Below are 128,541 nucleotides of genomic sequence, written 5' to 3' on the forward strand. Positions count from 1 at the left end.
AAAGATCCAAAAATGCTGTACGGACACAGTTAAATGATAGCATGAAAGTAGTGCGGTAGTAGAAATAAAACATGCTAAATTATGTAAATTATGTTATACATAATGATGAGAAAGAAAATTCACAGCAGGAAGGAATTACTCTAGGCCAAATCACTTTGTCTCAATCTGCAATGCTCTATGTTTCAAGATAAATCCCTCAAATTTAAACTTCTCATCCTTATTCTTAAATTCTGTGGTCTTGTAACTCCTTATCTCTGTAACCTCCTCTAGCCCCATTACCTCTCCCCCAAATTTTCTGTCCCTCTGACTCCAGACTCTTGTGCATCTCCCTCCCCTCCACCCCACAATTGGCAGATATGCTTTCAGCTGCCAAGTCGCACTCATTGGAATTTCCTCCCTAAACCTCTCCACCTCCCTTTCCTCCTTTAAGCCTCTCCTTAAAATCCACCTTTTTTAACCAAGTTTTTGGTCACCCCTCCTAATCTCTCCTATGAATCAGCATCCTCTTTTTTCCTTGCACCTCTGTGAAGCATCTTGAGATGTTTTTCATTGTTAAACATGATATATAAATGTAAGTTGCTGTTGTAAAACTTAGACATAATAGAAGAGTACAGCAAGGAGTATACCCTATGACACTATATGAGGAAGCAATAGTTGATTTATTCAGGAGGGAGAATCTGAAAAGAATTGGTACAGTGTAGTGTCCGTGTGTAGATAAAGACACTGAAGACAGGAGTTGGTTCATAGGTATTTACTAAGCAAGTCGTGGGGGTGGGGGTGGGGGTGGGGGGGGGGGTGGGGGTGGGGGTGGGGGGGGGGGGTGGGGGTGGGGGTGGGGGGGGGGGTGGGGGGTGGGGGGGTGGGGGGTGGGGGGGTGGGGGGTGGGGGGGGGGTGGGGGGGGGTGGGGGGGGGTTTCTAAAGGATATACACAATACACAGGCTTATATAGCCCAAGTGACAATTACCGGCATTATGCACACCTGGGGCTCTTAAAGGCACATACACCATAATTCCTCCCCTTCTAGCTAACTAGTACATCATATTTTAAGTAATTATTAATTACATGTTATATGCAAAATAATATACATTGCTGTATTAATTAATTATAAGTTAGTCTCTCAGGAGGCTTCCTGACTCGGTCCGGATAACGCCTCGGGGGTGTAGTAGTTTCTGGTGGTGTAGTAGGTTCTTCTGGCAAGGCTGATTCGGCTTGAAGGCCAGTGTCGGGTTCATCGGGCTCCAGTATCACCAGATCGGAGGTAGATATGGGTATCTCTACTTCATCGTTAGATGTATAGAGTGGTGGTGTAGGTTGTCCCTTTTCGGATGACTTGATGATTTGGTCAGCGTGGCGCCTTATTATGCTGTCTCCGATGTCCACGGTATACATCAGTGGTCCTAATCGTGTGCAGATAGTTCCAGGCTGCCATTTCTCGGTACGGTAGTCCCGGGCCAAAACCGGTTGGCCTATCTGGAAGGCCCTAGTTGGCCTTTCATTCATGCCCTGAAACTGCCGGTTCTCCACGTCCCTTCGGATGTTGGGCTTGACCAAATCCAGCCGGCATCTTAGGTTTCTATTATAGAACATCATGGCGGTAGTTTGGTTAGTAACCATATGCGTTGCATTCCTATATGCAAATAAGAAGTTATCCACCTTGTGCTGAAGTTTTATGTCTTCATTACCCATGGCCTTGATGGCCTTCTTGAAGGTCTGGACAAACCTTTCAGCCAATCCATTGGTGGCGGGATGGTATGGGGCGGACGTATAGTGCTTTACCCCATTGTTCTTTAAGAACTTTCTGAATTCTTCGGACACAAATTGCGGTCCATTATCAGAACATATCTGCTCCGGCAGCCCATTCCTGGCAAATATGGTCCTTAATACTGTGATGGTTTTTTCTGTGGTGGTGGAGGACATCTTTATTACCTCCGGCCACTTGGAGTGTGCATCAACTACGATTAAGAACATTGAGTCCATAAATGGACCAGCAAAGTCGATGTGCACCCTTTGCCAGGGAGATGAGGGCCACTCCCATGGATGTAGAGGGGCCTGTGGCGGAGCATTTTGGGCCTTCTGGCATCCTAGGCAGCTCTTGGTCATGTCTTCGATGTCTCCATCGATACCTGGCCACCATACAAACGCCCTAGCTAGGTTCTTCATTTTCACTCCACCCAGATGCCCCTCGTGAAGCTCCTTTAGTACTTTATCCTGGAGTTTGGGTGGAATCACCACTCTGGATCCACACATCAAGGTTCCTCGGCACACTGACAGCTGTTCTCTTCTTTGCGAGAATGCTGGCAACAGTGGTTCGCCATGTGCTGGCCATCCCTTCACTGTTAAATCGTAGACCCATGAGAGAGTAGGGTCATTTCTTGTCTCCCTTTCAATGGCAGAATTTGTCACCGGTAGACATTCCACTATGGTAGAGTGGAATATCTCTACTGGGTCTACTGTAGGTGCCTCTTCTATCGTTGGCAACGGTAGGCGTGATAAACCGTCAGCATTCCCATGCTGTTTTGACCCTTTGTATTCAATGTTGTATTGGTGTGCCCCTAGAAAAAGGGACCACCTCTGTAGTCTTTGTGCCGTCATAATGGGGACACCTTTTTTAGGGTTGAATATGGAGATGAGGGGTTGATGGTCAGTCAGCAAGGTAAATTTTTGTCCGTGTAGGTAATGGTTGAATTTCTTCACTCCCCATACCAGGCTGAGTGCTTCCCTGTCTATCTGGGCATAGTTACGTTCAGCTGAGTTCAATAAGCGTGACGCAAAAGCTATCGGCCGTTCCAAGCCATCAGGGAATCTATGGGACAATACCGCTCCTATGCCGTAAGGGGATGCATCGCACGCCAGTCTGATTGGTAGTGATGGGTTGTAATGAGCCAAAATTTTCTCGGATGTGATTAAGTCTTTACATTTATGGAAGGCACGTTTACAGTCTTCGTTCCATTTCCAAATCACTCCTGTCTGTAGAAGATCATTAAGAGGGTGTAGAATAGTTGATAAGTTCGGTAAAAATTTATGATAGTAATTTATTAATCCCAGGAATGACCTTAATTGTGAAACATTTTCAGGTGCTGGGGCTTTTATAACTGCTTCAATTTTTTCAGGTGACTTATGCAACCCTTCCTTATTAATTATGTGGCCACAATATGATATCTGATTTTGGAAAAATTTGCACTTGGGGCGATTTGCTCGTAGGCCCCGTTCTTTCAGCATAGTGAGCACCTGCTCCAAATTGGCAAGGTGCTCGTTGTTGTTTTCTCCTGTTATAAGGATGTCGTCTAGGTAGCATTGAGTCCCCGGAATCCCTTGCAGGACTTGCTCCATAGCTCTTTGCCAGATAGCTGGAGCTGATGCTATTCCAAAAACCAGTCGATTGTACTGGTACAGGCCTTTGTGTGTGTTTATTGTGAGATACCTTTTAGAGGTCTCCTCAACCTCCATCTGTAGATATGCTTGTGCCAAGTCAATTTTTGTGAAACGTTTCCCTCCGGATAGTGAGGCGAAAATATCTTCTATCCTCGGAAGAGGATACTGTACCGTGTGAAGGACTGGGTTTACAGTCACCTTAAAGTCCCCACAGATGCGAATTTTTTTCTGTTCCTCAGAGTTATTTTTCAATGTTTTTTTCATGACTGGAACGATGGGTGTTGCCCATTCGCTCCAATCTATTTTGGATAATACGCCTGCCTTTTCCAAATTCTTCAGCTCTGCCTCGACTGCCGGACGTATTGCGTATGGCACCGGTCTTGCCTTAAAAAATTTTGGAATTGCTGTATCTTCCACTTTTATTGAGGCAGTGATGCCTTTCAAGGTTCCTAGTTTCTCTTGAAACACTTCTTTGGCGTTGGCCAAGATGTCTTTTAATCGTTCAGGTATGATGTCATCATTGTTTTTTTCCTTACTGGTCACCGTCAGTGCCTGAATGGAGTGCCAGTCTAAATGTATCTTCCTTATCCATTCACGTCCCAACAACGGTGGACCACCATCTTGTAGAATGTATAAATACAACTTTTGTATTTCTTTGCCGTTGTATACCACAGGCACCCTTATTTTTCCTTTGGGGTAGACTTTCTGCCCCGTATATGTTTTTAAGATAATGGATGTGTCTTTTAGAGGTATATGCGAAAATAGCCTCTCGTAATCTCGTCGATTTATTACGGTTAGAGCTGATCCTGTATCTAGCTCCATTTTAACTGGGGACCCTGCTATTGTGAGGGTAACCCAAATGGTTTGGTAATCCTCTTTGGCAAGTACATTATGTAATTTGAGATAGCTTAGTCTCTTGTTTCCGGAGTCGCTATCGCTATTCTGGTCTTCGGAGCTATTGTCTGTCATCATTTGTACCTTCCTGTACTTTTCTTTATTGATTTTTTGTTTTCTGTCAGTGGATTTATTTTGTCCAGATTGGCATATCCGTGCAATGTGTCCAATCTTACCACATTGCCTGCATGTTTTGCCCTTGAACCAGCAGTCCCTCTGGTTATGGGTGGATCTGCCGCAGCGATAACATCTTCCGAACTCCTGTGTCATTTTATGGGTGCCGAAGTCCTGTGTCTCTTGTTGTATCTCTGCAGCTCCTTTTGCTGCTGCTTCGTATGATACAGCCATACTGAAAGCTTTGTCCAATGTTAAATCTTTTTCAGAAAGCAGTCTTTTTTGTGTTCCTTCACTTAAGAGACCGCAAACAAATTTGTCTCGAAGATAATCCGATAGTCCTGCTCCGAATTGGCAGTACTTTGATAGCTTTCTTAATTCGCTTAGGTAATCAGCGTTACTTTCATTCTTGTGTTGATTTCTCTTGAAGAACTTGAATCGTTCCGCTATCAGCAGCGGTGTTGGGTTTAAATGCTCCTGCAGGGTATCAACAATTTCTTTAAAAGTCTTGTCCTTTGGTTTGGCTGGAGTGATTAAATTTCGTAACAGCCCGTATGTCTTCGCGCCCATTAAGTTCAGAAGTACTGAAGCTTTTTTTTCATCTGTTATTCCATTTGCAGTGCAATAAACCTCTACTCTTTCCACGTATGTGGTCCAATCTTCTATTTCACCATCAAAAGCCTCAATATTACCAGATTTAGGCATTTCAGAAAAGATATGGCGCTTCCCGCGCTTTTTTTTTCTCTCTGTAGCAACGATATGGCGCTTCCCGCGCTTTCCCGCCGCTGCTACCGATAACAACGCTGTTTTACTGTGGTTTCCGTTTATTCACTGTTGGAGACTCGTTCCCGACGGAGGTCTAAATGCTGATCTGCTTGCCGCGCCGGCCGTCTCTCGAGTGCACCCTCCCAGTCCGTTATTGCTTGCCTACGATTTCGCTGCCTGTCTCAGCTGTAGAGCCCGCCGCTGGAGCTCCAGCCTGACGCTCAGGAAGGATTAGCGCAGTACCTGTCACCAGCTTGGCCAGCTGGTGAAACCACAGTTTCTCTTACTTCCTTGAGTCTTCTGGACGCTGGAGGAATCGATGTCCTTGAGGTGCTGCCGAATTGCAGGTAAGTCCGTTTCCACTTCGTCGCCACTGTAGTGTCCGTGTGTAGATAAAGACACTGAAGACAGGAGTTGGTTCATAGGTATTTACTAAGCAAGTCTGGGGGGGCGGGTTTCTAAAGGATATACACAATACACAGGCTTATATAGCCCAAGTGGCAATTACCGGCATTACGCACACCTGGGGCTCTTAAAGGCACATACACCATAATTGCTCTTAAAGGCACATACACCACATGCAGAACCACTGATATATGTTTCATATTAATAATGTATTTTATGATTTTCACAATGTTACATCAGTGCATGTTACACATTGTGCGCAACTGCCTAATAGTGCATGTAGTGGCGATGTAGTACTCAAATGGATAAATGAACATATGTACTCATAATGTCCCATCTGCTCTCCTCACTGAGGAAAGAAAACACAGTAGTTGACCAGGTGGACCTGAAGAACACTCACTACTCCCACTTGAAGCAGTGATCAGCACAGATTGACACACTACAGGAAAGGATATAGAGAAAGAAGAGTTTTAAGTGGTGGGTTGATGGAAAATGGTTGATAGAGGGTGGAGGTTCCGCATGCTAAGTGAGTGGGAATACAGATCTTAGTGTACCTGCCTTCCAACAGAGGTTGTTAGAGCAACAGCATCACACCTTAAAGTCAGTTGCTTCCATACTATTAAGACTTTGTGCCTAAATCTGACATCCAGATATTATTTCCATTTCCCACATAATGCCATGGTGTAATGGTTGTATGCACTGCAGTCTGCCATTGAGCACTTGGCAACAACAGTGGCATCTGAGTGTAAACTTTGGTTACACAATTCATAGGTACAGTGGGAGCATCTCTCATGAATAGTCCCACTGCTGATATTAAGACTTTGTGCCTAAACTCTATTATGTAATAATGGCCAGCTTCAGGTTGCTTGGTGAATAGTTGCAGGCAACACTGTTCTTTGCTCACACAGCTCAGTGGATATTGTGAGGCAATGCCCTCCACCAGTGGCACGCATGGAGTAGCATAGGACCGGTTTGATTGGTACTTGCATCAGTGACAATTCTGTATCCTCACAAAGCGTTGAACAAGTGACAGTAGACACTTCCTCTGAAAGCAGTGAGCTCATAGTGGCTCCAGCAAAGCAGACCCCTACAAGTGATGCAAGTGAAGAAGCCAAATGGTATGTTGGCCTTCGTAGCAAGAGGGTTCGAGTATGGGAACAAGGATGTCTTGCTGCAGTTGTACAGGGCCTTGGTGAGACTGCACCTTGAGTATTGTGTGCAGTTTTGGTCGCCTTATCTGAGGAAGGATGTTCTTGCCATGGAAGGAGTGCAGCGAAGATTCACCAGGCTGATACCTGGGATGGCAGGAATGACGTATGAGGAGAGATTGTGTCGATTGGGCTTATACTCACTGGAGTTTAGAAGATTGAAAGGGGATCTCATCGAAACCTATAAAATTCTGTCAGGTCTGGACAGACTAGATGCAGGAAGGATGTTTCTGATGGCCGGGGAGTCCAGAACCAGGGGTCATAGTCTAAGGATAAGGGGTAAGCCATTTAGGACTGAAATGAGGAGGAATTTCTTCACCCAGAGAGTGGTGAACCTGTGGAATTCTCTGCCACAGAGGGCGGTGGAGGCCAGTTCATTAAATATATTCAAGAAAGAGTTGGATATGTTTCTTGAGGCTGAAGGGATCAAGGGATATGGGGAAAAGGCGGGGACAGGGTACTGAGTTTGGATGATCAGCCATGATCACATTGAATGGCGGAGCAGGCTCGAAGGGCCTACTCCTGCTCCTATCTTCTATGTTTCTATGTTTCTAAGTCCATTGTGTTAATTGTATTTATATGCTGGGTATTAATTGGGGACTCTCTTGTGTTCATACATATGGGAGCAGGCTCAGGAAGGGAAGGAAGCTTATCTCGGGGGCGCATGGTATGTAATGTGTGTCTCTGTAAATAAAGGCTTGTAAGCGACTGAAGACTAGGCTCTAGTATCACCACCTGGCTATCTGACCTTTGACATGGTAGCAGAGAATGGTTGCCTAAAAGGTGGAGGTTGGAAACTGGTAAACTTTTTGGGACATAAAAATTGAAAGCCTAGTGGCCATTGTGGAAAATGGCAGAAAGCACATTTAAATTGTCACGGTGCGATTACCCTCCAATGTTCTTGGAGTTTGAACCATATTACCAGTGGAAGAATGAAGTTGATATATGGACACGGCATTGGCTTGGCGGCATCGCTTCCTGAACAAAGTGAAATCAGAAGTACGGTATTTTCTGAGATGGATGCAACTCAATTGGATAATGATGAGGGTTTTAACTCTCTAATAGAATTCCTGCATAAAATCTACAAGAAAGATGACCTGTTAAGTGCCTATGAGGCCTGGTCAGAATTTAATAGATTTCAGACAGTTATTTAATGGAAGAGTATATCATGGACTTTAACAAATTGTACAAAAGGTTGACAAAGTTCAATTTGGGAATCCCTGGATCAGTACTAGCATTTAAATTACTAAATTGTGCTAAGGTGTCTCATATGGACAGGCAACTCATCCTAACTGGCATCTGTTGTGTCGGTACCTTTTTTACCTAGACAGAATTAGAACTCAGAACTCAGAGATTCAAACATTAAGTGCTTTATTCGAAGGGAAAAGGGAAGTTCTGGAGAGTTCCGAACAAAGAGAGCTAAACTTAACCAAGAGAACACCCAACCATTTATCTGCTGTGACAGCGCCACCACAGGTGGGAGGAGAACATACAATACATAACATATTCCTCCCCTCTTAAGTGGAAGGTCCACATTATTCCTCAACAGGTAAGTTACTTTCAATACACTCAACTAACCTAGGGTAGACTGCCTCAACCCCTGACTTTACCCTGGGGTTTATTCTGCCCCAGTCTTGTGGGTAAGTCGCTAAGCCTACAGATCCAAGCGTCTTGGAGGCCGCCGCTCTCTGACAGGATACCGGCGGTCATCGCTGGCTTCCACAGCAGTAGGCATTGACACAGGCCTAGATGGAGAAGGTGCCTGTGTCAGTCGAAAGTCAGGAGTTTGCACAGGTGGAACAGTCTCTTTGACTTCCTGTGTTGGAGAAGAGCACTGTGGCAAAGGATGCTGGTTTGCGGTATCATCCGGAAACAGTTCAGGCCAACCAGCCGTTGGAGCCTCTGTGGCTGTCTCTGCTCCTAGCAACAGTTGATCTGCGGGTCTTCTCCAGACGATGTCCTCAGCAGTCTCAACCGTGTAAAACACAGGGCCCGTCTGCGCGATCACCGTAGCAGGAACCCATTTCGGTCCAGTGTTGTAGTTTCAAGCTAGGACGTGCTCTCCCGGATGAAACCGTCTCTCCTTGGCTCTTTTCTCTCTCTTTTCAACTTGAGCTTGTTGACGATGGACAACCTGCTCTGCCCTTGGAGGTTTGAGTAAGTCAAAACTTGTCCGCAACTGCCTCTTCATCATGAGCGAAACGGGGGAAGTTTTGGTTGTGGCATGCAGCTCGTTCCTGTAGGACAACAGGAAGCTGTTCAGACATTGGTGGATGGAGCCCTGACCTTGCGATGCCTTCAAGGCGTGCTTCAAAGTTTGCACGAACACTTCTGCCTGGCCGTTAGTAGAGGGATGATAGGGCGCAGACCTGATGTGTTGGACACCATTCACATGCAGGAAGGTTGCGAACTCCTGTGATACAAATTGTGGACTGTTGTCACTTACGAGTTGTTCCGGTGAGCCATAACAGCTGAACATCTCACCAAGTTTCTCAATTGTTTTCTCTGCCGTGGTAGACCTCATCACAGCGACCTCCGGCCACTTGCTATGAGCGTCCACAACCACCATAAACATCTTCTCTTCGAAAGGACCGGCGAAGTCCACATGTGCTCGCTGCCACACTTCTGCAGGCCAATCCCAGGGGTGTAGGGTTGCCAGCTGTGGAACATTCCGGACCCTTTGACATGGGGAACATGTTTTGGCTTTCTCCTCAATATTCCCATTGAGACCTGGCCACCAGAAGTAGCTTCTTGCCATTTCCCTCATCCGAACCATCCCACTGTGGCCTGTATGAAGTTGTTGCAGTATAGGTTCCCTCAGAGGTGGCGGAATGATGACACGGCGTCCCCAAAGAAGACAACCTGCCTGGACGGAGAGCTCATTTCTTTTTGAAACGTAAGGTTTCAAACTAGGAGAATCTCCTATAGCTCTCCCTCGAATGACATCGTCCATTACCTCAGACAGGACTGGATCGTTGCGGGTGTACCTTCGCACCTGAACTGCAGTGACAGGTGCTCCCTCCACTTGTCTAAAGTAGAAGATGTCTATCTGACGAGGCTCTGGGGAAGTAACAGGCAAGGGTAGTCTCGAGAGACCGTCTGCGTTGCCGTGCAAGTCTGATTTGCGATATTTGATGTCGTATGTGTGTCCTGACAACAGTAAAGCCCACCTTTGCATCCTGCTTGCAGCGAGACACGGAATTCCGGTGTGGGGCCCGAAGATTGAAGTCAATGGACGGTGGTCCGTCAGGAGTGTGAACCTTCTCCCAAACAGGTACTGATGAAATTTTCGAATTCCAAAAACGATTCCCAAGGCCTCACGCTCGATCTGCACATAGTTACTCTCGGCCTTGTTCAAGGTGCGTGATGCGAAGGCGATAGGTTTCTCTTCACCCGAAGGCATGATGTGGGATATGACTGCTCCCACACCATATGGTGATGCATCACATGCTAGCTGCACGGGTAGCTTTGGGTCGAAGTGTGACAGGACCTCCGATTTCAGCAATGCTTTCTTTGCTTGGGCGAAAGCTTCGTTGCACAGTTCAGTCCATTTCCATGTTTTGCCTTGACATAGCAACTGATGTAACGGCTTCAGCAATGTTGCTAAGTCTGGAATAAACTTCCCATAGTAGTTAAGTAGCCCCAGAAATGAACGTAACTGGCTCACATTCTGGGGTGCTGGGGCCTCCACGATCGCCTTGACCTTTGACGGCGCCTTATGCAGGCCAGTAGCATCAATCACATGCCCCAGGTACTCAACTGAAGACTGAAAGAATTCACATTTGTCTTTACGAACTCTGAGTCTGTACTCTTTCAGTCGTTGTAGTGTCGCATCCAAGTTCAGAAGATCCTCCTCATTTGTCCCAGTGACAAGGATGTCGTCCAGGTAGCACTGGACTCCTGGCAGTCCTCTCAAAAATCTGATCCATTGCCCTTTGGAATAGAGCAGGGGCCGACGTAATTCCAAACGGAAGGCGGCAGTACCTGTATAGCCCCTTGTGTGTCACAATTGTCAGCAGCTCCTTTGATTTGTCATCGACATGCATTTGTAGATAAGCCTGGCATAAGTCTATTTTGCTTAACTTTTGCCCTCCGGCCAGGCCCGTAAAAAGATCAATGAGGGGAAGAGGCTACTGTTCCGCAGACAGCACCGGGTTAATAGTCACTTTAAAATCCCCGCAGATTCGAACAGATCCATCCTTTTTCAGGACAGGAACAATGGGTGTGGCCCATTTGCTCACGCTCACAGGCTCCAGGACTCCATTCTCGACTAAGGCCTCCAAGTTAGCCTCAACGTTTGGCCTAATTGCATAGGGTACAGGTCGGGCTTTGTGAAACTTCGGCTTGCTGTCAGGTTTAATGTCCAGTCTCACGCTGATCTTTTTCATGCTCCCAAGTTCCCCATTGAAGAGTTTTGCATGTTTGTTTAACACTGCAGTCAAACCTGACTCCCCTTTTGACATCATGCGGACTGCAGGCCAGTCCAGCGTGATTTTCTCTAGCCACGCACGTCCCAGTAGCGATGGGTAATTTCCCTTTACCACATATAGTGGCAGTTTTGCAGTCTGTCCGTTCAATTTAACTGTCACCTCAATGGCGCCTCTCATGGCCACTGGTTCGCCGGTATACGTCTTTAGCACAATGTTTGTTGGCTGAAGGGTAAGATGCTTTAGCATTTTGTTGTAGACAGTGTCTGAAACAAGGGACACAGCCGTGCCTGTGTCCACCTCCATCCGCACTGATTGTCCCTCCACCAGTGGTGACACCCAGTAGCCATTTGAACCACCTGCAACCATCAGTATGTGCACCTCTTCCTCCTCAGAGGTGTCGCTCCCCACTGTTTTGCTTGTTCCATCATACTGCACTGAATGAACACTCTTTTTCCTCTCTTGTCCAAATACAGACATTTTGCTTCCATGCTTCCCAGCTCTGTCTGTTCTTTTTTTTACCTCTACAGGCGCGTTCAATGTGACCCTTTTTGCCACAATTTCGGCATTCCAGCTCCGTACACCAGCAGTGATTAGCGTGATGGCCCGTTTTCCCACAACAGTAACATGTGCTGTTCCGCGCACCTTTAGGCTCAGACGACACCTTGTGAACTCTCCCTGTTGAACTCAACTGGTAAGCCTCCTTTTCTGCCATCTCCATGGAGACACTAACTTCAATGGCCTTTTCAAGAGTAAGGTTGTCCTCAGTAAGAAGGCGCTTCTGTGTGGCTGCACTTTGCAGACCACACACAAGTCTGTCTCTAATGGTGTCATTCAGCACCTCCTTGAACTGGCAGTGTTCCGACAACCTTTTTAAAGCAGCAATAAACATCGTCACTGATTCCCCCTCCTCTTGATTCCGTTTGTGAAATCTAAATCTCTCAGTAATAACCAGAGGTTTTGGTGAAAAATGTGCTCCAAGAATTTCCACTAGTTGCTTATATGTTTTAGTTCCTGGCTTATCTGGCTACACAAGGCTGCGAAGTAAATTGAATGTCTTCAGCCCCATTACACTCAAAAAGGTAGGCACGACCTTTTCGTTTGCCACCGCATTCGCCAAGACAAAATACTCAAAACGTTCTGTATAAGCGCTCCATTGCTCCACATTTTCATCAAAATCACCGATGTTTCCTAACATAGTAGCCATCTCATGTTTCAAATTTAAATTTCTGTTTACTCACTGCACCCGCAACGTATGCAGATTCATCCGCTCCTCGTCACCACTTTGTTGTGTCGGTACCTTTTTTACCTAGACACAATTAGAACTCAGAACTCAGAGATTCAAACATGAAGTGCTTTATTCGAAGGGAAAAGGGAAGTTCTGGAGAGTTCCGAACAAAAAGAGCTAAACTTAACCAAGAGAACACCCAACCATTTATCTGCTGTGACAGCGCTACCACAGGTGGGAGGAGAACACACAATACATAACAGCATCCAGTTCTCGGAAAAGCAGACTCTGTTGGATCAGATGTCTGCTGCCTTAAAAAAAAAATCCTGGTTAAACAGTCATTCCCTTCAGCCTTCCTGGAACAAATGAGGCATTCCACGGTGACACAAAGAACAGAAGATTCAATGGTTATCAGGTTTCAAAATATTCCAGATACATGACGCAGCCATCAATGTAACGGAAGAATTAATGACAGACAGAAAGGTGAAGAAAGCACGTACAGAAAATTTGATTATATCAACAGAAGACAAAGGTGTGACAGTGATAATGGGCAAATGAATTCCAGGAATGCCCAAGTAAAATCAATAGATGCTTTAGATGTGCTTCAAAGTATCGTTATGCAGTGAATTCCCCAGAACAAAAATGCAGGGTTTTTGAAATGACACATGAAGAAAGTAGTTCTGAGGAAGAGGATGAAGATAATAATTAACATGAAGTTTTAATCCTGTGATGAATGTATTAGTCGTGGACTCCTTTAATTGTGCGGTATTAGATAGTGCATGTACTTCAACTGTATGTGGGGTAGATTGGTTAAAATGTTATCTTGATGCACTAAGTAATGATGATCAACACGAGGTTAAGGAATATAAAAGTACTACGTGCTTTAGGTTTGGAGATGACAAATACTTCAGGTCACTTGAGAGTGGCAAGTTAGCTGGAGTAAGCCATTTTATAAGTATGGATATAGTCTCTAGTGAGATACCTAAGCCTTTGAGTAAACCTTCCATGAAAAAGGCACAAATGAAACTTGACATGGAACACGATAAGGCAATTATTTTTCAGAAAACGGTTGATCTGCAGTTTACCCAGTCAGAACATTATTGTATCCCCTTAACAAAACCTGATGTTTCTCATCAGAGTGTTAGGCAAGTCTTAATGGCATCAGGTGATAAGGATGAGAGAGAAAAAAACAAATTGTCTTAAAGTTACATAGACAATTTGCCCACCCTATTTGTCAACGTTTAAAAATCCTGCTATAAGATGCAGGTGTAGTTGATGAGGATAATAGAAGAGATTAGTGAGAACTGTGAAATCTGTAGGAATTATAGAAGAATGCCCCCACGTACTATTGTAAGTCTTCCATTGGCACGTGACTTTAATAAGGTAGTTGCCATGGATCTGAAAGTATGGGCCAAAGACAGAAATGTTTTCATTTTACATTTTATTGACCTGGCTATGAGATTTAGTATTTCTACTCTAATATATAAGGAGAAGAAGGATATTATGGATAAAATTCTGGAAAAATGGATAGGGATTGGACTTGGCACACCAGCAAAGTTTTTGACCGATAATGGATTATCTTTTATTCTTTGTGATAATCCTCCTGCTGTAGAAGGTATTACAATTAGTGCCATTTTTTCCTGAGCATTTAAATGCCTTGCATGCAGGGAGACAGGCTTTTATCAAGGCTGAGGTATCAGAGAAAATTCGTAGAGCACAGAGGCATTGTATTCGACCATCTTGCCCTTGCCACAGTACCGAAACGGCTCTCATCAAAGTCACAAATTACATCCTTTGTGACTGTGACAAAGGTAAACTATCCCTCCTCGTTCTTCTTGACTTGTCTGCAGCCTTTGACACGGTTGACCACTCCATCCTTCTCCAACACCTCTCTGCCATCATCCAGCTGGTTGGGACTGCGCTCACCTGGTTCCATTCTTATCTATCTAATCGTAGCCAGAGAATCACCTGCAACGGCTTCTCTTCCCGCTCCCGCATCGTTGCCTCTGGTGTCCCCCAAAGATCTATCCTTGGCCCCCTCCTATTTCTCATCTACATGTTGCCCCTTGGCGACATCCTCCGAAAACACAGCGTCAGTTTCCACATGTACACTGACGACACCCAGCTCTACCTCACTACCTCTTCTCTCACCCCTCCACAGAGTCTAAATTGTCAGACTGCTTCTCCGACATACAGTTCTGGATGAGCAAAAATTTTCTCCAAATAAATACTGGGTGCTGTGCCTTCAATAACCACAAAACTAGAAGTTATAGACTTTAACAAGTTGGCTTTTAATCACTAAGATCAGAGCTAACATCTCAACACACTGACTGGCTCGCAGGAATGAGTCATACAGATCCTGGGATCTTTATGTAAGAGAAGTCAGGGGCGGAGCCAAGAGCCAAGACCTGGAACATTCCAGGTTAGTCAGGAAAGAGGAAGTGAAACTATACACCGTGTGGGGGAGGGTAATATACATGAGTGCAAAACGAATACAGGCAAGCCAAACACATTTCATTACACTGGGAAGACCGAAGCCATTGTTTTTGGTCCCCGTCACAAACTCCGTTCCCTAGCCACTGACTCCATCCTTCTCCCTAACATCTGTCTGAGGCTGAACCACACTGTTCGCAACCTTGTTGTCATATTTGACCCTGAACTGAGCTTCCGACCATATATCCGCAGCATAACAAAGACCGCCTACTTCCACCTCCGCAACATCGCCCGTCTCCACCCTTGCCTTAGCTCATCCGCTGCTGAAACCCTCATCCATGCTTTTGTTATCTCTAAACTTGACTATTCCAATGCACTCCTGGCTGGCCTCCCACATTCCATCCTACGTAAACTTGAGGTCATCAAAAACTCAGCTGCCCATGTCCTAAAGCGCACCAAGTCCTGTTCGCCCATCTCCCCTGTGCTCGCTGACCTACATTGGCTCCCGCGGGGTTAAACAATGCCTCGATTTCAAAATTCTCGTCCTTGTTTTCAAATCCCTCTATGGCCTCGCCCCTTCCTATCTCTGTAATCTCCTTCAGCCCCACCCCTCAAAGATATCTGCGCTCCTCTAATTCTGCCCTCTTGAGCATTCTTGATTATAATCGCTCAACCATAGGTGGCCGTGCCTTCTGTTGCCTAGGCCCTAAGCTCTGGAATTCCCTGCCTAAACCTCTCTGCCTCGCTACCTCTCTTTCCTCTTTTAAGATGCTCCTTAAAACCTACCTCTTTGACCAAGCTTTTGGTCACCTGCCCTAATTTATCCTTATGTGGCTTGGTGTCAAATTTTTTGTCTTAAAATACTGCTGTGCAGCACCTTGGGACGTTTTACTATGTTAAAGGTGCTATATAAATACAAGTTGTTGTATCTGAGACAGAGTTCAATTCAGGAGATTTGGTATACTATAAAATAGAAGGTCATAGGGAATGGAAAGGCCCTGGTGCAGGAATTAACGAATTCCTACGAATAACAGAGATCGACACAAGAGAACAATCAAACAGGTCTTTACTCAACGGAGATGCCACGAGAACTGACTGGGCAGTCCCGTGGTTTACGACGTGACGTCATCGCGTTTGCCCGCATTTTCCTGTGCTCTTAAAGGGGCCACGCCCCGTACATGCAAACTCTATATACAAAACACAGTAATGCCTAACACAATGGTACAGGTTTAGGCTGGTGTTAGAACATCGTTAAAGAGAATTATATACAGTTAGCCAGAGTCATTCAGTGGTTCTGCCACACTGGTAAGGTCGTGATGGTAAGACAGTACTTGTGAAATATGGCAATCAAACTGTTACAGTTCATTCCTCAATCTTGGACTCTGAGCAGTTGATAGAAGTTACCAAGGCACCTTGCACCTTAAATGTTCAATTTCTTTGATGAGAGTCCGGAGGAACAGAATCAAGGGCTTGACAGTGGTAATGTGAGTAATTATGACACACATGACAGAACTATCACATCCACAGAACAATTACCCAAAGTGGGTATATGGTTGACCTATGTTCCAGAAGGGACTAATGAATGGAGAGATGCGACAGTTTGGGACACGGTATGTTTAAATTTCAGTTGAATGTTCAGAATGATGGCCAAGAAGCGAGGTCCATGGACTGGCAGAATGGGATGAAAGAGTGGAAAGTAAGAAAGCGCAGTACAAGTAGTGATAGGGAGTCCGGAAGTGACTCTCACATCAGAAAATGATCACGGACTAGAGAAAGAGTCTCCAATAGTGCAAGAGAGAGATCTCACAGTAGTAGTTCCTACAGACATAGAAGTGGAAGTAGAAGCCATAGCTTGAATAGATCAGACAATGAAACAAAAACTACAGAACAGTCACGTAACAGAACTAGAAGTAGAAGTCCTCATGATTGTGAAGTTTTGGTGGCTGCCAATAAACTTGAGGATAAACAAGTAAGAGAGGCAAAACAAATGGAGTTAGATTGTTGGAAAGAATTTGGAGTATATTCTGAGGTACCAGATAAGGGTCAACCAGCTTTGTCGCATAGATGGGTTTGTACTGAAAAAGTCATTGCAGATGGGACTTAAGGCCAAAGTGAGCTTGGGAGCTAGGGTTTTGAAGAGAAACTGGGCGATACAGATGTTAGAGTGGACTGTCCCACTGCTGGAAAAGTAATCTTAAAAATCTTTTTGACTCTTTTATCCATATATTCATGGGAGTGTAGGTCAATTGACATAAAAGCCGCATTTCTGCAGAGCGATACTGTTTCTGAAATCGCCCAAAGAGGCAGCAGAAGCGGAAGGAAAACTATGGTAACTAAACAACTACCTCTATGACCTGAGTGATGCTTCTAGGGTATGGTATTTTTTGGTGAGATCTGTTTTGCTGAAAATAGGTTGTGTTCAACTAAAATCAGATCCCGCAACATTTTATTGGTACCATAAAGGAAAATTCAGGCATCTTCATGATGCATGTTGATGATTTCTTATGGGGTGGTACTGGGGAATTTGAGAAATTTGTCATTAATAAGATTAGATTAGAATTTAAAATTGGGAGTCAGGCCTGTGGGGCTTTTAAATATATTGCTTTAGATATTAAGCAAAGTGGGTCTGGTATAAACAATAGACCTATTTAGAGAGTGTTACTCCCATCCCGGTTAATTGTACTAGGTCATCACAGAAAGGTGATGTTATATCTAAAGAGGCAGAGCAATTGTGAAGCTTGATTGATCAGTTGAACTGGTTGTGCACTCAGACGAGACCAGATGCTAGTTTTGATGTGTCGGAGTTAAGTATTTCAACGAAACACCCCATAGCAGAGAATGTTTTAAGAGCAAATAAAACATTACAAAAATTAAATCTGAATAGATGCGTACTTAAGTTCCCAGCCTTAGCTGACCCAAAGAACACGAAGCTGGTTATTTTTAGTGATGCTTCACATGCTAATCTTCCTGATGGATATTCTAGTGCATCTGGTTTGATAGTGTTTCTTATGATGAGAATGGAAAATGTTGTCCTTTAGCTTGGGAAGCGAAGAAAATAAAAAGGGTTAGTCATAGAGTCATAGAGCACAGAAAGAGACCCTTCAGCCCATCGTGTCTGTGCCGGCCATCAAGCCCTGTCTATTCTAATCCCATTTTCCAGCACTTGGTCCATAGCCTTGTATGCTATGGCGTTTCAAGTGCTCATCTAAATGCTTCTTGAATGTTGTGAGGGTTCCTGCCTCTGCCGCCCTTTCAGGCAGTGAGTTCCAGATTCCAACCACCCTCTGGGTGAAAAGTGTTTCTTCAAATCCCCACTAAACTTCCTGCCCCTTACCTTGAAACTATGCCCCCTGGTTATTGACCCCTCTACCAAGGGGAAAAGTTCCTTTCTATCTACCCTATCTATGCCCCTCATAATTTTGTACACCTCAATCAGGTCCCCCCTCAGCCTTCTCTGCTCTAAGGAAAACAACCCCAGTCTCTCTTCATAGCTGAAGCGCTCCAGCCCAGGTAACATCCTGGTGAATCTCCTCTGCACCCTCTCCAATGTAATCACATCCTTCCTGTAGTGTGGCGACCAGGACTGCACACAGTATTCCAGCTGTGGCCTAACTAGCGTTTTGTACAGCTCCATCATAACCGCCCTGCTCTTATATTCTATGCCTCGGCTAATGAAGGCAAGTATCCCATATGCCTTTTTAACCACCTTATCTACCTGTCCTGCTGCCTTCAGGGATCTATGTACATGCACACCAAGGTCCCTCTGATCCTCTGTCCTTCCTAGGGTCCTCCAATTCATTGTGTATTCCCTTGCCTTGTTAGTCCTCCCAAAATGCATCACCTCACACTTTTCAGGGTTAAATTCCATTTGACATCCAGGGTTCCCTGGGCTTGTTGGTCCCACCCTTGACCTTTATGGAAACATGTTGGCATTGTACTCTCTCTATTTCCTTTCTGAAAGACTCCCACTGCTCTGATGTGGATTTTCCTACAAGTATCTGATCCCAGTTCACTTTAGCCAGATCCTGCCTTACCATATTAAAATCGGCCTTCCCCCAATTTAGAACCTTTATTTCCGGTCCATCTTTGTCCTTTTCCATGACTACCTTAAATTTCACTGAATTATGGTCACTGTCACCAAAATGCTCTCTTACTGACATTTCTACCACTTGCCCGGCTACATTCCCTAGAATTAGGTCCAGTACCGTCCCCTCTCTTGTAGGACTTTCTACATGCTGGCTCAAAAAGCTCTCCTGGATGCACTAAGAATTCGACACGCTCTAAGCCTTTCACACTCTGACTATCCCAGTTAATATTGGGGACGTTGAAATCCCCTACTATTATTACCCTATTATTTCTACACTTTTCTGAGATTTGCCTACATATCTGTTCCTCTATCTCCTCCTGACTGTTTGGGGGCCGATAGTACACTCCCAGCAAAGTGCTTGCCCCCTTTTCGTTTTTAAGTTCTACCCAATTTGGCCTCATTAGAGGAACCTGCTAAGATATCATCTCCCTCCTTACAGCAGTAATTGACTCCTTGATTAATATTGCAACACCCCCTCCTCTTTTACGCCCCCCTCTGTCTCGCCTGAAGATTCTATACCTGGAATATTGAGCTGCCTGTCCTGCCCCACCCTCAACCATGTCTCTGTGATAGTAACAATATCATACTCCCATGTGTTCATCAACACCTTCAATTCATCTGCCTTACTCAAGACTCCAACTCCATCATCAAGTTTGCTGATGACACTACTGATGTAGGCCTGATCACAGATGGCGACGAGACAGACTACAGGGAGGAGGTAAGAGCACTAGCAGAATGGTGCAAGTACAACAACCTCTCACTCAACATCAGCAAAACAAAGGAGATGATCGTGGACTACAGGAAGCGGCAGGGGGAGGGACACACCCCAATCTATATCGAAGGGGCTGAGGTGGAGAGGGTCAGCAGCTTCAAATTCCTGGGTGTATTCATTACGGAGGACTTAACGTGGTCCCATCACATCGACGTCATAACCAAGAAGGCATGCCAATGCCTGTTCTTCCTCAGGAGACTGAAGAAATTTGGAATGGCCCCCCAGATTCTCACCAACTTCTACTGGTGCACCATCGAGAGTATCCTGTCCGGCTGCATCACTACCTGGTATGGCAACTGCACTGCCACAGACCGCAAGGCTCTACAGATGGTAGTGAAAGCTGCACAAAATACCATAGGAATTAAACTACCTGCTGTGCAGGATATCTACCCCGAGAGGTGCCGGGGGAAGGCCCTGAGAATCATTAAAGATGCAAGCCACCCCAGCCACAACTTCTTCGCCCTGCTCCCTTCCAGTAAGAGGTACCAAAGCATACGGTCTCATACCAGCAGGTTTCAAAACAGCTTCTACCCCCAGGCCATAAGACTCATGAACGAATAATTTATTATTATTTATTACTGTTGTTTTATTTATTAATACTGTATTTCTATTAGTATTTTTATCATTGTTATGGTATATTTATTCCAATGTTGGGAGGACTCGTAAAAATCAACATTTCATTGTGCAGTACACACGTCTGCTGCATATATGACAAATAAAATTGAATTGAATTAAAATAAATGCCATCCAGCCCTGCCATACTCCCTTGTTGCATTACATATTTGCTCTGCCTTCCAGGCTGACTTGTTTTTTCCTCTATATTTGTCTGTGCATCACCCCCTACTATAGCTCCACTCCATATCCCATCCCCCTGCCAAGTTAGTTTAACCCCCCTCCAACAGTACTAGCAAACCTCCCCGCAAGGATGTTGGACCCGTTCCGGTTCAGGTACAACCCGTCCGACTTGTACAGGTCCCACCTTCCCCAGAAGCAGACCCAGTGATCCAGAAAACTAAAGCCCTCCCTCCTGCACCAACTCTTTAAAAGTAATCTGACTGCTGAAACATTGGTTCTTGTGGAGGCAGCAGATACAGGATTCTATTTGGCAAATATCTTGAGTGACATCCTGTACAATGGGAGTACTGAAGATAGTATACCCATTGAATGTTATGTAGACAATCATTCATTGTGGGATAATGTGCACTCTACGAAAAATGTGAGTGAGAAAAGATTACGGATTGACCTTGCTACCTTGAAACAAATGCTGGAGAGAAAGGAAATTTCCAAAATTAAATGGGTGGATTCAAGCCATCAACTATCAGATTGTTTTATTAAAAGAATTGTATGTACGAAGAAATTATTAGGGGTCCTGGAAAAGGGTTGTCTCACAATCTTTTGTACAGAGTATGGACGTCTTTTTTTAAATTTTGGATATATATATATATGTATGTTTAATTTTTTAATTTTATTTAAAGAGAAGGGAATCTGTTAATTGTATTTGGGTGGTGTATATCAATTGGCTGTTAATTGTATTCAGGTGGTGGGTATTAATTAGGGACTCTCTTGCGTTCCTATATATGGGAGCAAGCTCAGGAAGGGAAGGAAGCTTATCTTGGGAGTGCACAGTATGTAATGTGTGTCTCTAATTAAAGATTTGTAAGCGACTGAAGACTAGGCTCTAGTATTCTATCCTTCACCTTTCTGACCTTTGACACATCAGAGTTGGTTGCAGTATAAATGGCATCTTTCCATATGTCCTGCAGCTTGCTTGTTGTCAATGTAGTCACCCACCAGTTCTATTCCCTCAGCTAGGGAATTATTAATAGGGCATATCAACAACCAGCATGGAGAAATTTGTGATGCTCAAGGGGCAAACACAACACCAAAATACAGTAAACATACTACCACTGCACAACGAAATAAAATTAATTCACTTCTAATATATAGTCTGTCATTCTCTCATTGTACAGTAAAAAGTGTCAGATGTTCAAAAGCCAAAAAAGGCCGAGTCTGAAGATTTCCCCTGCGGGTGCTTGGAAGATTCTTGTGCTATAACAGGTGAGATGAGATGTACATAGCACATAGTTAACTTTCCCTGTTGGTATTTGTGGCACACGTGGAATACATCAGCCACAACCTCTTTGGTGAGCCTGACCTTCATTATGCACTGCTTATTCACTATGCTCTAGTAGCTGGCTCTGTTGTAGTACATTTGCTGCCTGGGGTAGCACCTACTGTGAGTCATAGAGTCTTGTGTCCTCTGTACTCCCAAGGCTGTCTTAGCCTCCTGCTGCAATGTGATGATGACTCCATTTCCAGTTGCTATGTTGTTGTCTCATAATAGTAGGGGGGGGGGGGAAATATCAACAAAATAAGAGGAAGATGTCAAAAAAATCACAAATGTGGTGATGGAAAAGTAAATCAGAAAAGTGTTAGGAGAGTTAAAGTTTTCCATTTTGTGTTAACATAATATTTCCATTTATGAAATGGGGAAAAAAGTAAAACCCTTTTCCTCTCCATTTCTCCCTCCAGCTTTAAAAATCTTAAAGTCCATGGCCCGGATTTTGCAGTGGTAATGACGCTGAAACTGTCAGCGTTCGCCATCATTACCCCTCTGAAACTGAATGCATGTAAATAACAAAGATCACGAACTGAGCTGATGTCTTTAGTGATACTGTTTTTTAAATCGCACAACAACAAATTGAAGTACATGTACAAAAGCGTTAGCCTATGTTGCAATTAGTTTACTAACCTTGAACAAAGCAATCGTCTTTTTATAAATCTTAGTTTCATAGTCTCTGAAGAAGCAGGACCCAACTATGAAACAACTTCCTATCCTTAATATGCAACTAATTCATTTACATTTTCTGAGCCTTGCGGAAATCCTGAAGTTGCGGTCAGTCATTCCTTGCTCTGCCACAGGTTGCGCTGAGAACCCCCCATAGCTGGCAATCAGTTGAAATCACATATAAGGACGAAAACTTCCCCTTTTACGATGGAATATCGCTGGTAAAACCCTCTAAAACGTTAAGCCTTGTTGAAAAGGGTGGAACTGTGTTTTTACCGGTGCACTGGCTGCTGAACAACCATTCTAGCCCTGGAAAGCTAATTTTATAATTGTGGAATGTCAAATTTTTCCATTAATATAATTAAAAATTACACTGGTTTTAATTTTGTATGATATTTCAGCTTCTACCTTAATCCTATGTGTATGTCCCAATCTTTACTTCACGCTCTGTAAAGCTTACAAAAAGTAAATTATAATCTGTTCATGTTATTTTCTGGTTTGCTGTCTGTGAGAATTCTTTCATGTGATTGGCTGCTTAGCCAGCTCGATGACATCAAAGTTGCTGGACGCTGCATATTTGCTTGATTTGCGCCAGATTCAAACTAATTTCGGGAGAGGTGAAATTCAAGCCACAGAGATCACCAGATCTTTTGTGGGCAGCTTTCTTTGAGGTCAGAGGCGAGCGCCGTTGCTTTGCTGTTGACCGCAACTTCCGGGCCAATCTTTTTAACCAAGCTATTGGTCACCTAATTTCTCCGTTCATGGTTTGATGTCCTCATATATTCCCAGTTGTGAAGCACCTTGGGATGTTTTTACATTAAACCTTCTATATATACACACATGTTGTTAATAGCCACTATACCGATTCTGCCAGGCTGAAAACTCCTCATTACTTTCGCTGCTGTGGTAATAATTTGAAATCTTCCCCTTCATTAAACCCACTGACCTGGAATTTAATTCTGCAACTGTGGGATGCAGCACAAGTTTATCAATAATTACTTTAACAAGGCCCTAACAAATTAAAATCAGCTTTTTTTACTCAATGTTTGTGATGTTTCTTACTCCTTTTTGGAGGGTGTTGTAATCCTCAGAACTGAATAGTCCATTGGCACTTTCTTCTGACAGTGCAGCATTTTACTCATGTCTACTTTTTCACAAATATTAACAGAGAGAAGAATGTTGGCATCTGAGTTACTTCAAGGAGCCCTGATAGAAATAGGTTTTACTGTTTTCCTCTCCTCATTTGTGTATTACTCTGTTTCTGAGTCAGGAAACTGATACAAGCTTCACAAATGGGAAAAAATGTTAATACAAATGGAAAACTTTACTCTCCTAACTCTGCTGATTTACTTTTCCTTGTCCACATATATTTGTGATTTTTCCTGTCATTTTCCTCTTATTTTGTTAGCTGTTTTAGAACCTATTCCTCTAACACTTGTACTTTACTTATTGGGGAGAAATTTCATAACACTTCCAGGCTATTCTAAAAATTGAACATAATCTTTCAGCTAAAATAATTACTTTTTTCCAGAAATCATGAGGTCAAATTACTCTACATCTAACAACTAAAATATTTATTGTTAATTCCAACCAGATCCATTTTTTGTTGGATAGTCTTTTCAGTGTACCCTTTAAATCATTACTACCTTTCAAAATGTGGAAAAAGATCAAAATTACAGCTACACACTTATTGAAAACTATAATAATACCAACAACAAATGTACTTATAAAATATGTTATTACTGATGTATTTCACTATTGATGTGAGTTAGCAATTTCATTATATATTATGTATTAACAATAATGCAGAATTATAACTATAATTCCTGTTGCTCATACAGACTTGAATTTAAGACCTTGTTATAGAAATAATTAGGGGATGTTAAGAGGCATAGAGTACAAAAGGAAGGAAGTTATGATGATCCTTTATAAAACACTGGCTCGGCCTCAACTGGAGTATTGTGTCCAATTTTGGGCACCACACTTTAGAAAGGATGTGAGGGCCTTAGAGAGGGTGCAGAAAAGATTTACAAGAATGGTTCCAGGGATGAGGGACTTCAGTTATGTGGATAGAAGCCGGGGTTGTTCTCTTTAGAGCAGAGAAGGTTGAGAGGAGATTTGATAGAGGTGTTCAAAATCATGAGGGGGTCTAGACAGAGTAGATAGAGAGAAACTGTTCCCATTGGCAGAAGGGTCAAGAACAAGAGGAGACAGATTTAAGGTGATTGGCAGAAGAACCAAAGGCGACATGATGAAAAACTTTTTTACTTAGAGAATGGTTAGGATCTGGAATGCATGGCCTGAAAGGGTGGTGGGGGCAGATTCAATCGTGGCTTTCAAAGGGGAATTGGATAAGTACCTAAAGGAAAAAAAATTGCAGGGCTACAGGAAAGGCGGAGGGAGTGGGACTAGCTGAAGTGCTCTTGCAGAGAGCCCGCAGGGGGGCTTGACTGGCCGAATGGCCTCCTTCTGTGTTGTAACTATTCTATGATTCTATAATTCATTGATTTCAATAAGAACATTTAATGTAAATCAGTTCACCGTTAAAGTCTTAAGTATACTCCCAGTCAACGTGTAAATTCACAATATTTTTGCTCACTTTCTAGCAGATTCTTCACTAATTAAACTGAGTTTCACAAATTCACGCATGTTGATGGTATTAAGTTGCAGCCAGTGTCAACATTTTTTAAATTTTCGACGCAAGGCTCAGAAAATGTAAGTGAATTAGTTGCATATTAAGGATAGGAAGTTGTTTCATAGTTGGGTCCTGCTTCTTCAGAGACTACGAAACTAAGATTTATAAAAAGACGATTGCTTTGTTCAAGGTTAGTAAACGAATTGCAACATAGGCTAACGCTTTTGTACATGTACTTCAATTTGTTGTTTTGCGATTTAAAAAACAGTATCACTAAAGACATCAGCTCAGTTCGTGATCTTTGTTATTTACATGCATTGTGTTTACAATTATTTACGTCAGGCTTGAAATCCAGATAAGAGTAGGGTCTGAAATAAAAACGAAAGGTCATCGACCTTCACGTTAATTCTATTTCTCTCTTCACAGATGCAGCCTGACCTGCTGAGTTTCTCCAGCATTTTCTGTTTTTATTTTAGATTTCCAGCATCTGCAGTATTTTCTTTTTGTAAGAGTAGGGTCTATTGGGAGGCGTTAGTCCCTAGCAATGATCAAATATTTCTAAATATATATATATAGAAACACGTTATGATATCATGGCCATTGTGTTAAATACAATAAAACAATGAATTATATTATTTTAAGAGCATATTAGTTACATTATTGAATGATAATTCCATTCTAGGTAAGCATGATTGAACTTAACATAAAAGGGGAAAAAAAGAGAACGTTTTGTACGATTAAAGTAACAACATGGTATAAAATCGCTCACCTCCTTAATCTGATGTCAGAAACAGCCATATTCCAAAGTCCCACAACGGAAAACAAAGCAATCGGTTATGCTTTTGGGAAAGTAGCTTAACTTTCCGCAGAACACAGTGCTGTTACAGTCCTAAACTAAAGTAGCACTACAGTTTAGAACAGTATAAGATATCGGATTACCATGTTGCAGCAAATCATTGTTTCTAGGAGCTTAATGGATGAATTATTAATTGGTCTGATGTACTCGAGCTAAACACGGGGGCCTGACAATGACCTATTTTACTCCATCATAAGACACTGTCACAAAAGCACATCTAATACAACAAATTTAACAGCCACCAAGTACACAGCTTTTGTGCTTTATTGAGTACAACCTAAAATTGAATATGTAATAATGCTTATAAATGTGTAGTCATATATTTAAGACACTGGTTTTAAATAATACATAGGCGGATTGAGATATGTGTCGTGCCGCATTTATTAAAGGTTCATTATTTATTAATGTGTATCTATTGGATCTTTGTTAATTGTAAAAAAAAGCATGAAATTTCACAATACAGTCGACTTCTCCGAAAATGATCAGATTACATGACGAAAGGTATCGGGTAAACCTGACTGTAAATTGATCAAAGGGAATAAACGAAGTGCAAATTAAAGAGCCACGTGATCGAAGACCGTTCTACATTTTTAATTGCAATCATTGCAGGCTTGGTGTAAACGTTCGGACAAATTATGCCATGAATTGGACTGAAGCTATAATGTGTACAATTGTTTATAAATAAAGAAGTTATATAGAATTGACTATAAAGATGCTGAAACTGGGTTGAGACTGCCCAATGTATTTTTGCTTATTACAGCCAGGAGACCGAAGAGATGCATAATCCATCAACCTGGGTTGGATTTGAAACTTAGGTCCCAGAGGTGAAAGGGTAGTGATTAAACCACGGCAGTACCCAGTCCCAAATTCAATTAATTTTGTATGCTAACTGCAAAATCTGATCGTTATTATGGAAGTCCACATAGGTAGCTATGTTTCCTTTCCTTCACTTGCCAATTGTATCTGCAAGTGAAAAACTGCAAAGACGTAATATAACCATCTCCAACCAAAATGTAGTATATGTACAGTGTTGGAAGATCAGTCCAAGCCGGAACTTAATCCAGGTCCGAGGCTCCAAGTGTTCGAATCTGAGTGAACCCAACCCACTACCAGTAGCAGTTAGAATGCAGCTGGATAATGGACACGATTAAAACACAAATTAGAGCTTTGCTGCGTAATTTAGGGTACTTATGCCCTCCACCCCATCACCATACGGACCACTGTGGATTCCCCTCGATCCCTATTCATTCTCACTCTCCCTGTGGATCCTCCCTCCCTGCCTTCCTGTCGACAAATATTATGGTCCGGTCCAAAATTAGACAAGAGATAGCGAAGGATTTGAACTGAATCAGATAAGATAATTGACATAATGATCAAGAAAAATCTAAGACTATCTTTCCTCCAATCGTACAATAATACGATTTTTTTTAAATCATCAAATTTCATGCCGGGAAGTATCCTCCCATTTCAGAAGCTTCCAAAGGCATTCCAGTATATATCTGATTGGGAGGCGCTGCCTGTATCCTATCTTTTTTAATGGATATCACAACTTCAAATCAACCCTGGGGGCGAATTGGAATCACTCAAAGCCAGGAAAACATATTGCTACAAAAACAAAATGCTGCGGATGCTGGAAATCTTAAATAAAAACAGAAAATGTTGGGAATACTCAGCAGGTCAAGCATCATCTGTTGGGAGAGAAACAGAGTAAACGTCTCAGGTCGATGACCTTTCGTCAGAGCTTATTGCTGACTGGGGTTCCCTTGGTTGATCGCTTCAGATTGGCTCCCAGACTGATGCAAAATTATAACAACAACAACTTGCATTTATGTAATTCCTTTACCATAGAAAATAATCCGACGACGTTTTACAGAGAGGGGAAGAAAAAAATATAAAATAGATATAAAGGATAATGGAATGGACGTCAAGCCATGGTCAGAGAGCTAGGAGAGGTGACTGAAAGCTTGGTCGAAAAAATGAGTTTTCAGAAGGGGTTTAAAGTAGAAGTGGAAAGGCAAAAGGGTTTAGCCAGGAAATTCCAAAGAACAGGACCAAGGTGGCTGAAGGATTTGCCGCCACTGATGGAGTGAAGAGAGGGAGGATGCAGAAAACGCTAGAGGCTGAAATATGATAGGCGTGGCAGGTTATATAAGCCTGGCAAAGATGGTAGGGATAGGGTGGGGTGAGGCGATTGAAGAATTTGCAAATAAGGACAAGGCTTTTAAGTTAAATAGGTTGGGGGACAGGGAGCCAATATAAGTCAGCAAGGACCGTGATGATGGATATGCGGCACAGAATACAGGCAGCTGAAAATCTCACATCTAGGATTTTCCCAGTGTTGGCATTTATGTAAATTATACAGAGCGTTGAATACCTGGAAAATGTTAGGAATCGCATCTGTTTCGCAAGAGTGACATGAATTGCAAACTTATTCATACAAAATGGAGCTGTGTTTATTTTATTGGTACCGCATGTACAAATAGATCAAACTCTTAAATAAATAATTATTCCAAATAAGTGACGATTAGCAGGTCTGTAAAATTGTGAGAAAAAGTGGTTGGAGTTCAGGAAGAGTTGGACGATTGGAGGCTGTCACCAGTATAGTGTATTCATCGGGACAGTAGGGGGGAAACGGGGAATTTTGTGGTTGAGCAGCGATCATACTGGCATCCCTAATTTGTAAAAGGTCAAGGCCTGTTCCTTCAAATAAATCATGTGTTTACACGTCAACCAACTGCTATTATATTGCAGGTATTGCCAGTACTTTCCAGTGAGCGACGTGCGCCAGGTAATTTCCGATTGGTGATTGGCTGAAACTCGAATTAAACAATGCGCAGACTGCCCCTTGCAGCATATGTCGCAGTTTACCACTACTAACAATATGCATATTGGGGAGCAGCAGCAACATCTCGGGTTTAGAGTTGGCGACTGAAAATCTCACACTTATGATTTGCCAATATTCATATTTCTGTAAATTACAGAGCGAGGAATACTTGGGGAAATGTGGGAATAATATCTATACTTAGTAAGAGTGACATGAATTGCAAACTCATTGATACATAATGGCGCATTGTCTGTTTTTACAGGTGATGATGACCATATAAAACAATCTCACTTTTGAACAAAATATCGTTCGTACTGAGTGACAGCTCTGCAAAATTGTGTAAAATAAAACAGTTATTTTCACAGGTTGGCGGAATTTTCTGTTGCAACACATCACACAGACCCACCCACAATTTTATCCATTCCAATTTAATCTAAACAAAAATAACGCATTAACGTTTTATTCTGATGTGAATTGAAAATAAAAACCCTTCTTCCATTTTGCAAAAGCATTCATGCGCGTGGATATTTTGCTGCAGAGAATGACTTGTGTTTCCGGGAGCAGAGTGTAGGAGTCAGGGTGATAGGAACGGTAGGTTGGGGTTGTCGGGCGGGAGGAGCAGTGTTTGAGTCGTCCTCTTCTCTCCTTTACACAGGTTGGGAAATCCAACATGGAGGCGTTGAGCAAAGGGCGCGATATTAGCCTGTCCGCTTTGAAGCAAAACGACCCTTTCATCTCTAGTATCGTCGACGTGACCAGCCAGGTCGCGTTGTATACTTTTAACCCAAAGGCCAGTGAGTGGGTAAGCTGAAAATAACCAAACCAAAGCGGTTGCGATCTGTACAAACTGTTGTACTTCACTGGCAAGCTGCTTCGTTGAAGTTTTAAAACCGGGGCTAGTGCTGTTTGCTTACAGTTTGTGAGGTATTTGGCCTGGCAGCATAAACTTGTTGAAATCTAAAGGCCTGAGCATTCAAGTTAGACGAATAGACGGAGACCAAGCAGCCTGTATTATAGAAATTGCAGCATATAAACAGACCATTCGGCCCAACTGGTCTATGCCGGTGTGTATCCTCCACACGAGCCTCCTCGCACCCCACCTCATTTAACCCTATCCGCATAACTTTCTATTCCTTTCTCCCTCATGTGTTTATCTAGCTTCTCCTTAATCTTTCTATTCCTTTCTCCCTCGTGTGTTTATTTAGCTTCTCCTTAATCATCGATTTATGGAAAATGTTGGTACTATTTATGGAGGCGAGTGCAACTGATCAGGAAGCAGAGGTTGCAACGCAAGGTGATTAGGTTGGAATGAGAAGTTGGTACACTGTCATACAGTGATTATTAATACCTAAAATGGTTTTGGAATTGACGCTGTTTATAAGATTTTATAATTTCCATGAGATTTTATAATTTCCTCCATTACACAGAAACATGAAATTGCATAGTATATAGAATGTTTAATACAGAAACAGGCCATTCGGCTGAACTGGTCCATGCTGGTGTTTATGCTCCACACGAGCCTCCTCCCACCCCTCTTCATCTAACTCTAGCCGCATAACCTTCTATTCCTTTCTCCTACATGTGTTTATCCGTATACCCATCTTTTCTGTCAAACCTTTTGTGGAATTTGCATCCTGTAACCATCTGACTATTAGAAATCAGAATTGTATTCAAGTGAGAAAAACTAAAGTGTATTTCTGAATCTATATTATTCGGCAAAGGAGAGCAGTTAGCCTTAAATACCATAAAACGTTGCATCAGATCGAGATGTTTGCATACATACGATTCTCCCTTTCCGAGCTTCATGCTTGCAACTGATGGAGAGGCAAGATAGTTTTAAAAATATTGTAAATCAATAGAAAAAATACCAAAACTAGGAATATTAACACGACTGAATATTTGGTCCATCAAATAGGTCTGGCCTAATTTACTTTGGTAGTTAAGTTTCTACTGTAATTCATCACCTCAAATTTCCTCCATCAATACCACTGGCAGAAACAGAGCTTTATCCACCAATTTGTAATTGCAGCCTTGTACAGCTCAAAATGCTCTCCACAGACCATATTTTTTTTCATATTTTGAAGATTTCTATTACAAAGATTTCACATGCCCATCAATGCACTTTGCTGATTTTTACCCTTAAGTTTTTTTAAATTAAAGCCTGTTGAACCACTGGAATTGTTGTGAGGTAGTTACAGGGAAAGTTCGTTATCTGCTTCAAAATTAAATCATTGTGCCTTTCATTAACGGTGAATACCAAAAAGTTAAGTATTAATACCTTGTAAATTGGAGGTTGTCATTTTTTGTTAGATTGCAGCAAGAACAGCCCTTGCTCTTAAATTAACAGTTATTGAATGTGATTTTTTTTTCTGCACCAGACACCTCTCTTTATGGTATCATCATCGCCGAATCCCCCACCATCAACATCCTGGGGGGGTGGGGGTCAGCATTGACTAGAAACTTAACTGGACCAGCCACATAAATACTGTGGCTACAAGATCAGGTCAGAGGCTGGGTATTCTGTGGCGAGTGTCTCCCCTCCTGACTTCCCAAAGCCTTTTCACCATCTACAAGGCACAAGTTAGGAGTGTGATGGAATACTCTCCACTTGCCTGGATGAGTGCAGCTCCAACAACATTCAAGAAACTTGACACCATCCAGGACAAAGCAGCCCGCTTGATTAGCGCCCCATTCTACCTTAAACATTTATTCCCTCCACCACCAGCGCACCATGGCTGCAGTGTGTACCATCTACAAGATGCACTGCAGCAACTCGCCAAGGCTTCTTCAGCACCTCCCAAACCCACGACCTCTATCACCTAGAAGGACAAGGGCAGCAGGCGCATGGGAACACCACCACCTGCACTTCCCCTCCAAGTCACACACCATCCTGACTTGAAAATGTATCGCAGTTCCTTTTTCATCACTGGGTCAAAATCCTGGAACTCCCTACCTAACAGCACTGTGGGAGTGCCCTCACCATATGGATTGCAGTGGTTCAAGAACGCGGCTCACCACCACCTTCTCAAGGGCAATTAGGGATGGGCAATGTGACGCCCACCTCCCGTGAATGAATTAAAAAAAAAAACTTGGGTGGGGTACCTGAAGGATGCCACTATGGAGTTATACTTCATAGTGAGTTGAAAGAAAATTGGAGGGGGAGAGGAGTGTGGGGAAGAGAAGGTCGATACTCTGTTGATGCACTATATGTTTTTGTTAACCTTTTTCCCACCCTTCCAATTTTCTTTCAAATCATGATGGGGTATAATTCCATCTGAGGTTCCTCATCCAAATGGCCATTCTACATGTCTATGTTGTCCTTGCCTATTGAGCAAACATGTATACTTTCCAGCAGAGAAGTCACTGAATAGTAATCAAGTGTGTGAACCTATACTGATCTATAGTCTGTTCCACTTGCAATGTAGAGAGTTTGACAACAGAAAAGCCCAAGTTGGGGGACCAACGTAGACCTACCCCAGCATTAGTATTTACATTTATACAGAGCAGAATGTATTAACCTATTTATATACAAAGATAGTTCAGCCTCTATCTGCTTATATAGTGATAATACAATAGAAATTGCCACAAGAAATATAATTATGTTTTGTAAAAGTTTTTTGAATATAAGCGTCTATTCAAGATCGAAGTGCTGTATGTGAATGGCAAATTTAGCCTGTTTTTGTCCCCTCCTGTTCATGCCTTCATTTGCCCTCAACAGGGTTTCTTTCTGATGCATCATATGATTCAATGAGCTGCCTTTCAAAAGATGTTTTCTGTTTCAAAACTACTGCTGCTTCAATCCATAGGTAGTTTCTCAGATACTCACTTTCCAGTCACACCAAAAGATATCTCCTGCCTCTTTCTGGTTTAAATTGAAATATAATTTTATTTATCAAATAACAGTTTATACAAAATTATGATTGGCAGTGAAAAAATAGATGACACAGAACAAGGAGTAATATCTTGAAAGATGTGAACTACAGTCATACATCTGTAACAGATCATTTCTTTTACATCAAGAGTACACAGCTGTTAATGATGAGCAGACTCCGTCTGATCTGTAACTGAAACAAACAATTCACACGTTGCAACATTCTGTATAATTTCGGCTGGTGTAAGCCTTGTGCTGTGTGACTATGCTCAATAGAAGTTTTCCAAATCTTAAGATCATTTAACAACTACAGGGGAGAATATTTTGAAAGTTTTCCAACTTTTGTTAGGGAAATAGTGTAGGTTTGTCTTTAATTGATTTAGATAAAGATTAACTATTAAATTCCATACGTACTCAATGTTTCCACTTATGTCCTCAATTTTACCACCTGCCCTGTGCTTTCCTTTCAGCCAGAAGCTTGATGGGGTAGGCGGTTGACTTAGCTGCTGTCATAAGTCCTGTGCCATGATTACCCAAAGAGAGTTATATTATTGTTTTGCAGGGTTGGACTATCATGCTCCATCTAGCAATATGCAGAGAGGTAGTAAATCTGATGTAATTGAGGGGAATCCAACTTGAATGACTGTCCTGCACTCTACTGCTAGAGCTATTAAACCACCATTAAAGTCTGATATAGTTCTGAAGAATTTCTCGGGTAGTTCAAGGATTTACAGTATTAAGGCCCGTAGTACAAGAAGTACATTTTGCAGGTAGAGGTAAATAGGTTATGTCAGAATTGTGGAGGAATTTGTCATTGGATGGCTTAACTTGACTTCTGACGTACATTTTTTTCTTTTATAGGAGAAGACTGACGTTGAAGGTACTTTATTTGTGTATACCAGGTATGTTTTTAAATACAGCGTCCGATGAGCTGAATTTCAAGATTGAACTCTTCTATGTCCCATAGCAGGCGAATATGTTTTAAAAATGATTTATACAGTCATATTTCAATACCTCTCACTGATCTGGAAGGAAAAGTGAAGAATGGCAGGTGTGAACATGTGTCTGGTGATGTATTTCAGTACATTTAAAATAAGGATTAGGCGGTCTAACATTTATGTTTTAACACCATAGTTAATTCTTAATGTTGCTCAGCGACTGCTCTGTGCCCCAGATTCAGCCATTCAAGGAGATTGGAAATAAGAAGGCAAGCCCATAATCTAGGCAGACATTTCAGACCAGTGCTGAGCAAATGCCGTATTGTTGGAGGTACCACCTTTTGGTTCAGCCAGCTTAGGTGGATGTGAAAGATTCTGTGGCACTATTTGAAGAAGAGCAGGAGAGTTCTCCTGGCGTCTTGGCTAACATTTATCATTCAACTAACACCACCAAGACAGGCTAAATGGTCATTTATCTCATTGCTGTTTGTGGGACCGAGCTCTGTGAAAACTGGCTGCTGCATTTGCCTACGCAACAGTGACTACTTTGTAAGTAATTAGTTGGCTGTAAAACATTTTGGGCCTTTTTTTAATGGACCAATAAGGGTGGCACTCATCATGACAGGTGCCTCCTTTTAGGACACCACTAATATAGGAAAGAATATATGGTCCAATCAAACTAAAAGAAGCTAAAATAAGCAACAAAGTCCGAACAAAGCCAAGGGGATACCTTCCTAACTAAATCAGTTGTTATCCGTGTCTATAAGACACTCTATACCCTGCGATGCCCACCGGTTGCGGACATCCTGAAGATACGGAAGGTGCCATATAAATACAAGTTTTTGTTTGTCTCTTTCCCTTCTAAAGAGCAGCAATCTGTGAACAAATTTGCAGTTGTGGACTTTGCACGACAAAAATAGATTTTTGTAACCGGCATTGTTCATATGTAAATCATTTATTTTTCTGAATGGTTGTAAATATGAATTCTATGTCTGAATCTTTTTAATTTTTTTGCTGGGTATCTTCCAGTGAAGGGCATGCACTCCTAAATTCTCTGCCTGCTATTCATAGGTTCTGCCTGAATTCCTATTGCTATTGCTGAGGGTAGTGACCTGCTTTCAGACCTTTGCTATTGTTCACTTTGCTGCCCATCAATAAATGAGAAATAGCAACTTCAAGACTACAGTACATTCTTTCTTTTAACTTTCCCTGCAGGGGGATGCAGCTGCCTTTTCCCAGCACAGCCTAGTTTACAGTGAAGGGAAACCCATGTCCTCATATCCAATGGTAGTGTCCACAAGCAATGCCATGGGAGGTGAACCAGTCTATCAAAAATGTATTGCCGCACATCTTTCTCACATTTGACTTTTAGTCTGCAGAAAATCCATGGAAAACCTAGTGCCGATCTCTGTAGTATGGTATTGGTTAGTGAAATGGGCGATGAACTTCAAATTTGGCAAATATATTTTCTATTTGGTCAAATAATTTCTGATTAATGAGAAATATAGTGGTGTCTGGATAACTACCGTATATCAAATATTCTATTAAATTCGTATACACTTAATAGGGATGCATTGTATCAGGGTGCATCCAAAATACATAATGGCATTAAGATTCCATTTTACAAATTGTGCACGAAAACTACAAATGGTACTCGTGTGCAAAGTGGGAAGGCACAATGTGTAGCAAGTTTTAAAATTTAAAACTTTTTGAAGAGATTCACCTTGCCTCCACTTCACATATGCCTTCCAGTTGGGTTCTGTCGATCCTACTTCAGGAATAGAAGTTAGCAGGGTAACAACCAATTCTTCAACACCACAGACATCTTTTTCTCATCACTGTTGGTGAAACTACTCAATTTATGCTGTCGAAAGTTTTGCTAATAGGATGAAGAAATTCCAAGCTTTTCCAACATGACTTGGTACCACACTATACCTGTGAAGTTGGAGCTCCTCTACTGGGGAAAACAGAGTCTTGGCTGGGATCACATAAGTTAATTTATATAAGTAAAGATAAATAAAATAATTCTTAGCAATCAAGTGGCAATTTACATATCAGTCAGCTTCCTCACTGTGGAGTTCTAACACAATGATCAACTTTTGGAAGATGTGCCCCTTCCACCTGAAGGACCGTGCACAGTACCACTCATTTCTCTAATGGCCCATTAAATGCTAGATTTGACTGCTTACCTGAAGTTGATTAACATTCAACCTTGTTGTGTTGGCCAATTGGTTTCTTGTAAGCTTATGTGTTAACCAACCAACTTTTGGTCAATTGTTCCTTCTAGCATTTAAGCAGTTTTTATATCAATGCGTGGTACCAGTGTATCATCTTGAAGATAGAAAAGACATTTTCCGAAAGCTCAACCACTGTGTTGGAGCACTATAACCAGAGTGAGATAGCCCTGCTTTATTTAAGTTGTGTGTATTCTCATTAGTTGTTATAACAAGATTTGACTCTACATTGATTTTTTTTAAAACACAGGATAATTCTTTGTAACATTGTAAGCTTGAATTAAGCTTATTGAAAGATTCGTAGTCATTAAAATGAGCAAGTACAGAACCGTCGGGATGATTAGAGCCACCGAGACTGAATAAATGAGATCCTCAACATAGTTGACAATTTAAAAATTGCTTTGATGTCGGGGCAAATACTGAATAATAGGATTGCTTCTGTTGTACACGTGTGTATTGGGACTTTAGCAAAATATTTCTGCTGTGACACACTGAAGCGTTTAGTTTTGTACTTCGCTATTGACAAATATAACGTAGCTCATCACAATTCGAGCCCTTTCTGAGTTGGGTTGACAGTAAGAGGTGGCAGAGTAGGTACTCTAATGTAGGCATATTGAAAGGTAAATTATTGATTTGACATGGCAGGTGGATGCATAAATCAAATTTATTCTGAAAAAATGGCCCAAATATTAGGTACAATAAGTAGTGGCAATTTAAGTAATGATAATTTGTAGTTCGATTCAGTATTTTGTCATCTTCATAATAGGAAAAATAAGTGGAGGAAGAGGAAAAACTTGTAAGGGAGTCTGGGGCTATTAGAAGGGGTGAAGAAAGGTTGCTTTGGAATTGCCCAATCATCTCCATTCTGGCCAGGAATAATGGTGTCAGTATATGCCCTGAGCTCTGGAATTCCTTCCCTAAACCTCTCCACTCCACTTCTCTACCTTGCTTTCCTCCTTTAAGACGCTCCTTAAAACTTACCTCATTCAAAGCAACCCAACGATTCATTATTCCCTGTTTCACCACCCCCCCCAAGGGAATGCTGCACTTGCAATTATATAGGGCCCTGTTGAATCTGCACCTGGAGCATTGTGTACAGTTTTGGTCTCCTTACCTAAGGAGGATATATTTGCCATAGAGGGAGTGCAATGAAGGTTCACCAGACTGGTTCCTGGGATGGGGGAATTGTCCTATGAGGAGAGATTGAGTAGACTAGGCCTATATTCTCTAGAGTTTAGAAGAATGAGAGATGACCTCATTGAAACATACAAGATTCTTACAGGGCTGGACAGGGTAGATGCAGGGAGGATGTTTCCCCTGGCTGGGGAGTCTAGAACCAGGGGTCACAGTCTCAGAATAAGGGGTCAGCCATTAGGACTTCGATGAGGAGAAATTTCTTCACTCAGAGGGTGGTGAATCTTTGGAATTCTCTACCCCAGAGGGCTGTGGAGGCTCAGTCGTTGAGTATGTTCAAGACCGAGAGCGATAGAATTTTGAATATTAAGGGAATCAAGGGATATGGGGATAATTCAGGAAAGTGGAGATGAGGTAGAAGATCAGCCATGATCTTATTGAATGGCGGAGCAGGCTCCAAGGGCCAAATGGCCTACTCCTACTCCTATTTCTAATGTTCTTATCAAAGGTCACGTCTTTTGGATGAGACGTTAATCCAAGGCCCTGTCTGCCTTCTCGGGTGGATGCAAAGGATCCCATAGCACTATTCGAAGAGTTCTTCCCGGTGTCCCGGACAATATGGCTGCATATAGTGATGTCACTATTCCCAGCTAGAATGGAGATGATTGGGAAATTCCCCTATCAATCACGCCTGGAGACCGCACTGCTATGTGACTGGGATTTATATTACGCACATAATTTGTATGTAACTATCCTTCACTCACTGCATTTTGCTGGAAAAATCACCATGCTTTTATCTGGAGCATTTGCTGTAATTTCGGTCACGAGTTCTGTTTGCTCATGAGTTCTGTTTGCTGTATTTTGTAGACACTTTTTAAAAATAGAGTCTGTTTGCTGAGTAAATGGAGTTTGTTTGCTTTGCAGTTTGCTGAGTAAATAGACTTTGTTTGAGTCCCACCCCGCCTCCAACTCTGGCTGACACAGTGGCGTTAATAGACACTTTGACTATTTATCGCTCAATCAACAACACTAAAATAGATTATCTGATCATTTTACCTCATTGCTGTTTGTGGGATCCTGCTATGCGCAAATTGGCTGCTGTGTTTCCTACAATACAACAGTGGCTACACTTCAAAAGTACTTTGTTGGCTGCAATGTGCTTTAGGACGTCCTGAGGTTGTGAAAGGTGCTATATAAATGCAAGGCTTTTCTTTTTAAAGAAGGCTGCCTCTTTAACTACCAGGAGACATAATTATGGAAATAATTTGGTAATTGGTAGTAAAATATGTAAAATGCTGCAAATTCTCCCAAGTACTCTTAGTGGCTTCACTGACTTCAGCCCTCTTTCACTGAGACAATAGGCCAACAGATTATCCAGGATCTTGGGACGATTGAATAGTGTTCAGGCAGTAGTGACATTTGTGCCAATGGGCTGGGCACTGATCTGGGCACTAGCCAAGTTAGGGGTTAAATCTTGCATAGTCAGTGAGATGGAGTGTGAAGTTAATTCATGATTAGAATGACATATATTAAAGAAAATCTGACCTGTGGAAAAACTATTTTTCAGACGCTTGATGATTACCATATTCCTGCAATTACAAGGTGCCAATGGAAGTTGCTACTGTTGAGCATTTTCAACTTCTAGCTGGTTGGAATTGATGGTTGGAATTGATTACTGGCAATATAAAAGGAGAATGAGACCATTGCAGTGAGCCAATTCAATATTGATCCCCAAAGCATGCTCATATACATCCCAGTGTCCTACCCATAAAGTGGTAATGACAGAGGCTGAGTGGATTTACTATTTTCATTATAAGACTGAGTGGTATGCGATTCTTGGGAACCTGTTAAAGAGGGAGGAAAAACAAATGAAAACTAGAGCGGCTGAGGGTCATTTGAATTATAAACTTGTGGTTAGCTACATCAGAGTTGGAAGAAGACATGTAGATCCTATACATTCTCAGAAAACTGTTTCTTTAGACTGGCTAAGTAGATATTAATAGAAGAATAGGAAAGTGATGTTTATTTCTGCAGGAATGGTGCTAAGTATTGAAGTGTCTACATTATATATTGCCTTGCTATCTTAAGTTTAAAACTGATCTGTATATTAAAAAATGTTTTTCACAGGTCAGCATCTCCTTACCATGGCTTTACAATCATGAATCGACTTAACATGAAAAATTTAGTTGAACCCATCAACAAAGATCTGGAGTTTCAGCTCCAAGACCCATTTCTTCTCTATAGAAATTCAAACTGTAAGTACTGATCTATTTTCAACTTGCAGTGTCAAACTGCAGTGCTGCTCAGGACAGTTATCAATATTTAACTGCTGTGTTCATTAATTGCCAAGTTAATGGAAATGGAAAAAATGGGGAGTAGAGGGTGCTCATCTGACGTTAAGACTGAGGCATATTGTTAGGGAAAGAGTAGAAGGAGATTTGCTCTGCATCTGGCTGTGGTATACCCAACCTGGGAGTGCTTGATGCCAACACGGAGTGCCTGAAACGGAAGGTGTTCCATTCCTCAGCACTTACATCCTCGCCTGAAGATCAAAAACATTTAACATTTTTAAAATACTGAATTCTGTTTTCTATAGTTTATCTGAACATAGTTTTTATCTATTACACTGTTAAGTTCTTACGCAGTTATGAACTGTCCTGTGACATTGAATTGTTTTTCAAATTTGGGTTCCAACTATAACTATATCATAGTTTTTCTGATTCCTCTTAACAGTATATTCTGATCAGTGCCAAAAAATAAAATATAGAAAATGACATATTGCTAAGATTTACTAAAATTAAACTTTTCAGAAGTAACCTGATTTAAAAAGAAATTGAGTAGTTACTGCACTTCAATTTTTTACAATTTTAAATTGAGAAAGTAGCTACCCTTGACCTGCAACAGGTATGTTTCAGATCCAGACTTTCAAGCTCTGATGCTTCACACTATTGCATGTACTAAAACTTGATACTAGCAATAATATGTGGTATTGAATAGTATGGGTTTGATCTTGTTGAAATTAACAAAGTTCACTACAGTTCTTGTATGCACTTTTCCAGAGTTGAGGGAAATTGTATTGAGTTTATCAAAGAATTATGCAACGTGTGCATATTGATTCCAATGCTGTTGAGGATTGTTGATCAGAAAGTTTTCTGATCTGGGGTTTTCATTACCTTCAGAAGTCTTCCCTGTGGCCAAGAGTGAAGTTTGCTGGTGTCAAATTAAAGAGCATGGCAATATTTCAGGAAGCATGCAAGAGTTTACATTAGGACATTGGTTGTCAGAGAGGTGGCAGATGCAGTACAGTGACCAAAGGTTGTGAGGGGGTAGATAGTAAAAGGTTGTTTCCAGGTTGGCAAATTGGTAACGAGAGAGCATGGATTTAGGATTATCGCAAGAGAACAAAGGGAAAAATTGGAAGATTTTTTTTCATACGGAAGGTTATTACCCACAAATGGCCATTGAGACTTTACTGTAAGTGACTGTTTTGGCAGAGGTTGTAAAGAAAGAACTTGCATTTATGTAGTGCCTTTCACGACCTCAGGACATCCTAAAGCACTTTACAGCCAATTAAGTACTTTTTGAAGTGTAGTCACTGTTGTAATGTAGGAATTGGTTAATTAGTTAAAAATGAAAGTTTATTTAAAAAAATGCATGGTAATGGGATTAGAGTAGGGAGCTGCAGTTGAAACATTAGTAATGGGCTGAATGGCGACATCCTGTGTTGTAAATTCTATTCTATTTAATATTTTTCCCTCCGTATTAAGATACTTATTTATTTTATGGACTCAGAAATTTGATTTGGAACATTTTACTCGTATGTAATATGTTTCTTTGTGCCAAAATCAACATTGAGGAATGTACAGTGCGTATACGTAGTGCAGTAATGTTCTGAATTGAATTACTGAGTTCAGAAAGTCAGTAGTGCATGAACAGTGTGCTGAAATTCACGCTGTTACGTCAACTGTCTGTAGCCTGAGCTTTAGAGTCACCATTATTGTGAAGACTAGGATCTTCAAGTGTACTGTTGCATTCTAGGAGGTGTTGATCCCAATTTTTTTTTAAAGTATAGTTTGTTAGAGGTAAAAAAAAATTAAGCAAAAAAAATAAATAGAATAATATAGTGAGACATACTGACAAATGCCAGCTGTGTTTTTCTTGGAGCTTGATACAAACATTTGCTGTCTCAGAAAGGTTGTCCATCACAGATCGCATCTTGTTATACATCCATGTTTTTTGGGGTTAGAGAAGCACAAGGGACACTTGTCTTTCTTAGCATGTTTACACTGGTTTCTCGCAAGCCATTTGCCTCCTGTGATCAGGAAAGCAGTGTGGACAGTTTGCTCCTAGGCCATCACCTGTGTCACATTGGTCAGTAACCAGTAGCTAAGACTCTGCATCTTATTTTTATTTTCCTTATTGCGCAAGAGTGTAGCTGAAATGGATTGGGAAGTTGAACCTGTGCCCCACTGCTCTGGCAGAGTGCATTGGTGCTGCACCACCCTGCTGCTTTTTAAAAATACTACTGGGCCACCTGTGGTGTAGCCCACAGAAAGTCAGGAGTGCATTAGTGATACAGATATTCTGCTTTGATTTTGTTTAAAAAATGTTATTTATATGTAAATATAAAACTTTGGCCAACCAGCAGTAGAGATTTTTTGTCAATGTTGATTGTTTCATTCCCGTGCCTTGAAGGTTGATTTTTTTTTTGGAATCCTCTTTGGCTTTGAGAATCTTGGTATCAATGGAAAAGCATCTACTGATTAGGTTCCAAAAGGTTCTCCTTTTCTAGATACAGTGAATGTTAGGAGCTAAACATGATCATCTATTTGGGCAGCACGGTGGCATAGTGGTTAGCACTGTTTCCTCACAGCGCCAGGGACCCGGGTTCGAATCCGGCCTTGGGCGACTGTCTGTGTGGAGTTTGCACATTCTCCCCGTGTTTGCGTGGGTTTACTCCGGGTGCTCCGGTTTCCTCCCACAGTCCAAAGATGTGCAGGTTAGGTTGATTGGCTATGATAAATTGATCCTTAGTGTTAGGGGGATTAAATACGTGGGGATAGGGTGGGATATGTGTTGGTGTAGGGGTTATGGGGATCGGGTGGGATATGTGTCGGTGCAGGCTCGATGGGCCGAAATGGCCTCTATCTGCACTGTGGGGTTTCTGTGATTCTGTGAAACACATGGTATGGCTATCTTATCTACTGACATGGGAAGGTTTTGGATGTGACCAAAAGATCCTGGTTTATTATTATTAGTAGTAGTAGTAGTTAATCTTTCTTTGTGTTGCATGCGGGGAGTCCAACCCAAGTGTAGCCTAAAGGTAAAGTGAGGTTAGTGGGTCGGGGATAATTGCTCCAGCACATGCAGTCATATTTTAAAGTTATACATTCTCCTTATTTTTCTTTTTGTATTATAAATTTTGGTGTTCACATTTATAAGGAAAACTGCCTGTGTAAACTTGTCATGTTGTAATTACAACCTGCCTCCAGCTTCAACACCTTCACTGGCAGGAAAGAATAATCACAGGACAACAGACTTACATAGGTAGCCTGCAATATAAATGTAGCCATAGGACATTACAATGAAAAAAGTTGACTGGAAGTGCAGGGAAGCATAAGATTTTTAATTTTAAGAGGTCCAGGAAAAGGGGGTGGGGAAAAGAAGAAAAAAAAGCAGAGGTCTGTGATTAGGTGGAGGACAGGAGATGATTGTAAATGGCAAGCGATTATGGTGCAAGGCAAAAGGAGGTGATAATGAGAGAAATTAGAAAAACAAAAGTGTTGAGAGGACATGTGAATTGTTGCAGCAGATTAGCAGAGAGGGAGAGAAGCATGGAAAATCTGTCAAACCGCAGAAGGTTCCCGTGGCCCAGAAATGTGATGGAAGAAAAATACTGATCGACTGCAGGGGTGCACACCAGCCTGCTGGTCGTGTACCAATAGGGTATCCCCATCCCAAGCACCAGCCCACCTCCCCCATTCCTAGTCACACTGGTGCATCCATCCTACGTTACCAGCACCTGCTGTCTTGAGATAAAATGGGAGCTGTGGTCAAGGTCTGAACACACACAATTTTAACTCCTTAAACTTTTAAAATGTGTCCTAGCTTTTCTTCAAATAATTCTGAAAACGTTTGAGCAGATCGGGAGTGGTAGCATAGTGGTTATGTTACTTGACTAGTAATCCAGAGGCCTGGACTAATGATCCAGAAAGGTGAGTTCAAATCCCACCACGGCAGCTGAGGAATTTAAATTCAGTTAATTAAATAAATCTGGAATAAAAAGCTAGTATCCGTAATGGTGACCATGAAACGATCGGATTGTTGTAAAAACGCATCCGGTTCACTAATTCCCTTTTAGGGAAGGAAATCTGCTGTAGTTACCTAGCCTATGTATGACTCTTAAACTGCCCTCTGAAATGGCCTAGTAAGCCACTTGGTTGTAGCAAACCGCTACAAGAAACAATAATAGGAATAAAACCATCCGGATCACCTGGCATCGACCTAGGCACCGGCTTCGGACACAACAATGGCACACCCAGCCCCGTCGACCCTGCAAAGTCCTCCTCACTAACATCTGGGGATTGTGCCAAGATTGGGAGCGCTGTCCCACGCAAGGACATAGCTGCCAGACTGGGCCTGCGGCAGGTGGTGAGAGAACCAACACGAGGGAAAAAAACCTACTTGACCTCGTATTCACCAATCTGCCTGTCGCAGATGCATCTGTCCATGATGGCATTGGTAGCAGTGACCACCGCACAGCCCTTGTGGAGACTAAGTCCTGTCTTCAAACTGAGGACACCCTCCATCATGTTGTGTGGCACTGCCACCGTGCTAAATGGGATAGATTCAGAACAGATTTAGCAGCTCAAAACTGTGCATCCATGAGGCGCTGTGGGCCATCGGCAGCAGCAGAGTTGTAGTCATACTTGCAGAATCATACCTTTCAGCCAATGTCCCAGACTCCTCCACCACCATCCCTGAGTATGTCCTGTCCCACCGGTAGGACAGACCCACCAGAGGTGGCGGCACAGTGGTATACAGTCGGGAGGGAGGGGGCCTGGGAGTCCTCAACATTGACTCCGGACCTCGAAGTCTCATAACTTCAGGTCAAGCATGGGCAAGGAAACCTCCTGCTGATTACCACCTACTGCCCTCCCTCAGCTGATGAATCAACATTCAACGGCATTATCATCGCCAAATCTCCCCCACCATCAAAATCCTGGGGGCCGCCATTTACCAGAAACTTAACTGGACCAGCCACATAAATACTGTGGCAACAAGAGCGGGTCAGAGGCTGGGTATTCTGCGGCAAGTGTCTCACCTTCTGACTCCCCAAAGCCATTCCAACATCTACAAGGCGCAAGTAAGGAATGTGATGGAATACTCTCCACTTGCCTGGATGAGTGCAGCTCCAACAATACTCAAGAAGCCAGACACCATCCAGGACAAAGCAGCCTGCTTGATCGGCACCCCATCCGCCACCTTCAACATTCACTCCCTCCACCATGGCTGCAGTGTGTACCATCTACAAGATGTACTGCAGCAACTTGCCAAGGCTTCTTAGGCAGCACCTCCCAAACCCGCGACCTCTACCACCTAGAAGGACAAGGACAGCAGGCGCATGGGAACACCATCGCCTGCAAGTTCCCCTCCAAGTTACACACCATCCTGACTTCAAAATATATTGCCATTCCTTCATCGTCGCTGGGCCAAAATCTCTGGCATTCCCTCCCTAACAGCACTGTGGGAGTTCCTTCACCATACGGACTGCAGCGGTTCAAGGTGGTGTCTCATCACCACCTTCTCGAGAGCAGTTAGGGATGGGCAATAAATGCTGGCTTTGCCAATGACGCCCACATCCCATGAACAAATTTTTAAAAAAGATAGTGCTAGAGGGAAAATTATTCCTCATGATATCTGACTAAATGATGCTGATGCATCCTGGGAAATTGGGTCTTTTGCACATGCTCATATTGCACAATCCAAATTCAACTCCTTGTTCCAAGCAAAAATATCAATCAGGCTTTTGAGAGAGGCTGAGGCCTTCAAATAAAAACTTGAGTGAATGTGTTAAGATACAAAAGACAATTCTTAGGATAGATTTAATGTTGTGACATCTTATTTATTTTAAAAATTATATTGGTTAAACCCAACTTTGAACATCATAAACTTCAGTTGGTGAGGAGGGAAATGGTGTATGAAACTAAATTTTCAGAACAAAATTTGAGAGAACAGTGGGAACCCAGTGGCCAGATAGTGCAATCAGTATGATGAATTTATATTGCCATTTTCCATTGTAAATGTAAACATAGGAGTTTATAATGGAAAAACCTGGCACATAAAGTGTGACAAAAACATAACCGGAAGTGTACGCATATATAAGATTTTTAATGTACTGTTGATTATTATGAATTAATTTCAGATTAGTTCATAGGCATTAGTCTTCCTCCCTCACCCCCACACCACCAATTAAAAAAAAAAAAAAAAAAAATCCAAAAAAGAACCAGTCAAATTGACTCTTCCCCTCCCCTTTCCCCCAAACTATGTGTTGCTAGAAATCACAGGAAGCGAATATTCTATTTCATAGCCCTAACACATAGAATAATACAACATCAAGAATTTTTTTGTAGTCTGCAGTTAACACACACAAACCAAATTCACACACTTTACCATTGTATCTTTCATTGCAGTTCCCCCCCACTTTAACTGCAAAACATTCCTCACATTATTTAAAAAAATAGGAGATAATACTGCTGTATGCTAAATGGCCCGATTTCTTTCCCTTCTCTAATATGCAGCTTCATGTTCTGACCTTGCTTGTTCTATTCCCTTACCCATCCATGTCGATGGTTTCATGCCATGCAGATCATCAAAACTGATCACTGCAATCATCCTCAATTCATCACCTATCTTGATGAATGTTTTCATATCCAGTTAATTTTCTGCTAATGATTTATAATGGCGACAATCAGCAGGGAGTAGAGACTAGGAGCAGTGACTGAGAATGGGACAGCCAAACTGGAGCGAGAGAGAGAGGCTGCACTGTGGCCAAGAAGCAGTGATGGTGAGTATTTGGCTGAGAACAGGCTGCTGCTTGGAGACAAGTTGCAGAGTAGCTAAAAGATGGGAGCTGGGAAGTATTTGCAGTCAAGAACAGGCCACAAAATTTGCTGAGAAGCAGTGAGTCAGTCAGCAGTAGTCGGCAAAAGTGTTTGAGTTGACGTCTGCAGCTTAGGCCCCTCTCTGTGTATCAACTTGCTGCATAAAAAAATTCTCTCATCCTCTCCCTCCTGGCATTTTTGCCAATTATCTTAAATCTTTGTCCTCTGGTTACTGACCTTCCTGCCAGTGGAAACAGTTTCTCCTTATCTACTCTATCAAACCCTTCATAATTTTGAACACCTCTATTAAATCTCCCCTTAACCTTTTCTGCTCTAAGAAAAACACAATGTAAAGGGGACTCTGAAAGATGAGGAGAGTAGCATTACATTAAGCATAGTCATGTAGCACCTCTAAATGTTAAACAGCTTGGAAAAAGTTGTAATATTCCTATCACTATGCCATCTACAGGCATCACGGGTAAAAGGGTTACCTAAGAGTTTCAAATAGAAAGTTGGGAGGATATAGCAAATTTAATAATATAAAGCTTCTGCTTCACCTGAGAGAAAGTCAAGTTATCATGGCTATAGTTGGACCTTTCCCAAACACAATGTAAGTTTTGCTGATAACTCTGTCTCCATTCATTTGTGCCAGAGAATTGTCAGGCAATGATCATGCCCAAGAAGAAAAAGCCCAACCACCTTCCACAACTTTCAATGGCACCACCAACCCCGTGTTCCTCACCATCGGCAATTTGGGACTACCATTGACCAGAAGCTTAAGTAAAACACTGGCCTAGAAATTTTAGCGCACTGCGCCCATTTCACTGCGCCCAGTTCTGTGATGCTGGACCTCGGTTATCATTAATTGCAAATGATCATTGTCAAATTAGGAGAATAAAAATAATAAACTTAGCCAATAAAATAATCTGAAGGAAGATGATTTTTTTCTAAATGAACACACAGCATTGTTGAAATATACAGCTTATTTTTTATTGCTACAGGGAGAGTCTTTTGTCCCCTAAAGGAAATGATGAAACTTGATGGACCTTTCTAAGGACCCCATAATGTAGAATAATATGATTTTTAGCAGATAGCTGTTAACTATAATTTGTTTAAAAGTTCACATTATTTGCAGTGTTTCCAGTATCAGTTTCCTTGACGCAATCCCTTGACATTTTGCTCATGATGCCCTTCATAGAATCATACAGCACAGAAAGAGGTCATTTGGCCCATCGTGTTTGTGCCAGCTCTTTGAAAGAGCGATCCAGTCAGTCCCATTCCCTTGCTCTTTCTCCATAGCCATGCAAATTTCAGCTTTTCAAGTATATATTCAATTCCCTTTTGGAAGTTACTGTTGAATCTGCTTCCACCACCCTTTCCCAGATCGTAACAACTTGCTGCGTAAAAAAATTCTCTCCTCATCTCCCTCCTGGCTTTTTTGCCAGTTATCTTAAATCTTTGTCCTCTGGTTACTGATCCTCCTGCCAGTGGAAACAGTTTCTCCTTATCTACTCTATCAAACCCGTCATAATTTTGAACACCTCTATTAAATCTCCCCTTAACCTTTTCTGCTCTAAGGAGAACAATCCCAGCTTCTCCAGTCTCTCCACATAACTGAAGTCCTCATCCCTGATACCATTCTAGTAAATCTCCTCTGCACCCTCTCCCAAGGCCTTGCCATCCTTCTTAAAGTGTGGTGCGCAGAATTGGACACATCACCAGCTGAGCCTAACCAGTGATTTATAAAGGCTTGTCATAATTCCTTGCTTTTGCACTCTATGCCTCTATTTATAAAGCCTAGGATCCCGTAAGCTTTTTTAACAGCCTTCTTAACTTGTCCTGCCACCTTCAAAGACTTGTGTCTGTGAAACTCCAGGTCTCCCTTTTCCTGCATCCCCTTTAAAATTGTACCATTTAATTTATATTGCCTCTCCTCATTTTTTCTTCCAAAATGCATCATTTCACATTTCTCTGCATTAAATTTCATATGCCATGTGTCTGCCCATTTCACCAGTCTGTCTATGTCCTCCTAAAATCTGCTACTATCCTCCTCACTGTTTACTAGCTTTGGTCAATGAGGAGGATATTACCCTTCTGGATAATATATTCATGTTCCCCCTCGGTTTTCTGATTATATTAATATGCCTATAAACCTGTTCTTTTCTAGTTTTGAAAACGTGTTAGCACCTGAAATGTCAGATTGTCTGTTCTCTCTGCAGATGCTGACTGACCTGAGGTGTCTTTCTAGCAATTTTTGTTTTTGTTTCAGATTCCCAGCATCTTTTACTTAATCTGTTTAATGTTTGGTAATGGGATTGATGTTAGTAATTTGGAAAGAGGAATGTCGAATAAAATGATAACCATGTCATTTTTGCACGAGAGAGCATGCACTTTATTGCACAAAGCAGGAAAAGTAGATGGTTCAGTGATAGGAATTGTGGGTTTTTGTAAGGTGCATTATAAAGCTGTGGAAAGGAGGAAGGGACGTTTTCCGATTTATTTTGGGAGCACCCTGGATGGGATTGCTTTGAGTGGACAGAATTTATTTTTGAACAGGAAGTTCATGAAGATATATGTTCCTAGAAATACTGCTTTGAACTCTAGGTGGTCTAGTCTCATTGTGTGAGGCCTGGATACTAAATCTAGACAGCCTTTTCTGGCCATTTCAGTGAAACTAAAGTGTATACTTGTGGTTAAGAAAAACACAGCAGCCAGTACTCGTGAGATATGTCAGCCATCTACACGGGTTTCCTACACTACATTACAACAGTGACTACACTTCAAAAGTACTTAATTGGCTGTAAAGCGCTTTGGGACATCCTGAGGTTGTGAAAAGCACTATATAAATGCAAGACTTTTTTTTAAAAGAGGTTTTCAGGGTGGAAGATTACAAATAGAGAAAAGATAACTGACTTCATCTGACAAATATTGCTTTAGACAGGAGATTGCATTGGAGGTGAGTTCTTGGGGCGGATGGAGAAATGGCCCTAGATCTGCTCTGGACCTATGCCGAGGCCTGAAGTCTATTCTCTCATTCTACTCCCCTCCCAAGACCCAGCAGTTCAGATATGGGTTTGTTTTCATCACGGAGCAACTGTGATAAAATTTCATGGTTTGTTATAAAATAAAACTTCATGAGTAAGTCAAGTACTTGCATCTTCAGCAAATATTGCAAATCCATTGTGGGAAGCAAGATTTTTTTTATATGGTTCATAATTTATAATGGTGATAACTGGAAATGGGTTTTGGAGAGGGAAGAGCAAGTTTTTCAAAGTAGTAACTAAATAGTATTACATCTGTGAGGCCTGTATCTTTCAGTATCAAGGTATGGAATATGTTTGCCTCATCAGTCATGTGATCTGTTGCTTCAGTAAATTTGCTGTATTACAATGATGGTCTAACTGCTGTCTAGTTTATACTGCAGTGACACTGCATCAAAAAATACAATTCATTTCCTAGACTCATTTACAGTTTTCATAGTAAATGGACAGTCGTGGAGTTTGATCCTCAAATTACTTGTCAAAACTCCAGAATACCATGCAATAAAAGTGGAAGTTCACTTACTCAGACACTAAATCAATAGCACTGATGATGCATTATGTATTTTATAGCTTAAGTTCCTCTTGTTCCAAAACAGTGTATACTTTGAATCATTGAGAATGATGTCTTGGAGAACAGTGTGTGTCTGCTGTATTTAATTCCAAAAACATATAGTGCTGTAATTAATTCCAGATAAACAATACTGTGCAGCCTGGTGCAAGCCTATGGATAATGAAATGGATGCTAATACTATTAGACCTCTCTTCTGCTGTAAGCAGGAAAGCTTACTGTCATGCAAGGCTGATTTGCTTGTGGATCAAGCTTGGGTTTCCATGTATTGGTGAATATTTGTGCTAGTTAATGTAGATGTTAAAAACAAATGTATGTATTACAAAAATACTGGGTTAGATATTGTTAAACTACCGCTCTTCATTCTCTTGTAGAGTTTGCAAGGGAAAGATGAATATTAGCTCACTGAACTTCATGCTTTATATTGGACTCAATGTTTACATCAGGCTACTCAACTGTTTACAATAAGAAGTACTTTTGCATATTTTACATGTCTGTTTTGTTCATCTGAAATTAGCAAATCTAGTTCTTGTATAGCCAGCACATTAAGAATTGCATCGAATATACAGCACAGACATAGGCCATTTGGCCCAACTAGTCTGTTGGTGTTTATACTCCACATGAACCTCCTCCCATTCCATCTACCTTAGCTCGGCCTTTCAGCCTACAATTCTATTCCTTTTTCACTCATGTACTCGTTTAGTTTCCTTTTGAAAGCATTTAAGCTATTTGCCTCAACCACTTCCTGTGGTAGCATGGTCCACATTCTAACTGCTCTCTGAGTAAAGACATTTCTCCTTATTTCCCTATTGGATTTATTTGTAACTATTTTGTATTTATGGCCCCAAGTTTTGGATTCTCCCACAAGTGGAAACATTCTCTCCACACCTACCCTGTCCAAACCATTCATAATTTAAAAAAAAAAAAAAAACCTGTTCAATCTTTCCTAATGTAATCTCTCATTTCTGGTACCAGCCTTGTAAATCTTTTTTTTACACTTTCTCAGGATTTTCCCATTGTTGAGAAAGCATACCACAAATACTACTCCTGATTATGATCTTATCTCATTATTGAATAACCCCATATAGACTAATATACAGCAAACATATGCAACCCTGTGGTCAAATGACAATCTGATTTCATCCATGAATTTTCTAATATGAATCATAGCTTATATTATATAACCATTGCCCAGCGCATTGTGGTGCTTTTTGCTCAGAAAAATAATGAATAAAGTATACTTTTATTTAAGTAAAACAAGTAGGCTACTTTCATAAAGGACACGGGTTTAAATTTTTTAATGGTAAGCCCAGATCAAACTCAACATTGTCCAATTGTTCTCTCAGTTCCCAATTTTGGATTCCCAAGCGCCCTTCAGTTTTAATTTCCAGCTTATCGTTCTTAATACAATATTTTTATGAAGCCAAACTCTCTCTGCACCTGTCTGGTCCAAGTACTTAGTTTCCTCTGAATTAGCATTGGAATAAAAATTTAGGTAGAAGCACTGCAACCGACGTTGTAAAGAGATCACTTATTTCGGTGGTGATTTTCTTACAAACCTATTCGAGATAATTATTTCTTTGAGGGAAATTAACCGCGTATAATGAAACCCATTTGTTATTTAAAGGTGTTCTTGGGTTTGAAAATTTGTAGAACAGCAGCATTGATAGAGATAGCTAGCTAACCATGAATGCACATAATGCGTGAAGCACTTAAGCATCTGCACGTAGTTCATTGCACATAAACACTTCCTGTGATCTCTTTCCTTGTGGTTAACAGATCTGTGAAAGTTACTATGCATAGTTTCAAAAAGTGAGTGTCGCCTTTAGTAGGCTTTAGTGCTTTTAAGGTTAAATGCATAACTTTTTGTATGCTTCACGTGTTTACATTTGTAGGTTAGAGTTAATATAACAGTATTGCACTTCTGATATTTGAGTAGCTTTAATACTGTGGTTTTTAAGGATCAGAGTACACAGCTGGCCAATCCCAAGGAGACAGCATGTGCTCTGAATCTGCCACTTAAAGTTATTTTGAGAAATTGTTGTAAAGTAGAATTTGAAAGCCACTCCTTTTTTATCTGTTATGCCTTCTAAATAGGAATTACATATACGGGTGTAATATATGGTTAGGATTTTCATGTCTGGGTGCATGGACTGGAGAGAGGGGCGAGTGCATGTTTCTGTCTCAAATTCTCTTGGGTCAAATCTTATTTAAAACTGTAATAATCAACAATTACTTTCCTCCCTGTGGGAAAGGAAGTCTCACAGAGCAGTTGCTTGACATTGTTGTGTACCTCCTTGTGGCCAGTTAGAGTGGCACTAATAGAAGTCTCGGTGTGCGGTCCAGTCCAATTGTTCAAATGGGAAGTGAAGTGTGGGGACTGAAAGGAAGGGAACTTTAAAAAAAAAAAAAAAAATGTATTTCAAGGTTAGTGAATGAGGAAATTTTTCATTATTGTAACATTAGAAAAATCACAGAACCGCTTCCTATCGGTGAATCGAGAGTTATTTTGTAAGGGAAGAAGTTTTTTGGTTCCCGTTCTCCTGGTGGGTTAATTTTTGTTTTCCCCTTGTAATTTTCCTCATGAAGCAAGACTAATGGAAGAGCAAATTCCCTTGGCTCATTGGTAGTACTCTTGTCTCTGAGTCAGAAGGTTGTGGGTTCAAGCCGCACTCGAGAGACATGATCCAGGCTGACACTTCACTGCAGTACTGAGGGAGTGCTGCACTGTCGAGGGTGACGTCTTTTGGGTGAGACGTTAAACCAAGACCCCGTCTGCATTCTCAGGTGGATGTAAAAGATCCCACAGCACTATTCGAAGAATAGCAAGGGAGTTCTCCCGGTGTCCTGGTCAGCCCTTTCTCCCAACCATCACCTAAAAAACAGATTATCTGATCATTTATTTCATTGCTGTTTGTGGGACCTTGCTGTGCATGATTTGGCTGTCGCATTTCCTACATTACAACAGAGACTACACATCAGGAGTATTGGCTTAGGGATGTCCTGAGGTCACGAAAGTTGCCATATAAATGCAAGTCTTTTATTATTTCTTTCAAATTGGTTTATTTTTATAATAAGTGTGTGCCTGGGTTTCTGCTGGTGCCACTCTCTAACTTACCATAAGGAGGTATACAAAATGAAGGCAACTTGTTCAAGAAGGGAAGAAAGCTCCTGGCCTTCTGATTATCTCCGACTTAAATCAGAAACCTGACATAAGAACGTTGCAGACAGGAACCTGCAAATAGCCAAACAAGGAACTGATTGTATTGGCGGCTTCAAAATAGTGTTTTGGCTGTTTCCCTGCTTTAATGTGCAATAAACCCCCAATTATAAAAGAAAAGATGTTAAGGTTAAAGATAAGATTAGTTTGCCAGTTGTGTAATCTTTTTATTTAAGTCTGACACTTTTTCTTTCATCTTTTCCACTTTTTCGTCAGAATTCTGAAAGTATAGCTGCAAAATGGAGTTTGTTCAAGTTAATTGCTGGATCCATTGCAATGCGGTGATAGTCATTTATAGTTTATTAAAGTGTCTCAAATTTTCAATCCCCTTATTTACACAGGTGTTACACAAATAATTGTTTACATAGGTATTATACACATAATGCTTTCATTTTGATTCTTTTAATTAGGAAGTATCTTCATTGTGATTTATAATATTGAAATCCAAGCCTTGATAACTTTTTGAAACAAAACATTGACTGTTCCCATATCCAGCATTAAGTTTTGAAAAATGCTTTGATTTCCGAATTCTTTGTACTTTGAGATATGGCTGTCTTTATTTAATCTTAACAATGCAGCATTACTCTTGGTTGAATTGGGTGCAGCACTAATTTGTGCTGCTTCACCAGATATGGTAAGGATGTGCTGTGTTACTAAATGTTTACACTTGTCACTGACTATGTAAACAGCAATAACAACTGATGATTTTTTTGAAAAACTTATTTTATGTTGTCCTAACTGCACATAAAACTATTCAGAAAAATCCTCTCCTTGTATGTCTCTAGCAGTTACTTACTTGTCAGTTTTGCCACATGATTCCTAGTGATTATTGTTGCCTGTATTGCAGCAAAATAAAGATACCATTGACATTGTTAGCCTTGATTCAATGTAATCCTGCTCCCTTTTAACGTGACACCATTTCCAACATAGACACAAATAAACCTTGCTGCATCTTTGAACTGCTCTTTTGTTATTGTTTATATACATCTATTATACAGAACAACATTAATACAGACTATCAGCTCTTGCTCTGTTATGAATAGTGGTGGGTTATCAGTTGGGACTAAAAGTGACTTAAAAACAGCAGAATACATTTCCTTTTTTGTTCATTTCAACTAACTGAATTAGGTCTGATAAGATAATGTCCATTCTCTCAAGCTAATGGGGTTCCTCCACCTAAGTGGTACTATAAATATAACAACCCAACTTTGTTCAATATATTAACAGCTGGCACATTCCAGAAGAATCCTTTTTGAAATACCCCGAAACAATGAATGATTTACAAAATTCTCTGATCTTGCTTTTTGTAGTTTTCCTGCTCGTATATTTTAGCAGTTTCTAGATTATTTGCAATGTCTGTAAGGCTGTTGTAACATCACATTTAAAGATAGACATAAACCAAGCAGGCTTTAAGCAGCTATAGTTTTCAAAATACAGTGTAATGCATTAAAAAACATTTTTTTAAAGGATGAAAGAACTTAATATTTTTTTTATAAAGAATTAAATGATAAATCTAAATATTGAAATCACCAAACAAAAGTTTCCTGCCCTAATTCCAGTAAACCTGTTTATAACATCTTCAAAAACTTTTTACAAGTTATTCAATAAAATGTACAGTAGCTCATAAATATATCACCTGAGAAAAGAGTTCCGCACACCAATTTCCAGTTGCTGCTGCTTAATCCTGATTATTAAAAACTACATAAACACTCGATTCAAACAGAAACCAAGTGAACACTTACCTGTCCTAGCCTTAAAAAAGTATGGCTCTAGGTCGGTTTCGCTTACAACATTCCCTTTGTATTTGGGACAGAGTTCTTGATGAGAGCCCCATTTTTTAAAAAGTAGTTTCTTTGAAAGATCGTCGATATTCATATTTAGTTAATGAGCACAATGACCAAAGGTTGTTGGATCAGAGATAAACACTCTGATGAGTAAAAACCATGCTTCAGTCAGATCACTAAAGAATTGTGGAGCATTTACATGGAACTCGGTGTCCATCTAGGTACTGATAACAAATGCAAGTATCCTGTAGCATTCAGTGCAGTAACTGCTACTTATGTCCTGAAAATACAAGCTACTCAAATCAGCAGCCAAGTTTGAATGTCAGCCTGTCATGCTTGTATGTTCATCCAAGTGCACTTACATACAGTGCAGACTATTCACAATTGCTTTAATCCAACCTTCTGTTGTTGGAGAGCAAAGTAAAAAACACTTGAAAATTGGTTTGAGAGATGCAGTGCCAGAGTTAATGGATGCCTGATTTTGAGAAACAAAGTGGCAGCTGAGCTTATCAGTGACAACAGATATGTGAGGCATTTGCAGTTTATAATGGTAGAGTTTACCCTGACATTGTCACTGGGCCACCCTTGGGGAAGAATTTGTGGCTGAGGGAAATGTGACAAATTGTGTTGAATCAATTAATTTAGCATGGTGCTGTTTGCAGTGCAATATTAGACCATCTTGTGCTTTATTGGCTAAAATTGGATATGACTACCTAAACCAGATTAACTGGAAAATATTAGCAACAAACTTTGGATAATAGAATTTTAAATAGTTTTAAACAATGACTAGTACGATAGCAAAATACTGCAGATGCTGGAAATCCGAAATAACAACAGAAAATGCTGGAAAAACTCAGCAAGCCAGGCAACATCCGTGGAGAGAAATTAGAGTCGACGTTTCGGGTGAACCCTTTTTTCAAAACTGGAAAGGAAATGAAATAGATCGAAGGCAGGGCTGCGATAGAACAAAAGAAGTAAAGAGACAGTAAGAGGTATTCAAAACCAGACGAGATGGTAATAGGACAAGTGGAGACAAAAGACGGCTGAGATTAGGCGTGAAGTGTACTGGCAGGATGAGAGACAGCTGCCATGTGGGAGAGAGGAAAAAAAAGGAAAGGTGGGGGGGGGAGGGAAAACCCAAAACAAAGGGATGGGAAAAAAATATAAGTAAAAATGTAATAGGGGCCGAGGTTATGATCCGAAATTGTTGAACTCGATATTGAGTCCGGAAGGCTGCAAAGTGCCTAATCGGAAGATGAGGAACAGCACCTCATCTTCCGATTAGGCACTTTGCAGCCTTCCGGACTCAATATCGAGTTCAACAATTTCAGATCATAACCTCGGCCCCTATTACATTTTTACTTATATTTTTTCCACCCCTTTGTTTTGGGTTTCCACCAACTCCCCCCCCCTTTTTTTTTTTCTCTCTCCCACATGGCAGCTGTCTCTCATCCTGCCAGTACACTTCACGCCTAATCTCAGCCGTCTTTTGTCTCCACTTGTCCTATTACCATCTCGTCTGGTTTTGAATACCTCTTAATGTCTCTTTACTTCTTTTGTTCTATCGCAGCCCTGCCTTCGATCTATTTCATTTCCTTTCCAGTTTTGAAAAAGGGTTCATCCGAAACGTCGACTCTGATTTCTCTCCACGGATGTTGCCTGGCCGCCTGAGTTTTTCCAGCATTTTCTGTTGTTATTTTAATCAATGACTGCCTGTGGACCTTGCATTCTAGATTTGGGTTTCCCCACAAAGATCTTGGCCCGAAATTTGCGGTCCGGATGCCGGTGAACTGGCAACGTTTGCCGTCATTCTGCCTTTGAAACTGACCGCAACTTCAGGACTTGCCACATGCGCAGGCGTTCACAGCTCCAACACAGGCTGCACTGTGACTGCACCCCTCTGCAGAGTTGGCAATCTGTGTAATCAGCCAAATCAGGGAAACTGATTAACACTTCGACTCTTCTGCAGTAATTACGCTGTTGAATTCCCCACTAAAAGTTAGACCCAAAGGGATTCAGTGTAACTGGGGTATTGACTGCTAAACACAGGTTATGGGCGTGAAAAACTAATTTAAATTTTGCGCAGTATGAAATGTATCCGTTTTAATAAAAATTAAAATTAAGAATCTTCAAAAGTTTGTTCACTTTTATTTCAGGTTTGCCTTTTCTCCATGTGAGAGCCCCAATCTTTGTTTTGCTCTCTCTCACATTTAAGTTAGAATCAAGGGAGCTTGCCCACTTCCTGGTTCGCTGTCTGTGAGAATTCTGCGTTTTGATTGGCTGATTAGACAGCTTGTTGACGTCACAGCAGCTCACACGAGGGGATCCCCACTAAACTCCGTTGATTTGAATTGAACGTCGGAAAACCCAAAGTTCTCGACACAGAGATCGCGAGATCTTTTTGCGAAGCTTGCTTCAGGCCAGTAGCAAACACCTGCGCTTCGCCACTGACTGCAAATTACGGGCCCTTAAGTTTATCTTATGGGTAGTTACTTATACATGTGGATTGCAATAGATATAAAATAATGCAATTGTGCAATCTTGATTTTAGTTGCTTTTGATGACTATTGATGAATGAAGGAACAACTGTAGTGTCTGAATCAAATGTTTACATATTGAGGTATAAGGCTAAATATGTACTAGTGTAAAGGGAAGACCTATTGGTTAAAATACTTAGCATGCAAAAGTTTATTTGCAAATCAGATTATTATTTTATTCCTGCATTGCTGCTTCAATTCTAAGCTTTCAAAATGTATAGAATAATCATATAAGTAAGCTGATCTCAAGAATACTAATGGAGTAATTTTTATTGAACCTGTTGGCACCAGACAGACCTATATCATATCACCTCCTATCTCATGTTCACCATCTCATCTTGTATCCTTGAAGTATGCTATTATATATATATATATATTTATTTATTCTTGGAGACTGTTCATGAGGATTATTTAGTAAACAACTAATTTTAATGATATCAGGCTGCAGTACATCTGAATGCAATCACTTGAATTTAGTCCTATGCCACCACTTCCATCCCCAATGCAGTATTGTATTATTCTTTTATAAATCATTAGCCACTCCTGTGGGTTTAGCAGTGATTTGAGATAATCCTGCCTCCAAGTGGTATTCTTTCTTCCCTCTTACTGGAGAGCAAGAGTGTGTCAGAGCAGTACTGAATCTGCCAATAATAGAGGGAGAGAGAGAATGAGAGCAGAAAAGACTCCTCAGAGAGAAATGGTCTGAGGCGAAGAAAGGCAAAATTTGATAAGGGAATGCTTTTCCTTATTCTCCTCTTCCCCTCCATCCTGCAGAGTAATGTCTTGGCTCTACTTCTTCTGTACTACACACAATCCGATAGTATGGATTAAAGATCTGCTGTTATCAGTATCATTCTGTAGTAGCCTTTAGAGCTTTGTAGAAATGGTCCAGTGTGACTAGCTAGTCTTGGTTGAGATTGGGAGCGTTCTGTGTGAAGAATTGTGGGTATGGAATTGTGTGCCATCAAACCATGGTACAGTGTGTTGGAGAATTCCTAAGTGTCCCCTCAACAAAATACTAATAAGTTGTACTTTTTTCAATACATGCCCACTTTTTTGTGAACCTGCTCAATTCAAACTACTTTTATCTTTTTTTCTCCTCAAAATGAAAACACCCATGGATTTAATTTCCTCTGGGTATCAATTTTAATTCACTTCTCTGCACCTTTATAACCCAGTTGTTAAAGCCATTTATTTATTTTAAATTGATTATTTTAAAATACTGCAAAATGGGAAGTCATGCAAATGCTTAATATGTCTGCTAACAGCGCATAGAAAATTAAACCCCATTAGTGATGTTACTGTGTAATGGTGATATAAATGATTTAAAAATATGTTTAAACTTCCACTGTTATTACATCACATATCACATATTACAAATTTATATTCTGTCCCTGCTGACAGTGGTGCACCATTTTTATGTTCTAACTTTTTTTTAAACCTTCACCTGTTTTCTTTCCGTGGCTTGTTAAGCAGAACCATTTTGTGTGGCTTAAGCTCTTGCACAGCCAGATGATCTGCAGCAAAGTAGAAGTGACTTTAAAAATAACTGCTCTAATAAATTGGTGACAACTGATCTATAGTACGGTCCTTGTAATTAAGGAGGTTTTCAGGATTTGATTAAAGCACATTCTAAAATGAACCTTGTGGATTATTTTAAAAGAAAGACATTCTGAATTCCAAGCTGAAGCACATGAAAATATTTTAATTGAAAGTTTCAAGTTTTGCTGCATCCAGATAGCTTGGGAGAAATAAACAGCAAGTCTGTGGTAATGAAAACTGTAATGTAATTCCAAATTTGTATGTGCTCATCAATGGTGCGGGTAGAGCTAATGGTAACCCTTCAGGACTGGTTGCCAGACACAAAATGTGAAATATCAGATATGATAACAGACCAACTGTAGTGAAAATATAGCTAGTGGTTCTCTGAAAGTAATCAGTTCAAAATTTACCATGCTGCCCATTAAGCTATCATTTATGATTACATATCTTTTATATGTCTTTTTAGCAAATATGTAGCTCGGATAAAAGCATGTTGGGCCATTAAGATTATGGTTTTTACACTGAAGGAGTTTAGCAGGGGAGAAATAGTTGTTTACCATCAAATATTAACTGTTCTAATATTTGCATTGCCCTCCTGGACCAGCTAACTTGAGAATGGATTTTTTAAAAACATAATAATAATTCAACTTTATTGTCATTGTACAATGCACAAGTACATGGACAACGAAATGTGATCTTGCAAGCTCCCATGAGTCCAGTACAAATAACATTAACATTAAATGTAAATAGCACCGTCCTGGGAGAAGCAAAGCCGCTGCGTCTGTGCGCGCCGCCATTCCATTTCCACCATTCCTCCTGTCCGACAATCTTCAGCCCAACGCCCGGGCCTGCTCACCAGCCACCCCTCCCGGGGCTCCTTCCGTGACCTTCTCACCAACCGCCCCTCCTCGGGGTAAATGCTCTTAAATTGCTGCGAGTGAAATAGTTTAAAATTGAGTTTTTGTTTTTCCCTTTTTTTGGTCTGATCCCTCCTACTTCCCTGTTTTTAAAGTTGTTTCCTTCCTGCATGCAGCACTATCCACCGAAAAAGGTGGGCAGATGGCTTGCTCCTAGACCTTTACCACTGCTGCTCTTGTTGTGATCACCTAGGTACCCAAGAGCAGCTGGAGAAACTCAAATCTTTTCTGGGAGAAGCACCACAATTGGTGGATCGCAATAAACACCTGATGCAATAATTTTCTGGTATTGTGTGTTGGTAAACCAACTTGTTGCCCATTTGTCTAGTAAACAAGAACAATAATAATAAATTACCAAAGTTGCGAGGTGAAAAAAATTGATAATTGGCTTATTTTTTCTATCTTTTTTGCTAGTGTCCATTTACAGCATCTGGTTTTATGACAAGAATGACTGTCATCGAATTGCACAACTCATGTCAAAGTAAGAATTTGCATACTGTTAAATCAGCTTACTATAAAAACTATAGTTACTGTGCTTTCAGTTTTAAGATTCCATTCCAAAATGAGGTAAAATTGTGGTCAAATTTATATTCAATTGTGTGGGCATTATTGTCAATTTCACAAATCTACAACTAGCTGAAGGAAGTTCAAATTTTAAACTTGTTTGTGAAATTACTGTGTTTTAATCCATTAAATGAAATCTCCTTTATTCTATTCTTCCCCCACCCCTTCTCCATTTTGTAAATTATTGTACTTGTTCCTTTTAAGTTTCCCTGCACCCTGCGAGGGCAGGCAAACATTAACCTGCGCCCATTTAATGTCCATAGAGTAAATAAGAATGGTGATTTACATTCCAGTTGACTTATTGATGCATTATGGATCCTTTGCTCTTACGAAACCTTAATAACATTTAGTCATCGGTGCGATATAATCCCTTTCAAATAGATATCCATTTAGCGATCTTGCCTTACCATGCACTAATTTCTTCCTGCCTATCTGTATATTGTATGGAAACCAGCTGAAGAAATATTAAATGAAAAAAGATGCATAATTTTTTTTCCAGTTTATGTACAAATTAGTTACGGTTAATTTTAAAGTATGTTTTAATATATCCTCGGAGATTTTAAGTTTGGCTATGATGTCATGACATATTTAAGGATGCAGTAGTAGTGTTGGTGCACCTGCTCTCGTGACAGCTGTTGCCTTGTTCATTTAAGTTGTATCAATCAGGAAGGTCAGCAATCTGTCTTTGGCTGCTTTTCTAAGCAGTCCACAGTGAAGTACATTTTTGTATTCGAATTAATATAGATGTGAAAACTTTCTCAATTCGTTTTAGCATAAATGTTTCAGTGTTTTACACTTGGTTTCAGATACTGGCTTGTTGGAAATTCAACTGTTAGGAACCCCCACCCAGCATTTTTTAACTTGTTGCATTAAAAAAAAATGGAAGAGTTTCAGATCCAGAAGTGAATCAGTAAAATAACTGCAGAAAATAAGTTACCAAATAGGCAAACTTGGTACAAGATCTGAATATTCAGTACTTCCTAAAAAAATATATATAATTCTCTGTGCTGAATGGTCTGATGTAACAAACCTTTGAACTTTACTTGTTACAATTACTGATATTAATGTTTCTTGCTGCTCGAGACTGTAAAAGTTCATAAAATGTTATCTACCTCTGGAGTCATGGTGAAATCAATGTTCTGACATTGATGTAAAGCAGAACAGTTGTGGACTATCAGACATTCCTAGACTGGTGGATCTCCCCAAAATGTAATTGTGCAGTTTTAAAGTAAGTGATGCAAATTTTTACCTCAACTGTGAAAACACTGCATTCTATAGCAGTATAAGATTACAATGAAAACATCCTAGAGGTTTTAATTTGGTTGTTGCAAAGCTATAGCACCAGTAGTCCATAAATACTTCTCTGTTGTATAAGCTACAAGCCCCGAAAAATGTTAAAACTTCAAAAAAAATTCTCTCCTCTCAAAGGCTCTGACTCTGCTGGGATAGGAGTTCATTGAGTCTGGCAGCCCTCCCCAAGTGGCAATCTTATATGAACATCTATAGTGAGCATCGGCAAAATGTACAACAAGATGTTCCATTGTTATGTCAAAGTCTCAGGGCACTTTACAAGAGGTAGAGGGGGAAATAGTGTAAGAATTTGAGGGGATGTGTAGACCAAAGATGAGGTCAAGGGGAGGTTTTTAAAAAAGGTAAAAAAGATAGCAAGATGAAGTTATTTTAGGAGTAAATATGAGAGCAGGTGTACTAGCTGCAAGATTGACCTCCAGTAATGGAGTGGAAGGCATCTGGCAGTAATTCACAGCCAGAAATAAAAATGGCGTGGAATCAAGAATGTTCCTCAAGGCCACAGAGGGATTTGAAGATGATCTTGAAAGCAGTTTGCTGGGACACGGAGCCAGTGGAGTTTGTAAGAACGCGAGTAACTGCGTGCCAGATTTTATGCAGGAGAGATTTTGAGCCATAGGATTTTGAACTGACTAAAGTTTGTGAAGTTTGGATGCCAAAGAGAACAGTTTGATGAAAGAATCTAAAAAAAACATTTTAATGAAGGAGAACATGTCAACCCTTGAGGTGCTGAAGACATTGTTGAGGGTTTCAGTTGTGGCTGGCTAAGAAAGGGGAGTAAGCAGGCATTTTTCCTGAGGTGGAAGCAGACAGTTTTCATGACAGACTGGATGTGGGTTTGAAAGTTTTTGGACTCTGGGGAGTATCGCAGTTGAGCCTGATCCTGTTCTTCCCAAATGTCCACAAGTGCACTTCCTAGCATAGGTCTCTGGATAGCGATCATCAGTTGGAATGCCTCTAATTCTCCAGCCTTGTGAAATTTCTGTGGGCCAGCCCAAGCTAAGATAAACTAATTTAACACAGACCAGGGATCAAATTGAGGACTGTCTGATTTGAATTGAATAACATCTATTTACTGGCTTAGGTAAATACTTGGTGTAATACTTGTGCTGCTGCCTCTTAGGGTTGTACAAATGGAGGCTCAGAGAGTCCAGCAAGAATCTCCAGGGAGAACGTCTCCAAACAAGACCAATGGGTACGATGAAGAAAATGCTATTGACATCCTAGACATGCTTAGCAAAGCCAAGGAAGAGTATGAACAAGTAAGGATTTAAACTGTTTTGAATAACAATTATAAGCACTGAATAATGAATGTTGTACTTCTATTTTCTGAAGATGCAAGGTGATCTCTTGAGCATCTCACATAGTATTTAATGAATCTCAGTGTGAGATTGTTACAGATACACTGCTTAACAATAAGTACCAGTAATAAGAATGTGCAGTACTTGTATTCTGCATATTGGTATAGAGATTCATTCCTCCCCTTTTTATAATATTTTGAATTTGCAACAATGAAGGCTAGAAGTGAACTTGTAATTTTCACCTTTCTGAATGATGGACATTCACAGTGTTTCTGTATCCAGATGATGACAGTGTAAAAATAAAACTTCTAAACCTTTGTGTCCATCTACTTGAAAAAGAGCTGAGTATTTCTATTGTGAAAATTCAACAAATGAAGATTAAAACCTGAAGTAATCCTGCCCATATTGAAATGATCCTTGGCCACAATGGCGAATTTACACATTATCTTTGAAAAATCCTTTCCTGAAAAACAAACCAAATATAAAGCACTTCTGTAAATTGTAAACACAAATTAAATTGATTTGAAAATGCTTTCTTGATGAAGGGTTTATCCAGCTTCATGTGGGGAAGCTGGAACCAGTTTTCAGATGTGGTGCAATGATGGACGTAAAAGGCAACTATATCCAAGTACGAATGAATTTGGGGAAAACGGTAGTTGTGTGTGCTGGATTCCATAATGGTGTGTCGTAGAATCATAGAATGATGCAGCATAGAAGGAGGCCCATCGTGCCTGTGCCAGCTCTTTGAAAGAGCTAACCAATTAATTCCACTCCCCTGCTCTTTCCCCATAGCCTAGCAAATTTTTCCTTTTCAGATATTTATCCAATTCCCATTTGAAAGTTATTATTGAATCTGCTTCCACTGCCCTTTCAGGCAGTGCATTCGAGATCACAACAACCTGCTGCGTAATTTTTTTTCCCCTCCTGTTGCCTCTGGCTCTTTTGCCAATTACCTTAAATCTATGTCCTCTAATTACTTACCCTTCTGCCACTGGAAATCATTTCTCCTTACTTACTCTATCAAAATCCTTCAAGATTTTTAACACCTCCATCAAATCTCCCCATAGCCCTCTTTGCTCTAAGGAGAACAGTTTCTCTAGTTTCTCCACCTAAGTAAAGTCTTTCATCTTGGGATTTCTTTGACTTAAGTGTAATTTTTTCTGGGGTCAAATGGCTTTAGAGCCATTGGCAAGTTGGTTTGAAAATGCACCTTATGTTGTTTACAATGGAACCATCTCAGGACACAGCCTGTATTTCAGGGGCATCAACCCTGCAACTCTAGGGACACATATGGCTCCTCACCCCTGGATATCCAGCCTCCAAGCCCAGGCAACTCTGTCCTATTTGTGCTAATGTTTTTCGTTTGCTGCCTTGTCCTGTTTGAATTTTGAGGCTATGTGTAGTGTTTCTGCTGAATCAGGAAACCATGCATTAGTATCAGCATTTTGAAATGTATAAAAGTACAGTAGATGGAAATTTTGTGTGGCCCACAAGGCTCCATGTTACATATCTGTGGCCCATGAATACAAAAGCTTGGACATCCTGTTCGTCACTGGAATGGAATGACATGGAGAAAGATAAAATTGATTGTTATTTTTTGAAAAGTCAAAGGAATTCCTGGTTAAGAGCATTATTTTCTTTTATCAAAAGCTCACACTTTGCATAAAAAGTATTCCTTCCCCCTCCTCCCAGACTTTCCTTTTTAAGACCCGATCAGAGCATTGAGTTGTGTAAGCTGCTTGGCTTGAGTGTTCCCTGCATTTCTGTTCTTTTGACCAGTTAAATACAGTTGAATGCTTCTACTGCTTCAAGGTATATAAATGTTGAAAATAATCAAATTTAGTTTGAATCAGTACTAAATTAAATTTTATGTCTTAAATAAACTGGCATAAATTTTCCTTTGAAAAATTAAGGAGAAATAAAGGAGTTTAGTAGCCATCTAGTGGTGGTGATATGCAATGAAACTAGATACAGGAATTTAAAGTTGAGCATTTGTCCAAGGTTGCTTTTTGTTAGAGCCTTCAGTTTAATCAATATAATTACATTTTGTAGTCTGATACTGGGCTATTAGTTTTCTTGTGGTACTAATTGATATCACTGCAACTGAAATCTTAACAATTGAATGTAATGTTTGACTTTTTAAAAACACACATTTTTCTTTTAGACATGTCAGTTTGGTGATTCAAGTATTTTATCAAGTTCTCCAGGCATACACAGCACTGTAGGCCTAACAGTGAAAACATCATCAACAGATGAACATACCTCTTCTTCAGCACAGCACCACAACAAGGTAGTTTGACTCAGTGATAATTATAACAACAACAACTTGCATTTATATAGCGACTTTAATGTAATAAAACATCCCAAAGTGCATCACAGGAACGTTGCCAAACAAAATTTGACACTGCGCCACATAAGGAAATATTAGGACAGGTGGTCAAAGAGAGAGGTTTTAAGGAGCCTCTTAACGAGGTAAGAGAGGGGGAGAGGTTTAGGGAGGAAATTCCAGAGCTTAGGACCTAGGCAGCTGAAGGCACGGCAGTCAATGGTGGAGCCATGAAAATCGGGGATGCGCAAGAGGCCAGAAGGAGGAACGCAGAGCTTCGGAGGGTTAAAGGACTGGAGGAGGTTACAGAGATCAGGATGAACGAGGTCAGGGATGGATTTGAAAACAAGAATGAGAATTTTACGATCGAGGCATTGCTGAACCGGGAGCCAACATCGATCAGCAATCATGGGCGATGTGTGAATGGGACTTGGTGCAAGTTAGGATTCGGGCAGCAGCATTTTGAATGAGCTCAAATTTACGGAAGGTGCAAGGTGGAAGACCGACCAGGAGTGCGTTGAAATAGTCTAGTCTGGAGGTAAAGGCATGGATGAGGATTTCAGCAGCAGATGAACTGACGCAGAGATGGGTGATGTTACGGAGGTGGAAATAGGCGGTCTTGATGATGGAGAGATCATGGGTCAGAAGCTCGGGTCAGGGTCAAATAGTCTTGTGCAGGCTCAGACAATGGCCAGGGAGAGGGATGGAGTAGTTGGCTAGGGAGCAGAGTTTGTGGCGGGGACCAAAGACACTGGCTTCAGTCTTTCCAATAATTAATTAAAGGAAATTTCTGCTCATCCAATACAATACAAGGGCAGCACGGTGGCATAGTGGTTAGCACTGTTGCCTCACAGCGCCAGAGACCCGGGTTCAAATCCGGCCTCGGGCGACTGTCTGTGTGGAGTTTGCACATTCTCCCCGTGTTTGCGTGGGTTTTCTCCGGGTGCTCCGGTTTCCTCCCACAGTCCAAAGATGTGCGGGTTAGGTTGATTGGCTATGATAAATTGACCCTTAGTGTTAGGGGGATTAAATACAGGGATAGGGTGGGATATGTGTTGGTGTAGGGGTTACGGGGATCAGGTGGGATATGTGTCGGTGCAGGCTTGATGGGCCGAAATGGCCTCTATCTGCATTGTGGGGTTTCTGAGATTCTGTGAATCATCCAGTAATTATAATAGTGAATATGCAAACAAATATTTTAATACTGCCTTTTTTTAATTTCCTCCTCCAGCATATTCTTTCAGGTGCCAAACATTTGACTGTAGAGGAATTATTTGGAACACCTGTTACTAAAGAGCAACTGATGAACCCTAACCAAGAAATGATATCGACATCTCAGCAAGACACCAAATTAAGAAGCCAAACGTTAGTCCTACCGTTAACTTATGAACAGTCAACAGAACTTAAACAATTGGGGAGCCCTGAGAGTCTTCATAACAAAATCAATTTTTCTCGATTAAATTGCCAAGAAGCAACTACACAAATACTAATGACACCGGCTGCACTCCAGAAATCTGATGTTCAAACCAATCGTGTGTACAACATTTGTGCCAGTCCCCTCTTTCAGTCTTCCCTAAATTTTGAAGCTACTTCTAATCAGACCATGCCCGCCATCAGTACCAATGGCCACAGTCAGAGTTTGCAACAAGAAGTCAACACCGTATCACCACTGATGATGTGCCCACTTTCCTCTGAAATAACATGTGCTTCCCAGAACCTGACTCCAGGAAGTAACCAGACTCCGCAGTGTGGCGCCGGTGAAAGAAGCACTTCAGATATTGGATCTCAAGGTCATGAACTGCTTCAGAAACTCAAACTGACACAACAGCATAATCAGCAGCACCAGACTCTCAACAAACCCTCATTAGCTGCAAATTTTTCTCCACTACTTGTAACACCAGAGAGCTTTAAAGAACCAAACATAAAAACCACAGAGGCTTCATTACAGGTACAAACTATTAAAATATTATATCCACTTGTCAATCTCCTATGGTATTGCACTCCAGGAGTCGAGACCAATTTCAGTATTGAAATCATGGAGGATTAGAGGGTGGGGGGTTAATTAGATTAAGGAGGGCAAGGGAGAAGGTAGACAGCAGGAGGGAGAGACAGATGGGAGAGCTAAACTTTCTACATCCCAAAATTTCTCTCTGGGGTGTGGGAGAGACATTTGCAATGACCTAGACCCACATTTCCCTGCTTCCCCCATAATATTTCCTGGGGGTTGGCAGGGAGGGGAGCGTGCTTGTGCTACCAGTCCTTAAACTCATGGTGGGGGGCATTGTGAAGAGATTTACCTCCGCTCCAACAAGGTAGCTAAATATTTATCAGTGGGGGCGGGGGCCCTTACAGCATTCTTCCTCACTGTGCCGGTACCTTTTGCAAAATATTATACATTCTGAACTTGTCATCTCTTGGTTGGTACTGCAACTTCTGGTGATCTTGATGCAGTTATTAACTTGAGTATCCTTTTTGATGGGTCCGGGAACAATTTAGAAAGCACTGCTTGCTTGCCCATGACAAAATTGATTTTTTTTCCTGAGGTGAGGTGAGAGTGACTGCCCTTGACATCAAGGCAGCATTTGACCGAGTGTGGCATCGAGGAGCCCTAGTAAAACTGAAGTCAGTGGAATCGGGGGCGGGGAAACTCCACTGGCTAGAATCATACCTAGCACAAAGGAAGATGGTTGTGGTGCTTGGAGGTCAATCATCACAGCCCCAGGACATCGCTGCATTACCATCGCCGAATCCCCCACCATCAACATCCTGGGGGTCACCATTGACCAGAAACTTAATTGGACCAGCCACATAAATACTGTGGCAACAAGACCAGGTCAGAGGCTAGGTATTCTGCGGCAAGTGTTTCACCTCCTGATTCCCCAAAGCCTTTCCACCATCTACAAGGCACAAGTAAGGAGTGTGATGGAATACTCTCCACTTGCCTGGATGAGTGCAGCTCCAATAACACTCAAGAAGCTCGATACCATCCAGGACAAAAGCAGCCCGCTTGATTAGCACCCCATCCACCACCTTAAACATTCACTCCCTTCACCACCGGCGTACCGTGGCTGCAGTACCTACAAGATGCACTGCAGCAACTCGCCAAGGCTTCTTCGGCAGCACCTCCCAAACCCGCGACCTCTTCCACCTAGAAGGACAAGGGCAGCAGGCACATGGGAACACCACAGCCTCCAAGTTCTCCTCCAAGTCACACACCATCCTGACTTGGAAGTATATCGTCGATCCTTCATCGTCGTTGGGTGAAAATCCTGTAACTCCCTCTCTAACAGCGCTGTGGAAGTACCTTCACCACATGGACTGCAGCGGTTCAAGAAGGTGGCTCACCACCACCTTCTCGAGGGCAATTAAGGATGGGCAATAAATGCTGGCCTTGCCAGCGACGCCCACATCCCATGAACGAATAATTTTTTAAAATCTGGTTCGTTGTAACATTCAGGAGGGGGGAGCCATTTGCTGTGCCTTGATCTGCTAACCCAATATTTCAAGTGGTGCATTGAGCTGGTAGCAAAACTGGGTCTGAGATACAGAATGAACCTGGTGGGATGGGAATTATTCGTCCTGGGTTTGCAAAGATGTTGAACTGGAAGAGAGAAAATGGTGTCCTGGTAATCGGTAAGGACGGTGATTGAGGATTGACATTCCCGGTCGGAGTCAGATGTACGTAGTGGGTTGTGTGAATATCGTTGCGTCCCAATGAGTCTGGTGAGAAAAGTGCATAATTTGGCAGGAGGAGAAGGGAAAATTGTTCTACAACATGGAAGGGGGTGCTCCAGAATTTATTGGGGGCTGAGGCACGGGTAGAGGAGGAAACTGTTAGCATAGGGTCAGTGTTTACAGACAGGCAGCAGAGTCAAAATTCTGAGATTGCATTAATGTGGGGCTGCAAAATTCATGCTGGAGGTAAGGAACAGTATTAGTAAAACCATTGGCCCAGAGTTACCTGGAGTGTGCCTTGTTAATTAGAGTTTTTCCCTCGCCATTCAGCTCAAATTTTTTTCGCTTGGAGTGTGAGCTGATAACTGCACAAGCAATAGAGCAACTGGGACTTGGGCGAACCAATGAGATCTAAATATTGAGAATGAAACCGAGGAACAACAGAGAAGGAAATAGGGGCGATAGTCAAATCAGGTACAGAAAGGGGGAAAGAAAGATTGGATTAAGAAAGAGAAAAAATGTTGCCTTTTAAAAGTCTTTAACAACAATTCACAACCTGCAGGAATGAAACTACACAGTTTCAGTTGTTCCCTTTCTAGGCTGGGGAGGTTGAGTGGCATTGCAGGAACAAGTACCAGCCCTAACTTTCCACGGCGAGTTTAATTGGTAATTAATGCGCAAATGCAGTAATTTCTTAAAACTCACAGGGAAGTTGAGGGCGAGCTACCATTTTCACAAGGCTAACAGTGGAGCAGTGCAAATCGTCCAGCAACTTGTGATGATTTGCAACTCACAGGGTATCTCTTCCTCGCCACAAATTGCTGGATGATTTACACGCTAATAATGGCGTGCACCTTAAACTCACTGTTAGAACATAAGAAGTAGGAGCAGGAGTAGGCCATACGGCCCCTCGGGCCTGATCCGCCATTCAATAGGATCATGGCTGATCCGAACCTAGACTCACGTCCACTTCCCTGCCCGCTCCCCATAACCCTTAATTCCATTATCAGCTAGGAAACTGTCTATTTCCTTTTTAAATTTATTTAATGTCGCAGCTTCCACAGCTCTCTGAGGTAGCAAATTCCATAGATTTACTACCCTCTGAGTGAAGAAGTTTCTCCTCATCTCAGTTTTGAAAGGGCAGCCCCTTATTCTAAGATTATGCCCCCTAGTTCTAGTCTCACCCATCAGTGGAAACATCCTCCCCGCATCCACCCGATCAAGCCCCCTCACAATCTTATATGTTTCAATAAGATCGCCTCTCATTCTTCTGAATTCCAATGAGTAGAGGCCCAACCTACTCAACCTTTCCTCATAAGTCAACCCCCTCATCTCCGGAATCAACCGAGTGAACCTTCTCTGAACTGCCTCGAGAGCAAGTATATCTTTTCTTAAATATGGAAACCAAAACTGTATGCAGTATTCCAGGTGTGGCCTCACCAGTACCCTGTATAACTGAAGCAAGACTTCCCTGCTTTTATACTCCATCCCCCTTGCAATAAAAGCCAAGATTCCATTGGCCTTCCTGATCACCTGCTGTACCTGCATACTAACTTTTTGTGTTTCATGCACCAGGACCCCCAGATCCCTTTGTACTGTAGCACTTTGCAGCTTCTTTCCATTTAGATAATAACTTGCTCTTTGATTTTTTTCTGCCAAAGTGCATAACCTCACACTTTCCAACATTATATTCCATCTGCCAAATTTCTGCCCACTCACTTAGCCTGTCTATGTCCTTTTGCAGATTTTTTATGTCCTCCTCACTCATTGCTTTCCCTCCCATCTTTGTATCGTCGGCAAACTTGGATACTTTGCACTTGGTCCCCTCCTCCAAATCGTTAATATAGATTGTAAAGAGTTGGGGTCCCAGCACTGACCCCTGCGGAACACCGCTAGTTACTGATTGCCAACCCGAGAATGAACCATTTATCCCAACTGTTAGATAGCCAATCTTCCACCCATGCCAGTATATTACCCCCAATCCCGTGATTTCTTATCTTGATCAGTAATCTTTTGTGTGGAACCTTGTCAAATGCCTTTTGGAAGTCCAAATACACTACATCCACTGGTTCCCCTTTATCCACCCTGTTTGTTACGTCCTCAAAGAATTCGAGCAAATTTGTCAAACATGACTTCCCCTTCATAAAACCATGCTGACTCTGTCCGATTAAATTATGCTTATCCAAATGTCCTGTTACTGCTTCCTTAATAATGGACTCCAACATTTTACCAACCACAGATGTTAGGCTAACTGGTCTATAGTTTCCAGCCTTTTGTCTACCTCCCTTTTTAAATAAGGGCGTTACATTAGCAGTTTTCCAATCTGCTTGGACCTTTCCTGAATCCAGGGAGTTTTGGAAAATGACCACCAATGCATCCGCAATCCCTACCGCTACTTCTCTCAAGACCCTAGGATGTAAGCCATCAGGTCCAGGGGATTTATCCGCCTTCAGTCCCATTATCTTACCGAGTACCATCTCCTTAGTGATTGTAATCGTGTTTAGCTCCTCCCCCCCCCCCCCCCCCCCCCTTATAGCCCCCTGTTTGTCCAGTGTTGGGATATTTTTAGTGTCCTCGACTGTAAAGACTGATACAAAATACTTGTTCAGCGTATTTGCCATCTCCATGTTCCCTACTACCAATTTCCCGGTCTCGTCCTCTAAGGGACCAACATTCACTTTAGCCACCCTTTTTCTTTTCATATAACTGTAGAAACTTTTGCTATCTGTTTTTATATTTTTTGCTAGTTTACTTTCATAATCTATCTTCCCTTTCTTAATTAATCTTTTAGTTATTCTTTGCTGGCTTTTAAATGCTTCCCAATCTTCTATCCTCCCACTAGATTTGGCTACTTTATATGCCCTTATTTTCAGTCTGATACTATCCTTTATTACTTTACTTAGCCACGGATGGCTGTCTTTTCTTTTACGCCCCTTTTTCCTCAGTAGAATATATTTTTCTTGAAAGTTGTGAAATATCTCCTTGAATGTACACCACTGTTCCTGTACCGTCTTACACCTTAATCTATTTTCCCAGTCCACTTTAGTCAACTCTGCTCTCATACCTTCACAGTCTCCTTTATTTAAGCTTAGTACGCTGGTTTGAGATCCAACTCTCTCACCCTCCAACTGAATTTGGAATTCAACCATGTTATGGTCACTCATACCAAGGGGATCCTTTACTGGGACATTTTTTATTAATCCTGTCTCATTACACAGGACCAGATCTAAGATTGCCTGCCCCCTGGTTGGGCCAGTAACATACTGCTCAAGGAACCCGTCCCTAATGCACTCTATGAACTCTTCCTCAAGGCTGCCCTGCCCAATTTGATTTGTCCAGTCAATATGAAAGTTAAAATCTCCCATGATTATAGCTGTTCCCTTATTACAAGCCCCAACTATTTCCTGATTTATACTCCGACCAATAGAGTTGCAACTGTTAGGAGGCCTATAGACTATTATGTTGCCAGACAATTCTGGCTTATTGACATTAATGATTCTTTGCAGTAGCTAATCTCAAAATTCTTATTAGACTTGCCTTTTGCCCTCAATTTGAGACTGTGTTGCAGTGGAGTTGCATGCTACAAACCTGATGATTCCAAGTGCAAACATACAGTTCCACTGCAGAGTTTGGAGCTAACATTATATGACAGCATTTACAATGTTAAAAACCTAATCACACCACTACCTACGGCGTAACAGGCAAATGTTGACAATTTTAGAATAGGTTTTTCCCATTGACATATCCTGACAAGTTTTCAATATATTTTGAGATGGAATGTTGCAGCCCACTCAGCATTTATAATCGATGAATAGATTTGTAACCATCTTCCTGTAGATTCCATCCAAAAGTAAATCTTTGGATGAGAGAAGTAAAGACTGTAAAAGCTTCTATAGCGTATGTAAAAGGAAAAGATTAGTAAAAGTAAATGTGGGTCCCTTACAGGCTGAGACAGGAGAAATTACAATGGGGAAAAAGGAAATGGCAGAGAAATTAAACAAATACTTTGTGTCTGTCTTCACGGAAGAAGACGCAAAAAACCTCCCGGAAATAGTGGAAAACCAAGGGTCTAGCATGAATGAGGAACTGAAAGAAATTAGTATTAGTAAAAAAAAAGTACTGGAGAAACTAATCGGACTGAAAGCCAATAAATCCCCTGGACCTGATCGCCTACATCCTAGGGTTTTGAAAGAGGTGGCTATAGAGATAGTGGATGCATTGGTTGTCATCTTCCAAAATTCCATTGATTCTAAAACGGTTCACACAGGTTGGAAGGTGGCAAATGTAACCCCACTATTTAAGAAAGGAGGGAGAGAGAAAAAGGGGAACTACAGATCAGTTAGCCTGACATCAGTAGTAGGGAAAATGCTAGAATCTATTATTAAGGACGTGGTAACAGGGCACATAGAAAATAATAATAGGATTGGGCAGAGTCAGCACAGATTTATGAAAGGGAAATCGTGTTTGACAAATCTGTTCGTTTTTTGAGGTTGTAACTAGCAGAATAGATAAGGGGGAACCAGTGGATGTGGTGTATTTGGATTTTCAGAAGGCATTCGATAAGGTGCCACACAAGAGGTTATTAAACAAAATTAGGGCTCATGGGATTGGGGGTAATATACTAGCATGGATTGAGAATTAGTTAACGGACAGAAAACAGAGAATAAGAATAAATGGGTCATTTTCGGGTTGGCAGGCTGTAACTAGTGAGGTACCGCAAGGATCAGTGCTTGGGCCTCAGCTTTTCACAATCTACATTAATGATTTGGATGAGGGGACCAAATGTAATATATCCAAGTTTGCTGATGATATAAAGCTAGGTGGGAATGTAAGTTGTGAGGAGGATGCAAAGAGGCTTCAAGGGGATGTAGACAGGCTAAGTGAGTGGGCAAGAAAATTGGAAATGGAATAATGTGGAGAAATGTGAAGTTATCCACTTTGGTAGGAAAAATAGAAAAGCAGAGTATTTTTTTAAATAGTGAGAGATTGGGAAATGTTGGTGTTCAGAAGGACCTGGATATCCTTGTACACAAATCACTGGGCAGATGCATGGCAGATGCAGTATAATGTGGATAAATGCGAGGTTATCCACTTTGGTGGCAAAAACAGGAAGGCAGATTATTATCTGAGCGGCAATAGATTGGGAGAAGGGAAAGTGCAATGAGACCTGGGTGTCCTTGTGCACCAGTCGCTGAAGGTAAGCATGCAGGTGCAGCAGGCGGTTAAGAAGGCAAATGGTATGTTGGCCTTCGTAGCGAGAGGATTCGAGTACAGGAACAAGGATGTCTTGCTGCAGTTGTATAGGGCCTTGGTGAGACCACACCTTGAGTAATGTGTGCAGTTTTGGTCGCCTTATCTGAGGAAGGATGTTCTTGCCATGGAGGGAGTGCAGCGAATATTCACCAGACTGATACCTGGGATGGCAGGAATGACGTATGAGGAGAGATTGGGTCGATTGGGCTTATACTCGCTGGAGTTTAGAAGAATGAGAGGGGATCTCATTGAAACTTATAAAATTCTAACAGGACTAGACAGACTAGATGCAGGAAGGATGTTCCCGATGGCGGGGGAGTCCAGAACCAGGGGTCACAGTCTAAAGATAAGGGGTAAGCCATTTAGGACAGAGATGAGGAGGAATTTCTTCACCCAGAAGGTAGTGAACCTGTGGAATTCTCTACCACAGAAGGCAGTTGAGGCTAATTCATTAAATGTATTCAAGAAGGAGTTAGATATATTTCTTAAGGCTAAAGAGATCAAGGGATATGGGGAGAAGGCAGGGACAGGGTACTGAATTTGGATGATCAGCCGTGATCTCATTGAATGGCGGAGCAGGCTCGAGGGGCTGAATGGCCTACTCCTGCTCCTATCTTCTATGAATGGTGTGGAGATGCCGGAGTTGGACTGGGGTGGACAAATGTAAGAAGTCACACAACACCAGGTTATAGTCCAACAGTTTTATTTGAAATCACAAGCTTTTGGAGCGCAGCTCCTTCGTCGGGTGAAGTGGAGAGATGCATAAAGACACAGCTTATATAGTCAAAGAATAATGCCAGATGATTACAGGTAATCTTTCTAACTGCCATTTGTCGCACCTCGGCAGAGAGATAATCACAGCGATCAAAGGTGTGAATGGTGTCCAAACAGGTTAGTCAGGAAAACATTACATCAAAGAACAATGAGGTGGGGTCACAAGGGGTCAAATGTTGCAGATGCTGGGGTCTGTATGAAAAACAAAAAACAGACCCCAGCATCTGCAACATTTGACCCCTTGTGACCCCACCTCATTGTTCTTTGATGTAATGTTTTCCTGACTAACCTGTTTGGACACCATTCACACCTTTGATTGCTGTGATTATCTCTCTGCCGCGGTGCGACAAATGGCAGTTAGAAAGATTACCTGTAATCATCTGGCATTATTCTTTGACTATATAAGCTGTGTCTTTATGCATCTCTCCACTTCACCTGACGAAGGAGCTGTGCTCCGAAAGCTTGTGATTTCAAATAAAACTGTTGGATTATAACCTGGTGTTGTGTGACTTCTTACATTTATCTTCTATGAAAGTTAACATGCAGGTACAGCAAGCAATTAGGAAATCAAATGGTATGTTGGCCTTTATTAGATGATTTGAGTATGAGAGTAAAGATGTCTTACTGCAATTATATAGGGCCCTGGTGAGACCACACCTGGAGTATTGTGTACAGTTTTGGTCTCCTTATCTAAGGAAGGATATACTTGCCATAGAGGAATTGCAACAAAGGTTCACCAGACTGATTCCTGGAATGGATTTGTCCAATGAGGAGAGATTGAGTAGAATAGGCCTATACTCTTTGGAGTTTCGAAGAATGAGAGGTGATCTCATTGAAACATACAAGATTCTTACAGGGCTGGACAGGGTAGATGCAGGGAGGATGTTTCCCCTGGCCGGGGAGTCTAGAACCAGGGGTCACAGTCTCAGAATAAGGGGTCGGCCAGTTAGTCCTGAGATGAGGATAAATTTCTTTACTCAGAGGGTGGTGAATCTTTGGAATTCTCTACCCCAGAGGGCTGTGGAGGCTCAGTCGTTGAGTATATTCAAGACAGAGATTGATAGATTTTTGGATATTAAAGGAATCCAGGGATATGGGGATAGTGCAGGAAAGTGTTCAGGTAGGAGATCAGCCATGATCTTATTGACTGGTGGAGCAGGCTTAAGGGGCCAAATAGCCTACTCCTCCTATTTCTTATATTCTTACAGCTGTGTATGTAGCAATCCCTGGGATGAGAGGGTTGTCCTATGAGGAGTGATTGAGTAGATCGGGCCTATAATCTCGAGTTTAGAAGAATGAGATGTGATCTCATTGAAATATAAGATTCTGAGGGGGATTGACATGGTAGATGATGAGAGGTTGTTTACTCTGGCTGGAGAGTCTAGGACTAAGGGGCATAGTCTCAGGATAACGGGTCGGCCATTTAAAACTGAGAAGAGGAGGAATTTCTTCACTCATAGGGTTGTGAATCTTTGGAATTCTTTACCCCAAAGGGCTGTGGATGCTGATTCATTGTATATTCAAGGCCGAGATAGATAGATTTTTGGACTCTAGGGGAATCAAGGGATGTGGAGTTGAGGTCGATGATCAGCCATGACCTTATTGACTGGCGGAGCAGGCTCGAGGGGCCGTATGGCCTACTCCTGCTCCTAATTCTTATGAGATTATTTGTAAGTATGAATGAATGGGTGGTTTCAAGTAAGTCTGTACAGTGGAATCGGCTGCAGATTGAGCGATGTCCAGTGAGCCCTGAGTACTTTCTTTAAACCCAGTTTTGAACTGCTAGATATGTTCTTAATCAGTGAACATTATTCACTGACCAAAGAGGTCCTGGCCACTTCACAACTTTGCGATCAACAGGCATATTTTCCTATATTTTCGGATGCTCCGGCTGGATATTTGAGGATAGACTTTATGGTGTTTGTTTTGTTAAATATTTTGGGGGGTTCTATGACTGAAATGCACACAAATAACTGGAATGCTCTGGGTGTCAAAGGGGTTATTACATGTGTGATGGTTGGAAAAAGTTGCTCATGCACTGAGGATCATACATGATCAACTAGGTTTTCATATGTCTCTTTAGTGTAGGCGTAAGGTGAAACTGAAAGCAGGTAAATTGTTGCAAGCTGACTACACTCCAAGGGCCCCATTATACCACAGGGTTGCTTCCAATGAGAGCGCCCTAGGCAGCAAGTCTGTAGAATAAATGGCCCCATACTCTTGCCATGAGAGGCAGCAAACCCTACTGGTTTGGGGTTTTATGTGCTACCTCTAACCCAAACTGGCAACAGCACATACTACTTGGGTCTGATTCTTCATTTTGGAGACTGGCTGTGGATAGGCTAACCTGGTTGACTACCCATGCACTTTTAGCACTGCTGGCCTGAATGTCCTTAGGGAAGGTCCATGACCAGACTATTTAGCAGATGCGCAGCTGTACGTGTATGACTTTGGAAAAAATCTGCATATGCAGTTGCTCATTGCTTATACCCCCCCCCCCCCACAATAAAAACAGGGCGGAAGCGGCACAAGTGAAGTAGACATTTCCGTTGGAAGTGGTAAATTCTTTTCAGCAATGCTAAAGTAGCATATATAGTAACTGCAACTTTAGGTTTGCTAGTCACACTCAGAACAATTTTTGAGCGATAAGAAGCCCAAACCCTGGAGATTCTGAAGTCTTCTCTACACCTGTATGAGATAACACAGAATGTTGTTCTCTTTGGGCCTCAAAGAATATAAATTGGTAACCTTATGGTCAAAATTACCTTCCAGTAAATTGGGTTGTTGCATTGAGCTATTGACATGAAAAGAATCTAACTGATTAGATGCAAAGTGGAAGAAACTATACACACAGCACCCTAAATGTTCAGTTTCCTTGTTATCGGGCGCATTGGAAATGATTGCCTAAGCTGTTTAAATTGACTAATGTTCCTATTTCCCTTCTATAATATGGAATAAATGTTAACAACAAAGCTCAGACTGTTGCTGCAATAGAGTATGGACACAACTCAGAGCATTGTCCTCTCCTAGGCTGGCTATATCCAGCTTTTCACTAACTCTCCAGAAAAGAGCGATGACTTTGCTGTTTCTGGGAAAAGTGATCAGATAGACATCATGCAGAGCACCTTTTTAAAACTGACTAGCAAAGCTTTTGAGCCACCCTAGATGTCATCCTTGCAAGCACACCATTCATGATACACCTGGTGAAAAAGCAAGCCAAGCTCCTACCTTTTCTGCAACCTCACTAATTATTTCACTTTAGAAATTACAGTGAGGATTGTGAATTTAAATGTAGCCTAATTGGATGCATAAAGCTGAGAGCATGTAATAGACATAGCTAATTGCTTTTAACCATTTTTTGGGGATGAGGCAATGCCTTGCGTATACTGCTTATGACTGAAAATCTCCCACCCAGGATTTATTTAATGTTAACAGATCTGGGCAGAAGGTAAAATTGAAAAGGCCTTTCAGTCCATCTGCTTTGCCTTTCTGTCATTACACTGATCACTTCAGCTCCCTATCTTAGACTAAAGCCTATATCCTTCCAGTCCCTGATGAAATGGGAATCATTTGACAACCTTATCAGTTTGCATACAACAATTCCACCAGCTGGAGTAAATAGTCTAGGGTTTCTAGTTGCATTGCTTGTTCTTTAATTCATTTATTTACTGACTTTTAATTTATTTTGCATGGGAGAGGGGTTTGAGAAAGAGGATCCATTAGGTGTCATAGTCTAAATTTATTTCAATGCAGAATTTGACTTTGATTGTTACAATATCAAAAAATCTGCATTAATTATCTAATATTAGATGTTTACCTTCACTTTAGCACCTCAGTAAAGTTAGCACACAATTAATCAGTAAATAGTGAAGAAAAGCCTAAAGACTAATACTTTTAAAGGTGCCTTCAATTTAGGCCACACATCATCTTCATCCACCACCTTCTCCCTAACCACCTCACCTGCCACAAACTAAAATGATGAATGGGCTTCACTTGCATCTAGACCGACTTCAACATTGGTTGCAGGCATAGCCCACTTACAGTTAATTTAAGTACTTTGGATGGGCTTTGATGCTGTCCCAGAAATGTCTAAGCAGAGAACAGTTTGTACTAGCACAGTATGATCAGCTAGTAGTGACTTTCCTTTTTTCTAGCATCTCCAGATTGATTTCTAGCCTCTGTCTGCAGCACTGGTTTTGTCCTAAGTGAATGAAACAGCTCCACAATATACCAGTGACATGTTACTGAAGTGACTCTAGATGCAAGAAGGGTTCTGAAATGCCAGACTTGGCAGGAGAGAATTTCCTTTTTTATTTATGTATTTGGGAAGTACTTTATAATGAAAGTCTCCCTTTAACTGATGGTAGCAGCTTGTGTGTCTCGGCACTGAGGACGCTTGGGTATTTCAGACGTGGTGATATGCAGAGAATCATCACATGCTGTTCCTTGTGCAGGAGCACTCCAAGTTTGCTGCAGTGCCAGCTTTTTCATCATCTGAATATATGGGAATGTCACAGTAATAAAGTCATCCTGGCACTGTGCTTTAGTGCACAGAAAAATACTGCGCTAAGCTTTGAGACTTTTATAATCTATATTAATTCGTAAACTTGTCTGTGACAAATATTTTAAATCCCATGCTCCAAGAAAAAGGGCTACGGCAATATATAATTCTGCAATTGTAATTAAAGAAAAACTGGACAAAATCTTAACTGGCAGATCTTAATGATTTATTTGTAACAATACTATCTTAAGCATGTTCTGTAGCTTCTGTACAATTGTATAACATTGTGCAGTGCTTCAGTATATATTAAACAAGTGTAGTTAGTAGACTTCCTCAGGGTGGTGACGCAGAAAATGTCGCACGCAGTACATGTTACAATCTTAATTTTTTTTTCTCCCAGCCTCTGAAATTGGTTGCTGCTGTCGGAACCCATAATTTGGATTACTGCCTTATCTTTGTATTTTTAACACTGCAATTACAAAGGGTTTACTTTAGACCTAATACACTCCTTAAAACACCAGTTTTCACTATATATTTCATGTTTTCATTCATTTCAATAGAATGAACTACAGCTGAGTTTACAAAACAGAACAGGTATGGAAAAAGTTTTAAAAATCAGTTACTGAGACTTTTAGCTTTCATAATCAGACTTTCAGTTTGAGAATATTCAGACCTAATACTCAAATATTCAATCACAATGCAGTATTTTGCTGCGATTCATTTTGTGTTCCAGCTTTGACTCCTAATTAGTATTTCAATGTCTAACCAAATTTTGGCCTATGACCCATGATTTACTAGAAATGAAGATTTCAACAAAGATTTGGGTATAGATTACAGGGTATGTTTACCTTTTCATCTTTGTCGGGCCACCAATTCTACATAACTTTGTGTGTCCTTTTGTAGGTTGTTCTCACACCAACAACCACCTCTTCCGTTGGTCCATCTATGCTTCTGTCTCCCAGTATGTTCAAGCAGTCAACAGGAAATATTTCAGAAACTGAAAGCAAGTATGCTTCAGCCTCCCCTTTAACGTTGGCATCAGAGGCCCGATCTTCACCATTGCTGACTGTTCTGAGTAAGACCCAGCTTCAGGAAACATTAACTCACCTAATAAAGGTAATTCTGCTTCACCAGTTATATAATGCATATACTGTAAGTAAGATAACTTGTTCCTCTGTTTCACTCAGTTGGATATCTGTCTCTTGCATACCTCATCAGGAACCCATGTGACCTTCTCTTGGAAGCCCTACAGCAGTGCCTCCACAGGTAGCCATCATGTGGTTTCTGCCCTATACCCCCTCGATGCTCACTTCAGCTGTCGCCATCTGTTATTGGGCAATATGTTGCATTGCTGCAAAAGTCTAATATCTCCAATGTTGTACTGCACCATATTTCTCATTTTACTGACCTTGAATTTATACTGCTTAAGATTTTGTAATTTTTCTGGGATCTTTGTGTAGGCTTCAAATGTCATTTGTCAGAAAATTTCTGCTGCCTGATTTTTCTGTGCCCTTCAACCACAACTTTGCCTTGTGAAAATTGTGCAATAATTGCAGAGACAGGAATGCCCAAGTAAACATGTCCATGCTGAGATGGCAGACACCAAGTCATTTCAAAAAAGGAAATGCTTTGAACACCAACGCACCAGTACCATTGTTCTGTGTCAGACACTGCGATCCAACCCCCAAGTAATCAGATGGACATTTTCCTTTCTATCTCCATGTTCTTTTGATTCCAAGTTGATGGTCAGGATGTGGGCGAAAAAGCCTAAGGTAGTGTGTTGTCCATAAAAACCATGATTTTTAGATATCATGCTCCTCCCAGAGATATACACTCATTCTCTCAAAAACTAGTTTTGGCACCTGCCTCTGCAGTGGCTAGGCTCACTATTTATCGGCAGAAAATGCAGGGTACAATAAGGGCACAGCAGTCATCATGGGTGACTTTAATCTACATATAGATTGGGCTAACCAAATTAGTAACAATACTGTGGAGGAGGAATTCCTGGAATGTTTAAGGGATGGTTTCCTGGACCAATATGTCAAGGAACCAACCAGAGATCAGGCCATCTTAGACTGGGTATTATGTAATGAGAAAGGATTAATTAGCAATCTTGTTGTACGAGGCCCCTTGGGTCGGAGCGATCATAATATGATCGAATTCTTCATTAAGATGGAGAATGAAGTAGTCGACTCAGAGACTAGGGTCCTAAATTTAAATAAAGGAAACTACGATGGTCTGAGGCGCGAGTTGGGTAGGATTGATTGGGGAATGTCACTCAAAGGGTTGACGGTGGATAGGCAATGGCAAACATTCAAAGACCGCATGGATGAACGACAGAATTTGTTCATCCCAGTTTGGCATAAAAATAAAACAAAAAAGGTGACTCAACCGTGGCTAACGAGGGAAATTAGGGATAGCATAAGATCCAAGGAGAGGACATATAAATTGGCCAGAAAAAGCAGTAAACCTGAGGATTGGGAGCAGTTTAGGATTCAACAAAGGAGGACAAAGGGATTAATTAAGAAAGGGAAAATAGAATATGAGAGTAAGCTTTCAGGGAACATAAAAACTGACTGTAAAAGCTTTTATAGATATGTGAAGAGAAAAAGATTGGTGAAGTCAAGCGTAGGTCCCTTGCAGTCAGAATCAGGGGAATTTATAATGGGAAACAAAGAAATGGCAGACCAATTAAATACATATTTTGGCTCTGTCTTCACAAAGGAGGACACAAATAACCTCCCAGAGATGTCGGGAACATAGGGTCTGATGAAAGGGAGGAACTGAAAGAAATCAGTATTTGTATGGAAATGGTGTTGGGGAAATTGATGGGATTGAAGGCCGATAAATCCCCAGGGCCTGATAATCTACATCCTAGGGTACTTAAGGAAGTGGCCCTAGAAATATTAGATGCATTGCTGATCATCTTCCAGCATTCGATGGAATCTAGAACAGTACCCATGGATTGGAGGGTAGCTAATGTTACCCCACTATTCAAAAAAGGTGGTAGAGAGAAAACGGGGAATTACAGACCGGTAAGCCTGACATCGGTAGTGGGGAAAATGCTAGAGTCCATTATAAAAGATGTAATAGCAGAGCACTTGGAAAACAGTGACCGGATCGGACAAAGTCAACATGGATTTACAAAAGGTAAATCGTGCTTGACTAATCTACTGGAATGTTTTGAGGATGTAACTGGTAAAATAGATAAAAGGGAGAACCAGTGGCTGTGGTGTATTTGGACTTTCAGAAGGCTTTCGATAAGGTCCTGCATAAGAGATTAGCGTGTAAAGTTAAGGCACATGGGATTGGGGGCAAGGTATTGACTTGGATAGAGAACTGGTTGGCAGCCAGAAAGCAAAGAGTTGGAATAAACAGGTCTTTTTCCGAGTGGCAGGCAGTGATTAGTGGGGTACCGCAGGGATCGGTCCTTGGACCCCAGCTATTCACAATATATATTAATGATCTAGACAAGGGAACTAGATGTAATATCTCCAAATTTGCAGACGACACAAAGCTGGATGGGCGTGTGTGCTGTGAGGATGATGCCGAGAAACTCCAGGACGATTTGGACAGGTTGGGTGATTGGGCAAAAGCATGGCAGATGCAATATAATGTGGATAAATGTGAGGTTATCCACTTTGGTAGCAAAAACAGGAAGGCAGATTATTATCTGAATGGCAATAGATTGGGAGAAGGGAAAGTGCAATGAGACCTGGGTGTCCTTGTGCACCAGTCGCTGTAGGTAAGCATGCAGGTGCAGCAGGCGGTTAAGAAGGCAAATGGTATGTTGGCCTTCGTAGCGAGAGGGTTTGAGTACAGGAACAAGGATGTCTTGCTGCAGTTATACAGGGCCTTGGTGAGACCACACCTTGAGTATTGTGTGCAGTTTTGGTCGCCTTATCTGAGGAAGGATGTTCTTGCCATGGAAGGAGTTCAGCGAAGATTCACCAGGCTGATACCTGGGATGGCAGGAATGACATATAAGGAGAGATTGGGTCGATTGGGCTTGTACTCGCTGGAGTATAGAAGAATAAGAGGGGATCTCATTGAAACATAAAATTCTGACAGGACTGGACAGACTAGATGCAGGAAGGATGTTCCCGATGGTCGGGGAGTCCAGAACCAGGGGTCACAGTCTAAGGATAAGGGGTAAGCCATTTAGGACAGAAATGGATGAATTTCTTCGCCCAGAGAGTGGTGAACCTGTGGAATTCTCTACCACAGAAGGCAGTAGAGGCCAATACATTAAATATATTCAAGAAGGAGTTGGATATATTTCTTAAGGCTAAAGGGATCAAGGGGTATGGGGAGAAAGCAGGGACCGGTTACTGAATTTGGACGATCAGCCATGATCGCATTGAATGGCGGAGCAGGCTCGAGGGGCCGAATGGCCTACTCCTGCTCCTATCTTCTATGTTTCTATGAAATATTCAGCCGGTCAGGCAGCATCTGTGGAGAGAAACGTCATCAACCTGAAACGTTAACTCTGTTTCTCTCTCCACAGATGCTGCCCGAGTAATTACAGCATTTTCTGGGGGGTTTTCAGATTTCCAGCAGCCGCAGTATTTTGTTTTTGTATCACTATTTAACGGGACACTTTCTCCCAGCTCGTGTAGTCTGCCCTATTATGAACTTTATCCCAGTTATTTAATCTCCTGAGGAAAAGTTCAGCAAGATTTCTCCCTGCTGTTCTTCCCACATCCCATGTCCCCTGTTAATCAATTAAAATTCCGTAATAGCTACAGGGCTATGGAGAAAGTGGAGACGAATTAGATAGCTCTTTCACAGAGCCAGCATAGGCATGATGGGCCAAATGGCCGCCTCCTGTGCTGTATCATTCTGGTTGCATTCTCTGCTTTGATAGCTAACCCACCTTGACTCTTAAGATACAAGGCTAAGACTGACCACCATCAAGATTCCTATACAGAATGGTGGGACTTCTGGTGGCTAAAGATAGTGCCTTCATTTTATACTGTGCCTCATGAGTCCTAAGGAAAGCAGTGCTTCTGCTGTGTGGGTGATTAAATGAGCTGTCTTCTATTACATATACAGAATGAAGGTTGTAAGGGGAGCAGAAATCATTTCACTCTGATGTATTATTGTCTCAATATTCTTGATAACTTAAATTTGTTTGCCAGAATGCATTGCAATTTCCTACAAGTCTTCAAGAGCAGTGGGTTACTTTGGGAAAGGTACCGTTGGATGACATCTATGAAGCAACCACTTGGACTAACCTGTATACTTTATCGTGAAATTCTGAAAACAAAGTATATGCAGAGTAGCAGTGCAGTATTCTTTAAAATTCTTATGCCCAGTGAAACGAGTCCTTTTTCTTCCCTATGATACAGATAGATAGATTCTCATGATACAGGAAACTTTCTGGTATCCGGCACCGACGGGACCGAGCTGGTGCCGTTAGATCAAAACTGCTGTAGAAACCAACGCTAATGTTAAAACATACGGAGCTCAGAGCTCCATGTGAAGCAACAAACCCTGTTGCTTAGCAACAGCTTCAAAACAGTTGGCGCAGCTTGCAAGCGTCTAGCTGAAGTTGTTGCTTAGCTACAGAGACGCTTGCAGAGCCAGGACTGGCGAAAAGAAGCAACGATAAGAAAAAAAATGATCTGAACCGACTCCTGAATTTTGCCGGTAGATAGAGCTTTCCGGACATTTAACCTCCGGATAAACGAAAGTTTCCTGTACATGGAATATGACCACCGAGGTAAAATTGTCACTTTAAATTTAGCAGTCTCTGCTAATTATGTCACTTTCCTACTCTCTTTTAACTTGTTTGCCAGTGTACAGAACAGTTTTCTTTTCAAGTGTGCATTTCTATTTATATAAATAGCTCTTAAATATTTGGATGCAGATCCAGCGCCAAAACTGCAGTACAAATTGGACAAAGCTATTAGCAAAGCCATCTGGAAAAGTCGGGTGTGGGGTGGTCTCACAGTAAGGGTGGATACGAGATGTAGAGTCAAAGCAGCTGATGAGAATCCATGTCAAAAAAGGTGAATTGTTTTTATAGTTGTAAAGATCTGGTGGCCTGTGATGTATTCACATTTTAATGATTGCAAGAAAGATGACAATTTTCTGAGATTATTTTTAATCATTAAAAATTGTATTGTCTTTGATAAGTCAGTGAACAGCACTACATGCATACAGCTTAAGTAGGCTTATATGGGGCTCTGACTTTCCCCTTGGGAAGGATTAGGTCAGTGCAGTGGGTTTTTAAAAAACTGAATAGATGGCTGCTGTTTCTAATGAGATTTTCTTTGTCATTTAGCTGGAAAGCATGTAGAAAAAGCAAATTGACAGCTTTGTGTATAGCACTACTACATGTCAAGCCATTGTATGTTAAATTGCTGCAAAAATGCTATCTTGGCAGTGGAACTTTTAATATCTCTGTAGATTTTAAACTATAAGTTATGGGCCCTGAATTTCCTGGATCCTACTTGCACAGAAATGGCGCTGAAATTTACGCCAGTTTCTGCACTGATCTTGCCGATGGGAATGTACACCAGAATTTCCTGCAGAGCTCCTTTGCCTACCCAGAAACATAAAAACTGAAGTAAAACAAGTGCAAATGCAACATGACCAATGGGGGGGGGGGGGGGGGGGGGTGGGGGGGGGGGGATTAGGGACTGTGCTGTTGTCTTCTGCCGTGACGTCCCACCCCAGGAGCCTCTTGCCTCCGCTTCTTTGTCACTATTAGGCGGAACAAGGGTATTCTTACTGGAAAGTCCATTCTAGTTGCTTAGTTCTACTGAATGTATGGCAGGGGGCGTGGGGATCCAAAACATTTCGAGTGCACTGAGACTGACAGCACTTTGGATAAGTACAGTACAGGTCTCGGTAAGAATTTTTTAAAAAATCATGAAGGAAATCACTATCCAACTCCATAAATCTCAGTTATGCTGATGTAAGCTGACTTTGGGCTGTGCTGCACCTAAATCTTGGGGTGTAAATCTACAGCAGTGAACCGTTCATTTAAATTCAGGTAGCTCTCCTGAGCAGATCCTTTGCATGGGGGCGGAGCTATGCAAATGAACAGCTGATTTCGGAAGCAGCAAAAACAATCGAGGAAATTCGTGTGTGGTAATTTTTTTAGCATAAAACTGGTGTAAATAAGTTATGTGAGAATTACTTTTTTAAAAAAGAAAACACGCAGCTCTGCTCTTGCGCTGTAATTGTGCCAAACCTTTCTGGGCAATCTCGGGCCATGGATCCTTTCTTTGTAGATTGCTGCCAGATAAGTGTCAAAGAATGCAAATTTAAAGATGTAATTCTAGAAATAAGTTTTTTTTTTAGTAGCTATGTTACCATTAGCAATTTCAGTTACTTGGGTTCATCATTGTTAAAACACACATTCCAGAGTCACACCGGAAAAAGTGAATGTCCTGTGTAGGAGCAAAAAGGTGCAAAGTGATTTTACACTTTTTAACTTGAGGAATTGTCTTTTTTATCTCCACATGATTCAATTTTGTTTTTAACTTAATGGGAAATTTTACCTAAAGAAACTTCAGTCACAAATCATTGTTTTTTCTTTATAAAGCCATCATTTATTATTAATATACTAGAAAATTGACATTAAAATTTAATCAACATCTTGGGTTTATGCACAAATTAGAATTACCTCAACAACAATACAAACACCTTCTGAATTCCCAAAATGCATAAACTTTTGGAACTCCAATACCTATCTTGGACTAACCCCATAACGAAAGTTATATACTCATGGTTTGGTTGGCTCAAGCTTATCGGGAAGATTCCTAGTATTTGGATGGACACCGTTGTAGTGCATTGTGGCTTTCTCTTGTAGCCAGGTTATCTGCTTCACAGGCAATCTGTAAGCCTGGATTGGGCATGAGGCTGTGAGGTAGTGAGCAGACAGGAAGATACCCGGCAAGGTGGCGCCGCCAGGATGCAAAAGGCAAGGTTGGACCAGTTGCAGTGGAGCTGTGTCTCTTCACTGAAGTCTGCCTAGCTTTTAAAATAAATTTTTAACATGGAACCACACCTCTGGGGTGCTGGCTTGTCAACAATAGGTTCCTACAAATACAACCCGCGATTGATTGACACACTTGTTTTCTCTCGGCATCCACAACGTAACATATGCAGGTGTTCAAAATGACTTCCAGCTGGCCTGGACCCATTCTTGTTGCTATGGTGATCTATCCTCTGTTGTGTGGTCTTTTACAATGTGTCCTTTTAAAGAGTCCTTTTTTCCCCCCAGATATGCTGGAGCCAATTTAGTATCAGGCTTTCATTTATTATGTGAATTTCCACTACACTTGGAACACATGCATGCGGTTGTCCGAATGCCCTGTTTTGTGCTGTAAACTTGCGTGGTTCTATGTAAGTGGATGTTACAAGCAATTAAAAGATGTGGATGTGAAAATAAATTACATAATCCCATCATCAACTAAGATGTATTGGTGGGCAGGTTGTGGGATGTGTCTTTGTGACAATTGAACAGGTCATAAGAACATAAGAAGCAGGAGTAGGCCATACGGCCCCTCGGGCCTGCTCCGCCATTCAATAGGATCATGGCTGATCCGAATCTAGACTCACGTCCACATCCCTGCCCTCTCCCCGTAACCCCTAATTCCCTTATCTGCTAGGTCTATCTCCATTTTAAATTTATTTAATGTTGCAGCTTCCACAGCTCTCTGGGGTAGCAAATTCCATAGATTTACTATCCTCTGAGTGAAGAAGTTTCTCCTCATCTCAGTTTTGAAAGCGCAGCCCCTTATTCTTAGATTATGCCCCCCTAGTTCTAGTCTCACCCATCAGTGGAAACATTCTCCCCGCATCCACCCGATCAAGCCCCCTCACAATCTTATATGTTTCGATAAGATCGCCTCTCATTCTTCTGAACTCCAATGAGTAGTGTCCCAACCTACTCGACCTTTCCTCATACGTCAACCCCCTCATCTCCGGAATCAACCGAGTGAACCTTCTCTGAATCGCCTCGAGAGCAAGTATATCTTTTCTTAAATATGGAAACCAAAACTGCACGCAGTATTCCAGGTGTGGCCTCACCAATACCCTGTATAACTGCAGCAAGACTTCCCTGTTTTTATACTCCTGTTGAGATACCGCGGCAAACGTGGGAGTCGAGACCAGAGTTAGTAAAACACAACTGCTTTATTCAACCTCATGGCAAAGAGGAACTGGAAAAGCCCGCGCATCCACTTAAATACTCCCCAGACAGGAAGTGCTCCCGGCAGCCTGTCCCTGCGGGAAACAAGTTGCTGGAGGAAAGGGCCCCCGGCTGGGGGCGTCTGCTTAAACTGTCTGTGCCGCCGTGAGCGGATTATGTCCAGTGGTGGCGTGTCGCCACACTCCATCCCCCTTGCAATAAAAGCCAAGATTCCATTGGCTTTCCTGATCACCTGCTGCACCTGCATACTAACTTTTTGTGTTTCATGCACCAGGACCCCCAGATCTCTTTGTACTGTAGCACTTTGCAGTTTCTCTCCATTTAGATAATAACTTGCTCTTTGATTTTTTCTGCCAAAGTGCATAACCTCACACTTTCCAACATTATATTCCATCTGCCAAATCTCTGCCCACTCACTTAGCCTGTCTATGCCCTTTTGCAGGTTTTTTATGTCCTCCTCACTCATTGCTTTCCCTCCCATCTTTGTATCGTCGGCAAACTTGGATATGTTGCACTCGGTCCCTTCCTCCAAATCGTTAATATAGATTGTAAAGAGTTGGGGTCCCAGCACTGACCCCTGCGGAACACCACTAGTTACTGATTGCCAGCCCGAGAATGAACCATTTATCCCAACTCTTTGTTTTCTGTTAGATAGCCAATCTTCCACCCATGCCAGCATATTACCCCCAATCCCGTGATTTCTTATCTTGATCAGTAATCTTTTGTGTGGAACCTTGTCAAATGCCTTTTGGAAGTCCAAATACACTACATCCACTGGTTCCCCTTTATCCACCCTGTATGTTACATCCTCAAAGAATTCGAGCAAATTTGTCAAACATGACTTCCCCTTCATAAAACCATGCTGACTCTGGTCAGTGACTACCAAAGTGAAAGCTCCATCAATTGTAGTCTGGACTCAGTAAGGCTATTACATGAAACACTTGCTTGGGTTTGAGTTGCACTGGTGTATTGGCCATTAATGTAAACCTTAACATTTCTGTTTTTAAAGGTATGTGGAGATTACCTACCTTTGGTATGGTCCACCTCAATGTGGAATGTAGTTTGTAGTTTCCATACTTTGTTCGCCCTGCTGCTTTTAACTTGGATTTGGCATGTTTGTATAATTTTCTTACAGCAAAGGTCTAGACATATGCCATAGTATCACTAACACTACTGTCTTGATTGTGGATGGGGTTGCATTATACTGGGAGCATCTCTGCATGACTGGGTTCTCCAAGCTGTGGGTGGCTTTCTCCACAGGTGTCAAATCATGACATTATAAATACTTGTCAAGGAGTTTCACAACAGAACGTTTTCTACTGTCTCCAGATCCAGTGCTATCTCTGGATCTGATGCTTCATCCTTAGGTCCAGTATACTCTCCAAGATCCAGTGTAGATTGACAACCTCTGAACTAAGCCTTCAGAACCCAGAAAAACCCTGCAGGGATTTCTCCTCCCTCTGCTGTATATTTACCTCCTCAATGTCTTTACAAAGCCTACAAAGCTTACTGGAGCAACAATTGAGCCACTTACAGGAAAGGATTGGATCAAAGCAAAGTGATTACCTCTACTGTTTTTTTATTCGTCTATGGGATGTGGGCGTCGCTGGCAAGGCCAGCATTTATTGCCCATCCCTAATTGCCCTTGAGAAGGTGGTGGTGAGCTGCCTTCTTGAACCGTTTCAGTCCGTGTGTTGAAAGTACTCCCACAGTGCTGTTAGGTAGGGAGTTCCAGGATTTTGACCCAGCGACGATGAAGGATCAGCGATATACTTCCAAGTCAGGATGGTGTGTGACTTGGAGGGGAACTTGGAGGTGGTGGTGTTCCCATGCGCCTGCTGCCCTTGTCCTTCTAGGTGGAAGAGGTCGCGGGTTTGGAAGGTTCTGCCGAAGAAGCCTTGGCGAGTTGCTGCAGTGCATCTTGTAGATGGTACACACTGCAGCCATGGTACGCCGGTGGTGGAGGGAGTGAATGTTTAAGGTGATGGATGGGGTGCCAATCAAGCGGGCTGCTTTGTCCTGGATGGTGCTGAGCTTCTTGAGTGTTGTTGGAGCTGCACTCATCGAGGCAAGTGGAGAGTATTCCATCACACTCCTTACTTGTGCCTTGTAGATGGTGGAAAGGCTTTGGGGAGTCGGGAGGTGAGACACTCGCCACAGAATACCTAGCCTCTGACCTGCTCTTGTTGCCACAGTACTTATGTGGCTGGTCCAGTTAAGTTTCTAGTCAGTGGTGACCACCGCCCCCCGCCCCCGCCCCCCCCCCCCCCCCCCAGGATGTTGGTAGTGGGGGATTTGGCGATGGTAATGCCATTGAATGTCAAGGGGCGGTGGTTAGACTCTCGCTTGTTGGAGATAGTCATTGCCTGGCATTTGTGTGCTGTGAATGTTAACTGCCACTTATCAGTCCGTCGTCCAGGTCTTGTTGCTTGCGGGCATGGACTGCTTCATTATCTGAGGAGTTGTGAATGACACTGAACACTGCAGTCATCAATGAACATCCCCATTTCTGACCTTATGTTGGAGAGAAGGTCATTGATGAAGCAGCTGAAAATGGTTGGGACTAGGACACTGCCCTGAGGAACTCCTGCAACAATGTCCTGGGGCTGTGATGATTGACCTTCAATCACCACAACCATCTTCCTTTGTGCTAGGTACGTCTCCAGCCAGTGGAGAGTTTCCCCCCCCAATTCCCATTGACTTTAGTTTTACTAGGGCTCCTTGCTGCCACGCTCTGTCAAATGCTGCCTTGATGTCAAAGCCAGTCATTCTGACCTCCCCTCTGGAATCCACATTTGGACCAAGGCTGTAATGAGGTCAGGAGCCGAGTGGTCTTGGCGGAACCCAAACTGGGCATCAGTGAGCAGATTATTGGTGAATAAGTGCTGCTTGATAGCACTGTTGATGACCCCTTCCATCACTTTGCTGATGATTGAGAGTAAACTGATGGGGCGGTAATTGGCTGGATTGGATTTGACCTGCTTTTTGTGGACAGGACATACCTGGGCAGTTTTCCACATTGTCGGATAGATGCCTGTGTTGTAGCTGTACTGGAACAGCTTGGCTAGAGGCGCGGCTAATTCTGGAGCACAAGTCTTCAGCATGATAGCCGGGATGTTGTCGGGGCCCACAGCTTTTGCTGTATCCAATACGCTCAGCTGTTTCTTGATATCACGTGTAATGAATCGAATTGGCTGAAGACTGGCTTCTGTGACAGTGGGGACCTCAGGAGTAGGCCGATATGGATCATCCACTTGGCACTTCTGGCTGAAGATGGTTGCAAACGCTTCAGCCTTGTCTTTTGCACTCATGTGCTGGGCTCCACCATCATTGAGGATGGGGATATTCATGGAGCCTCCTCCTCCCGTTAGTTGTTTAATGCTCCTCCACCATTCACGACTGGATGTGGCAGGACTGCAGAGCTTTGATATAATCCATTGATTGTGGGATCGCTTAGCCCTATCTATAGCCTGCTGCTTCTGCTTTTTAGCATGCATGTAGTCCTGTGTTGCAGCTTCCCCAGGTTGGCACCTCATTTTTAGGTATGCCTGGTGCTGTTCCTGGCACACTCTTCACTCCTTATTGAACCAGGGTTGGTCCCCTGGCTTGATGGTAATGGTAGAGTGAGGGATATGCCGGGCCATGAGCTTACAGATTGTGGTGCAATACAATTCTGCTGCTGCTGATGGCCCACAGCGCCTCATGGAAGCCCAGTTTTGAGCTGCTAGATCTGTTCTGAATCTATCCCATTTTGCACAGTGGTTGTGCCGCACAACACGATGGAGGGTGTTCTCAATGTGAAGAAGGGTCTTCGTCTCCACAATGACTGTGTGGTGGTCACTGCTACCAATACTGTCATGGACAGCTGCATCTGCGACAGGTAGATTGGTGAGGATGAGGTCAAGTAGGTTTTTCCCTCATGTTGGTTGTCTCACCACCAATCACAGGCCCAGACTGGCAGCTATGTCCTTCAGGGCTTGGTCAGTAGTGGTGCTACTGAGCCACTCTTGGTGATGGACATTGAAGTCCCCCACCCAGAGTATATTGTGTGCCCTTGTTACTCTCGGTGCTTCTTCCAAGTGGTGTTCAACATGGAGGAGTACTGATTCATCAGCTGAGGGAGGGCGGTAGGTGGTAATCAGTAGAAGGTTTCCTTGCCCACGCTTGACCTGAAGCCATGAGACTTCATGGGGTCCAGAGTCAATGTTGAGGACTCACAGGGCCACTCCTTCCTGACTGTGTACCACTGTGCCGCCACCCCTGGTGGGTCTGTCCTGCCGGTGCGACAGGACATACCCAGGGATGGTGATGGAGGAGTTTGGGACATTGACTATCTCCACCTGTAACAAAATAAAAGAGGGCCAACTCAAAATCATGCACCAACATATGCCACACAAGATCAGCTTGTTAACTGCCTTTCTAAACCTATTTTAATGGGGCTTTCTGATTTTGGTGCATTTTGTCCGTGTTTCCCGTATTCGGAGAAACACGCCAGCTGCAATGAGTCAGGTTTCTCGAGGTCATGATTTGGTGTCGGTTGCTGCAGCAGCTTAAAAGCGCTCCTGCAACATGGCTGATATTCAAATGCCACAACATTGTTGTTTGATGTTTTGGCAAAGATTTAGTAACTCTACTGAACTTGAGTGTTCAAGCTGAGACCCATCTGCAGTGTCACCTGTTTGGAGTATCCTCGGGCCACTTTGACTTTGCGCTTGCAAGCTTCTTTCCTCAACTCAAATCTATAGCAACGGTATGGGAACCATTTACACCTCTCATCTTGGTCGTCAGATTCTGAGGAAGAGCACAACCAGCCACAACAGCAGCATCAGGAGCGTCCTCCTCAACCACCTGATGCTGCACAGGGCAGAGGGCTTCAGCGCAGGGCTGCATGTCGCCGCAGGAGATACAACCAACGCAGGGTTTATAGGCAGAGGATGAGCTTCCTCAACATGACTGAGCAGCAGTGCCAAAGGAGCCTGAGACTTTCGAGAGATGTAGTTGCTGACATCTGCGCAATGCTGCACCAACACCTGGAGCCCAGAGGAGCGTGTGCACACTCCTTACCAGTGGCTGTCAGTCACCACCGCAATAAACTTCTTTGCTTCAGGCTCCTTCCAGGGATCAGCTGCAGACATCAGCGGCATCTCCCAGTCGGCTGCACACACCTGCATCATGCAGGTCACTGATGCCCTCTTTGCAAAGTCACACAATTACATCCACTTCTCCTCGGATGGCCCAAGTGTGACCGCGCGTGCGGTTGGTTTTGCAAATATGGCAGGCTTGCCAATGGTGCAGGGCATCATAGACTGCACACATGTAGCCTTTTGGGCTCCCTATCACAACCCAGCTTTATTTGTTAACTGCAAGGGATTCCACTCCCTGAACGTCCAGCTGGTGTGTAACCACAGGAAGATCGTAATGCATGTTTGCGCAAAGTACCCTGGCAGTTGCCATGACTCCTTCATCCTGTGGCAGTCTACTGTGCCTCAGCTCTTCCATCTGCCTACCCAACTTTCCGGATGGCTACTTGGCGACGAGGGCTAGCCCCTGAAAAAGTGGCTCACGACACCGATGAGGAGGCCATCAAACGAGGCTGAGGAGCGGTACAATGTGGACCATATTTCTACCAGAAGCATCATAGAGCAAACCATCGGCTTGCTCAAAATGCGATTCCGGTGCCTGGACAGATCTGGAGGAGCCCTGCAGTATGCACCAGCCAGGGTCTCCAGAATCATTGTGGTCTGCTGTGCCCCGCACAACAACGTGGCTTAGTGCTGTCGGATGACTAAGTGTCTCAGTGCACACACTCCTCGGAAGAAGAGGAGGAGGACGAGGAGCCATGCTTTGCGGGTCAGGATGTGGCCAATGCAACACCACATTGCTGGCCGTCAGGCAAGGGATGCACTCATCCATGCCAGATTTGCGTAAGCTTACGCCATAGACACAGGTGGCTGGCAGATGGAGATAAATATAAAGTAGAGATTCTTAACACACCATACATCATCTATCCAATAAACGATGTTTTCCGATCACTCTCACCATCATTATAAATGGAATTACCCCTGAGCCCTTACTGTGAAACTTCTGTTTCCCACAACATGCAGACCAGAACCTCAGCAGCTTGCCATCACTTTTGTTTAATGACATCACAAAAGGAGGGCACTCGGGTCTTTTATTGTGCTGTAAAATACCAAGTGACTATCCTTGTGACTATTTGTGTGTTAACTTCCTCTTACGTATGCTTCTACGTGGTGCTTCCCCTGTGGCTTCAGCGGATGTAGAGGCACCTTGCTCATGTTGATGCTGCGCCTGCTTAAATGCCTTTGTGTTTGGGAGCCTGGGAGGGCTCCTCCACAGTCTGCTCTTCCTGCGGCTGTGCAGGGGCTGAGATGGTCATCTCAGTTGGGTGAGGACTCAGGCTCTGACTGAGGGTTCTACAGTGACCTGGTCGTGTGAGCGCTTGGAGAGGAGCCCACACTTCCTTGTTGGCTGCCACCAACATCCCCCATAGTGGGTCAGCCACACTTCAGTGCTAGCAAGTGGCTGAAGACCACCTTGCTGCACATCAGGAGGTCCATGAGGACCCGTATCTGTACTGGCGGACCTCATAACAAGGACGTCCATGAAGCCATGGTGTCTCTCCTCAATAGATGCCCATCTCTCCTCCATAGCAGACAATCTATTTTTAAGAGTCACCGTATTTCTGTTAGTCTGGCGACTTATGTCCTCCATGGTGGAACGTTCATGCGCCATTGCCTCCACAAAGGCAGTGCTCATGTTAGATATGGACTCCTCCATTCTCTGCTCACTCGCAGTTACCCTGGATGCAAACCCTGTCTGAGTCTCCTGCACTTGTTCCTGGAGTTTCAGCACCACTCTCTTTTTGGATGGCCCCAGAGGCACAGCGTCTACATACAGCTGAGCAGAGCTAGAAGAGTCCTGTGACCTCCGACGAGGACTCTCCACTGCAGTCGCTGTCTCCAACATCTGCTGATGTGAGCTGTGATACACCAGATGACAGCACTAATTTATGTCGCGAAGGACTCACCGAGGTGTGCATTGCTGCGCCGAGTCCTGGTGACGCTGCTCCCTCAGAGGCTGCAGGTTCCTCTGAGGAGTCATCCGACTCTTCCTCCTGGACAGTGGGGAGGGGGGCTCTCGATGGTCCTGTGGGAGAGTAAAGGCATGAGTTAGAGATCTGATTTTTAGGTAGCGGACACATCCTATTGTGCAGATGATCAGAAGTAATTCTCTGAGCATCATATGCCATTGCACTCAATCATAAATTGTAAATGCGAGGGATGAAAATGCATTCTGTCACCAGCTTCCTCAACTGCGCCCGTCTCTCCGTCCCCCACTTCCAGCTCCTCGCCACCTACCACGATCTTGTGAGCAGCCTCCTCAGCGTTTAAGGTGGCCAGGGATGGTGTGCCTCCTCCTGTCTTTGATCTCTCCCTCTTATTGTGGACTAGCTTTTCTTGCGAGGAGGGACACAATTGGAGTTTTAGCGAGAGTGATGGAATGAGTGTGAAGAATCCAAAACCTAGAAGCTTGGAGGGAGACCAAGATGGAGTGAGGTGGCAAGAGGAAGTTGCCTCCCTGTGCGTTGTTAGTTGTTGTCATTGCATAACCGTGAGAGTGAGTGTATGATCTGCATTGTAGGATGGTGAAGTGATTCAGTACAGAGAGAGAGCTAGAGAGGTTAAAGTGCAAGGGAAGTAAGGGTAAGGTGGGATGTGGAGGAGCAGGCTGACAATGCAGAGTGCTGGTGATGAGAAGAGAAGGGAAGCAGATTGAAGGTAAGTGTGATGGTGATACTCACTTTTGATGTTCGCACAAGATCATTGAAGCATTTTCGGCACTGGACCCAGGTGCGTATACATCGCGACCTTGCGCTTACCTCCTCAGCAATCTCCAGGCAGACTTCCTTTGTCTGCTGAGGAGGCTTCCTCCGGCCATCGGGAGGGAACAGAATCTCCCTGCGTCCTCTTACTCCCTGCACAAGTTTGCAGGGACTTCTCGGTGAATCGGGGAGCAGCCTTGGCTTTCGCAGCACTCATGGTCACCTTGGCCCATTCAAGATGCAGCAGTAACAAGACATGAGAGGCTGAGGCTACATGGAGTCCTTAAAAGTAAGTGGAGCAATGACCATCAGTGTAGACCAACAGACCCACTCCCGTGCATTGCAGCAGGCAGCGCGAACGATGGGACTAATTGGTCCAATTAAACCAAAATGGGACATTAGGAGCGGCTGAAACCGGCAACGAGTCCGAAACCCGCCCACCAGGCAACCAGAGTCCATCCCGCCTCCTCCATTAAAATCGAACCCTATATGTTTAAAAGAATAGGAGACAGCTGTAGGTAATCTTATAATTATGCAGTTTAATAAAGTGTTTAGTATTGTTATTTAAATTTATAGGCTTTGAATTTTTTTGTCTCCCACAGAATGACACTGATTTTTTAAACACAATCCATGAAGCCTATCTACAGAATCTTCTAAAGAATGTAGGTAACATCAAATTATGAAGAGACTGGTTAATCTACATTGAACTACAGGAGTGAACATGTCACCACAAGTATAAATAATTCAAATAATTGCTGTGTTGAGCAACATGATACTGTGAGAATGCAACCTTTACTTCGCAATATTAATTGTCTTGGTCTCTACATTTATATTTTTTGATCATCAGTCTTTGTTTACATTTACAAAGTATTACTGTATTGCCGGTTTAAATATTGTAAGCACTTCTGTGAAAGTATTTGGCAAAATGCACAGATAGGTAGTAGTAACATCCTACTTTTGATGCCTTAAAAGGTACAGTGTAGTTAATGAGCAATAGATGTTTCCCCTGTTTTGAGTTTTTTGGTTTCTGTAAGAAACATTTGTAAAATGACTGTTTTATACATGTATCTTTGGAGTTTGTTCCTTGTTTGAGAACTTGTCTCAATGGTTTTGTCACCTTTTTTAATGCATAAAATAAGCATTCTGTGGAATTGCCTGTTTTAAAAGTAGAACAGGCAGTTTGCAGTGTTTTAAAGGCAATAAAATATTTTTATTGCTTAGATACAGAGGAAGGTGTTTTAATCACTATTATTTTAAACAGATTTTCCAATTAAATTAATTTGAAATTCTATATAAATTTGTATAGAAGTGACAGACTTCTCCTTATAAATAAACACACAGGTTATAAATTGCAAGGTAAGCCAGACACTAAAAGTCAATCTATCGACACAGCTAAATTCCTTTCCAAATTATCAACTGTCTGCTCCTCAACACTGACCCTGAATGTTTGTTTATTTTGCATTGCAGATCCAATTATAGCTTTAAAAAAACAGCAATAATTAATAAAAGCAGAGTTTGAAGTTGTACCATGCTCTAAATTAAACTTGCACATTTTTGCATGTTTATATCAAAATAATTGAGTGAAAGCAAGAAGCTGATAACACACTTTCTTGCCTTGGGCTCAAACTTCTTCCCTATATTAACATCACCTACTGATATTATAGATAAACTGTGGCTGCTTTACATGTGTTTGGAAACATACAAATCAAAAATGAATTTCTTATGCTAGCAATAGAAATGTGTAAGTTTGCATGATTTGTAATAGCCAAAAAAGAACCCTTAATCTCCGGACAAACTTCCTAAGTATATTTTAGTCATTTGTAGTCACTAATTCTGAAAACAGTTAACTGGCATACCATGTTGCAACTTAAGTTTAAATTAATCAAAGCTACAAATTGAAGTGTGTCTGCACTAGAGAAAGATTTTCCGTGTAAAAGAGCTGATGGGAATTATTATTTTTTTTGTAGTTGAATATTCAATCAATTCGTGACTATCTGTTCGTAGTGGTGTCTTTTTTGCATATTGCCAGTATATTACTGTGGAACTCAATTAATATAAAGTGAAACAAAAACTTCAGCTAGAAGAATATTTAGCTGCATGTATGTCAGTTGCTCAATAAACTAAACTAAAAAAAACTTTTTGTTATCACATTGATGTCAACCTTCTTTAGTAAAACAAAATCCAAAGATTGGATCATATTTTTAGTGCTCTACGATCATTATAGCTTGCTTCTTGAAATAAATTTAGGCAGTTATTAGTTGTGATAACTTTAATTAGTAAATTGTTCAATTAATTGATATGTCCCTACTACATGCCTGTTGTTTGCAATAGACTGGCAAATATACATTTTCCTTTTAATTTCAGTTCAAATTTTCTTTAATATGCTCATTTTCTTAATTTTTTTTGGTTATCTTTCCTCCTGTTAATTGATCATCATACGTCTCCTCCTCTTACCCTCCTCTCCCCTTTCCCAGCACAACCTACCATTCCTCATTAAAGAGGAGGCAACCTGTTCTCGTGCCCCTGCCAGTGCTGTAGTGTAATTAGCCACAATGAAGTACACAAGAACAACCTGGGGTGAGACCATGATCCATATAGGAAGTGCCTGTACTCTGCGCCTCTCCCCTTACTGCCAAGCTAAGATCAGGAAGTTACCATGTGGGGAATTGGAAGCACATATACACATCTTGGCATTCTATAGCACAACAGGTTGCTCCATCATCATTCTTAATGCTTAACCTCTTCACGATTTACTTGTGGTTTGCTTTGTATGTGTGGAATGCACGCCTTGTTCGTGGATTTTCACATCTCGGTACCTTTTTAAAAACAGCTATTCTGTGGATTAATGAGCATTTGGAACAATTTCATTTTTTTGTAATTCTGCAAGTATATTTTTGTAATAAAAATAATTTAAAAGGGTGTTTTTTAACACCTACAATAAAACTGCATTGGTTCATGAATATTTTTTTAATAAGCAATATATGATAGATTATCTTTGTGTGTGTGTGTGTGGTCCTGTGAATTCTAACTTGCCAGACCTCGGATTTTGTGTCGATACAAAGCTGTTGCAGATGCATCAGTGGTATTCTAATTCTGGAATCTGGTCCGTGTTCTCCCCACTATATTTAATCAGGTGGTGTGAGACCACTTTCAGGAACTAGGCTAATCTGTTTGAGATTCACACCAAATGCAGTAATTGCAGTCCAGTGTGAAACAAAGTTTTAAATGTTTTCAAGTTTAAATGTGAATGTTTTCAATCTTCTTGCCGGCTTTTATCTAACGTTAAAATTTAACTCTGGTGAGCACAGAGCTTTGTTGCCACGGAGCAGATGTGAAGTACGGCCAGCAGCATAATTCATGTCTGTCAGCTGCACACTACAATATATAGGTACCATTCTAAGACATGTATTATAGCAATCCCCTTCGGTTATAATTGATGAGGTATGACCAACTGGACCACCAGACAGATGTGATGAGATCTATAAAAGTCCTTAAAATTAACTGTAGTTGGACCATTTTCTGTAATGGACTTGTATATCTATTAACAATTTTGCTCCACCATAAATACCACTTGCACATAAAAAGCTAATTTAGGGAGAGCACTAGCTGTCATTATTTTATAACACATTAAGTGTCACTACACAATCATTGAGCTTTACTCAGCACAATGTATGTACAGGAAACTTTGTGCTATCCGGCACCCATGGGACCGAGCTACTGCCGTTTTTTTAAAAGCTCCGGATAGACCAGCGTCAATGTTATCAGATGCTTTTCATCGCAGTATCTGACCACAAACACTGTTGCTCAGCAACAGCTTGTAAACACTCGGCCCCTGGCTTGGAAGCGTCTCTGAAGCTGTTGCTAAGATACAGAGACGCTTTCTAGAGCCTGCCGTGTCTGACCACAAACACTGTTGCTCAGCAACAGCTTGTAAACACTCGGCCCAGTAGCTTGGAAGCGTTTCTGAAGCTGTTGCTAAGCGACAAAGACGCTTTCCAGAGCCTGCCCGTGAAAAGCAGAAAAAAAACCTAACCAAAACAGCTGCTGATTTCTGCCGTTAGATCAAAGTTGCCGGGCATTCAACTTCCGGATAGCACAAAGTTTCCTGTATTAGCATATCTTGTTGCACCCTGAGTGCACTTATTTTCAAAAATTAAATCCAAAAGGAAAACAGTGACTTTCGGAATTTACTACTATTATGCTGTAGTTTTAGCATTGTATACTGACTTGACATCCAAAGGCGCCAGATAAGATGAGCAAGTACACATTGGTGCACTGGTAATGCACATTCACCACAGTATAAAAGGAACTGGTGCAACGCCGTACCAGAGAGGTGTTTTTTTTTTAACTTTAGAGTAGTGTCCCGGTGTAGTGTTAGTCACATTTTAATGATGAAAAAGAGCTGACTATCTAATTCCATGTGTTTAAGTATGCATGCATAGAGCTCTGACTTTCCCAATTGAACATTAATGCAAGCAGACAGTGAAACGATGGTTTTCCACTCGGATAACTGGAAACAGCTGATATTGCATATCTTGCCTTTTGGAATAAAAATGATATAAGCCTCCGCTCTGTTTGCTAGGAAATTCTGTTTTCTTTATGCTTCATATGAATTAGTGTGGAATCTGAATTTAACATATTTGGGGGTTGGGATAACCAAGCTTGGAGGGTGATTTTTTTTTTTGCATTGCACTTACCATGGGGCAATGTACTCTTCAAATGGTAAAATTGAAAGGAACTCTGCCTCTCTCAAATATTTTCTCAGAACTTGCATGAGCTAGCCACTTTGCTTGCTTTTGATTCATAGAGCCCTCACCTCTTCCATTCTGATTTGCTGCTGTTTTACTTTGAGCCACTCAACGAAGTGTGAAGGCAAGAATGACATTACAGGAAGTGTGCACATCTGAAAGATTTTTAATATACCAGGGCATCTTCCATGGGGTTTTTCATGGAACTCAGTGCAAATGTTCTCTCTCTTGCCTGTCGGTCAGCTTTATGCTGATGATTTACTCTACTATTTCCTGCTTCTCACTTCTGTCGTCGTCTTTCGTTTTGGGTAGGAGGTGGTGGGTGGGTGGCTTGGTGCAGTGAGGAAAAGGTACATTTCCACTGATGGGTGTGGGCAATCCTCGTCGCCCACTACTACACTACCTTATTCCTGCCACCTCCACTACCTCTACTTCTTCACTATCCTTTTCCGTCCCATCACCTCTTTGCTCCCATTGCCCCACCTACCCCTTCCCTTTACCCTTCATATGTATTCACCCTGTCATCTCCTGTCCCTCCCCCAGACTGACCCCAAAACCAATTTCCCAGCACTAAGCCGGGAAAACCAGAAAATATTTTTAAATTGATTAAAGTCCTACAAATAGAGTAAAGCACTATAAATGCTTTTTTTTTTAAAAAAACACATGCATATTTCCCAACTTATTGATTAGGGCAGTGAAACCATGAGTGGCCACTGTAGGCTGGCCAACAGGTGGATGGCCAGAGGGGATTATATATTATTATACTTGGACTTGTGGGTATTTGCAGATGACATGAAACTTGGAACTGTAGTAAACAGCGAGGAAGACATTAATAGACTTCAAGAAGACAGACAGGCTGGTGGAATGGGCGGACACATGGCAGATGAATTTCAACGCAGAGAAGTGTGAGGTTTTGGTAGGAAGAATGAGGAGAAACCTTGCATACTAAATAGTACAATGTTAAAGGGGCCCAAGAACAGAGCGACCTGTGGGTGCTTGTGCACAAATCTTTGAAGATGGCAGGACAGGTTAATAAAGCATATGGGATCCTGGGCTTTATAAATAGAGGCATAGAGTACAAAAGCCAGGAAGTTATGCTAAACCTATATGGTGCCAGGGTCAAGGATGTCACTGAACGGCTGCAGGGCATTCTGAAGGGGGAGGGCGAACAGTCAGAGGTCGTGGTTCACATTGGTACCAACAACATGGGTAGAAAGGGATGAGGTCTTGCAACAAGGGAGCTAGGTAGCAGATTAAAAAGCAGGACCTCAAAGGTTGTAATCTCGGGATTACTCCCAGTGCCACGTGCTAGTGAGTATAGGAATAGGAGGCTAGAGCAGATGAATGCGTGGCTAAAGAGTTGCTGCAGGAGGGAGGGCTTTAGTTTCCTGGATCACTGGGTCTGCTTCTGGGGAAGGTGGGACCTGTACAAGTCGGACGGGTTGCACCTGAACCGGAACGAGACCAACATCCTAGTGGGGAGGTTTGCTAGTGCTGTTGGGGTGGGATGGGGGGGGTGGGTGGCGCGGTGGCGGTTTAAACTAACTTGGCAGGGGGATGGGATACGGAGTAGAGCTATAGTAGGGGGTGATGCACAGCCAAATTAAGAGGATAAAAACAAGTCGGCCTGGAAGGCAGAGCAAATATCTAACGGCGCAAGGGAGTATAGCAGGGCTGGATGGCATTTATTTTAATGCAAGGAGTCTTGCGAGTAAGGCAGATGAATTGAAGGTGTTGATGAACACATGGGTGTATGATATTGTTGCTATCACAGAGACATGGTTGAGGGAGGAGCAGGACTGGCAGCTCAATACTCCGGGGTATACAATCTTCAGGTGAGACCGAGGGGTGTGTCGCAATATTAATCAAGGAGTCAATTACTGCTGTAAGGAGGGGTGATATCTTAGCAGGTTCCTCTAATGAGGCCATATGGGTAGAACTTAAAAACAAGGGGGCAAGCACTTTGCTGGGAGTGTACTATAGGCCCCCAAACAGTCAGGGGGAGATAGAGGAACAGATATGTAGGCAAATCTCAGAGAAGAGTAGAAATAATAGGGTAATAATAGTAGGGGAGTTCAACTTCCCCAATATTAACTGGGATAGCCAGAGTATGAAAGGCTTTGAGGGTGTGGAATTCTTAAAGTGCATCCAGGAGAGCTTTTTGAGCCAGCATGTTGAAAGTCCTACAAGAGAGGGGGCGGTACTGGACCTAATTCTAGGGAATGTAACCGGGCAAGTGGTAGAAGTGTCAGTAAGAGAGCATTTTGGTGACGGTGACCATAATTCGGTGAGATTTAAGGTAGTCATGGAAAAGGACAGATGGACCGGAAATAAAGGTTCTAAATTGGGGGAAGGCCGATTTTAATATGATAAGGCAGGATCTGGCCAAAGTGGACTGGGACCAGATACTTGTAAGAAAATCCACATCAGAGCAGTGGGAGTCTTTCAGAAAGGAAATAGAGAGAGTACAATGCCAACATGTTCCCGTAAAGGTCAAGGGTGGGACCAACAAGCACAGGGAACCCTGGATGTCGAGGGATATACAAGAATGGATTAGGAAAAAAAGGGAGGCTTTTGGCAGATACAAAGGACTAAAAACAGTGGAAGCCCTAGAGGAGTATAGAAAGTGCAGGGGGGTACTTAAAGAAATTAGGAGAGCGAAGAGGGGGCATGAAAAAACACTGGCGGGCAAAATAAAGGAAAACCCCAAGGTGTTTTATAAGTATATTAAGGGCAAGAGGATAACCAGGGAAAGAGTAGGGCCCATTAGGGACCAAAGTGGCAATCTTTGTGTAGAGCTGGAAGATGTAGGTGAGGTTTTAAATGAATATTTTGCATCTGTGTTCACTATGGAGGACGATGTAGGCATAGAAATCGGGCAGGGGGATTGTGATATACTTGAACAAATTAGTATTGAGAGGGAGGAGATACTAGCGGTTTTAGCGGGCTTAAAAGTGGATAAATCCCCAGGCCCAGACGTATCCCAGGCTGCTGTGTGAGGCAAGGGAGGAGATTGAGGGGCTCTGACACAAATTTTCAGAACCTCTGGCCACAGGGGAGGTGCCAGAGGACTGGAGGACAGCTAATGTAGTACCATTATTCCAGAAGGGTAATAGGGATAAACCAGGGAATTACAGGCCAGTGAGCCTAACATCAGTGGTAGGAAAATTATTGGAAAAAATTCTGAGGGACAGAATTGGTCTCCACTTGGAAAGGCAAGGATTAATCAAGGATAGTCAGCACGGCTTTGTCAGGGAGAGATCATGTCTAACCAATTTGATTGAATTTTGAGAGGGGGTGACTAGGTGTGTGGATGAGGGTAGTGCAGTTGATGTAGTCTACATGGACTTCAGTAAGGCTTTTGACCAAGTCCCACATGGGAGACTGGTCAAGAAGGTAAGAGCCCATGGGATCCAGGGCAATTTGGCACATTGGATCCAAAATTGGCTTAGTGGCAGGAGGCAGAGGGTGATGGTCGAAGGATGTTTTTGTGACTGGAAGCCTGTGTCCAGTGGTGTACCGCAGGGATCGGTGCTGGGTCCTTTGCTGTTTGTAGTGTACATTAATGATTTAGATATGAATGTAGGAGGTATGATCAGTAAGTTTGCAGATGACACGAAAATTGGTGGAGTGGTAAATAGCGAGGAGGGAAGCCTCAGGCTACAGGACGATATGGATGGGTTGGTTAGATGGGCAGAACAGTGGCAAATGGAATTTAACCCTGAAACGTGTGAGGTGATGCATTTTGGGAGGACTAACAAGGCAAGGGAATACACAATGGCCCAGTAATTCCGGTCTCAACGCGTGAGTACGGACGGGGTACTCACGTGTGGGCCCGTTGGAAGTGCCGGATTTCAGCATGCACAGCGCATGCACGGAAAACCGGCATTTCCTCTCCTCTGAACCAAGGGGTTCAGAGGACGAATGCGTGCGCGCTGAAATTCCTTTTTTCCACAGGTTTGCGCGTGTGTTAAGGGCCTCCTTTTTACGAATGTAAAAAGGAGACGTAAGGACTTCATTCTTTAAGGTAAGTGGTCTATTACTTAAAATTATAACACTTTTTCCACAGCTTTATTATTTTTAAAGAATTTACAGTAAGGTAAGTGTATTTTTAGACCCTATTTGTTAAAAAAAAAAAAAAATTTTAATTTGATTAATTGTTTAAAATAGTTTTTTTTACAGTTATTCATAGTTCATTTATTTAGTGGGATTTTTAAAAACTTTTATTTGTAGTTTAAGTGCTGTTTTGGGCGCCTGAGTTTTCATGAGTTTGACAGTTCTTACTATCAAACTCATGAATGAACTTTTGCAACCTCCCATTGGTTGCCCAGTGCCCACATGATCCCAGCCGGCTCATCAAAATAACTACGCTTTAATTCTGTTTAAAACTACTTTACATTCTTCAAAATAATGTAAAAGTATTTAAAATTTTATAAAAGTTACCTAAAGATTAATAAAAATACAAATAATTTATTTAAAATGCTGCTCTGCATGTAAAATTGCTTTGCAGCTTGTGTTAAAAATTGAGGGCATGGCCTATGTTAAGGAGACCTCAAGGGGCGTGTCTAACTTAGACTCCGCGCTCGAGGCTTCGTGCTGGCTGCACTCCTGGGCGGCGTGACGTCAGACGCTGCCCGGGAGTAATCAATTGAAAACAGGAATTGCAAGCGTCCCGGGAGCAGAACGGCAGGCGCACCAGGTAAGTGCACATCGGGGGCTTGCACGCGCGGCAAGCCCCCGAACCTAATTTCTGGGCCATTGAATGGTAGGACCCTAGGAAGGACAGAGGATCAGAGGGACCTTGGTGTGCATGTACATCGATCCCTGAAGGCAGCAGGACAGGTAGATAAGGTGGTTAAAAAGGCATATGGGATACTGCCTTCATTAGCCGAGGCATAGAATATAAGAGCAGGGAGGTTATGATGGAGCTGTACAAAATGCTAGTTAGGCCACAGCTGGAAGACTGTGTGTAGTTCTGGTCACCACAATATAGGAAGGATGTATTGGAGAGGGTGCAGAGGAGATTCAACAGTATGTTACCTGGGCTGGAGTGCTTCAGCTATGAAGAGAGACTGGACAGGCTGGGGTTGTTTTCCTTAGAGCAGAGAAGGCTGAGGGGGGACCTGATTGAGGTGTACAAAATTATGAGGGGCATAGATAGGGTAGATAGAAAGGAACTTTTCTCCTTAGTAGAGGGGTCAATGACCAGGGGGCATAGTTTCAAGATAAGGGGCAGGAAGTTTAGAGGGGATTTGAGGAAAAACTTTTTCTCCCAGAGGGTGGTTGGAATCTGGAACTCACTGCCTGAAAGGGTGGTAGAGGCAGGAACCCTCACATTATTCAAGAAGCATTTAAATGAGCACTTGAAATGCCATAGCTTACAAGGCTACGGACCAAGTGCTGGAAAATGGGATTAGAATAGACAGGGCTTGATGGCCGGCGCGGACACGATGGGCCGAAGGGCCTCTTTCTGTGCTGTATAACTCTATGATTCTATATAAAACAGTAGTTCGGCCACCGCTGGAGTATTGTGTGCAGTTCTGGGCACCACACTATGGGGGAGAAATTCAGTTGTTAGCGCCACCCGTTAGCGCCTTAAGAGGGCGATAAGTGGGGCGCGATGCGGCTAGCGCCCGGGCACGGCGAGACCTGCGCCTCTCGCGAAATTGAGCAGACATTTAGCGGCGGCGCAAAACCGCAACGCCCGCTCAGCTGCGCGCGCAGATCCTGACGTTATTTCATGGTGCAACGCCCTTGGGGCGCCCCGAACCGGAACTTCAGTGGCGCCCCCCTCCTTTCCGCCTGGCGCTCCCTGCGACTGGTTGACCTGAATGGTTCCCAGTCACTGTGGGGCTGGGGGGGCACTATTTAAAGGGGGCTCTTCCTGGCTTCATTGTGGTAGCCATTTTTGGACCACTCCTTCTGTGAGAGAGAGAGAGAGATTTGCAGTGAGACAAAGGGAGAGAGCTTTCTGCATTGAGTCAGCGCTCGCAGAGGCACTTCTGGCTTCGGCCCAGAACTTTGTAGTTGGTTTGCTTTTTCACTGGCATAACCTTGAGTGGCCACATACTATGGGGGCTGCAATGGGTGGAAACGTTGGGTTTCTCTATTGCATTGAGAGGACTCAGAGACGCAGAGAGAGAGTGCCAATCATGGCCAGACGGAGATGGGCCAACAGGCGTCGGCACAGGAGACCTTACCCTCCCAGGCTATTCCGCCAACAGTTCTCATACCTCAACATGTCTGAGGAGCAGTGTTTTTGGAGGCTTCGATTCAGCAGGGAGGTGGTCACTGAGCTCTGCCACCTGCTTCAGCCAGATCTGCAGCCTCAACTGAGGAGCAGGACGTCTCTGTCGGTGGCAGTGAAGGTGACAGTGGCTCTCAACTTTTATGCCACTGGCTCCTTCCAATCCGCTACTGGGGACATTGCCAATATCTCCCAGTTCGCGGTGCATTGCTGCATCTGTCAAGTCACAAATGCCCTCTTTAAAAGGAGACGTCAGTACATTTCTTTCCCCATGACCCTGGACAAGCAGCAAGAGCGCGCAATGGGATTTGCAAGAATAGCGGGCTTCCCCATGGTGCAGGGCGCCATTGACTGCACGCATGTGGCTTTGCTGGCGCCGCAAGAGAATGCCGAGGATTACCGCAACCGGAAGGGGTTCCATTCGTTGAACGTTCAGTTGGTGTGTGACCACAGACAGCTGATACTCGCTGTCAATGCCCGCTTTCCAGGCAGCAGCCACGACGCCTTCATCCTGCGCCAGACTTCTGTGGCAGACCTTTTTGAAGCCCCGGCTCACCCAGGAGGCTGGCTTCTCGGGGACAAGGGCTATCCTCTGTGCACCTGGCTGATGACCCCGCTCCATGTGCCCAGCACCCCTGCTGAAGAACGATACAATGAGAGCCATCAAGCGACCAGGAACATCATTGAGCACACAATCGGCGTGCTAAAGCAACGGTTCAGCTGTCTGGACCATTCCGGGGGAGCCCTTCAGTACTCGCCTGAGCGAGTCTCCCATTTTGTTGTGTGCTGCATGCTGCATAACCTGGCAATCCTCGGGACTCAGCCACTGCCACCAGACATTGGAGCACCAGCAGAGGAGGAGGAGGAGGAGGAGCACCAGGACAGGAGGGAGGCACAAAGTACAAGGGCCGTCTGTCAGCAGCTTATTGCAAGTTGGTTCTAGGCCCCCTCTGAGGGAATGGCTTGTGCCATTGAAAGAACATGAATGGAACTGTTCCGCAACCCCTGAGCCGGTCAAGGCAACAAATAGTTCAAAGAGCAAACATGCACAATCTGAATAAAGACACTTCTTTATTTAACAAACTGTGTGCCCTTCCCGCATGACAAAGTAATAGAGAGAAACCCCAAAAAAAGCAGTCTGACACATAACTGGCTCTCACAACCTGGAGACAATGAACAAAAGAGTAACCAAAAAATGACCACGATCCTTGGCCTTCACTAAAAAAATTAACAGCATTTTGCCACACCTCCTACTTTTTGCCCTTCGAGGGTGATCTGCTTCGCTTGCGAGATTGGCCCCTTCCCACCCTGCAGCTCCTCCGCAATGGGACCCCAGTGGCTGCAGCAAGGCTGGGGAAGGCTGCTGAGTGTCAGAAACTGAGTCGGCAGATGCCCTTGAGGTACGGCCTGGACCAGCTCTGGGCCTGGAGGGCCTGGCTGCTAACTGCTCCAACTCTGCATGGGCGGCAGCAGCCTATCCTACAGGTGGTGGCAGCTGCAGTGGAGAAGTGACAGTGTTGGCAGCAGGAATGCTGCCATCCTGACAGAGGACAGCCACTCCCTGGTCGGACGACACACTGGCACTCCCACGGGGCAGCACTGCAGCATGTGGAGCAATCTGCTGAAGCACAGACTGCTGGCCTACTGCGGCGCGCCGAGGGCCCCGGCGATTCGTGCCCAATGCAGCGAGGGTGGCAGCAGTCAGTGCTCGTGTGGCCTCAATCTGCGTCTGCATCAGACCAGCCACTGACTGCATTGCACCACTAAGCACTTGCGTGGAAGCCACCTGTGCTGCACCGAAGTCCTGGACACTCCTTGCCAGTGACTCAGTGGATTCGGGCATCCTTGCCACTGCAGCCATGAGCTTAGTGTGCCTGTGCTCCGCCTGGGCGCCCATTTCCGCGAGGAGCCGCACCTCTTCTACGCTCACTGTAGCAGGACTCGAGGCCAGACTCTCCCTCTGGGGAGAAGGCCGCCGAGCTTCCTTACCACCCCCCCCCCCCCCCACCTGCGTTGCAGCAGCCCGCTGGGCCCCGGAGCTTCACCCTCCTCGGACCCTTCCCCCCTGCTCCCCTCCAGGGAAGACGTGTCCCCATTATGGCCATGGGCTGCCTCGGCTGAGGGTGGCACTGATGGTCCTGCTTCCTCTTCCTCCTCGCCTTCAGAATCACTCACAGTGGCAGCTTGAGGGCCCGCCTCCTCACCTGGCGAATCAGCATCTGAAAGCAGGGAGGTACGAGAGTTGCTTTAGCGTGATGACAGGGCGGCAGCGAGGGAGGCATGAGTGCTGCACTGCACTGTATTGGTTCGATAGTGGCAAAGGATGCTGGTGTGAGGCACAAGTGGAAGGAGAGAGGTCAAAAAGGTTTTGACCTTACCATTGCTGTCCAGAACAGGGTTGGCATCGCCAGTGGCAACGGGGCTAATCATCCGGCCTGCCATAATCCGCTGGACTCGCTGCTCCAGATCGCTGAGGTCTTGAAGGTGAGGCCGGCCTCCCTCGGTCTGTTGCTGCTGCCTCCTGTTATGGGCCAGCTTGCCCTGCAAAAGAAAGGACGGGCTCTGAGTACAGTGTGAAGCCCTGATCTTGGCTGCACTGCCTCCCATGGTCGAATAGCCCTTACAGTGTAAAGCCCTGATCTTGGCTGCACTGCCTCCCATGGTCGAATAGCCCTTACAGTGTGGAGCCCTGATCTTGGCTGCACTGCCTCCCATGGTCGAATAGCCCTTACAGTGTGAAGCCCTGATCTTGGCTGCACTGCCTCCCATGGTCGAATAGCCCTTACAGTGTGAAGCCCTGATCTTGGCTGCACTGCCTCCCATGGTCGAATAGCCTTTACAGTGTGAAGCCCTGATCTTGGCCGCACTGCCTCCCATCGTCGATTAGCCCTTACAGTGTGTAAAGTGCTGAATGTGCGTGTGAGTTTCATGAAAGGCCCATTGGTGTTGGATGAGGGCTGGGCATTGGGGCTTTCAGGACCCTTTGGCCATAAAGTGAGGTGGACATGCAGGGATGAACAGGATACTGAAAAGGGTACTCACCCTGACAACCCGAGTGAGGTCGTTGAACTTCTTCCTGCATTGCACAGGGGTCCTAGGCACCATGCTGCTGGAGGTCACTCTGTGAGCCACCTCCCTCCAAGCTTTGCGATAGTCGTTGGGCAGCGGCCTCCTGCCACTGTCCGGAAACAGGATAGATCGCCTGCGCTCCACCGCACCAACCAGAACCTGCAGGGTCCCCTCACTGAACCACTGCGCTTGCTCCCTGGCCCTCTCCATGGTCCTAGGCGTTAGAATGTGGCAGCAGGTCTGTCCAGGCTGAGAATCAGGGCTCCGATGCGCAGGATGTGGCTGCAATCCAAGATCGAACCTTCCCTTTAAGAGCTGACCGGCGCCAGCGTGCCTGCGTGCAATCGCTAACTGGCCGCACCTGCGCTGCGCCCGCCCTCGGTGGTAGCGCCTCGCTTCTCCGGCTTAGCGCCTTAAGACAGTCGTGCAGCGCCTGTTTTAGCGCTCCAAGCACCTCCTGGGGCGAAGCAGGTCTATTTAGCAGTAGGTGGCGATAATTTGCGCTGGGCGCTAAATTTTGCGCTCACTCGAGTATAACGCCCCAAACGTGGCGATACTGAATTTCTCCCCCTATGACTTTAAGAAGGATGTGAAGGCTTTGGAAAGGGTACAGAAGAGATTTACTAGAGTGGTTCCAGAGATGAGGGATTACAGTTATGTGAATAGACTAGAGAAGCTGGGGTTGTTCTCCTTGGAGCAGAGAAGGCTAAGAGGAGATTTGATAGAGGTGTTTAAAATCATGAAGAATTTATATAGAGTAAATAGAGAAACTGTTTCCAATGGATGATGGGTCGATGACTGGAGGGCACAGATTTAAGGTGATTGGCAAAAGAACCAGAGGCAACTTGAGGAAGAACATTTTTACGCAACAAGTGGTTAGGATTTGGAATGCACTGCCTGATAGAGTGGTGGATACAGAGTCAATAGTAACCTTCAAAAGGGAATTGGATAAATACTTGATGGAGAAAAAAATTGCAGGGATATGGGGAAAGAGTGGGGAATTGGGCCGAATGGCCTCCTTCTGTGCTGTACTATTCCATGATTCTGGGACAGGGGTCTAGCATATCAAGTAGGCCAGACAGTCATACAAGCACATTTGATGGGTGGGTGAGGTCATTCAGAAGTCCAACGGTAGTGTGTGAATTAAGCCCCTGCGAAGAGGTCAGGCCAGGTTGATGGGAAGAGGAGTGGCCCAAGGCCTTGAATAAGATTAAACTTAAATATTAAGAAACATGAATTTAAATAAACATACACTTCCTGCAATGCCACCTGGACAAACTGAACTGGAAATGGAGCCTGGAGGAGCAGCAGTTCCACCTCGTGTTTGGAGAACTGAAAGGTAAGTATTGTGGTAAGCATATATGCCTTGTACCCTGTATTTAAAGTAATAATTACACCCAAATGTGACACCCAAGCATAATGGAAATGGGTGTGGCAAACAGCAATTACATACAAGATGCAAGACTTTCAATATAGAAAGAAAGAACTTGCATTTATATGCATCCCAAAATCTTCCACATTGTCTGGTAGGTGGCAGTGCCATAGCTGTACTAAAACAGCTTGACTTGTGGAGCAACTAGCTATGGTGCACAGGTCTTCAGCACTACAGTCAGGATGTTGTCAGGACCCATAGCTTTTGCTACTTAGCTGCTTCTTAATGTCACTTTGCTCTGATATGTTGGTTATGAAGTTGCTTAGTTCGGTCTGTAGCCTGTTGTTTAGGATGTAGGATAGCTATAGCTATAGTGTTATAGCTTCACTGTATTGGTGCCTCGTTGCTGCTCCTGGCATGCCCTTCTGCATTCTACGTTGAACCAGGGTTAGTCTCCTGCTGGATGAAGATGAACAACTGAGGGAGGTTACAGGTTGTGATGGAATACATTTCAGCTACTGATGATGGCCTAGACACCTCATGGATGCCCAATTAGGTTTTCACATATGTACAGGGTATTTTCTCAATGGGTGCTTGGTTTATTATAATGTTATCTGACTAGATGACTATCATAATATATTTGCTAGCTCATAAACCTTGGAATGTCATCTCAGTAAGTTAAAGACTTCATTAGATTTAATTGTTTCTCATCAGAAACTTGATTTGCTTGAAAGAGAGAAAAAAAATGACTTGGGAATTTTGTAGTGTTTAAACTCCCTAAATTTAACTCTTCCAGTGGTTCAGTTGATAAAGTCGGCATGTAACTAACCTATAAATACCAGAATCTTTCAGATTTGATTCCTGGCCTTTGCTGTTGGTTGATATCAGCTAGAAATGCTGGCAGAGACACTACAATTGTCCCCAGCTCCTCTGGGCTAGGGAAGGAAAATCGGCTTGGATTCTCACTAATGATAGCTATCCAGTGATCCCTGCTAGATCATGCATGTGTGAAGATAGCAATGCGCTTGGATGTGATGCCCCCATGATTCAATAGCCTGACTATTTGGGCATGGTACCAAAAAGGAATTGGCACTTACAGAATTACAGAAGCTGATACGTTCAGGAGAGGGGGAGGGGAACTAGGTAAATAATACCCAATTATTTAATGTTAACACAAACTACACATTTGAAAAAGCACTAATTTATTTTGAGTCAGATTCAAATATATGTCTATTTTCCTCTTGTTTTTATAGCAGAAGATGTCTGTGACACTGGTCATTGCAATATGTTAGTTTACAGAATACAAACCTCAATTTTGAGAATTTATTTAACTCAACAGAACAGTTGAGTAGGTTGCTCCCATGGAATTCCCAATGGGGGTGTGCAGCTCATTTATTTCTGGATTCTTTCAGCACACTAAAACTTTGAAAAGTGCAGTCTGGCGCTATACCATGTTGGTGTTCCAATGAAATGTGCCATGAAATTATGTGATATGGGTTCATTCCCGCAATTCCAGATCTTAGACAGGCAGGGAAGATCAAAGCTCGAGGTCAAGTCTAATGAGGAACATGCTGATGTACTTCCCCGTGCCAGCAATACCATAACCTTGACAGGGCATCTAAACAAGTCACCTGCGCTCACCCCCTCAACTGAGGAATAGTGCATGGCAGGCGGAGGTCTTAAATTGGTGCATTTTTCTCTGATGAGAAATATATATGTATGTAGATACATCTAATTGTTCCTTTTTAAAATTGTGTTCCCTAACACCCTAGGGTGCCTTTGCAGTTAAAATTTTAGTGCCTGCTGTTTTTGTATTTTCAAAACTACTGTGAATATTTTCAACATGAAAATAAAACTGGAATAAATTGTGTACTGGCTTGGTTCACTAGTTGAGTCAGTGTAGCAGTGACACTGAGTGACTGTTGGTGGTGCTGTGAATCCATAGTCTGCAATGTCACTAATAGACACTGGAAGTTACTGTATCTGATATAAACTATGATGAAATAAATTAGCTGATTCTAATATTTAAAGGATGGGATGATCAGCATTTTTTTTTATATTCCTGGTTCTTAGCATTCACATTAACAAGATATATAGCCTTAAAAAATCAAAACACAGGCCAGAATAACTATTTTATCAATATGCTAGTTTTGTTCCTCATAGCAGAGCCATAATAAATTCATGTAAGTAACTTCACATCTGTTCCATTTTGTTGTTTTGAGGTCATTTTTAATCCTACCTTTTCTGTAAAGTCCCCTGAGATGTTCTTTTACGTGAGGCTATATAAATGTATATTGTTATGTTTTGACTCAGTGGAACTGGTTCACCATCTGTACAGCTCTGTGACATTGATTTTAAGGATTTCCACAAAATGCTTCTTGTATTTTCTTTTTGTCATCATTTTTTCCTCAATTTTGATTTTCACCCATTTTTGTTTTGATTTTTCGATTAAAAACCTGTTTTTTTCTACTGATTTTGCCTTGCATTGCACCACAGTTGCTGCTTCTGGTTTCCCAAAATCTGTTACTTCTCCAGTCCTACATTCTGATTTCTTCCACTATCCTCAGAGCATCATATGAAGAATGCAGAGAAGTATTTGACTGAGAGGTAAGAGGGTTTTGCAATTGCTAAAAGACTCAATGAAGGAAAGGATGGGGTACTTACCTAGAAACTTTGTTTTCTTCAAATTAATTGCAGAGCAGATTGAATCAGAGAACTTCTTGCAAGCTGGCAGCAGACCAAATTGAAGATCAATGCTGAAACCTGGAGCAAGCAGAGCATTGCAAGTGCCTTATCTTGACCACAGAGAGAGATAGCTGAACATGGATATTGTGAATGTGTTTATTTCTGTATTGTGCTTTGCTGGGCAATCCTTGTAACATACGAAGACTCACTGAAAACTTTGCACACAAGTATTAGCCTGCTACGAAAACATTTCCTATTGCAAACAATCTAATGCATAAATATTTGACTTGCAAAGATTAAAGAGCACACTAAAGACAACATGGTGTCAGCATTGTGTTTGGTGAAGCGCAGGATGCTCTGATTGTCCTGCTCTTTCTGTTCTGTTTTCCTTTTAATATTTTGTGGTGAAGAATTCAGCTCTTGTTTGTATAAATACTTTATTCTTGTCGTGTTAATAGTGAATGAGAAGTTGCATTAACAATGATATGGTCTGATACGAGAACAAATTGCAGTGTTCAGCTACGCTGTAGCTTCATAAATGGAAAAATAAGCGCAAGAAATAAAACTCAATGTCAAGCCAGATCTCCCCTGAGTATATGTCCCGCTCTCTGCACGTCGCTACGAATGTGGCAACCTCCACTGAATGGCTCAAAGATGTTAAGTATTTTCTGGTTGGTTTATTAGTAAACCCACAGGTGTCTTACATGATCTCAGGATCCAAGTATACCTTGAATGAAGAATGGCTCCAGCGGTTGTTTCACATAGTTGGATGAGATTCTTCAGTGCTGCACTACATTTTGCCAAATCATAGAATGTATTTGTACATCATTTGGATAAGCATAGTTCAAAGGATGAAAAGCAGGTGCTTTGAAACAGCTGTCAGGTAATGTGAAAGCGAGGGAAGATTCTCAGAATTAAAGGAAGAACTTGCATTTATATAGCACCTTTCAAGACCTCAGGCTATCCCAAAGTGCTTTACAACCAATTAAGTACTTTTGAAGTGTATTCGCTGTTGTAAAGTAGGGAAATGCAGTATCCAGTTTGTACATAACAAGGCCCCACAAACATCAATGAGATAAATTATAAGATCATCTGTTTTAGTGATGTTGATTGAAGGATAAATATTAGCTAAGACAATGGGAGAACCCTTCTAATACTTTCATTGGAAATTTTACGTCCACCCACGAGGGCAGACATCTGATCCGAAAGACAGCACCTCCATAAGTGCTTTACTCCCTCAGTATTGTACTGAAGTGTCAGTGTAGATTTTGTGTTCCAGTCTCGAGTGGGGCTTGAACCCACAAACTTCTGACTCAGAGTGAATTAAAGTAAAGTTCCTGGTTGAAATCTTGCAGCCCCGGCAACTGCACAGAAGAAACTGGAATTCTCACCCTCCAACACTAAAAAGATTTTTCCAACACCGTCTGACATTCTGTTGAGCAGATTTCTAAAGCAAAGAATCAAAAATTTGGTGTCAAAACCCACTTTTTTATTGGTATTTTGCCTGAAGGAAACCCAAAAAAAGGTTATAGGCGCTTCTTGGAGATTTCTACAATCATTTACATGACAAATAGAAATTAATCTTCACCTGAATCCTCGATTTTTTTTCATGCTGCTAATTCCTGTAATGTTTGTACTAATTTGACCGCACCTACAAGAACTTTAATGCCGATTATCAGCAATACCAGCAAAAAAGACCAAGGTTGAATTTGTTACCTCCATGGGAATCCCAACCTTCAATTCTGCCATCGCCAATTACATTTCTGGCATTTGTAACTTGATGTACTGCCAAACTTACTTATTCACTTTCATAAACTACTAAAATTCCCAAGAAATTTTTGCAAAAATAAAAACACAAAATGCAGAACTGCAATCCACTACAGGAGCTAACTTTTGCTTAGTGAAAACCCTGGCTACAGAAATCAAGCTATCTTTTACTTGATACTTACTGTAACATATGCATAGAAGTTATGAATACGAATAAATGTTGGTTCTTTGCACTGCTAGTTACATAACTGTGTTAATATATGTAAACTGTGTAGACAAAAAAAATAACTTTATATGTAGGGGGTCCCACATTTTGTGTATAAATGTCTTGCTACTTGTGTGTATGGGGGTTTTGCCTTTTGTGTGTATAGGGTCATTTTTCGTGTGGGTATCTCAAATTTTGTGTATGGGGTCATTTTTCTTGGATAAGGAAGTCTCAAATTTTGGGGACTTATTTTTGTGTGCATGGGATGGTGTTGCATTTTTTTGCTTATGGGGGGGTCCTACTTTTTTATGTATCGGAGCTTATATTACTGTGTAACCATATGCAGCCCACTCACTGGTTTTGACACATGTATCCAGACATTAGCTCCAAAAGGTGGGACATAGATAGATTTTTGGACTCTAGGGGAATCTAGTGTGAGGTTATGCACTTTGGCAGAAAAAATCAAAGAGCAAGTTATTATCTAAATGGAGAGAAACTGCAAAGTGCTACAGTACAAAGGGATCTGGGGGTCCTGGTGCATGAAACACAGAAGGTTAGTATGCAGGTACAGCAGGTGATCAGGAAGGCCAATGGAATCTTGGCTTTTATTGCAAGGGGGATGGAGTATAAAAGCAGGGAAGTCTTGCTTCAGTTATACAGGGTACTGGTGAGGCCACACCTGGAATACTGCGTACAGTTTTGGTTTCCATATTTAAGAAAAGATATACTTGCTCTCGAGGCAGTTCAGAGAAGGTTCACTCGGTTGATTCCGGAGATGAGGGGGTTGACTTATGAGGAAAGGTTGAGTAGGTTGGGCCTCTACTCATTGGAATTCAGAAGAATGAGAGGCGATCTTATTGAAACATATAAGATTGTGAGGGGGCTTGATCGGGTGGATGCGGTGAGGATGTTTCCACTGATGGGTGAGACTAGAACTAGGGGGCATAATCTTAGAATAAGGGGCTGCCCTTTCAAAACTGAGATGAGGAGAAACTTCTTCACTCAGAGGGTAGCAAATCTATGGAATTTGCTACCTCAGAGAGCTGTGGAAGCTGCGACATTAAATAAATTTAAAACGGAGATAGACAGTTTCCTAGCTGATAAGGGAATTAGGGGTTACGGGGAGCGGGCAGGGAAGTGGACGTGAGTCTAGGTTCGGATCAGCCATGATCCTATTGAATGGCGGAACAGGCCCGAGGGGCTGTATGGCCTACTCCTGCTCCTACTTCTTATGTTCTTAATTTCTTCACCCAGAGAGTGGTGAACCTGTGGAATTCTCTACCACAGAAGGCAGTTGAGGCCAATTCATTAAACATATTCAAGAAGGAGTTAGATATATTTCTTAAGGCTAAAGGGATCAAGGGATATGGGGAGAAAGCAGGGACAGGGTACTGAATTTGGATGATCAGCCATGATCGCATTGAATGGCGGAGCAGGCTCGAGGGGCCCAATGGCCTACTCCTGCTCCTATCTTCTATGTTTCTATGTCTATGTTTCTATCAAGGGATAGAGGGATTGGGCAGGAAAGTGGAGTTGAGGTCGAAGATCAGCCATGATCTTATTGAATGGCGGGGTAGGCTCGAGGGGCCGTATGGCCTATTCCTGCTCCTAATTCTTATGTTCTTAAATCTGTCTTATGAGGCAACAGTGGAATCCCCACCTTCAAACAGTTCCTCATTCACCTGTTGGTGTTGCCTTCTGTATTCATGGCTAAAAAAATGGTTAGATTGGATCCTGAATGGTGTAGCTCTATGATAGTGAATTTAATGGCCTTTTATCATTCCGACATTATTAAACTTGAATAGGCAGAGAGAAACCAGTAGAAATGATTTAGTACCCACAACAGGAGCTACCTTGCTAAGTAACTGTATAACATATCTGCAAGCTTGCAACATAGACTAACCTGGCCACTTTCATGAAATATTCCTGTGCTAGCCTTATTATCATAAAATATTAGTTGAACAACAATCTCAAATTGCTGAACCAGTTTGGCAAATGCAAAATTTTCACGGTGGAATGTCTCAAGGTTATTTTCCTCAAAAGCAGCAATTTAGACAAATTTCACTTCAATGTTGTCTTTCATCATGCCCACGTACCTCCATTTTAAGAAATCTTGAACTTCCTTTAGAAAGATATTATTTACTAATAGACAGTAAAAGTTTTGGATTGTCAATAGTCCCCTGTCCATTTATTATGTTCCGAGATCTAATAGTTGCTTTGCTCACTGGAGATTTAATTTCCTGATTAATTTGATAACATTTTTATACCAGACAAAATACATTTAAAACATTTCTTCACAGGAAGTTTAAAAAAAAATCTCTGGATGTGGGCATCACTTTCAAGGCTGGCATTTATTGTCCATCCCTAGTTGCCCTGAGAAGGTGGTGGTTGGCCTTCTCCTTTGACCCGCTGCAGTCTGATATTCATTCTTTGTAGTGGTTTCATACAACTGAGTGGCTTTCTAGGCCACTTCAACAGGGTAAGAATGGTAGATATACTTCTCTAAAGGACACTAGCAAACCAGCTTTTTATTTTATGTTTTTGAACTGAATTCAAATTCTCACTTGGGTGGGATTTGAACTCACGTTGCACTGGATTATTAGCCTGGGTCTCTGGATTACTCATCCAGTAACATAACCATTATACTACTCTACCCTTTTAGCCAGCAGGCACTCATTATCAAAGATCACAAATGAATAATGGCCACTTGGGCAAGATACCAGAGGGTGTCCAGCTCTCATTGAAATCTACCCAAGTAATGCCATCAGAAGAGGTGGGAGGGGAGGGGTGAATTGGTGTGAAAAGAGGAAAAATATTTTTAAACAAAAAAGAAAATTCCAGAGTTCAAGGTAAGTGAGTCCTGCCCACTTTCTATAGTCCTGCTGAATACCAGGTTTACACATTTTAAACTGCCTGCAGCAAAAAGGATTCAGGTCTTTAAAAGTGTTCAAACTTCTCACTTTTTTCAAATCACAGAAAAGTCAAGTGGGCAACAAAACTGTGCAATGGCCCTTTGTAACTATGAACAGGTGGAAAGAAACTGAGAAAAAGTAACAAAACAATAGAGAAACTGAAATAAAAGTATGATTTTTTTACAGTTAAAAGGATTTCAAAAATATTACATATCAGCAATTGTGTCACTGCACGAGTACAAATTTATTCAAGCAGCTAACGCAACTGGTTTTCAGCAGAATTCAGACCAGTTCATTGTAATAACTTCGGCTGCCTGAAAACTCCACAGTATAGTGCCAATATTCATTTAATTGTTTGCACCTAAAGTGAGGATATTCTTAATATATTATACTATTTTTTTTAAAAAAGTATATTTTTTCTTTTAGATGTTCTTTCACCAGAACCTAAGCCAAAAATTGGGAATTTCTAGGAATTTCACCGTGGGGGAATTCTAAAACTTTTATTTTTTTTATATTAGTTCATGGGATCTGGGCGTCGCTGGCAAGGCCAGCATTTATTGCCCATCCCTAATTGCCCTTGAGAAGGTGGTGGTGGTGAGCCACCTTCTTGAACCACTGCAGTCCGTGTGGTGAAGGTACTCCCACAGTGCTGTAGGGAGGGAGTTCCAGGATTTTGACCCAACGACAATGAAGGAACGTCGATATACTTCCAGGTCAGGATGGTGTGTAATTTGGAGGGGAACTTGCAGGTGATGGTGTTCCAATGCGCCTGCTGCCCTTGTCCTTTTAGGTGGTAGAGGTCGCAGGTTTGGGAGGTGCTGCCGAAGAAGCCTTGGCGTGTTGCTGCAGAGCATCTTATAGATGGTACACACTGCAGACACATTGCGCCGGTGGTGGAGGGAGTGACTGTTTAAGGTGGTGGATGTGGTGCCAATCAAGCGGGCTGCTTTGTCCTGGATGGTGTCGAGCTTCATGAGTGTTGTTGGAGCTGAATTCATCCAGGAAAGTGGAGGGTATTCCATCACACTCCTGACTTGTTCCTTGTAGATGGTGGAAAGGCTTTGGGGAGTCAGGAGGTGAAACGCTCGCCGCAGAATAACCAGCCTCTGACCTGCTCTTGTCGCTACAGTATTTATGTGCCTGGTCCAGTTAAGTTTCTGGTCAATGGTTACCCACAGGATGTTGATGGTAGGGATTTCGGTGATGGTCATAAGAACATAAGAAATAGGAGCAGAAGTAGGCCATTTGGCTGATCTTCTATCTCAACTCCACTTTCCTGCACTATCCCCATATCCCTTGATTCCCTTAATATTCAAAAATCTATCGATCTCTATCTTGAATATACTCAACGACTGAGCCTCCACAGCCCTCTGGGGTAGAGAATTCCAAAGATTCACCACCCTCAGTGAAGAAATTTCTCTCATCTCAGTCCTAAATGGCCGACTCCTTATTCTGAGACTGTGACCCCTGGTTCTAGACTCCGCAGCCAGGTGAAACATCCTCCCTGCATCTACCCTGTCAAGCCCTGTAAGAATTTTGTATGTTTCAATGAATGTAAGCTGCTATACACGTAATAAAACCGCTGCTACCGTGTGGAGTTCGAAATTGCGAACGAATTGTGAGATGATAACACTGATCACCCGAAGAGTGTATGTATGTATGTATGAATGAAAGTCAGACATAGAGCATATATATAAATTGCTGGGGTACTTCTATGTATGGACTTATTAAACTGTGGAGCATATAAATTGCTAAAGTAAATTGTGGAGCATATAAATTGCTAAAGTGAACTATATTGCTGGGGATACTTTTATGTACGTTTGACTTATTAAACTGTGGGCATATACATTGCTGAGGGTACTTTCATATACAGTAGAATTAATAAACTGTGGGTATATATATTGCCAGGGTGCTTCTATGTAAACTGTAGTGTGAATAAAGATCATTTTATCTATAACAAACTTATCTGTTATTGTTACGCTTATTTGTAATTCTTGAGGTCCGAACAATAGTAGGAGAAAGTCCTACATGAGATCACCTCTCATTCTTCTAAACTCTAGAGAATATAGCCCTTGTCTACTCAATCTCTCCTCATAGGACAATCCCCCCATCCCAGGAATCAGTCTGGTTAACATTTGTTGCACTCCCTCTATGGCAAGTATATCCTTCCTTAGACAAGGAGACCAAAATTGTACATAATACTCCAGGTGTGGTCTCACCAGGGCCCTATATATCTGCAGTAAGATGTCTTTACTCTTATACTCAAATCCTCTTGTAATAAAGGCCAACATACCATTTGCTTTCCTAATTGCTTGCTGTACCTGCATGTTAACTACTGTTAACAAGGGCAGACATTGATGACGAAGTCCAACACCGCCTTCAGTGTGCCAGTGCAGCCTTCGATCGCCTGAGGAAGAGAGTGTTTGAAGACCAGGACCTCAAATCCAGCACCAAGCTCATGGTCCACAGAGCAGTAGTGATACCCGCCCTCCTGTATGCTTCAGAGACATGGACCATGTACAGCAGACACCTCAAAGCACTGGTGAGGTACCACCAACGCTGCCTCCGCAAGATCCTGCAAAACCATTGGCAGGGCAGGCGCACCAACGTCAGTGTTCTCGCTCAGGCCAACATCCCCAGCATCGAAGCTTTGACCACGCTCGATTAGCTCCGATGGATGGGCCACATCGTCTGCCTGCCCAATACGAGACTCCCAAAACAAGCGCTCTACTTGGAGCTCTGACACGGCAAGAGAGCCCCAGGTGGACAGAGGAAACACTTCAAGGACACCCTCAAAGCCTCCTTGAAAAAGTGCAACATCCCCACCAACACCTGGGAATACCTGGCCCAAGACCACACAAAGTGGAGGAGAAGCATTCAGGAAGGCACCGAACACCTCGAGTCTCTTCGCCGGTAGCAAGCGGAAGCCAAGCGCAAACGGCGGAAGGAGCGGACATCATAGAGTCATAGAGTTATACAGCACAGAAAGAGGCCCTTCGGCCCATCGCATCCGCGCCGGCCATCAAGCCCTGTCTAATCTAATCCCATTTTCCAGCATTTGGTCCGTAGCCTTGTATGCTATGGCATTTCAAGTGCTCATCCAAATGTCTCTTGAATGTTGTGAGGGTTCCTGCCTCTACCACCCTTTCAGGCAGTGAGTTCCAGATTCCAACCACCCTCTGGGTGAAAAAGTTCTTCCTCAAATCCCCTCTAAACCTTCTGCCCCTTACCTTGAATCTATGCCCCCTTGTTATTGACCCCTCTACTAAGGGAAAAAGTTCCTTTCTATCTACCCTATCTATGCCCCTCATAATTTGGTACACCGCAATCAGGTCCCCCCTCAGCCTTCTCTGCTCCAAGGAAAACAACCCCAGCCTGTCCAGTCTTTCTTCATAGCTGAAGCGCTCCAGCCCAGGTAACATCCTGTTGAATCTCCTCTGCACCCTCTCCAAAGCAATCACATCCTTCCTATAGTGTGGCGACCAGAACTGCACACAGTATTCCAGCTGTGGCCTAACCAGCGTTTTGTACAGCTCCATCATAACCTCCCTGCTCTTATATTCTATGCCTCGACTAATGAAGGCAAGTATCCCATATGCCTTTCTAACCACCTTATCCACCTGTTCTGCTGCCTTCAGGGATCTATGTACATGCACACCAAGGTCCCTCTGATCCTCTGTCTTTCCTAGGGTCTTACCATTCATTGTGTATTCCCTTACCTTGCTAGTCCCTCCAAAATGCATCACCTCACACTTTTCAGGGTTAAATTCCATTTGCCACTGTTCCGCCCATCTGACCAACCCATCTATATCGTCCTGCAGACTGAGGCTACCCTCCTCGCTATTTACCACCCCACCAATTTTCGTGTCATCTGCGAACTTACTGATCATACCTTTCACATTCACATCCAAATCATTAATGTAGACCACAAACAGCATGGGACCCAGCACCGATCCCTGCGGCACCCTACTGGACACAGGCTTCCAGTCACAAAAACAACCTTCAACCATCACCCTCTGCCTTCTGCCACTAAGCCAGTTTTGGATCCAATGTGCCAAGGCACCCTGGATCCCATGGGCTCTTACCTTCTTGACCAGTCTCCCATGCGGGACTTTATCGAAAGCCTTACTGAAATCCATGTATACCACATCCACTGCACTACCCTCATCCACACACCTAGTCACCCCCTCGAAAAATTCAATCAAATTGGTCAGACATGATCTTCCCTTGACAAAGCCATGCTGACTATCCCTGATTAATCCTTGCCTCTCCAAGTGGAGACTAATTCTGTCCCTCAGAATTTTTCCAATAATTTCCCCTACCACTGATGTTAGGCTCACAGGCCTGTAATTCCCTGGTTTATCCCTACTACCCTTCATCAACCCAAGCACCCCACCCACCCGTGCCTTCAACCACCGTCTGCTTCACCTGTGACAGAGACTGTAGGTCCCACATTAGACTCATCAGTCACCTGAGAACTCATTTTTAGTGTAGAAGCAAGTCATCCTCGGTTCTGAGGGACAGCATAAGAAGAAGAAGAAGTTAACTTTCAGTGATTCGTGTACAAGGACACCCAGGTCCCTCTGTACACCAACGTTTCCCAATCTCTCACCATTTAAAAAATACTCTGCTCTTCTATTTTTCCTACCAAAGTGGATAACTTCACATTACTCCACATTTTATTCCATTTGCCATGTTCTTGCCCACTCACTTAGCCTGTCTATATCCCCTTGAAGCCTCTTTGCATCCTCATCACAACTTACATTCCCACCCAGCTTTGTATCATCAACAAACTTGGATATATTACATTTGGTCCCTGTGGTAAACCACTGTTATTGTTGTTCACCGTTGTTGTTGTTGTTGCACACTGTTGTATCTATGCATGCCTCAGCTGGCTCCACCCCTGGCTCCACCCACATGCCCAGGTATAAAGGTGACTGCTCTGCAGCCCCCTGCCTTCTTGGAAACCAGTCAACCACGAGAGGCATGCTCTGTTCTTTGTTAATAAAAGCCTTTTAGTTACTCTCCTAACTCTCCGTCTTTTATGAGTAATTGATAGCGCATCAATTTTATTAACAAAAACAAAATGTCAGCACCAAACGCTGAGCAGCAGGCGCTGCAGCAAAGGACGGCACCAAACGCTGAGCAGCAGGCGCTGCTGCATGCCCTCAGACCAACATGCCTGGACCTAGACCCTCAAGAGGCGGGTTCGTCTACCAAGTTCGCACAATGGCTGCGTTGCTTCGAAGCTTACCTGGAAGCCTCAACCGTGACACTAGATGGAAACAAACTAAAAATCCTAGCCTCCAAGGTGGGCCACCAAGTCTACACGCTCATCCAGGACGCGACTACCTACGCGGCGGCTATCGATCTGCTAAAAGGACAATACACACGCCCGGTAAATACGGTTTATGCCAGACACCTCCTGAGATCCCGCAAACAGCAGTCCGGGGAATCGGTGGAGGCATTCCTACGGGCACTACAGATACTCGGCCGAGCCTGCGATTGTAAAGAGGTATCGGCCGCGACACACACGGAGGGACTTATCTGAGATGCTTTCGTTGCGGGCCTCAAGTCCGACTACTCCCGGCAGAGACTGCTGGAGAAGGGCGAAATCGACCTGAAGAAGGCAGTGTCCCTCGCGCTCTCGCTAGACGCGGCCCACCGGAATATGGACGCATTCTCCCCTAACCGCTCTGCACCGTGGACGCCGCAACCTTGGGTCATGGGACCGCCACCCCCGGCACCAACTGCTGCAGCGATGTCCAAGGGCCCGAAATGTTACTTTTGTGGCCAGGCAAAACACCCCAGAGCACGCTGCCCGGCGAAAAACGCTACCTGCTCTGGCTGCGCGAAGAAAGGACACTACGTCAGCGCCTGCAAAGGTAAAACCGCTAACGCCAGCAGCGCCGCGTGTGAACCGTGGGGGCAGCCATCTTGTCCGCCATCTTGGACACCTCCAGCCGCGTGGGGATCGGGATCATGGGCGCAGCCATTTTGTCCGCCATCTTGGACGCCTCCAACTCCAATCGCGGGTGACCCGGACTCAACCACCGCCTCGTCTGACGACCACAGCGACTCGCTCGACCATACGCTGGCCTCCGTGACGCTGGACCAATCTCTCCCTCACCAACTGTCCAGGTCCATGATGGACATTACGGTAAACGGCCACGCCACTACCTGCCTTTTCGACAGCAGGAGCACGGAGAGCTTTATCCACCCCGACACGGTGCGCAGTTACTCTCTCCCGGTCTTGCCAACGCGCCATCGGATCTCTATGGCTTCCAAATCCCATTCAGCAGACGTCGGTGGCTACTGTGTAGTGACCCTTTCAGTAAGGGGCACAGAATACAAAAATTTTAAACTTCTTCTCTTGCCCCATCTCTGCGCTGCCGTTCTACTGGGGTTGGATTTTCAGTGCCACCTTAAAAGTGTCACATTAGCGTATGGCGGACCCCTCCCCCCACTCACAGTCCGCAGCCAGCAGCTTTTAAATCGCCCGCCGCGCACCATTTGCAGCCTCTCCACGCTTAAAGTCTCCCCCCCCCCCTTGTTCGCTAACCTCACCCACGACTGTAAACCCATCGCTACCAAAAGTAGGCGGTACAGTGCCGGGGATAGGAGCTTCATTAAATCCGAAGTAGCAAGACTCCTGAAGGAAGGGATTATTGAGGGTAGCACTAGCCCATGGCGAGCACAAGTGGTGGTAGTGAAGACTGGCGAAAAACAGCGCCTAGTTATTGACTACAGCCAGACGATCAATTGCTACACCCAGTTAGATGCATACCCACTCCCCCGCATATCTGACATGGTCAATCAGATAGCACAATACCGGGTGTTCTCGACGATTGATCTGAAGTCGGCATACCACCAGCTCCCCATCAGGGCTGAGGACCGCCAGTACACAGCTTTTGAAGCTGACGGTCGTCTCTACCACTTCCTCCGAGTCCCCTTCGGCGTCACCAACGGGGTTTCGGTCTTCCAAAGGGAGATGGACCGAATGGTTGACCAGAACGCGCTGCAGGCCACCTTCCCCTATCTAGACAACGTCACCATCTGCGGCCACGACCAGCAGGACCATGACGTTAACCTAGAGAAATTCCTCCATACGGCCCAGCGGCTGAATCTAACATACAAGGACAAATGTATGTTTCGCACCACGCGCCTCGCCATTCTTGGCTGCGTAGTGGAGAACGGAGCCATCGGCCCCGACCCCGACAGAATGCGCCCCCTTATGGAGCTCCCCCTCCCCCACTGCCAAAAAGCACTGAAGAGATGCCTAGGGTTTTTCTCTTACTATGCTCAGTGGGTGCCCAACTATGCGGACAAAGCCAGACCCCTCATCAAGTCCACCTCCTTCCCCCTGACAGCAGAGGCATATGCAGCCTTCACTCTCATAAAAAGAAATATTGCGAAGGCCACAATGCACGCAGTGGATGAGTCCATCCCTTTCCAAGTGGAGAGCGACGCATCCGACTTCGCCCTAGCTGCAACCCTTAACCAGGCGGGGAGACCCGTGACCTTTTTCTCAAGGACCCTCCAGGGCCCCGAGATTCGACACTCCTCTGTCGAAAAGGAGGCCCAGGCCATTGTGGAAGCGGTGCGACATTGGAGGCATTACCTGGCCGGAAAACGATTTACCCTGCTCACTGACCAGCGTTCAGTAGCTTTTATGTTTAACAATAAGCAGAGGGGCAAAATCAAGAACGACAAGATCTTGAGGTGGAGAATTGAACTCTCCACCTACAATTACGATACTCTCCACCTACAATTACGATATCTTGTACCGGCCCGGGAAACTCAATGAGCCCCCAGATGCCCTATCACGTGGTACATGCGCCAACGCGCAGGTTGATAGACTGCAGACCCTCCACAATGACCTCTGCCACCCGGGGGTCACCAGGTTCTTCCATTTCATCAAATCCCATAACCTGCCCTACTCCATCGAGGAGGTCAGGACCATGACCAGGAACTGCCAAATCTGTGCCGAGTGCAAACCGCATTTTTATAGGCCAGACAGAGCAAGCCTGGTCAAGGCCACTCACCCCTTCGAGCGCCTGAGCGTCGATTTTAAAGGGCCCCTCCCCTCCTCTGACCGCAACGTGTACTTCCTCAACATAATTGATGAGTACTCCCGTTTCCCGTTTGCCATCCCTTGCCCAGACATGACCAGTACCACGGTCATTAAAGGTCTGAATGACCTTTTCGCCTTGTTCGGCTTCCCTAGCTATATCCATAGCGACCGGGGCTCATCCTTTATGAGCGACGAACTCCATCAGTACCTGCTCACGAGTGGTATTGCTACAAGCAGAACCACCAGCTACAACCCCCGGGGGAACGGACAGGTGGAAAGAGAGAACGCGATGGTTTGGAAGGCCGTCCTCTTAAACTTAAAATCTAAGGGCCTTCCGACCTCTCGCTGGCAGGAGGTCCTCCCTGTGGCGCTCCACTCCATCCGGTCACTGCTTTGTACGGCCACCAATGCCACCCCCCATGAAAAAATGTTCACTTTCCCCAGGAAGTCCACTTCGGGGACCTCGCTACCGACATGGCTGACGTCTCCAGAACCCGTCCTACTGCGGAAGCACGTGAGGTCCCATAAAACGGACCCCCTGGTCGAGAGGGTGAGCCTCCTCCATGCCAACCCCCAGTATGCTTACGTGGCGTACCCGGACGGGCGGGAGGACACAGTCTCCATACGAGACCTCGCACCTTCGGGTGCCCCTGAAACACTACCATTGCCATCCACCACTACCCACAACCCAACCCCTGTAGACGGCATGCCGCAGCCCCAGGACCCGTCATTGACCACCCAACCACTCAATGAGACGCCAGATTCAACGCTGGATGCTGCACCATCACCGCCGCCACCACGACGATCAGGACGGCATACAAGGCCACCTGATAGACTTACTTACACGAACCTTTAGTACACTTCACCCCGCCGGACTCAATTTTAAACAAGGGATGAATGTGGTAAACCACTGTTATTGTTGTTCACCGTTGTTGTTGTTGTTGCACACTGTTGTATCTATGCATGCCTCAGCTGGCTCCGCCCCTGGCTCCACCCACATGCCCAGGTATAAAGGCGACTGCTCTGCAGCCCCCTGCCTTCTTGGAAA

General features: G+C 43.0%; 1 protein-coding gene across 6 annotated transcripts; it reads left to right on the forward strand.

Annotated features, from left to right (window-relative positions):
* Positions 1-29,336: 29,336 nt before the first annotated feature.
* Positions 29,337-117,202, forward strand: dcp1a (decapping mRNA 1A). Of its 6 annotated transcripts, XM_086001667.1 has the most exons (10): positions 29,538-29,612; positions 30,016-30,104; positions 33,543-33,583; positions 39,115-39,242; positions 60,115-60,181; positions 62,696-62,834; positions 65,038-65,163; positions 66,431-67,147; positions 80,306-80,518; positions 97,017-99,357. In XM_086001667.1, exons 4-10 carry the CDS (start codon positions 39,146-39,148, stop codon positions 97,095-97,097), a joined length of 1,440 nt encoding a protein of 479 aa, XP_085857793.1. In that variant the 5' UTR covers positions 29,538-29,612; positions 30,016-30,104; positions 33,543-33,583; positions 39,115-39,145; the 3' UTR covers positions 97,098-99,357. The 6 variants fall into 6 exon arrangements, with proteins under 6 accessions (XP_085857791.1, XP_085857789.1, XP_085857788.1 ...); XM_086001665.1 differs by lacking the exons at positions 29,538-29,612; positions 30,016-30,104 and adding an exon at positions 29,337-29,401; XM_086001663.1 differs by lacking the exons at positions 30,016-30,104; positions 97,017-99,357 and adding an exon at positions 114,548-117,202 and having other exon boundaries at positions 29,411-29,612.
* Positions 117,203-128,541: the final 11,339 nt, after the last annotated feature.

Source organism: Somniosus microcephalus, chromosome 11, assembly GCF_052327205.1.
Source record: "Somniosus microcephalus isolate GS21.2 chromosome 11, FLI_Smic_1.0, whole genome shotgun sequence".
Classification (NCBI taxonomy): Eukaryota; Metazoa; Chordata; class Chondrichthyes; order Squaliformes; family Somniosidae; genus Somniosus; species Somniosus microcephalus.

Excerpts from the sequence above, each read along its gene's own strand:
- dcp1a (XM_086001662.1), top strand. The coding sequence starts at position 29,481 with ATGGAGGCGTTGAGCAAAGGGCGCGATATTAGCCTGTCCGCTTTGAAG. Across the intron at positions 33,584-39,114 it reads ACTTTATTTGTGTATACCAG|GTCAGCATCTCCTTACCATG; the intron begins GTATGTTTTTAA and ends TGTTTTTCACAG. Across the intron at positions 80,519-97,016 it reads CATTAACTCACCTAATAAAG|AATGACACTGATTTTTTAAA; the intron begins GTAATTCTGCTT and ends TGTCTCCCACAG.